The 138519-nt window shown below is 42.1% G+C and overlaps 2 protein-coding genes across 2 annotated transcripts; both read left to right on the top strand.

Annotated features, from left to right (window-relative positions):
- Positions 1-76066: 76066 nt before the first annotated feature.
- LOC136872168 (uncharacterized) lies at positions 76067-121121 on the top strand. Its single transcript, XM_067146006.2, has 4 exons — positions 76067-76089; positions 88491-89191; positions 103668-103689; positions 120270-121121. The coding sequence occupies exons 1-4, from the start codon at positions 76071-76073 to the stop codon at positions 120971-120973; spliced, it is 1446 nt and encodes a 481-aa protein (XP_067002107.2). The 5' UTR covers positions 76067-76070; the 3' UTR covers positions 120974-121121.
- Positions 121122-128856: 7735 nt separating this feature from the next.
- LOC137500533 (hemolymph lipopolysaccharide-binding protein-like) lies at positions 128857-135052 on the top strand. Its single transcript, XM_068227456.1, has 2 exons — positions 128857-128877; positions 133777-135052. The coding sequence occupies exon 2, from the start codon at positions 133779-133781 to the stop codon at positions 134532-134534; it is 756 nt and encodes a 251-aa protein (XP_068083557.1). The 5' UTR covers positions 128857-128877; positions 133777-133778; the 3' UTR covers positions 134535-135052.
- Positions 135053-138519: the final 3467 nt, after the last annotated feature.

Raw genomic sequence — 138519 nt, 5'->3', positions numbered from 1 at the left:
ATATTCATTTATTACTAGGTTCACGAAAATAACTTATCTGTTGCTATAAATGGTACTTACTTTTCCAAAGTAATAACTACTCAAATTTTATTGGTGCGGTTTTGGTGTTAGCAACTCCCTTGCCGCATTTCGTCATTTTCACAGTTGGAAATGTCTTCTATTATCTTCGTCAGGTAGAAGATGGTTAACGGCAGCAGTAGACGCATCTTGGTGTATCTTTACATTTTTGTTTGTACATATGGGTAAATATGCGGTGTTTATTCATGTGGAGTACATATTTTAAATCACCTACTGAGGGATGTGTTGTGTCTGCTCGTGTAGGGCAGTCTGGTCCTCCATCTGACTTCTATCTACTTGTACTTGTGCGCCTATGGAAATGAACTTTGTTATGTGCGTCCGATATGTTGATTCGTCGGTCGCAACAATTAACATCACTTTCAATGACTTTCCGTTCTCTGCAAGCATCTGAATCTGGAAGCGAAAAACTCTCTCTAGCTGTTTCTTACGTCGCCAATATTGGTGACCTGTCCTTCTCAAAGGTAGGATGCCATTGTCAGGAGGCGAAAAATCTGTACTTCGAGTGTGGTTCATTATTTGAGGTAACAATGCCCTTCCTCTATGTACTATTTGCAATTGTGTACGCAAGTTATACCAGACTAATTAATTATTTTCGTGTGGCTATTTGTAGCCGAGTGCAGCCCTTGTAAGGCTGACCTTCCGAAGAGGGTGGGCGGCATCTGCCATGTGCAGGTAACTGCGTGTTATTGTGGTGGAGTATAGTGTTATGTGTGGTGTGTGAGTTGCAGGGATGTTGAGGACAGTCCCCGGGCCACTGGAATTAACCAATGAAGGTTAAAATCCCTGACCAGGCCGGGAATCGAACCCGGGACCCTCTGAACCGAAGGCCAGTACGCTGACGATTCAGCCAACGAGTCGGACTAAGTAAACTCGTGTCCTCATCCCGAGATGGTGCAGCTCTTTTCAGGCGCACCCCCAATGGAGGTGAGCTGCATATACTATTTTAACAACATACCAGCCCTCCTGCCATTCTTAAATTTCTGGCAATACTGGGAATCGAACCCCGTCCCCCATAGCACGGCAGCTAATAACACTAACCCTTACGCTACGGAGGCGGACTAGACCAGACTGAAGCAGGGCAACGAGAGCCTTGTGACACAGTAGGTCGGCGGCGGAACATGCCAGGTATTCCCCCTGCAAATCAGTTGTACTTTGGCTGCGGGTACATGAAATTGGTTAAAAGTGGAATTGTGAACTGCAATTCATTTTCTTGGGTGTAAGGAGCACCAAACCAGCAAGATTTCTTTCTGTCCTGTAGTTGATGCGTTTTCATGACGAGCGGTACCGTTCTTGCTCCGTATTGTTACAGGAGATGAAATGTGACTCCATCATGTGACAGTGAAGAGGAGAGAACATCCTTGACATGGTAACATTCCTCGTATTCCCCGTCCAAAATGTCCAAAATAAAGACATCAGCAAAGAAAGTTACTTTTTGAACCGTAGTGTTGTGCTGGTTGTTTCTTTCTTTACGCAAATGCAGTCGGCGAATGTTGTCCTTTAATGTGCCACAATACAGTGGCTGTGGGAGGAACTTCGTCGCAAGTAACCGAAACTGTTACGCGGAGACGTCGTCTTGCTGCATGAGGACGCTCTGCTATGCCCACAGCTGCCAGAACACGTGACTTGTTACCGCGCTACCGGTGCGAGGTACTGGATCATCCCTCCCTTCTACAGACCCGAGGTAATGTACAGTGATTATCATCTGTTCCAATCGAGGAGAAGTTTTCCTCATTCTACTGAGTGCCTTTCGGAGTCACTTCAATCATCAAGACTAACTTCCTGGAGATCCAGAAACCTTCATCTCATTGGATGGATGGATCCCTCTGAAACTCTTCCAGCCGGTTATGAAGAGTCATGGTCTACATGGAAGAGTCTGAACAGGCTACGGTCTGGGGTTGGTCGATCTAAGAACAATATGAAGTGGGGTCTATCTGAAGAGTCAACCCTCTGAGCCTGCGGAGAAGAACAAACCATGGCGCACCTCCTTAGTTGCAACTCATGCCCTCTCGTTTGCACCATGCAAGATTTAGTGAAGGCCACACCAAATGGTCGAGATCTTGCCAAATTCTGGTCCGATAGGGTATAATTGTTATTTTGAATGTACCTCTAGTATGTTTTTTTTACCAGTTAGCCTATTTAATTATTTCTCTTTTAAATAACAATTTATATGATGTATTGCTTCTCATTCGAATAAATAAATAAATCATCTGTTCCGACCGGTGGCCGGCGATTCACAACCGACGAGAAAATGCAGATGCTTCCGGGTCTTGACACAAAGTTCTCCTATGGTGGTTTCGATTCCTTGGTTCACCGGTGGATGTGGCTGATACCTATACACGCACGTTGAATGCATTGTTACAATGAGAGGGCTGTTACCCTATTTATTGAACCACCCTCATATATCCTGAAATGGGTAGCCTTTCCTGGGTTCTCTAGTCGGTTAATCTTGCTAATTGAACTGTGGCATTGATTTCTTCAGAATATCGCACTCCCCATTTCTTTAAGCTGTGTAACGCCGTTTCAAAACTCCGTAACTCCGATCCAAATACTCTGTTTATAACTCACAGACATGTAAATGACGTCCCTGGGCTGAATGAAAGTGCAGAACACTATCAGAGCTACTTGATTCAGAACATCTTACATAAAACGACCTTGACCGACGATTCATTTAGGCCTATTATCTGAATATTTTTTCATCGTATGCCACCAAGTGTTTCTAGAATTGCTCACTTACAGAAATTAACGGACCGGGCTGAGTGGCTCAGACGGTTAAGGAGCTGGCCTTCTAACCCCAACTTAGCAGGTTCGATCCTGGCTCAGTCCGGTGGTATTTGAAGGTGCTCAAATACGACAGCCTCGTGTCGGTAGATTTACTGGCACGTAAAAGAATTCCTGGGGGACTGAATTCCGGCACCTCGGCGTCTCCGAAGACCGTAAAAGTAGTTAGTGGGACGTAAAGCAAATAATATAAAAGAAAAAGAAATTTACGGATGTCCACTCGCGTAAGGTGTGATCAATTCATATGGATATAGTTGATAAATTCTTGACGTTATGTCCAATTAGCGAAGGTGCGTTTCAACTGCAGTTTGTAAAATTCCATAGAAAGGCTTACCGAAAATTTACTAACGCTGGCAAGTAGACATTCCTTGAGGAAGGTGTGCAAACACTCACATTCTACGGTATATCTGAAGGCAGTCTTAAGTGAGATTTGTCCTTAAAACCAGAGTATTGATTCGCGAATCGGCAGAACAGCGTGTTACTCTTTCAATGCTAATCACTCTTTTATTTTTACATCAAATAGTTCTTCGGCTATTGACCTCGCATTTGAATCAATTCCCTGAAAGAACCTAAGAAATACTCGAATGGCTACCTTGGCGTCAAATATTTGTCATGATTAGAAAAATATATGCGGAATATTAACATATCATCTTTATCATTTAACAGTCAAAAGATTACCAGAAACAAAGACAAAAAGAATTTGTTTTCCACAACCTCAATCAAAATATGAGTAGGACGTTTCTAAGAAAATTATTTTCTACAAATTCATTGCAGTCAAACTTTGTGGATAAACACGCTGACGTGCATCCTATTATACGAAGTAAGATCCAAACGTTCGTGAAATGTGGGCAGCCTGTTACCGCAAGTAAGTTATGAAAGCACTGGCCTTCAGAGTTCAAGTTGGCAGGTTCTATTTCGGCCCAGTCAATGGTATTTGAAGTTGCTCAAATATGTCAGCTCTGTGTCGGTAGATTTACCGGCATGTAAAAAAGTGCTGGGTGGCGGGAATAATACCTTACTCCCTAATGGAGCGAACGGCTTCGGGCGCATAAGCTCCCTTAGGAGAGTAATGAATCCTCGGTGGAGGAAATGCTACTAAAATCCACAGGGTAGCGTTTGTTCTCCAGGTTAGCTTAGAATTTTGATGATGATGATAATGATGCTTGTTGTTTTAACGGGCCTAACATCGAGGTCATCGGCCCCTAATGGTACGAAATGAGACGAAATGCAATGACAAAATAAAAATACACACAAAATCCTCCACTGACCAGAATTCAAAACGTGAGCACGAAAAAATGAACGGATGGATTTGAAGTTAAAAACAATCAGTGGAGACGACCCGCAATCCCTCAGTCTCAGAAACTGACGGAAAACAATAGTAATACTGACCAAGGGGCTGCTTCTATAGCTCAATACTAAATCGATGATGCTTGCAAGCTAAAGGGGTCCAAAATACAGGTCATCGCACTCTCATAATGGTACTTACCGCTTGGAAAATAGAACCATGGTATTTGACATGGTGCGGTACTAATCAACAGTATCTCAGACTCGTGGTATTCCATACACTATGGTATTACCCACAAGTAATGAAATTCGCAGAGGTAATACAGACCTATGGTGTTTCACACATAGCGGCGCCAGTTACAGGCAACGCAAACCTATGGTTTTCGTCACATACGTGTACTAACCACAGGGACTCGTACTATCCCGTGGTGTTCCTTACATAGTGGGTACTAATCATAGGCAACCAGAACCCTGGTGTCGCTCATATAGTGCTACTAATCACAGGTACCGTAAAAGCCTGACCGCACGGTGCTCCTGATTGCTACTAACCACAAACCTATTTCGTACCTAACATAGTGGTACTACGCGCAAGTAATAACGACCCATGGTGTTCCCCGCGTGGTGGTACTAATCACAAGTAGTTTCATGGTTCTAATCCAATCATCCCTTGGTCGCCCCTTTTAGTCGCCTCTCACGACAGGCAGGGGATACCGTGGGTGTATTATTCGTCTGCCTCCCCCACGCACAGGGGGTGTGTGTTTGGACTGCGAGAGATATTTTATTTCCCTCAAGTCCGCCGGCAAGCCGGTTAGGACCCCCCTATCCGCCACCTGGGACGCGCCACGTGGGAGTATAACCTCTCCCCCTGCTGCTTAGAATTTTGGAACTTGCAAATTCAGTTCTATGAACGGAAAGGGAGAATTCGTCAGCTACATCAAAAGCAATATTCCTCGGGGAAGGCGACACTAAACGAAATCCTTTGCTCCTTCAAGTGCAAAACTGCTGTTTATGAAGTTTCCCAAGAAATGGTCCAGTCATGCTGGCCAAGTAAACCACGCGAATGACAAATGTCAAATTCTAATTCAGTATAGGATGAAATCCTGGCAAACCCATTACCATATAACTACCATGGATACTAGAATGTCAACATAGGAGTAAGCAAAGAACTACGGAAAGAGCAGAATAAATTTCTCAAGAATCTTCTCGACATAGCAGATATAGAGTAGATATAAGCACAAGCAGCACGAAGGTCTTATGTAAATCTGTACAGTTCTTGAAGAAATAATTTATTCCCTGGCTGAATTAAAGATAAGAATCAAAATTTAGTCTATGATCCCGAGAAAGTTCTTGACATCTGGAGACATCAATTTGAAATATTCCAAACATTTCTGTAACATGTCCGTCAGTGTTGAAGGTTCAAACTGAAATGTGATTTATTTCTCCCAGTGATAAATCCTCGAGAAGTAGAATATGTTGTAGCAGAACATGTACATGTCATAATACAAACAAACCAATGTGAAATGCATATAGACCAGGGCAAAACAAACCAAGAACCCCATGATGGAGTACAAAGAAAAGATCAACATGTGTTACACTCAGAATATGTCAGAGCAGAATTTGAAGAAACACAAAAATACGATACACAGACCGCCTCGCGGCCATGATCGTTAAGGCGTTGAGTCTAAACGGTCTGAGACCGTGGTTAGCCGGTTCAAGTCCCGTTGGTCGGAAAAAGTTCACCATCAGAATGTTGGCCGGCAGGGTAGGAGAGATGGTGGTATACAATTCCTAATCACTAGATCACGTGCCAAAAGCCTTAATTAAATTTCAAACCTCTCCGCAGTGCTCATATGGTGTGAGGGCATATGACGCTGCTGACGGTGATTCGTCCGTCGGACTGGGACGTAAAGCCTTGAGTTGACTTCCTGGTGCTATTCGACAGGAATAGGCTATGTGCCGGCACTGGGTTTCACACTCTCCCTTCCAACTATCATATATAACATCATTCCTTTCATCTCATTATCTCCTCTGATGAGGTTGACGTCAGGAAGGACAGCCGGTAATAAAAACCCGCTACAACAGATTCATGTTAAACCCGACCCGGCAGAGAAACGGGACAAGGGTTGGACAAACAAAAATTCGATACACAAACGCAAAAGAGTGAAAGTGATCATGGCGACTGTGGGAGCAGCAACAATCCAAGTAAGGAAGAGGCAATTGGTTTCGCAATACTATAAAACAGCATGTAAGTGAAAGGGAAGAGAATCAAAGGAAAAAAAATGTTAAGGAACATAAAATTAGGAAAAGCGTTGAAGAGCCCGAAAAGAAGCCCAAGTTAGATATATGCAAAGAAACTTGATGATGATGCTGATGATGCTTGTTGTTTAAAGGGGCCTAACATCGAGGTCATCGGCCCCTAATGGTACGAACTGAAATAAAAAAATTCAAATTCATCCACTGACTAACATAAAATAAAAAATTCATGAAGAATGAATGGATGGACATGAACCCTACAAAAAAAAAAAAAAAAAAAAAAACCAACAAAAACAGTGGATGAGACTCAAAAGAAGGTAGTTATTTAGAGTATTACTGACCAAGGGACCATTTATAAAGTACAATGATGCTTGATGTCAGAAGGGGTGCTAAATTCACGTCTAAGTCCCCACAGAATGGTACATGTCGCGAGTAAAGTAGAACGATGGTATTTGTCATTTTGGGGTAATGATCAAAAGTAGCGAAGACTCACGCTGTTCCACACAAGATGATACTACTCACAAGTATTGTACATCGTACAGGTAACGCAGACCTATGGTGTTTCTCACACAATGGCGCCACTCATAGCCAACGCAAACCGATGAGGTTCCTCACCTAGGTGTACTAATCACGGGCGCCGGCATTCCCGTGGTGTTCCTCACATAGTGGGTACCGATCACTGGCAACGCAGACCCACAGTGTCGCACATACTGTGGTACAACTCGCAGGCTACGCCCAGACCCACGGTGTTGCTCACATGGGTACAACGCATGGGTACTTGAATCCACCAGGTCAGGCTTTTTACTGCAACTAATCACAAACCTATTTCGTACCAATTTAGTGTTACTACTCGCAAGTACATGCGACCCATGGTGTTCCCCGCATGATGGTTCGAATCAAGAGTAGTTTCATGGTTCTAATTCAATCATCCCTTGGTCGCCCCTTGTAGTCGCCTCTTACGACAGGCAGGGGATACCGCGGGTGTATTCCACATGTGCGTCCCCCACCCGCAGGGGGTAGTGTGTTTGGTCCGCGAGAGGTATTTTATTTCCCTCAAGTCCGCCGGCAAGCCGGTTAGGAACCCCCTATCCGCCACCTGGGACGCGCCACGTGGGAGTATCACCTCTCGCCCTGCTACGCCTGCGTAGCAGGTTCGTGGAACGGACGAAGAAAGGCAAGAGCCACGAAGGGCGTGAAAATGAAAGGCTCCCTAGGCCTCGAATGCTCTAATACCGTCGGGGTCGGAAAAGAACAAGAGTTGACGAAGGGAGGTCGGATGGGATAGACGAAAGTGAGGAGCCTGGCACAAGTAGGTGGAAGCAATGCCAAGACACAGCTAAGGGTCTCGTGGTCGTAAATCCACACTCCCAAGTTGAGAGCCCCTTGGGCCCCTGTTAGTCGCCTCTTAGGACAGACAGGAGATACCGCGGGTGTATTCTACATGTGCGTCCCCCACCCGCAGGGCGTAACGAAACTTGTGCTCATGATTGTAACAAACACTTCTCTCAAGACAAACGAAAAACGATTTGCTCAGACGACCTATAAACAGCGATCCGGCTTTATAATAAATTATGTTAAGAAAGAGAAACTTGTGTGAAAGTTCATGACAGTAGAAAGAAGGCAACTATCAAATACTTCTTGCCAGCATATAATAACGAAAAAGTGCAAGTGTGCGAAGTATATTTCCTTGGTCTTCTCGATTTTTTAGAGGAAAAGGTATGCAACTGCCTCAGCAGTCAGTCTGTCATAGGATCTCCTCAGGAAGAGAGAAGAGACAGACATGAGCAAAAAAAAAATTACAACCCAGTAGTTAACCAAACAATTGCTTAGATATAAGGTTTACCCGCAGTTAATTCCCACTATTGTCGAGGACGTGCCTCAAAGATATACTTACCCGAAGAGTCTGAAAACTTAACAACGCTGTACAGTCTCTACAGAGCCCATTGTGATTAAATGAATTACCTTTCAGTTTCCAAGAGGAGTTTAGAGACGAGTTGTCCGTGCGGTCAGGGGCACGCGACTGTGAGCTTGAATCCGGGAGATAGTGGGTTCGAATCCCACTGTCGGTAGCCCTGAAGGTGGTTTTCCGTGGTTTCACATTTTCACACCAGGCAAATGCTTGGGCTGTACCTCAATTAAGGCCACGACCGCTTCCTTCCAACTCCTAGGCCTTTCCTCTCCCGTCGTCGCCTTAAGACCTCTCTGTGTCGGTGCGACGTAAAGCAACCAGCAAAAAGAGGAGTTTAGAGATATCTTTATTAGCAACTCCAACATTGGTTTCCATGCACCTAAAAAGATAAGTGTTTGACATGTAAGAAATTCAAGGATATTCAAGAAGGAAGTAGAACAGGAGACGATTGGACTATGTTACTGGAACACGTCAAGGAGAAGGAGCTCGGTAAAGAAATCTTTAAAACTGATCAACTCACATCACAGACGCAGCTTATATCTTAACAGTGTATGGAAGTGGAACAAGAAATTAGTTCGAAGACCTCTGGGGGGAGAGAGAGAGAGAGATGAAAAGCGAGGACGTAATGAAATTTGTAGAATCATGCACACATACATCAAAGAAGTTGATGACAGGCTAAATACTAATTCATTGGCACAGCACTGGGAGTCCTGCACAGGGCAGAACAAAAACAAACAGATGATTGCAATGATTTATTCCACATTATAAAGTAGCAAAACTTTGCAGTCCATCTCACTAACTTACCTACTGCAAGGCCATAAAGTGATGCCTGTTGATTCTGTCCATGCAACCATAGACAATGCAGTAACAAAGAAAACAATATGGGCTCCTTCTGAATGGCGCTCAGTAACAACAAACGCAAGGACCAATCCAAAGACATATGAAGTAACTGTTCTCATTCACTTTCACTTTCGTGATTGGAAGTGGTACAAAATGATGTAATTCCCACTAAAGAGAATGTGATTCGCTGGAAGGATATGAGAAGGGTTCATGGTGGGAAATGATCGATGATGATGATGATGATGCTTGTTGTTTAAAGGGGCCTAACATCGAGGTCATCGGCCCCTAATGGTACGAAATGAAATAACAAAAAATTCAAAATCATCCACTGACCAAAATTAAAAAAATCGTCATGAAGAAGGAATGGATGGACATGAACCAAAAACCAAAAACAACAACAAAAAACGAGCAAACAAAAAAAGGAGTGGATCCAACTCAAAAAAAGGTCATAGATAATTCATTACTGACCAAGGACCCACTCATGAAGCACAATCCTGAATCGAGGATGCTTGATGTCTAAAGGGGTCCAAAATCCAGGTCTAAGGCCCCTCAGAATGGCACATGTCGCGAGTAAAGTAGAACCATAGTATTTCTAAAGCTGCGGTACTAATCAAAGGTAGCGTAAACTCACGGTGTTCCAAACATTAAGGTACTACTCACAAGTATTGTACATCGTAAAGGTAACGCAGACCTATGGGTTTTCTCACAGAATTGCGCCACTCACAGCCAATGCAAACCGATGAGGTTCCTCACCTAGGTGTACTAATCACGGGCGCCGGCATTCTCGTGGTGTTCCTCACATAGTGGGTACTAATCACTGGCAACGCAGACCCACGGTGTCGCTCATACAGTGGTACAACTTAGAGGCAACGCCCAGACCCGTGGTGTTGCTCACATGTTTACGACTCACGGGTACTGGAAACTCACACTGAACCCCGCTTGAGTGCTACGAATCACGAAACTATTCAGTACCTAACGGAGTCGTACTACTCGCAAGTAAAGGCGACCCATGGTGTTCCCCGCGTGATGGTACGAATCAAAAATAGTTTCATGGTTCTAATTCAATCATTCCTTGGTCGCCCCCTTTAGTCGCCTCTCACGACAGGCCGGGGATACCGTGGGTGTATTATTCGTCTGCCTCTCCCACCCACAGGGGGTGTGTGTTTGGTTCGCGAGAGGTATTTTATTTCCGTCAAGTCCGCCGGCAAGCCGGTTAGGACCCCCCCATCCGCCACCTGGGACGCGCCACGTGGGAGTATCACCTCTCCCCCTGCTACGCCAGCGTAGTAGGTTCGTGAGGGAAATGATCGAACCTACCAGGTGTTTCATATTCATTAGATAGAGAAGCCTCATAAGTTACCATTCTGGTTAAAGTTCGGAAGCTCCTACGAACCAGAAAATATGAGTAGCTCAAGTTGTATGCGGAAAATAGTTACCACTTGCTGCATTTAAATTGAAAAATTAATGTTTCAGCTGCGTGAGAAACACGTAGTTCCATAAAGAGATCACTGTGAATATAAACAAACCATTATCTTCTAGTGACATAGTACTTACCTGAGGGTGATAAATAAATTATGTAACAACATCAATTTAGCCAAGGAAAAATGTAATCTAATTTCTTAAAAACTGGCTGAATGTTTCAGAAAGAGCGAAATTTTTCACGTACTTATTTGATACCAGTTAGTATATTTTGTCGAAAAGGATTTTCTCAGATATATATGCCATTCTTGAATAATTAATTGTGATAAATAATGACTTCATGACGTTATAATGTCATCTAAAATAAAGAAATAAAATAAATATTTGTTAAAATAACTAGACATTTTTTCTGAATGTGTTCTCTCTATTTTAATAATTTAACTCCATCAAATCGTTCCTTGCTCTCCTGAAAAATTCATGACTTGAGGATAGATGGATAGATAGATAGACCTAATTTTCACCAACAGGTTATTCCCAGTTACAGATGGTTCCGAACATTTGCCAGAACATCATCGATATAGTCACTGAACTACCCAACGACGAGGGAATTTGGCGTATTACTAAGGATATAAGAAACAACAGGGCACCAGATGAGAATGGAATTCTTAATGAAATTTTAAAATGTGGGAGAACTTCTATGCTGCACAGAACTGGAGTGTTGAACAAACACCTAATTCTAAGAAACAATCTGTTACTGCGGCTTTTGTGAGATCGTGTGACAAATTTGACTGTGACAACTATAAGGCTACAGTTCTCCTCAATTCAACATTCAAAGTTTTCCCAAATGTACAGGAAATCACTGGGGGTATCCAAGCTATGTTTAGGCCTCCCCACTATGTTGGTAAAATTTATATAATAACACAAATCATTTCAAAATGTTAGGAGTTACATTCTCTTTGTTGATTTTACCAAGAAATGTTAGCACTGTAAGGGAAGACATGTGGAAAGCCATTAAACAGTTCAACGCTTATGCAGGATATGCACTGAAAATATTAAATAGAAGACAAAAATTGGAAGTGATTTCCTTCAGACTTTTAATGTCAAAATAGATACAGGGATATTGTATATCCACAACTCTGTATAATCGTGTGATTGAAAGTGCATTAAATCATGTTCAAAGCTTTGATTGTCGTGTCATGTTAAATGAAAAATTCAGTATCATCGCAAATGGCGAAGGTAACATAGCTTTACTAGCTGACAATAAAAAGGAACCCGTATGACTGGAAGATAAATTGATCAAACCAGATGATTAAACTTTGGCTCAATTAGCAGCTGAGACAGTAGAGTGCTGCTACTACTACTACTAAAAGGGGGAGGCGGGCCTCTTAGACGGTGACGCCGTCTCTCAGGCCGGGAGATGTGTTACGGTGAAGGAGATGCTCGGAGAAGGTGAGGGGGTTGGCAGCTGTGGCGTACAATATGAGCTGTCCCGGCATTCGCTTTAGTGCAGGAGAATGGAAAACTACGGAAAACCATTCTTAGGACAGCCGACGGTTGGGGCTAGCCGTGAGGTCCAGCCCTCTCCCGTTTCCCGAATGCAGAGGCCTAGAGCCGCGGTAGAGCCGTAGCCACCCCTTCTCTGCTCGGTTGGCCGGTCAGAGTGCACAGCTGTTGGACCACCGACAAGCCGTGGCCTAGAGCGCTGGCCTTCTGAGCCCAAGTATGCTGTTTCAATCCAGACTCACATTATTATGTCAGCTTGTCGATAGATTTACTGGCAAATTTTTTTCTCCTACAATTTGCTTTACGTCGCACCGACACAGGTAGGTCGTATATTGACGATATGGAAGAACAGGCTAGGAGTAAGAAGGAAGCGACCGTGGCCTTAATTAAGGTACTGGACAACATTTGCCTGGTGTGAAAAAGGGAAATTTGCCGGCCCTGCGGTGTAGCGGTAGCGTGGCTGCCTCTTATCCGGACGCCCTGGGTACGATTCCCGACCAAGCCGGGGATTTTTATCCGAATCTAAGGGCTGGTTTGACGTCCACTAGGCCTATGTGATTACAATTGAGGAGCTATCTGACGGTGAGGTAGCGATCCCGGTCAACAAAGCCAAAAATAACGACCGAAAGGATGCGTCGTGTTGACCACACGACACCTCATAATCTGCAGGCCTTCGGACTGAGCAGTGGTCGCTTGGTAGGTCATGGCTCTTCGGGGCTGTTGTGCCACGAGGTTTAGCTTTTTTTTGAAAATGGGAAACTACGGAAAGCTATATTCAGAGCTGCCGACAGTGGGGTTCGAATCCACCATATTCGAAATGCATACAGAATGAATACAGTGAAGTATGGAACTAATGATCTTGGCCAGGCTCGATAAAAGCTAGTCAAAATTCCGACCAATTCAAAAGAAATATTAAGAATCATTTATGGACAAAATTTAATTGAAAAATTTTGTATTTTAGATTTAAAGTACCATACATTTTTATCAGCTTGTATTATAAGTACCGGTGATTCAATTTGTCTTTAATATTTTACTAACTGTACTTTAATGTACTGTCCCAATATGAACATTAGCTCATGGGATCTTTAAATAAATAAATAAATAAATAAATAAATAAATAAATAAATAAATAAATAAATAAATAAATAAATAAATAAATCTGATACGTACATGATCCAAACCACGCAGCCACTTGCTCAGTTTACTGGCATTTAAAAGAACGTCTGTAAAACAAAATTCCGGCATTTGAGGATTCTTGAATATCTCTTCGTGTTATTATTCATCTGAAAGCCATAAACGTACTTAGCGAGGCATAACATGCAGAAGAGGGACAAGGAGAAGGGCAGATTTTCATTATCCTCCCCGAAGGGTGAGGGGCGGGTCTCAAAGAAGGTAACGCCTTCTCTTTGGCCGGGAGAAAAAGGGAAACACTTCCTAGACCTCGTTAACCATATACTGTCGGGGTCAAAAGAGAATGGGTGATAATCAAAGGAGACCGGATATAAAATATAAAAGCAGGGAGTGAAGCACTAGAATCTGGAACGCTTTAATCGGCTCAACTTTGTTCCGCATGGTCACCAGCCACGCTGGGAAGTTGCGAGCTCCTTAGGGATAATAAGTGAGAGGACAACTCTTCCCCGGCGACAGTTTTAAGATTAATCCTTTTCATAAAACGACTCCTCAAGTGAAATGTATCTTATTCACAGCTGGTTCCTCTGTGTTCTATGATGGTACTCATCTAGCTGGCACTGTCCGTCATAAATTAAGAATAAGGAAGAAAAATAGCGCTAAGACACTAATTAAAATTCTTGTGAAATACATTGTCCAGCAAATACGTCATCGTCATACTAAATTGGAAGAAGTAACAAACGGGCAGCTTTGTAACAGATGGTAAAATGAAGAAAAGAGGAAGAATGAAAAACTCCCATCGGACGTGTCTGCTGTGTTAGCTGAGTACAGAATTGCCGGACCGTCGTGAGTGCAATACGGGATATGTCTGAATCTCAGTCCTCTAACCCTTCAATGAAATCCTTCACCAATATCTAAGACATAGTCTAAAGGATAAGATTTTTAATTATATAATTAATAAGCCAGTCGTACAACGTTAATTGATCTCTCCTTAAAGTGAAACACATGGTGTCCTCACATATTCGGTTACCCCAAATTACGGGCATTTGGGATCACAGATGTGCTTATTCTCAGGTTGTTGTCGGCTGCAGTCTAAGATGTATCGGTCTCCGGACAAGTACGGTCATCACTCTAGTCGACTAAACTATTATATACATCCGAAATTTGAAATAACCAATAACCAGTAGGCTTACAGAGAATCCAATAAAACGATCATTTTCCTCGTTTCTTTTCACGTTAGATAATGGTGGTTTGGAATGTATAATTTATACTTCAATATTTGTTATCACCGGTGGAATGCAAAGAGTACCCGCTTTTAAACACTTTGCAACCATTCTTCAGCTTTAAGTCATTGCTTCTCAAACACAGTCATGGTTAGGAAAACGTATAATTCTGAAATTCACAAACAAAGTTGAATTCGATCTGATGTGAAGCATTTCTTTGCCTCGTTTCCTCAGCCTTCTTTTACACTTGTTCATCTCCTTCAGGCACACCCATGCTGCCTTTACCTGTACATTATGTATATATAACCACCGTAATGGACACAAAGATTTCCCTTTATAATAACTGTTACCTCCATTACAGCACACTACAGTGCATACTTATACCACGAAGTTTCTGTACAGAATGATGTTTGTGGCTGAAGTTCTCCAAATAATGCACGGAAAATGTTGTTCTCGAAGCAAGCGAGCAGGAGTCCAGGCTGGTTAGTGAAGATACCCCGAGATTAAGCTAATGAGGTCCACCCCATGCTCGAGTGACCGCAAATCTCCTGTGACAGCTGAGGAATTTCTGTGAGTGGGCAAAAGTATATCTCGGTGAACGCAAAGGTCCGATGACCGTAAATATCCTTGACCGCAAATATCCGGCGACCAAAATCATAACTTACGAATAATTAATGAAATAGTTACATTTATTATTTTATATAAGTCGTGTTTCGATTCACTGTTAACAATGGACAGTGATAGAAAAAAGAACTCTAATTAAATCAAACACTTACGAAAAATTGTTTTGAACGATTTAATCAGTGTTGTCGAACATTTATTCCTGACATCATCCCGTTTACATATATATACAACACGAGTGAGCCTGTTATCGGTGGCAGTGGACCTGGAGAACCTTTTAGATCAAAACAGGTGTCAAGCAGGTATGTGTAATTTATCCGAATTTGTTCTCAGTACTTTTTAAGGCTATATTACACCTTTTTGAGGGAATTCTTCCTCCGTACGTGTAACACAGAAAGTTTCAAGAGGAATTGTAAATATGAAGAGGTCAGCAAAATGGACAATGTGATGTTACAAATGTCATGTAAACATGTGTCAAATTTTCAATGTGTGTGAACTTACAGGTGTTTATATGGTACGCACAAGTACAGCCGTAAATAATATTAAAACACACTACTGATACAAAACAACCTACATAAATATGCAGCAGTTCAACGCAAGTATCTTGCTGATGCAAAGCACCCTACATAATGTACAACAGTTCAACCCAAATATCTTGCTGATGCAAAGCACCCTACATAATGTACAACAGTTCAATCCAAGTATCTTGCTGATGCAAAGCACCCTACATAATGTACAACAGTTCAACCCATGTATCTTGCTGATGCAAAGCACCCTACATAATGTACAACAGTTCAACCCAAGTATCTTGCTGATGCAAAGCACCCTACATAATGTACAACAGTTCAATCCAAATATCTTGCTGATGCAAAACACCCTACATAATGTGGAACAGTTCAACCCAAATATCTCACTAATGCAAAACACCCTACACAGATAGATTTTATGGCAACTATGGGATAGGAAAAGCCTTGGAGTGAGAAGGAAGCGGCCGTGGTCTCAATAATTAAGGTTCAGCCCCAGCAATTGAGTGGTGTGAAAATGGAAAACCACGGAAGACCATCTTCAGGGCTACCGACAGTGGGGTTTGAGCCACTATCTCCCGAATGAAAGCTGACAGCTACGTGACTCAAACCGCGCAGTCAATCGCTATGCACTGTAATTATGTCTTTACATTTCAAATTTGACTCAAAGTTTACTTTTATTTCACATTAGACACACAAAACTCAAAAATAGGTTCAGTTCAATTTTTGTCCAAGAATATTTATTTGATCTTGAGGAAATGCTAAACACAACTCTCGAAACTCAGTTCAGACGGCAAGCCTACTTCTGTTTCACTCCGTCCATCCCTAGTGATCTTACTTGTACGAATTAATTAATAACCTTTATTTTCTCCAGATCTGTACAGTAAGGAACCTAATTGATTTATTTGGAGAAAATAAAAAGTAAAACCAATAGAAAAAAATACAAACAAATCGTTAACTACATCTAAAAACTTCTTATTGAATGTGTGGCCGCATGTGTTTCCCTTCTTTTAACCACCACATTATTTCTATCACATTTATTCCATTTGCGACAAATCTATTCTATTCACCACGTTTCATTTCAGTAAAACCCTCAAAGATATATTTCAAAATCACCTCATAACCTTCATATATTCCATACTAGCTGATGTATCCGTGCTTCGCTACGGAATTCTACATTGTATACAGAATTCTAGGTTAAGTAGTGTAAACACTGTGAGTAAGAGTGTATTAAATTGCATAGTTCTTAACGTTACCCCAGAAACGCGACAGGGAAGTCACCAAACGTCTTTTCTCATGTGAAGACTGGGTTAGGGAATTCATAGGTCATCAAAGTATGAAGGCTTTCACGGCTGGAGTCAATATAATAAAAATCTTCCGGGCTATACTCCCGTGGTCCACTCCTCTCCTTCTTTGCAGACGTTTCGACTACTGCGGCGGTAGTCATCTTCTGTTGCGTCGTCTTATATACTCCCTCCCGTATCCCGCTGCCGACTGCAGTAGTAATCGAAACGTCTGGAAGAAGTGAGAGAAGGGGACCACGGCAGGATAGCCCGGAAGATTTTTGTTATAATTCATAGGTCTACAATGACGTCAGTAGGAATGTCGTGATTAAAACCAATGCTATCATATAAAATACCCGATCAAATGAAAATCCACACATTTTCTAACATTTTTAATAATTTGTATTACGTCGCACCGATACAGATAGGCGACGATAGGACAGGAAAGGGCTAGTAGTGGGAAGGAAGCGGACGTGGCCTTAATTTAGGTACAGCTCCAGCATTTCCCTGGAGTGAAATGGGAAACCACGGACAACCATCTTCAGGGCTGGCGAGAGTGCGGTTCGAACCCACTATCTCCCGGATGCAAGCTCACTGCTGCACCCCTAACCGCACGACCAATTCGCTCGGTTTTCTCACTTTTAACGAAGTGTCCAAAGTTCCAGTGCTGGAACGACCAGGCCGCAGACAGCCATGAGCACTCTTCTGTCAATACACCGTTTAGTGTGCACACTGCTCATTCCAATCAGCGCCTCAGAGTAGGGATCAAAGTGCTAGAATACTATGATGAACCAGTGTGTTACGTACCGTACAAGCAGTATCAGAAAATGTATGAACCAGAGGAATGGCATTCTAAAGAAGAAAGTTATTATTTTTTTTTTTTGCTAGGGGCTTTACGTCGCACCGACACAGATAGGTCTTATGGTGACGATGGGATAGGAAAGGCCTAGGAGTTGGAAGGAAGCGGCCGTGGCCTTAATTAAGGTACAGCCCCAGCATTTGCCTGGTGTGAAAATGGGAAACCACGGAAAACCATTTTCAGGGCTGCCGATAGTGGGATTCGAACCTACTATTTCCCGGATGCAAGCTCACAGCCGCGCGCCTCTACACGCACGGCCAACTCGCCCGGTAGAAAGTTATTTAACTCGTCACCTATTTCCCGCCAATATTCAGGAAGACTGTTATACTCGGTACGCGGCAGTAATCCCATCTATCGGAGAGAGTGGCAGCATAAGAAACAAAGAACATCACAACAAACAATGGTCAAAGTAATGTTACTGTTGATCAACTTTATGAGCTTTCGATATTGTAGGCCTTCACATTTAGTTTTCTTCCGACTCTGAAATACAACTTTTATCATAATTGGTATGGTAAAACTGAATAAAACATAAATCATCGTAAATTGTGTTCTCTATAAATGTTGTTATTTAGTACTTTTCGATAGGACCAATAACATACGGCATGTATTTAAAAATTACATTTTTGGCGCTTTCCCCTAAACGACCATTACATCCAGGGTGAATAAAATTATGTACAGCCTAGACTGTAGTTTCTTATTCCACGAATGTACATAACGATTTTCATTAAATTCTGTTTACCCATTTTCACGTGGCTCGGCGTTGATATGGACTTAGCAAAAAGAAAAAAAATGAATATCTCCGTTTGTCGTAGCCGGTATAGTAAAAATGTATAAGATATAAATGATCAGAAATTTAATTGTATATAACTTTAGTTATGTAGCATTTATCGATAGGACCACTAATAACAAAATATTGGTGAATTACATTATAAGCCTTCCCCTAAACTACTATTTCACTCAGCGTGAATAAACTGATTTATAGCCTAGATTGTAGTTGGCCATCCCCCTCCTTTATATACCGATCTTCAGTAAATTCCCTTCAGCGGTTGGGGTGACGTGCGTACATAAATACATACATACATACATACATACATACTGTACCGGTTACGACCCGTACATGAGTATTTTTTGAGTATAAATTACATTTAATTACCACGCGTAATGTTCTGAGCACGCCTGGTTTGTTTACCGTCAGCGGGGCAAGCAAACGAGTGAAGGACAGCTGTGAGCTGTGACGTAGCCACAGGGGCTAGTTAGACCACCCGCCGGTCACACACGTGTTCCCAGCCTGGACTCGTATATTCTAGATTCCACGTCACATCTTCCAGATTGTTCGACGGGGAAACTTTTGTAACTCCCGTAATAATTACGCTAGCGGCTTGAGCGATATGTCATCTTGTTTGGGATCACCTGAACATCGCAATGCCCGAGTTTGAAGTAAATCCATCGAGGGATTCAGGAGATATTCAGTCAAGCCGTATTGTGACGTAGACGTCCCGGATCGAATAAAAGGAGGGCCCACTGTAGCCTGTTCACTCAGTTACAGCTGAGTAGTCAGCGTGGATACTCTCGCTGCTACTTTCGTCGTGTAGTGACAGTCCCGACGAGGAACTCTGTAATTTTCTAAGTATTCATAAAGTGAACTTGTATTTCCTTCGAGTGTAGGAGAACGAATTCTTCCAAGTATTATCAAGTGGACTTGCAATATTTCGAGTGTTAATGAACATTTTCTAAGTCTTCATAATTGAAGTTACAATATTTACGGGTATTCGAGACTGGAATTTTTCCAATTATTCATGAAATGGACTTGTATTATTTACGTGTGTTAAATTCATAATTGAACTTGTATTATTTACGTATGTTAAAGAACGAATTCTTCATAAATTTAACCTGCAATATTTGCGAGTGTTAAGAGACTCGTTCCTCTAATAAACTTGTGTTTTTCGTACATGTTCACTCAAAGACTTGTACATTCGCCAGTGTTGATTCAAAGACTTACAAATTTCGCAAGTGATAGACTGTAAATTTATTCATGTGGATGGACTTATGTTTTTCGTACATGTTCACTCAAAGACTTGTACATTCGCCAGTGTTGATTCAAAGACTTATAAATTTCGCCAGTGATAGACTGTAAATTTATTCATGTGGATGGACTTGTGTTTTTCGTCCGTGTTCATTCAAAGACTTATACCTTCGCCAGTGATGAACTTTAAATTTGGTCATAGCTTCATGAGAAGGGACTTGTGCTATTTTTGCCAGTATTTATTCAGAGATGAGGACTTTGCTAGTGGTGAACTTTGAAAGTACTCATAATCCTCGTATACAGAGACATATCATTTTACGAGTGTTAAATTTTGAAAGTCTTGACGAATAATAACCAGTGACTTCGCTAATAGGTTAATCACCCAAGGTTTTCATGAACTCAGATTTATCAGTACTGCCAGTGACCTTGGAGACATCAACCCTCTCAGTCATGTTGGACTGAGGTAATAAATGATCATCTGCAACATCACCTGGATCATCGGGGTTCAACCTGGGCCTCGAAAGTTCGAGGCATCTCTACCTTCTACCAACCCAGACAGTCCAGCTGCTTCTGTTCGGAGTCCCTGGAATCTTCTGGAACGTGTTCCAACCTGCTCGGCTTGGTGAACTGGAGAATCCGAGCCATGTTATAGGACTATGTGGAAGACAGCTTTGGAAGACAGCTTATATCTACCTGGAGGTGATGTGCAATTTCATGTCTTATATGAATAAACTCATGTTCAGTCAATGTCAAATTTTTCTTGTAGATAGGACCCTACCTCCTGTACCGAGCCCTAGCTACTAGTCACCCAGTTTTTGCCCTGAGAACTATATACTTCCTTACTTTAAAATATAATCTGAGAGTCGGGCTCTTTTACCGGTACAATACATACATACATACATACATACATACATACATACATACGGAGACAGAAATGACGGAAAATTAAAAAGTGCATTTCCTTGGTACTGTGGATACGTCCGATAAAGAAATACCATTCTTTTTAAATTAAATGCGTTAATGCATACTGTATATATACTTTGATATAATGACATTCTCGAAGACATTTATTCACCATAAATACTATTAACTGAATTGTTCAGACGACCTTAAGCACTTGTATTTCTAAATAAACCTATCCATTCAGATTCCAAAAATGACAACATTATTTCCATAAATATATATTATATTACTGACCTGAACACATATATGGATATAATCGTATGTTCGAAATGCTGGCATGACTTGAAAAGACATAAATTTCACTATTTACCCGTTTAGAAACCAATAATCTCTCTTCTAAAGTTATCGAGATAATAAAATTCTAATAGCACCGCAAAATAACAGAGGGGGATCATAATCTGAATTCTACCAGTACTATAGTACTATTTACAAATAATAAATAAGAATCCCCACTCATCTGACGTAAGTTGTGGCCCACTCACGACTTCTGTTGAAGATCACGTGTTAAATTCTTTGCCCTTATTTAACCGCACAAGGAGGATGATTACCTAGTAGTACTTTCACTTAAAACCAAAAATCACTACCACCAAATCACTTAACCACACATACTGGTCATACATGTTTTCCTTTCCATATAAGCTTCCTTTATCTTAGTCCGACTCATTAGCTGAATGGACAGCGTTGATGCCTTCGGTTCAGAGGGGCCCGGGTTCGATTCCCGGCCGGGTCGGGGATTTATATCGTGTTTGATGAATTCTTCTGGCTCGGGGACTGGGTGTTTGTGTTTGTTCCAACACTTCCCTCTTCATATTCAGGCAACACACTACACTACCAACCACCGCAGAAACACGCAATAGTGATTACATCCTTCCATATAAGTTTGGCGTCAGGAAGGGCATCCGGCTATAAAACAGGGCCAAATCCATATGTGCGACACAGTTTGTACCTGCAACCCCACAAGTATGGGAAAAGCGGTAGAAGAAGAGGAAGAAGAAGGTAAGCTTCCTTTATCTTAATTGCATGATTCCTGTAATTGAGAAGAATAATGTTAATCCTCTGTTTCATTCGCGTACCGAGTTTTGTTCTTTGCGTCAAGAGGATTAAATTGAGCTTTGTCTCGTCCTTATACGACAAATTCGATATTTAGCCTATATTATCCTATTATTTTGATATCTTCTCCCCCCCCGTGCCCCCCACCCCGAATTGTTTTGAAAATAAGATACAGCCCATGTTACTCACTGGCAATGCAACTTTCTATAGGTGAAGTAATTATTTTTGTCCTTATGGTTTTATAACCATGTGTGATCTTTGTCTAGTAGAGTACGAATTACAAAGTTCATTGTTTATGTACAGAATTAAATCAAAGTAATAAGCCTACCCTATTGTCCAACAATGCCTCCCTCCAATATTGTTGAAGAACATTCCAATTACAACGTGAGATTCCAAATACAATGTCCTAACAGGCTGCATTCCCTTTCAACGGCCGATATCTCAAGTATATCTTCTCTGAGCCCACATTTTCTCTCTTATTTCTAAAATGACACTTTAGTCCTTAGGATTCAATTATCCACCCCATTCTTTTCTTCCAAACAACCCGCATACCGTCTAATTTAAGCTTGTCTTTGATGTACTAGAGGAGAGAGTCCCAATCTTTATGTCTCGTTATAGATAATTCGCTGGAGTTTTTTTTTTCCTTCAGCTACTGTTTGCACTTCTGGGTGAATGCGTTTTACAATTCCAATGTCTCTGTCGTTTTCGGTTTCTGGTTATGTAACGCTGAAAACAGAGTAAATTATCATATAAAGGGTGTCCTTGAAAAAGATTCCAGTACTTACAGAGGAGGCAGCATATAACAAACGAAGGAAGGTCCTATAAACATTGGTCGCAAATACAATATCTTCGGAGTTATGGTTCGCTACCACTACCATCAATGTTCACCATGTTTTTGGTCTACTCTTCATGAAATGTGCTCGATGTGATCGCCATCCATTGCAGTGCAGCCTTCCGCCGTACGTCGCATGGAATCACTCATTCTTTGGAACATCCCTGGCTGTTGACGGATTGCATCACAGGAATTGAACACACATTCACGTGCTGTATCTACATCATTTATTGGTACCGCATATACCATAGACTTTACATGTCCCCTCTACATTCTCAGGGGTTAAGGTTAGGCGAACGGGAAGGCCAAGGTACTGTTTCTCCCCCAACCAATCCATCGCTCATATTATGTTTCACGTAACCGTACGATGAAAATGGGCCGGTGCCCCATCATAACATAACACGCTAATAAGTTTACCACCAATGCTTAGGTAAGCTCTTATTTCCCTTTTTTCTTGCATACGACCCTCCGTAAATTATTAAAACATCGTGATCATTGATAGTAGTGGTAGCGGACGATAATTCCAAAGATATTGGGTTTGCGACTAATGTTTATAAGTCCTTCTTTGTTGCGGGATACCGTGGGTGTATTTTTCGTCTGCGTTCCCCACCCACAGGGGGTAAAGAGAGAGAAAAAAGAAGAAAGAAGGGACCCGTCACTTCGAAAAATGAAGTAACGGACGATGAAAGGCAAGGGCCACGAAGGGCGTGAAAATAAAAGACTCCCTAGGCTTCGAAAGCTCTAATACCGTCGGGGTCGGAAAAGAACAATAGTTGACCAAGGGAGGTCGGATAGGATAGACGAAAGTGAGGAGCCTGGCACAACCAAGTGAAAACAATGCCAAGACTCAGCTAAGGGCCCCGTGGTCGCCAATCCACACTCCCAAGTTGAGAGCCCCTTGGGCCCCTTTAAGTCGCCTTTTATGACGGACAGGGGATACCGCGGATGTATTCTACATGTGCGTCCCCCACCCGCAGGGGGTAGTGTGTTTGGTCCGCGAGAGGTATTTTATTTCCCTTAAATCCGCCAGCAAGCCGGTTAGGACCCCCCTATGCGCCACTGGGATGCGCCACGTGGGAGTATCACTTCTCCCCCTGCTACGCCAGCGTAGTAGGTTCGCGGATACTATTATCAATCGTCAGTTATGTTTATATTTTTAAATAAGTGTTGAAGTTTTATGTGCGTTATATGCTGTGTCTTTTATCATAGCTGATTCTGGCGTACTCCAATTCAGTGAATGGACTTTCTTCGCTCCCTTCTATTTTGAATTTCATTACCCAGAATCTCCATGCCAACGTCCGGCAGTGATGTACGGTATTGGGGTTACGCGCTGTAGTATGAATGCTGAACACTGAAGTTCGAATCCCAGCAGGGCTGGTAATTTTTGCTGAAGAGTAAATGAATATAACTTTCAGTAATAGAGTACCAAGAAATTGAGAGGCGAAGAGTAACCATTAGGAATAATTTAGACACAACAGCTGAGTAGACGGTGTTATGGCAGCGACAGGGATGTCCTTAATGACTGACTGTCTGACTGACTGACTGATTCATCATCGCCGAGCCAAAACTACTGGCCATAAAAAAAAATTTTAAGGATACATTTGTATTACAACATAGGTGTTCACTAAGGGAGGATTTTTGGATATTCCGTCGCCAAGGCCCCTGTTCGGCATAGCAGGCGAGGTGCCTGGTTGAGGTACTGAAAGAAGGAAGGTGCAAAAGGTATAAAGTACGCCGGAGATTTTAACTACTCAGAACTAACTTATGGGAATACAGGAATCAGCTAATAATTATTTTATTTTTTCTCGATTACGTTGACCCATTGTTTTCGATCGTAAGCCAATAATTTATTTATTTATTTATTTATTTATTTATTTATTTTTTATTTATTTGATAATACGAAGGTACACAGACTAAGCTCAATTACGTTCCTTCATGACATAGAGACATTAAAATGTAAATCCATCAAACAAAAATAGTAACATTAGTAACAATAATAGAAAGAAGTAAAAGAAGAAAAGTAATAAGCAGAACACATTTTAAAATGATTACCACAATTGAAAAACATAATAATATAGGCTATACATCAGTAATAGAAAATTACTAAACAAGTTAAAGAAGAACACAAGCAAAAAACTTATGAGTACCTAGCATTCCAGAAAGAAGGAATTTAGTATTTAGTAGAATGATTTAGTAAAAAATGGCCTTTATTTGCTTATTGAACAAACTAGCGCCAGGAAATAAATCAACTTGTGCACTAATTGAGTTATAAACTGACAATGTTTTGACTAGTGGTGAATTAGAGTGAAGAACGCTTCTAGATCTTGGGATGTGAAATAATACTTCAGTTGTGATGTTACTTGTGGTACATGAAATGGGATGAAGGTAAGTAATTCTTGACAGTCAATTTTTCCATTCAAAATTTCCCTCAGTATATGTAACCAAATTAAGGTTCTCCTGTTTTTCAAAGAAGCGAAATTGAACAAACTCCTTAAATAGTGGGCTGAAATGTCAAATGTACAAAATACATTGAAAGTTTTATGATACAAATATCTTAGAAATTTATTTTTTAATGCAATATTGGAAGACTGAGAGCGGCTATAATCGATAAAAAAACTATTTCTATTTCGCCAGTGAATATCGTATATTCTCTTGGATTTTTCCTTAAACAGACTTTACAAGGGTATCGTATTATTTAATTTAAGAGATTATTACCTTCGTGGTAACTGCAATCGGTGATTCGATTCTTGAATTGCTGCTTCTTCTTAACCTGTTTACCCTCTAGGGTCGGTTCTTCCCTCGGACTCAGTGAGGGATCCCACCTCTACCGCCTCAAGGGCAGTGTCCTGGAGCGTGTGACTTGGGGTCAGGGGATACAACTGGGGAGGATGACCAGTACCGCGCCGAGGCGGCCTCGCCTGCTATGCTTCCAGGGGTCTTGTGAGGTGATACGAAGTTTGGAAGGGATAGAAAAGGAAGACGGAAGGAAGCGGCCGTGGCCTTAAGTTAGGTACCATCCTGGCATTTGCCTGGAGGAGAAGTGGAAAACCACGGAAAACCACTTCGAGGATGGATGAAGAGGGAATCGAACCCCCTCTACTCAGTTGTTTTCCCGAGGCCGAGTGAACCCCGTTCCAGCCCTCGTAGCAGTTTTCAAATGTTGTGGCAGAGCCGGTAATCGACCCGGCCCTCCGGGGGTGGCAGCTAATCACACTAACCACTATACCACAGAGGCGGACTTCTTGAATTGCTACGAATGCAAAATACCGTACCGTGTCTATTGCTTGCACGAATGTCAAATCTGCGGAAGTTACAACTACTTTGTAAGTATTTTACCAATAAACATACCGAGATTTAAATAAAAGAAAATTAGCATTATGCGTTCTCTCCCCCGACTCAAAATCGAAACAGAAGAAGCCTAACCGACGTAAGCTAAAACACAGTACGTAATCAACCGTACACCAAAGAAACTAATTAATGTAAAATTTAAATAAACATCACTATAATCATAATTACCACCAACAAACACAATACACCAATAGTGGTGGCATTAAATGGACTGCACACAAAATAATGATACATATTTCTATAAGTATTAACTACTTTATCACTACGATAATGCCGAGCTCTTGGAACACACGTCCACTCACTAGCGCATCCAACAATCTCGAAATACCAGTTGGTTCAATGACGGGGAAGATTTGTTACTTTTGTAGTTTGCGAAGACAGCAAGGTGCTAGAATTTTTGTTGCTTAGGACTTATTTTTATGAGCCGGTAAATCCACCGACGAGACTGGTGCCACCGGAATGAGCCGGTATCAAACCCGCAAACATTGGACCAGAACACCACTGTTCTACCATCTGTGCCACTCAACTTGGGCACCACGTTGGCTGTTATAGTGCTCCAGATAAACCAAGAGCGGAGTCTCGGTATACCATTGTTTGTTTGGTCACTCAGAAGTTCAAACATTGCGAAAGCTATTGATTGATCTGTAGCCTAGTCCATAATTACACCAATCGATACGCTATTTCCACACCTTTCTGCGAAGTGATTAAAGTGGTGGGCTATGTACGATGCCTCTCAGTTCAAATAATCCGTCATGTTCTAATCAGGACCCGAGATTAACCCCACATTCTGCGGTTTTACCATGCAAATTACCCTGAGTTAACAGGCTGGTTAGGTCATGAACGTTTACATGCTTCCTCTTCCTTCTAGGGAAAGATTCATTAGTGATAATTATGGGCTGTAACATTATATGGTGATAATGAAATGGCCATGCGGTCTCTATAGTCTTGCATGCTTCCTTCATACAACACGCAGTGGCTGACACAGTACGGGGAAGGAAGAAAATGAACAATGGAGGAGGAAATCAACGGATGTTTATCTAACTGTCGTTTGCTGTGTAATCACCACCACTACCACCGTCTTAGCTCTACATGATTAGATATTATAGATCTACATATTTTAATGAGGTCAATATAGTCGAAGAGCTTCATATTTCGATTGAGAAACATTTAATATGGCAGTTGAATGGTTCCCTGCAGGTTTCTCTGCAAATAAAGTTCAAGGAGAAAGAATCATCACCCTTCGCTTTGCGGAAGATATCGCAATCCTTGTAGAAAACGAAAAAGACCTGGAGGGCACGACACTCTCAGGAAGGAGAACATCGATACCGTATTTTTTTCGGCCGGGGTGACGTCTCACCTATAACTCGCACCTCGCCGAGCCCTAAGCACAAAGGCTGACACCACAATTGGAAGTCGGCTATATTCACTTCAGCCTTCCCAACACCACCATGCACACCTGTCTTCTCCGCGGTGTTGATCCCGCTCTCGCCGATACTGACATCTATCACGAACTCCGCTCAACCGGAGCCCCCATCTACGATGCCTGCAGGCTGTTGGACGGCACTACTGGATTACGGTCATCAGAGGTTCCTCTTTTTCTCCCCAGAGTGGACGATGTGACCCGTCTCCTCGACATCGGCGTTACTATCCATCAACGCTTTTACCAAGTGGGGCCTGCTCCTCCGAACATCATCGCCCAACTCAACGTAGATCCTGCCAACCTGCTCGCCGAAGTTGGTTCTCTACCCAGGACGGCGCAAGAACAGTCACTGCCCCTTTTTACCACTTCCCCCACGACTACCACTACCACCACCACCACCACCACCACCACCACCACCATTACGACTTCAGTCTCTACCCCTTCCAATACTCCCCCCACTACTGTAACAACCTGCCATCCTTCGTCAATAATGACATCATCCCTTCCTCTTACTTCACTTCCCGCACAATCTCTCCCCGAGCAACCCCCTATGAACGTCTTGGATTCCCACGCACCACCACCGCCACCATCTCCACACGCTGACGTCGCAGCAACTGCCGAGTCTCTATCATCGCCAAGGCAGCTACCACCATCATTCACAGCTATGCCTAGCTGTGTACTTCGCGGCATCGACCCTACAATTTCATCACGGGAAATACTCCGGGAACTTCAAGCAGCTGGTGTCCCCGCCCGCCATGCGTCCAGGATTCAGAACGCCTTCGGTCCCACATACCTAGTCAGACTACCCCTTCCAACTGCCAACGACGTACAACATCTTATTCAAAACGGAGCAACTATCTCCCGCCATCGGTATAAAGTGGAACCCTCTCGTTCACCGCCCCTACCATTTCGCCATTCCCTTCCAAACACGTCTCGTCGCCCCCGGCCAGCCCTTCCACCCTTCGAACCTCGTCAACCGGTATGTCCGCCCCCTCCCGCGACAGTTTCTTCGCTACACCCCTTCCGACGTGCGAACTCCTTCGTCTCCTCACTACCTCCCTTTGTAATCTCGCCGCTACCCTCCAACTTCTAACCTTTCATCTCCATCCAAGCACACCGCTCTAACCTCCACACCTCGCACATAGCCCATCTGTCCTTGTAAATCTGTCACCAAAGCACTCGATAACCGACACGTCCTTTATTCTCACCTCCATTACTTACTCATACCGCATTTTCTCCATCTCCCTCTTTTCTCACTTCTTCTCAACCCCGTCATCTCTCCGGCCAGAGAGAGGATGACACCCTCTAGGTGGCCCGCCCCACCCCTTCAGGGTGGGGAATGAAAACATTGAAACAAACAAAGACCTGAACGATACCTGAGGAGAAATGGAATCCAACTTCAGCACGTAAAACATGAAGACCACTGAAACAGAAACCGAAGTCTTTCTCAGTAGCCGGCGGTACGCTCCGCCTCACTGCACTTTAAATTATCAGCAGTTGAAAAGTGTTAAATAATTCACTTACTTCGGCAGCAAAATAACAGTCCGCATAAGAAGTTTATGGTTATTATAAATGATTGAAGCGATTTCACAGTTTTGCTGTAGCTACATTATTTAACATATTGTTACAGAACTTTGCAGACAAACAGTAAAAGTCAACAATGTTTCTGACATATTACAAGTGTTCCATATGCCCCCCCCCTCCCCCTATGATTCTGCAGATTTCAAGTCGATAATCAAGTTCGTCCCACACACTCGGGGTGCAGCATGTTCCTATTTGCTATTGGCTTTACGTCGCGCCGACACAGATAGGTCTTATGGCGACGATGAATGTCCCTATCAATCTGTTGAAAAGCACTGTTGTTGTTGTTGCTGTTGATGATGATGATGATGATGATGATGATGATGATGATGATGATTGTTGTTGTTTAAAGGGGCTTAACATCGAAGTCATTGGCCCCTAATGGTACGAAATGAGACGAAAATTCATCCACTGAACAGAATTCAAAACGTGATGATTAAGAATGGATGGATGAATATGAATTTAAAATAATCAGCGGATCCAACTCACAATATTGAAATTCAAATAATTCCAAAATCGATCCACTGACTAGAATATTCAAACCGAGTAAGATGAACAACGATTATGAACTTAAAACAATAAGTGGATCTGAGTTGTAATGGCCCACCTTGAATCGATGATGCGTGTTGTCTAAAGCGGTCCAAAATCCAGGACCGGGCGAGTTGGCCGTGCGGTTAGGGGCGCGCGGCTGTGAGCTTGCATCTGGGAGATAGTGGATTCGATTCGCATTGTTGGCAGCCTTGAAGATGGTTTCCCGTGGTTTCCCCATTTTCACACCAGGCAAATGCTGGGGTCCTCCCTATCCTATCGTCGGCATAAGACCTATCTGTGTCGGTGCGACGTAAAGCCACTAGCAGAAAAAAAGAAAAAAGAAGAAAAATCCAGGTCAACGGCCCCTCATAATGGTACTTATCGCTAGTAAAGTAAATCATGTTATTTGCCGTGTTGCGGTAATAATCAAAAGGTGTAGTAGACTCACGATGTCCCACACATTATGGAACTACTCGCAAGTATTGTACGTCACACAGGTAACGCAGATGTATGGTATTTATCACATAATGGCGCCACTCATAGGCAACGCAAACCCATGCAGTTCCTCATCTAGGTGTAGTAATCGCGGGCGCCGGTATTCCCGTGCTGCTCTTCACATAGTGGTTACTAAACACAGGCGACGCAAACCCACGGTGTCGCTCATATTGTGGTACTAATCACAGGCAACGCCCAGAACCATGGTGTTCCTCACAATGGTATTTACTAATCACAGAAAACGTAAGCCCGTGGTGTTCTCCATATAGTGGTACAATCACAGGTACTGTAACCCCACAGTGAAACACTCTCTGCCGCTACTAATCACAAGTAGTTTCATGGTCCTAATTTAATCAATCCTTGGTCGCCCCTTTATGTTGCCTCTTACGACAGGCAGGGGGATGTCGTGGGTATACCCACCCACACTGGGTAGGTAGGTTTGTTGGTAGAGGAGTCGTAAAAAAATGCTGAATCTTTATTCATTTTGAAGTGTCTGATTTGAATGAAACTCAAGCACAATATAAGCTTTCTCGGCGCCTGTCAACATCTTGACTAATTGCTCATTGCTGCGCTGCTGTGGCAAAAAATCTGAAGCACGGTTGCATCAAAAAATATTTGAGTTTCTCTATATGAATGCCGAGTTTTGAGACAATATGTAAAATAATATTGCTACAGTGAATTTTAAAAATCGCTTCAATCATTTATAATACTGTAGAAGAGAAATTACTGCCAGTCACATTAACAAAAGCCAGAAAACTCTTTACATCCAATAACATTAGTATAAGAAATGTGTTTGGAGTGTACTACTGTATTGAAGTAAAACCTCGACCCTTGCCCTGGCTGATAAGAGACAGATTGATGCTTTCGTATTGTGGTGCTACAGGAAGATACCGAAAGTTTCATGGGTGGATAAAATTATAAATAAAGAAACGTTGTAAAACGACTGAAGAGAAGCCATGCATGTGGAATGTACTAAACTAAGTCATAGAAGAAATATACCTTGAGACACGAAAGTCTTTGGTCCTGGAGAGTACTGGAGTGTAGTACGGAAGGCAGAAATAGCAGAGGCAGACCACGACTCTGGTATATCAGTCAAATAATGTAAGTGATGATGATGATGTTTGTTGTTTAAAGGGCCTAACATCTAGGCCATCGACCGTTGATGGTATGGATTGGAATGAAATGAAATTACGAATTAAACTTTTAAAATGTGTCCATAGACAAGAATTTTAATCGAATGATGATGAAGAAAGATTAGCTCGCCTGGTATTCATGACAATTCAGGCGTTGAAGCCTAACGAACTGACACCATGGTTAGCCGGTTCGAGTCCCGTTGGTTGAAAAAATTCACCATCAGAAAATGTGCTGGCAGGGTAGAGGAGGTGGTGGTATACAATTTCTAAGCAATGGATTGCGTGCCAAAAGCCTGGATTAAATTCCAAACCTCTTCGCAGTGCTCATAGTAATAGTAGTAATAGTAATATGTTTTATTTATCCTGGCAAAGTTAGGGATGTACTCCCTTTCTTACACTTAACCAGTCTTAACCTAGAACACTTAATAATAACTACTGATGACAATAATATGATAATATGGACAATAGTAACAGTAATACCATTAACAAAAGTAACCACACTTAAAAAAAAAATCATATCATCTATATAATATAAATCGTACGTAAAGTGCAGAATATACTGTAATTATGAATAATGAGTACTAAGAGTATAATTATGAATAATGAGTACTAAGAATATAACTATGAATAATGAGTACTAAGAAAATAATTATGAATAATGAGTACTAAGAATATCATTATGAATAATGAGTACTATAACAACTACTTAAGAAAAAGTTTAGAAAATATATACATTTCTACAGTACACCGAAATATCGCCTTCAGTTGAGAGGTGAAGAGAAGGATTAGTAAGAAGTAGAAGAAGAGGAAGAAGTAAAGTAAACTCGTGTCCTCATACCGAGGTGGTGCAGCTCTTTTCAGGCACACCCCCAATAGAGGTGAGCTGCATGTACCATTTCAACCACATATCAGCCCTCCTGCCATTCTTAAATTTCTGGCAGTACCGGGAGTCGAACCCGAGCCCCCAAGGACAGCAGCTAATAACACTAACCGTTACGCTACGGAGGTGGACTCATATATAGTGAGGACATGTGACGCTGTTGATGGTGATTCGTCCGTCGGATGGGGACGTTAAGACTTGAGCAGACCCCTTGCTGCTATTCGACAGGAGTAGGCTTTTTGTCGGCACCTGGTTTCACCATTTCCCCTTAAAATGTTATGTCACGTCATTCATTTCATCTCAACTGTTGAGGTTGACGTCAGGAAGGTCATCCAGTCAGTAACACCCACCACGACAGATTCATCTCACCTCATATCCGACCCCGTACAAGGGTTGGACAAACAGATGAGGAAGAAAAGATTATGAATCAGTGAATCAAATTCGCAATGCCTTATTTTCTGATAAAATAATAGAAAATATAGAACGAGTTGGCCGTCCGATTAGGGGCGCACAGCTATGAGTTTGCCACCAGAATATAGTCGGTTCGAGTCCTAGTGTTGGCAGGGCTGAAGATGGTGTTCCGTGGTTTCCCATTTTCATACCAGGTAAATGCTGGGACTGTACCTTAATTAAGGGCACTGCCGCTTCCCTCACACTCCTGGGCATTTCCTATCCCATAATAGCCATAAGACTTACGTGTGTCGATGCGACGTAAATTCAATTAAAAAATGAAAATATAGATAAAACACAATAAGGCATGGCCTGGAAATGCAGTCATATATATATTATTCAAATTAGAAGTTAAATAGCACATGAAAATACACAAACTAAAACAGAGTCAATAGAATAAAACGTAGTTGCCAATAAAATAAAACTAATATAAAATGCTTTTATACCGATAAAGCAGGCCACTATCCCTCATAAAACGGATAACAAGGTATGCAGACTGGTCGTCATGTAGTAGAATGAGGGAGATGGTGATAGGAAGTTTTAGACTACGGCGTAGATCGGCCAGGTCCACGCGCCTCCGTGAGGAAAATAATGCAGGACAAAGGTTGTTGTAATTACTTGAAACTGCAGACATTCGCCACAGAACGGAGTCAATGGTGAGCCGCTACAAACCAATCATTGGACTGAACACATCAGAAGGAGGAGAAATGATAACGAGCCCCAGAAAATAGTAATTAATTTTAGTGAACAACTAATTCATGATAATCAGCCGGTGGAATTGCTGAAGAATACGCTAACACCCGAAGATCCGCAGCCGAACTAGGCTGCTCACTTCGGCTTTGCAAATGAAAATCTACAGCCTGTTTCCAGTTATTCGAGCGAAACAGGAATGGAATGAATGAAGCCCCCAGCTAACGGCGAGGATAGGAATTGTGCCGGCTGCCGAAGCCTGTCGCACTTCTCTGTGGCAATGATTAACGACTGACAGATGAAATGAAGTAATATTGGGGATGTTGCTGAAATGACAGATGACAGAGAAAAACCTGTCCAGCCTCTAGTTTGTCCAGAACAAATACCACATGAAGGGACCGAGATTTGAACCACGGAAGTCAGTGATAACAGGCCGGCGCGCTGCCGCCTGAGCCACGGAGGTTCTCTCACATAGATTGTATTTCAAGTTAACTATATCGATAGTAGAGTTTCACTTCAGAGTCATCAGATATAAACGTTTCCAAGAATGTCTAATCCGTATTCTTTTACTATTTCCTTCAATATAGAATTCAACTGTGCGGAAATTGTAGCAGGGTTTCCGAAGTTTTATTTCTTCAGAAAAAGACGTTGGGTATCCTAGCAAAATAACATGTGAATGCCCAATGCAGTTTTCCGTTTGTTATGCTGTATTTTATGTCTGCTGTGAATATGTGTATTTACAATGCACTTCTTAACGTACATTGCGAGCTCAGGAATATAAAGCCAGTTTACCAAGTCGATGTACCTTGTTATAGGCTGCAAAATGCAGGCCCAAGCCGTTTAATTGTTCAGCTTTTAATATTTAATCAATTTCCACCATATCAAAAATTCCTATTATTCAATACATTGAAATAAAAACCAGTGAAACCGTGCAGACTAAGTCTTATAGCTGGCAGTCATCTGAAATTAGCAACCATTGATAGATAAGCATGATATACCAAAGACCGGGCGGGTTGGCCGTGTGGTTAGAGGCGCGCAGCTGTGAGCTTGCATCCGGGAGATAGTGGGTTCGAATCCCACTCACGGTAGCCCTGTAGACGGTTTTTCGTGGTTTCCCATTTTCACACCATACAAATGCTGGGACTGTACCTTAATTAAGGCCAAGGCCGCTGGTTTCCAACTCCTATGCCTTTCCTATCCCATCGTCGTCATAAGACCTATCTGTGTTGGTGCGACTTAAAGCACTTTGTTTTTTTTTGTTTTTTTTTTTTTGCTATTTGCTTTACGTCGCACGGACTAAGACAGGTCTTAGAGCGATCAAAGTATACTAGCTCTAAACATATCTCCGGAGAGACGACGATCATGCTTGTTGTTTACAGGGGCCTAATGTCTAGGTCAACGGCCGCTAATGTTACGAAATGAGACGAAATGTAATGGCAATATTTAAAATTCCAAAATGAATTCCCTGACCACATTTTGAAACTTGATTATGAAGAATGAATGGACGAGTATGAACGTAAAATAATCAGCAGATCTAACTGACAATATTAAAAGTTAAAAATAATTCCAAAATAAATCCACTGACCAGAATTCAAAAACACGAACCGCAATGCCCCACCTTCCCAGAAACTAACTTAAAACAATGATATATACTGACCAAGGGGCTGCTTCAAAAGCACAATCCTGAATTGATGATGCGTGTTGTTTAAAGGGGTCCAAAATCCATGTCAACGGCCCCTCATTATGGTACTTACCGCTAGTAAAGTAGAACGATGGTATTTCTCATGTAGCGGTACTAATCGCAAGTAATGTACGTCGTACAGGTAACGTAGACCTATGGTGTTTCTCACATAATGGTGCCACTCACAGGCAACGCAAACCCATGGTGTTCCTCACATAGTGGTACTAATCACAGGGAACCTTACTATCTCGTGGTGTTCCTTACACTGTGGTACTAATCACAGGCAACTCCCAGACCAGTGGTGTTCCTCAAAACGCAGACCCATGATTTCCACCACCAGATGCTGAATCACTCCAGTGAGGAAAGCCTCTGTTTTTTTAATTCCCTGGTGTGTTCCGACCGAACCTGGATAGAGGGGAGCCTCCGTCATAGTGGTGGATATTATACGCGGGTACTGTAAACCCATAGTGATCCACCCACAGACCCACGGTATTCCTCGCAAAGTGGTAGGCCCTACTAATCGCAAGAAAAGTCGACTCATGTTCTTCCTCGCGTGATGGTACTGATAACAGGTAATTTCACGGTTAAAAATACAACAATCCTTGCTCACCCCTTTTAGTCGCCTCTTAGACAGGCAGGGGATACCGTGGGTGTATTCATCGTCTGCGTCCCCCACCCACAGGGGTTCTCAGGAGAGAATCCCCGGCATTTTCAACAGCTCATTCTCTCTCTGAAGGTCAGTAGTGGAGTCTTCTAAATGATGGGAGCCTGGAACCCACGTCATTCTTCGTATATAATTATATCTTCGTAGTTCTTCTGGAAAGATAGGAATTAATTTAAAGGGGACCAGTGCCGGGTTCCTTTTCTTCAGTTTCTTTATTTTTAAATTTTGTAGAAAAATGGAAAGGAATTATATTTATGATTTAAACAATGCCACCAATCAAGTGGCTGCGTGGTTTGGGTCACGTGGCTGTCAGCTTGCAGTCGGTAGATTGTGGATTCAAACCTCACTGTCGGTAGCTCTGAAGATGGTTTCCGTGGTTTCCCATTTTCACACCAGTCAAAAACTGAGGGCTGTACATTAATTAAATCCATGGTTGCTTCCTCCCCACTCCTAGTCCTTTTGTATTCCATCGTCGCCATAAAACCTGTCTGAGTCCGTGCGACGTAAGGCAGATTCTAAGAAAAGTAAAACACAATACCGGTAATTGAATTAATTCCAGATTTATTTCTCAAATAATGTTGTTCTCTTTTCGATCCCAGTTCTCGCAAACGTGCCGTAATATACAGCGTGTAACTGTGATAATGTTACAAATTTTCAGGGATGATGAAGGACGGAAAACGGATTAATTTGATACAAGCAACCGTAGTCTGAAAACTTTCGAATCAAGAGTTATTAATAATCCTTAATTAATAGTCCTTCCGTTTTTAACAGATGGCGGGTTGTCGGAATTTCGTCCCGCAGTAGTTTTCTGTTAACGTGCCGGAAGCTATCGATATGGAGTTGTCACCTTTCAACACCCTTAAAAGCCACCGACCTCAGTCGGGTTAAAACCCGTTAACTTGGGATTGATGATGATGATGCTTGTTGTTTAAAGGGGCCTAACATCGAGGTCATCGGCCCCTAATGGTACGAAATGAAACGACAAAGTAAAAGTTCAAAATTATCCACTGACCAAAATAAAAAATGTCATGAAGAATGAATGAACGAATGAATGAATGAATGAACATGAATTTCAAACAATCAGTGGATTCGACTCAAAAAACTATCATAGTTAATAGTATTACTGACCAAGGGACTACTTCCAAAGCATGATGATGATGATGATGATTGTTGTTTAAAGGGGCCTAACATCTAGGTCATCGGCCCCTAATGGTACGAAATGAGACGAAATGGAATGACATATTAAAAATCTAAAATTCTCCACTGACCAGAATTCAAAAACGTGAGAACGAAGAATGAATGGATGGACATGAATTTAAAACAATCAGTGGTTGCGACCCGCAATGTCTCACATTCACATAAACAGACGTGACAATATAGTATTACTGACCAAGGGACTACTGCTATAGCATAACACGGAATCGATTATCCGTGCAGTCAAAAGGGGGTCCTAAATCGCAGTTATCCGCCCCTCATAACGGTACTGATCGCTATCAAAATAGAACCATGGTATTTGTTCTGTTGCGGTACTAATCAAAAGTAGCAGAGACTTGCGGCATTCCACACATCATTGTACTACTCAGAGCTTATGAATTCGACATAATACAGACCTATGCTTTTCTCACTTTGCGGCGCCATTTACAGGCAACGCAAACCTATGGTGTTCATCACATAAGAGTACTAACCACAGGGACTTCTCCCTATCCCGTGGTGTTCCTCATATAGTGGGTACTAATCATAGGCAAGGCAGAACCATGGTAGCTATCATCCCATGGTCCTGCTCATATGGTGGTACTAATCACAGGTACTGCAAAAGCCGACCGCGCGGTGCTCCTGTGTGCTACTAATCACAAACCAATTTCGTACCCAATGTAGCGGTACTACGCACAAGTAAAAGCAACACTTGGTGTTCTCCGCGTGGTGGTACTAATCACAAGTAATTTCATGGTTCTAATACAATCAACCCTTGGTCGCCCCTTTTAGTCGCCTCTCACGACAGGCAGGGGATACCGTGGGTGTATTATTCGTCAGCCTCCCCCACCCACAGGGGGTGTGTGTTTGGTCCGCGAGAGGTATTTTATTTCCCTCAAGTCCGCCGGCAAGCCGGTTAGGACCCCCCTATCCGCCACCTGGGACGCGCCACGTGGGAGTATCACCTCTCCCCCTGCTACGCCTGCGTAGCAGGTTCGTGGCTTCCAAAGCAAATCGAGGATGCTTGGTGTCTAAATGGGTCCAAAATACAAGTCAAAGGCCCCTCAGAATGATACTTATCGCTAGTAATGTAGAACCATGGTATCTGTCCTGTTGCGGTACTAATCAATGGTAGCAGAGACTTGCGGTATTCCACACATTATTGTACTACTCAAAGCTTATGAAATTCGACATTAATACAGACCTATGTTTTTCTCACTCTGCGGCGCCATTCACAGGCAACGCAAACCTATGATGTTCATCACATAAGAGTACTAACCACAGGGACCTCTCCCTATCCCGTGGTGTTCCTCATATAGTGGGTACTAATCACAGGTAAGGCAGGTCCATGGTAGCTATCATCCCATGGTCCTGCTCATATGGTGGTACTAATCACAGGTACTGCAAAAGCCGACCGCGCGGTGCTCCTGTGTGCTACTAATCACAAACCTATTTGGTACCCAATATAGTGGTACTACGCATAAGTAAAAGCGACCCTTGGTGTTCTCCGCGTTGTGGTACTAATCACATGTAGTTGCATGGTTCGAATACAACCATCCCTTGGTCGCCCCTTTTAGTCGGCTCTCACGACAGGCAGGGGATACCGTGGGTGTATTATTCGTCTGCCTCCCCCACCCACAGGGGGTGTGTGTTTGGTCCGCGAGAGGTATTTTATTTCCCTCAAGTCCGCCGGCAAGCCGGTTAGGACCCCCCTATCCGCCACCTGGGACGCGCCACGTGGGAGTATCACCTCTCCCCCTGCTACGCCTGCGTAGCAGGTTCGTGGTAACTTGGGATTAGTAGACCAACGCCGTATCCACTACACCACTGCTACCGGAAGTCAAAAGATAAAATCGAAAATCTGTCTGATACCTCCGACTGTACTGTACACTACCTGTGCTAAGAGATCCTCTTCAGTCTCGAGAGGTGACTCATACACAATGCAAGAACTATCGCTGTCTGCGACGCTGTTCAAGCAACACCGGGGATATTCGAACGGGTGTGATAGAACGTGGTGCGACGATGCCATTTCGAACATTTGTTGTAAATGGAACAGCTTGTGAAACTTGTGCAAGACTGAAATGAGTAGAATTGTGCTGAACGTTTGGCTCGATCATTATCTCAAATTGATCCATTTGCCGTCCTCCACCAGCCCTGAAAGTTTGTAACATCAGAGATACCCCCTTTTTTCGTTATTTGCTTTACGTCCCAGTAACTACTTTTTAAGGTCTTCGGAGACGCCAAGGTGCCGGAATCTAGTCCCGCAGGAGTTCTTTTACGTGCCAGTAAAACTACCGATACGGGCCTGTCGTATTTGAGTACCTTCAAATACCACTGGACTGAGCCAGGATCGAACCTGCCAAGTTGGGGTTAGAAGGCCAGCGCCTTAACCGTCTGAGCCACTCAGCCCGGCATCACAGATACACCCTGTATATTAATACACGAATATATTAAAATATCTTTTTTCGTTTTAATCGCAAAATCAACCAATATTCGCAAGAAAAGGAATAAAAAGTTAAAATCCAGTCAGAATCAAGTATTTCGTGCTATATAATGTGAAATACAATCTTGACAGTGAAATTTTCCAAAGAGTTTGATAATGATGAGGATTAGGGCCCGGATGTTTGACATGTCATATGTTATTTCTTTATATTATTTTCATGGAAAATAAAAGTTAAGCATAATTTTATCTGCGCTGACTAAAATTATCTAACGTTCACGGATCATATAAAGTCATATTTTGAGTCTTTTAATCCCTTTTTGTAATTTTCACGCAATTTTTCATACTGTGGTCATATTTCCCCGTGAATTTTTCGTGTTTTTGTCATATTTTTATCTTTTAATTCCATTTTCGCATACCTGCTTTCAGTCGTCTCAAAGACGGATTTTTCACGTCTCCTAATTGTTGTCTGTAATTTCTTACAATTTTCTTTCTTAGAAATATTTATTTATGTGAATTAGGAGAGTGAGCTGTATACAAAGAGACAGCTGCGTATATAGTGAAAAAAGAGTGAGCCTCAGTTGAACTCAAATGATTTCACGCATTTCAAATAAGGCCCAATAACATCTTGCGATGTTCCCATTAGAAGTCAATGTTGCGTGAAAATAGAAGAGCATTCTCATTTGAAAACTTTAAAATATATGTAATTTGCTACTGAAATTCTTTCTGATCGTCCTTCAAAATGTGACATTTATTTCATTCTATGCAGAGTCGAGAGTTGCCTCTGGATTGAGTAATTAAAGTCCAATTATTATTATTATTATTATTATTATTATTATTGTACCGGGAGGTACACCCGTACGCTACACATTTAAATCTTCCGCCAATAAGTACTCCTCTACAGGAGAAACTCTGAACTTTAAAATTGGATCAACTCATAAGTTTCTCAGAAGATGTCACTACCGTAAATTTTGTGATTACGAAGTTGTCAGTACTGGGTGGAGTTCAACTTCTTTTGTTTTCTATTGATCAAGAAGTGTGGACATTCTCTGATAGATGTCTCTACAAAAACTATGACCATGCACCCTGGTGCGAAGTGGAAGAACTTTATTTGAAGAAATTTTGTATTTTTAAGTTTGTTCTTTAATAAATTTCGTTCTTTTATTTGTGGGTTGGCAATATAAAACTTTTCTTGCCGCCAGTTTTGAAGTTAACCAATCAATTATTTCTGTCACTAATTTTTGACCAATCGTGTCTTTCTTCTTCAATTTTGATGTGTAACTTTTAGCCAGCCAATAAACGACTGTGGGTGTGTCTTAATTATTCATGAAAGGTCTCGAATCTTCCCCGAGAGTATAAAAACTGCTGATTTTCCTGTCTCTCCGCAACTCGAACAACATCTAGTCTAGTGTATGGAAGTGTACAGAAGGCGGGAAGCGCCTCTTTCATCCGGCAACAGCTCTTCAACAAGGTAATGGCCACTTAACATCTTTATTTCTTGCTTGCTCAGCAGTTTAATCCGCGGGGAAGGTCCGAAACCTTTATTATGTAGCCTATCTTGAAACATGTAATTTGCCGTCGCTTTCGTAAAACTTCACATATCTTTAGCTGTAAATCGGAGATAGAGAGTGCTTTACACTCTCGAGCTCCCCTTCATGTTGGATTTGAAGTGACTACGTTTTCGTAACCGTTTTTCTACTCTCCCTTAATGTGTTAAATTTATTCTGTATACGAGTCACCTCCATAGTTTGGGAATAGCCCCTGGTTCTTCGGCCTAGTGCCTCCTAGGTTTTAAAAGATTTCATGTAGGAGTGCAAGTTTACGCCTCTATTCAGTTTTGCATTTTGGGCCAATTAACCAATTCTTTTTCAACGAAGGCCCAGTAGGTTGGGTACAAGATACCCCTGTTTCATTGTAAGTTGTGCCTTGATGGCAATCATGTGTAAAAGTCTGGTATTACCTTTATAAGCTTGAAAAATTGAGAGCGGGTTAGCTCTTTTATTTGTGGTAAAAGTGCCTCAGAGAGGCTTGATATTCGAAGGTGGGAGCAAGTGCTCCATGTTATTAGGGGTTTTCTGCCCTTTGGTAAATATCTGTTTAGGAGCTGAGAGCTCAGAAAATGTAAAGTGAAGGATTGAAGCCTAAGGTCTGTTATACCACGAAATCTTGTCGTTCCTAGAATTAAATTTTGTTACTGGTACCTTATTACTTGTTTTTATTGGTTAAAGTTGGAAATTCTATATCAAAACTGTTAAGTTTGGCTGTTTTGAAAATATAACCTTGAATGAAATTTTAATTCATTTCTTGGCTTTGTAGTTAGACCCATTCCAGCCCGCACCTTCTTTCACCTCTGCTGTTCCACGGGTAACCCCGTAACAATTATTATTATTATTATTATTATTATTATTATTATTGTTATTGTTATTATTATTACTGAATGTTCAAGATTTTATGCCGGGCGTGTTGACCGCGCGGTTAGGATCACGCGGCTGTGAACTTGCACTCGGGAGATAGTGGGTTCGAATCCCACTGTCGGCAGCCCTGAAGATGGTTTTCCGTGGTTTCACATTTTCATTCCAGGCTCTACCTTAATTAAGGCCACGGCCGCTTCCTTCCAACTCCTAGGCCTTACCTATCCCATCGTCGCCATGAGACCTATCTGTGTCGGTGCGACGTAAAGCCACTAGCAAAAAAAAAAAATTTTTAAATATATTTTCAGTATAATGTTAATTTAAACAGCGACAAGATTTTGAAGATTTCGAAAAATCTTTGAGTCATATTTATTATCATATATTAATACATTTTTAGGTCATAAATGCTTACATATTTCTAACAATTTTAGATCATAAACATCCGAGCCCTAATGACGATAGTGATGGTCCCTTTTTTAAGAAAAGTGGTCTAACATCTAGGCCGTCGGCCCCTGATGGTGGCATAGGTCATATGTCACAGGTAAGCAATCTCCTGTAAAATTCAACCATTAAGGGTTAAAAATAAGATAGATAGATAGATAGATAATGCCTTTATTGGTGGCGAAGTTAGGGCTCAAGGCCCTCTCTTACACTTAACCACTAGATGAGTATACATATACATAACTTATAATTTCGAATTACAAATAAAACAAATAATACTAATAATAATAATAATAATAATAATAATAATAATAATAATAATAATAACAATAATAATAATAATAATAATAATAATAATAATAATAATAATAATGAAAGAATCCTTAATTTTAAAATACACAAAATAACGTACACTTAAATTATGTAACTGCAGTAATCCATTCATTCATCCCATTCATTCATTCATTCACTCAACAATTATCCAGCAAGTCAGCGGGATCTACCCAGCAAATGCTCCCGGCAAGCCACTTTAAACTTGCGATGAGAAGGATTTTCTCTAATGTTCGCAGGTAGCGAATTCCATGACCTAGACACAGAGATTATGAAGGAGCGGTTGTACACAGCAGTGCGGTTTATAGGTATGGCAAGAGAGGAACCAGATCTTGTATTGTGTTCATGATAGGACGAGAGGTAAGAAAAAGATGAAGACAGATAGTCGGGAGTATTAGTGGAAAGAACTTTGTGCAGAAGCGATAGCATGTGAAGTTCACGGCGCTGGTGCACTCGAAGCCACGACAGCTCCTTATAATAAGGTGATATATGAGCATCATATCGCAGATTAAAGATATATCTTATGCAGCTGTTCAGGCTCCGGTCCAGTTTCTTGTTACTGTCCCAGGTTATTCCAGTCAACACAGTGTCACAGTAGTCAAATATAGGTAGTATAAGAGAGCGAATTCTTTGTACTTTAAGTCGAACAGAGAATATATTAGCGAACCGTTTCAGGGGATATAAGCTTTTATGTACTTTATTGCATGTGCTTATCACCTGTTGAGTCCAGTTTAGAGTCTCAGTCATGATAATTCCTAAGTTGGTCACTGAAGTAGAGTAGGGTATGATTTTATTGTTTAAAATTATTGGGGGGGGGGGGTGAAAATTATGCAATGTATTGGAGTGATAGTTCGTAGGCTGCTTCGATAGTTATTTATGCCACCTTGTAGCACTGATCAGTTGCTAGTAAGTAAATCTTCTAACCGCTTGGTTGTATTCATATATCTTGCAGTAGTTATTTCCATGGTAATATTTACGATAATAAACTGCAAACACTTCTTGGCTCATCTTTAAGTCACATTTGACATTTATAGTTAGCAACAGAGACGCTTAATCATTTTTATTGCTAATGAGCACACGATTTAGTTATAATATCTGTAAATTAATATTTGCTCAGGAAGAAGTTACGTTCACAAATAAGGAGAATATTTTGGTTGAGTTTAAAAGTTGGGCAACAGACCGTCTCGACATACCAGGGTAGAAGCTGCGAGTGACACACTTGTCTTGCTTTAGGTGTCATCACAGGCGTCTTGAGAAAATTGACACGACGCCACAACGGCGCCACGGCTACTCCACATTCGCTTCCAGAAGTGGCGGTGTCGTGTAATGGTCTTACAAGATAATAGAGGTCTATATTTACACGCTGCGTGGCTGTTATCAAGTTAAAGGCACGTTTAATCTAGAAAATGCCCTTAACCCATAATTATGCTAATGTTACAGCTTTATTTTCTTAAAATTAGAACTGCACAACTAATCTTAATTTCCAATTCAGTATTTTTAGCAACTGATTTCTAATTTTGAATAGCTACATTTTATACTGAAAGCGACTTCACCTTGTGCTAAATATATACAGACATATGCAAATTATCGTAATGATGACTGTGATTGTTGTTTAAAGGGGCCTAAGATCTAGGTCTTCGGCCCATAATGGTACGTGATGAGACGAAATGCAATGACAATTTAAGTCCAAAACTCATCCACTGACCAGAATTCAAAACGTGATGTTGAAGGATCAGTGGATGTATATGAATTTAAAATTATCAGTGGATCCGACTCACAATACTGAAAGTTAAAAATAATTCCAAAACAATTCCCCTGACAAGAATTCAAAAAGACGACGATGAACAAGGATTATGAACTTAAAACAATCAGTGGATCCGACCCGCAATGCCCCATCTTCCCAGAATCTATCGTAAAAATAGTACATACTGAGCAAGGGGCTGCTTTCAAAGCACAAGCCTGAATCCATGATGCTTGGTTTTGCACGTCAATTTCAGTTTCAAAAGCGTGGATGGCTTGATTTTTCTTAACTACTTTATTTGCTGTTCGGAATACATTGAGAGTAATTTCTTTCTCGAAAGCCTTAGCGCATGATGTTTTCAAGCGTTTCAGTTTTGCTGTTTTTGGTATTTTAACTGCAGCCTGATGAGCTGAACTCTCTTTATGATTAAATAATTTCTTGCGGAGAGAAAGCATTCGCTGACATTTATTTTCAGTTCAACCAGTTGCACAAATAGAAACTGTAACCTCTTGCTGTGAAATGTTCATCCTTTGTGGTATGCTTTCAATTCGCAAGTCGCTAACTTCTTTACAAATTTTGCAGCCAAGTTTCTTATTTTTAACCACCAAATATTTGGACTTAAAATTCCAAATTTTTCTCCAAATCCCAGCATTCGGGAATGTCTTCCGTCGCACTGTTACATGCGGCTCAAATCCCTTTGTTGTGATATTCTTTTGCATCACCACACTACACTGTTGGCCTTTCCCCGTAATTGTTTACGTTCGAATCAGTAACTTTCAGCTTTTCGATGCCTGGGTGGATGTAAAATAGTTCGTTATTTTTCTTCATCCTTCAAAACTTACCGCACACACAAAATAACAACCTAACTCGCCACTAGCTTACGTGCTTATAAGAACGGAACTTCGTTTTTCACAATTGTTAGAGTATGTACCGTCAAATCGTTTCTTTTCAGGTTTTCAGATTACAAACACAGTCTAATACTTTATTTGCCTTCTTTAAAGTTCCGTTAAGAAATTAAAAGTTCAATAACGAAAGTCACACCGCTTTTCAATGGGAACCACACAACAAATCACATACTCAAGGAAACCGAAAGGCTCCGGTATCACATCAGACGAAAGCCAGCGATCGTAAGTACATAGGCCTACATTAACTCAACAGCCAACATAAAACTAAACCCCATGGTACGACATCCCTTGAAGGGCCTTGGCTTACCAAGCAGCCGCTACTCAACCCGAAGGCCTGCAGATTACAAGGTGTCGTGTGGTCAGTACGACGAATACTCTCGGCCGTTATTCTTGGCTTTCTAGACCGGGACCGCTATCTCACCATCAATAGCTCCTCAATTCTTAATTACGTAGGCTAAGTGGGCCTCGAACCAGCCCGCAGGTCCAGGTAAATATCTCTGAACTGGCCGGGAATCGAACCCGAATCCTACAGGTAAGGAGCAAGCACGTTACCGCTACACCACGAGGCCGGCCCAACAGCCAACATGGCGCACTAAAATACTTACTTTTGCCTAAACGAGTAAACTTTCTTCCCCTAAGGCAGCAACTACAAAGCTTTAGTCGAGCAGGTAATAACATGGCCTAATGTTTCGATTCTGCTGCTTAGTGGCGAGTTGCCGACCAAGACAAACTGATTCGATAGGTCGATTTAAATCGAACATTACTCGAACTCTTCTCCAGCTGTGGTGAACAGCGCGATGACGCAAGCTGATCGATGAAATTTCAAGTCGGATGTTCTATATGCGGGACTAGATAGAAATGTACCAATATTTTTCCTCAAACAGTCTTCAAAGTTAATGGGTGCGCGAAACACCGCGTTCTCTCTGAAAAAATGCCCTGGTTATAAACATCTGGATCCTCTCTTGCATTTGGTATATTACTTAATCAAAATGCTGTACGCCTATGATGTTTTCCATGAGGATAATTCGGGTTACAATATTGTCTTTTTTCTCCAATATTGCCTTTATGACTCCCGACATAATTTGAGTGGGTTTGGAAACTAGAATCTTCCATGTCCAAAGCAATGATTTAACGTTGTATTCTTTGAAAAATGTCATCATAGACTTGGTCTTGCAGCGTGACGGCTGCATTATGCATAAATTACAGTCTTCATTAGGAAAACAGTCCTTGATATGAGGTGACAACCGAGTTTGAGCTAATATTTATATTATTTTAGGTCGATTGCTTCCTCAACAGTATACTACATACTCCACCCGAGCATGACAAAGCCTTGTTGCTGACAGGAAAATTTAAGTTAATCTCATAAACCATATCATATATAAGAAGTCAGAACATACTCATACTGTGAATCTGTACAGATTTTTGTTTCAGTAATGAAACACACGACATCACTAAACTATTCGTAGAGTCTGTATTGGCTCAGAACTTCCTACAAGGGAACTGTTTACAGGTTAGGTCAGACCGATTTCAACGAAACTTGGTGAATGAATTAAAAAAAATGATAAATTTAATAAATAAAGATTTTACCGTAAAATCAATTCATGAAAAATAAAGAGTACCGTGGAGTAGTTAGGTGATGATGATCTTGCGTATGCACAATAGAAATCTACTGGTTGTTCTATTTTAAAATTAAAGTATACTGAAAATTGACTTTTACAACACAAACAGAATTGTGCACTCAAAAAACCCATTTTTGCTAGCTCGTACAGTATAAGAATATACAGTACTTCAGTCTCGTTTATAATGGAAACTAAGTATGTGACATGAAGTCTTGTTCATCTGTATAAAAACATGATTGCTATAGATATAATTCATTATTAGTACAGAATCACTGTGGATAGCCTACGTAATGATGACGATGATATTTTTATTGATCATGTTTCCGTGTTTTCGTGGGGATGGTGTCATGTATCAATTGACCAAGCGCCAAAATGGATTTTTTTAGATTATTGCACCATCTGGTAGTTAAAGGTGTTAACTGTACATAGGTTATAGTTCGGACTTTTATTCTCAATATGATTTCGCAGGAAATTAATTTTGACCAAACGCCAACCTCTCAATCATTAAATTGAAGTTTTGCATCAAGTGTCACCAACCGCTATTTCTGAGTCAGAATTACGCATCAAATGACCACACGACACGCGTGCAGTCACTTAGTCGTGTGATGTTAAATGTGGATTCCCGCGTCGCAGATTCCCGCGCAGGTACACAGCTTTCGAGTTCGCATTGTTTCTCTGCAATGTGTCATCATTGTAGTTAACCTACTCTTTCTTTATTCACTGAAATCCCTCATTGTGGTAATAAGTACTTAAGACTAAGAACATAGCAATGGACCGTTATCCTCATATATCTCGGTCTGAACGAATTCTCTTGTTAGCAAAGAATCAGATGCTTCAATAATTTTCTTTCAATTCACAAATCAGTGCTTATAGGTATTGTTTTATGTATATAAAATGCGTTCATATCTTAGGAAACCGAAGATATTTTAGACGGTCCCATTACACCTGAAATCGCTACGCCCGTTTCACTAAATGCAAATCACTGGCAGTAGACGAACAGCTTCATAATTTTGAGTTCCTGATGATGATGATGATGATGATGATGCTTGCTGTTTAAAGGGGCATAACATCGAGGTCATCGGCACCTAATGGTACGAAATGAGACGAATGGAATGACAAATTAAAAGCCCAAAATTCTGCACTGACCAGAATTCAAAACGTGAGGACGAAGAATGAAAGGATGGAGATGAATTTAAAACAATCAGTAGATGAGACCCGCAATGCCTTACATTCACAGATTCTGACGTAAAACAATAGGATTACTGACCAAGGGAATGCTGCTATAGCATAACATTTAATCGATGATGCTTGCAGTCTAAAGGGGGTCCAAACTCCAAGTTATCGGCCCCTCAGAACGGTACTGATCGCTAGGAATGTAGAACCATGGTATTTGTCATGCTGCGGTACTAATCAAAAGTAGCAGAGACTCGCGGTATTCCACACATTATGGTACTACTCACAGGTTATGAAATTTGACATATACTACAGACCTATGGTTTTTCTCACATTGCGGCGTCATTTACAGGCAACGCAACTCTATGGTGTACAGCACGTAAGAGTACTAACTACAGGGAACTTCCCCTATCCCGTGGTGTTCTTCATATAGTGTGTACTAATCATAGGCAAGGCAGAACCATGATAGCTATCATCCCATGGTCCCGCTCATATGGTAGTACTAATCACAGGTGCTGCAAAAGACGACCGCACGGTGCTCCTGTGTGCTACTTATCACAAACCTATTTGGTACATAACATAGTGGTACTACGCGCAAGTAAAAGCGACCCATGATGCTCTCCGCGTGGTGGTACTAATCACAAGTAGTTTCATGGTTGCAAGAAAATCGGCTCTTACGACAGGCAGGGAATACCGTGGATGTATTCTTCGTCGGCGTCCCCCACCCACAGGGGGTTGTGTGTTTGGTCCACGATAGGTATTTTATTTCCCTCAAGTCCACCGGCGACGCGCCACATGAGAGTATCACCTCTCTCCCTGCTACGCCAGCGTAGTAGGTTCGTGGTGTTGAGTTCCTTGACAGATGACTAAAATTATTTGGTTACATTACGCGAATTTGTGGCAAGTTGATGCGGCCCGTTACCGTTACACTTATTAGATATCATAATACGTAACGATACAGTATGCTGTTAAACACACTTGTAAATAAGAAATTCAAACTGTGTATGCACGTTTGCTAGCTTTCCCTAAAATATTAAGTTTTTGTAACCTTTGAACCATATTCTAGGAAAATAATACAACGGAGGAAGCTGTTCCAATGAGAAACAGGCAAATGAAGGTGTAGATCCCACAACATTCTCTCCAGCAGAAGTTAGCCAACAACATCTGACTGCAGTAAACGAATTTCAGGTGTGTTAAATGCGTTACTAAATATACTTAAATTTTCATTGGTCTATTTAAGTTTCTTTATGCAGATTTATAACCTTAAATATTATTATTAATGGTCATAATTTCCTGTTTTTATTTAGGAGACATCAAGGACAGAAACTAGTGACGAAAGTGAATTATGCTCTGGAAGACCAGAGAAAGGAAGAAAAAGAAACTATCCCAGCCAAAATAGGGAGAGAAGAAAAATGAAATATATCAGGAATGAAAGTTACATGACTGAGAGGGATCTAAGGAGTTTCGCAAATGTCTCTCCAAGTTAGGTGCTAAAAATGCTCAAAAAGAATTTCAAAAATTCTATAATACAGATTCTCACGATGCTCGAACAGTTCGTCGCCGCTTCAGAATGAAAATGGTCTGCTCACTCCGTTATGACCCAAGGGAAAACGAGTTTCAGAAGCGAAGCTGAACGACCTGCGCTCCCTCATGAAGCTAATTCCCAACGATGCTAAGCCTTTCTATAAGGACCTCTTTAGTGATCCTGGAATAAAAGATGATACAGATGGGTTTGATTGTGGAAATATGGATTTTGAACTCCAAAATTCTTAAATCCTGCATTATGTTACACTTTGAGAAACTGTGTGTTTATCATGCCTTAATACTATAATCTACCAGTGTAATTTCTATACTATATTCTAAAATTCATGTTTTTCTATGGTATGTTGTATGCCGTTATGTATAATTAAATCCTGTACTTAAATAAGCAATAACATTAGTTAACAAGTATAATATTTTACACTGCACTGAATTTTTAAAAGTTCAGTCGATCACTAAATGACAATTTTTTTTGTTGGTCAAGTGATGCAAAACAAAAAACTAAGGTAACCGCAATAAAGCATCAAGTGACCAAGCGCCATTATCTCAGATTACGACAATATACTTCAAATATCTCTTAATTTTTTACATTAAGAAGAAAAATTATTTTCTATATTCATTTTGTTATAGAATACCTCACATTTAACAGGAAATGTGAATTAATACTGTACCTGGCGGTACACCTCCACGCCGCTAATTCAAATTTTGCGCCAGTTGAAACTCCCCTACTGGAGAAAGCCTGAACTTTATTTATGGTGTTAATTTTCAAGTTTCTCAGAAGATGTCACTACTTGGAAATTTTGAAGTTTCTGAACTGGGTCGTTTTCGACGTATTTTTGTTTTGCTTATAGTAAGAAGTGTGAACTTTCTCTTCTAGAGGACACTACTGAAAAACTACAATGGTGCACCCTAGTGCAAGGTGAAAGAACTGTTTTTTTTGGAGAAATTTTTATTTCAAACGTTTGTTTCTTGTTAAATTTCTTTCTGGTATTGTTTAAGTTGGCTGTATTCCCCTTTCTTTCCCCTTGTTTTGAATTTAGCCAATCCCGAATTTCCTTCATTAATTTACGACGAATAAGGGGTTTCTTCTTCAAATTGGATATGCTACTTAAACCTAACCAATAAATGATTGTGGGCGGGTGTTTTCTTTCCTGAAACGCCTCGAACTTTCCGCGAGAGTATATAAACTGCTGATTTTAGGGTCTCTGCGCCACTTCTCTACCATCTTTCAGTGTGTAAAGTACATAGCAGGGGGCGGGAAGCGCCTCTTTCTTCGGACAGCAGTTCAACAACCAGGTAATGGCCGTATAATAACTTATTTTCTTGCTAGCTCAGCAGTTTAACTCCCGGGGCGGGTCCGAAGCTTTTTTTCACCATGTAACCTTTCCCTAAAACGTAAAGACTCTTAGTATCTATTCTCTTTTAAGCTACGTATTGGGATAGAGAGTGCTTAACCCTCTCGAGCTCCCACTCATATTGTTTTGAGTTGAACTTATTTCTCACAACCGATTCTTCCTTAATGTAATGTAAATTGTTCTTTTCTAAAGTCACCTCCGTAGTATGGGATTAGCCCTTGCATTAGCGGCCTAGAGCCAGATTAGGTTTTAAACAAAATGTATTAGGAGTGCAGATAGCCTCCTCTCAAATTGTTATTTTAGAGGTCATGTAATTAACCTTTTTCTCACTTAATAGACCTCAGTAGGTTGGGTATTTTACCCCTGTGTATATGTCCTTAGAGGACAGCTTGAAGGTGGAATTTGGTGTGGCCTTTGACAGGCTTAAATTTTGAGAGCAAGTTGCTCTTTCTTGAAAATTTTGTTTTCTGCGCGCCTCAAGGAGGCCTTACTGTGTAATTTGGAGCAAGTGCTCCTGGGCATGAATGGGGTTTTCTGCCCCTCTGTTTGAAACTTGTTTTGGGGTAAAGTTGGGCTAATTGCCCAAGAATTGTGAGTTAGGGGCTCGAAGCCCAAATCTTGTGAATACTGTACTTGTAATTTGTTACCTTGCTACTCTGTACCTGCCATTCGTGTTTTTTCTGAATTTTGGAAAGAAAATATAACCTTGTTAAATTTTAAATTAACTTTAATTTCGTAGCTTGAGACCTGTTCACCTCCGCACCTTCTTTCACCTCTACCTACCACAAAAATCCGGTAACAAATACAAAGGATTTTGCGTTTGTATCAGTATCTCAGAATCTACTTTTGGCGCTTGGTCAAGTGATGCATAATACCATCCATGATCATGTTACCGTGTTTTCGTGGAGCAGAAAGAGGTGAAAGTAGGTGCTGGGTGGAATGGGTCTATCTAATATATCAAAGATTAACTTACAAGTTTAAAAATGAAGGTTATATTTCTTTTCAAATCGCAAACTTAACAACAATGTATCAGGCACAATTACAGTTTTGATATAAAAGTAGAAACCCCAGAATAGGGAATTTAACGCATATGGGCTTCAAGCCCCTAATTTCCAACTTTACAATGTCGCCAATTAGCGTTTACATAAAGAAGGAGAGAAATCTCCCAAAACAGAGCACCTTGCTCCAACCGCTACAAATTTTACAGCCTTCCAGAGGCGCCCCTCAGTGTTAAAGTAAAATTAGCAATTGCAGAAAACAGCTTACATGCCTTCCAACTTTAACCAAGGAGACTGCGCTCCCGATTTCTTACAGACTACTCAAGGCAACATTACACAATAATGATGATGATGCTTGTTGTTTAAAAGGGCCTAACATCGAGGTCATCGGCCCCTAATGGTACGAAATGAAATGACAACAAAAGGTTCAAAATCATCCACTGACCAAAATAAAAAATGCCATGAAGAATGAATGGATGGGCATGAACGCAATAAACAAAAGACAAACAAAAAACAGTGGATGCGACTCGAAAAAAAAAAATCATAAATAATAGTATTACTTGACGAGTCGTTATAACCGGTTTCGACTGCATTACTGTCTCAGTCTTGTCCTTGGCTCTGTCCAAATGATAATGAATGAGGTACGAGCGATTCTAGAAATGCCATTCCGTATGCAGCCAGTCCCCGTTATGAATGGTGTGAAAAAATAGTCACCCGGCAGTATCTTCTGCTTACAGTAGTTTAGGAACGAAATTAATTAAAAAAAGATTACTTAACAACAAGAAATACAACAAACAATTATATGAAGATAAATTGTTACAAGAAATTTGATGATAACGAAAAGAGAAGAAAAACACCCTAAGGATATGAGGTACAAATTTTAGGTAAATAAAGTATAATAAAGTATGAGAACATATTCTTTATTCGTAAAAGTTGAAATCCTTTCCTTAATCATCGTTATTCGGTCGATTAGATTAGCAGTTCTTTTTCCACCACTACGAGTGCTAATGTGAGTCAATGCAGAGTTTCACTTAAGCCCTTATAACTACTTGCTTGCTTGCTTGTTGTTTTAAGGGGCCTAACATCGAAGGTCATCGGCCCCTAATGGTACGAAATGAAAGAACAAAAATTACAAAGGCATCCACTGACCAAAATAAAAATAAAAAATGTCATGAAGAATGAATGGATGGACAGGAACCCAACAAAACACAAAACAAACAAACAAACAAAAACAAAAACCAGTGGATCGGATTCAATAGAGAACGAAAATAACATTATTACCGACCAAGGAACCACTTATAAAGCACAAAGATGCTTGGTGTCTAAAGGGGGTGCAAAATCCACGTCTAAGGCCCCACAAAATGGTACATGTCGCGAGTAAAATAGAACCATGGTATGTGTCATGTTGGGGTATTAATCAGAAGTAGCGAAGACTCACGGTGTTCCACAAAAGATGGTACTACTCACAAGTACTGTACTTCGTACAGGTAACGCAGACCTATGGTGTTTCGCACACAATGGCGCCACTTACAGCCAACGCAAACCGATGAGTTTCCTCACCTAGGGTACTAGTCACGGGTGCCGGTCCCAAGGGCCCCGGGGTGTTCCGCACATAGTGAGTACTAATCACAGGCAACGCAGACCCACGGTGTCGCTCATATAGTGGTACAACTCACAGGCTACGCCCAGACCCGCGGTGTTGCCCACAGGGGTACAACGCACGGGTACTGGAATCCACCAGGCCAGGCTTTTTACTGCAACGAATCACAAACATATTTCGTACCATGTTAGTGATACTACTCGCAAGTACATGCAACCCATGGTGTTCCCCGCATGATGGTACGAATAAAGAGTTGTTTCATGGTTCTAATTCATTCATCCCTTGGTCGCCCCTTTTAGTCGCCTCGCACGACAGGCAGGGGATACCGTGGGTGTATTATTCGTCAGCCTCCCCCACCCACAGGGGGTGTGTGTTTGGTCCGCGAGAGGTATTTTATTTCCCTCAAGTCCGCCGGCAAGCCGGTTAGGACCCCCCTATCCGCCACCTGGGACGCGCCACGTGGGAGTATCACCTCTCCCCCTGCTACGCCTGCGTAGCAGGTTCGTGGGCTTATAACTACATTCAGTGTGAAAAGTTTTCAAAAAAAAAAATAAAAAAAAAATAAAGCCTTATGGTACTGAACCAATAAACAGAACACATTAAAGATTTAATTATGTAAGTAAGTTAATTTGGCTAGGATTTGAATAAAAAGAAAACATGTCAAGAAACAAGCAATTTTAGAATACTTTCCCAGAACTACATTTAGGCCGGATGTGACCTTCAAAATTTGTTTTTTTAGTTTGATAGAGCTAAGACTCACAATTTGAAACCTTTCTGGGTCGTTCGTCCCTTCGACTTTCAGCACAATTGAGGAAATTGATTAATTTTACGTTCTTCGAAGTATGTCTGGTAAGAAATATTTTCAACATTAATAAATATAAAATAAAAAGTACATGGCAGCATAAATATTGTCAAGTCAAAATTTCTATAACATGGTAGTTGAGGCCGTATGATTGTGTATTTTCATTTATTCAATTAGACTGATCTCCACTCTCAGGATATTCCATCTCTTCTGATGAAATGGCGTATGGCTTTTAGTGCCGGGGGTGTCCGAGGACATGTTCGGCTCGCCAGGTGCAGGTCTTTCGATTTGACACCCGTAGGTGACCTGCGCGTCGTGATGAGGATGAAATGATGATGAAGACGACACATACACCCAGCCCCAGTGCCAGTGAAATTAACCAATGCTGGTTAAAATTCCCGACCCTGCCGGGAATCGAACCCGGGACCCCTGTGACCAAAGGCCAGCACGCTAACCATTTAGCTATGGAGCCGGACATCTCTTCTGATATTTACCCTATTCAGCAAGATGGTCATTTTAATGTTAGTAGCGGTTGATAATCTGGACATTATTGCTAGTCTGGAAAACTTTCACCACAGCGCAAGGTGGGCTAAGTTAATGTCTGTAGAAACTAATTGATTAATTCTGTTCTGTTTTGTTCTGTGAGGTGAGCTAATAGTGTTTGTGAACCTGCCACACAAGATCAATGGGCTTCACACAAGGACTTAATGAGAACGTAGTAATTGGCTTTATTCTGCAGATTCAAATCTCGTTCGTTATTCATTGATCTAATTTCCTTCACAAAGTTCGGTTATCCATTGTAATTACTAAAGTCACACATAGGGACATTGTATATCTCTAAATTTTAGAGCCAGGCTGAGTAGCTCAGATGGTTGAGGCACAGGCCTTCTGACCCCAACTTGGCAGGTTCGATCCTGACTCAGTCCTTTGGTATTTAAGGGTGCTCAAATACGATAGCTCCGTGTCGGTAGATTTATTGGCGCGTAAAAGAACTCCTGGAAAGATAACAACATCACCATTAAGACAAAAAAGAAGCTCGTTGAATCTCTAGTCTTCTCAGTCTTCTTGTATGGAGCAGAGACGTGGACCATCCTCAAACGTGATCGTGAACGGATAGAAAGCTTTGAAATGTGGTGCTGGAGGAAAATGTTAAGGATTCCTTGGACAGCTCATCGCACGAACACATCAATCCTGAACCAACTTCAGATAAAAGTTCGTCTATCGTGTAAGGTCTCTCAACGAATTGTACGCTACTTTGGACATATAATGCGCCGAGATGGTAGTCTACAAAAGCTGATTGTTGAGGGCAAAGTCCAGGGAACCAGACAACGAGGACGAATACCAACGCGATGGATTGACATGGTGAACGGCCCCCTACAGTGTTCTCTCAGAGTAACCACATTGAAAGCTTTAGATAGGGAAGAATGGCGGAGTATGGTTCATCGGCTAGAGGGCTAAATATTATGATAGTCACGACGCCTCAGTCACGAGGCAAAACGAAGAAGAAGAAAAGAACTCCTGCGGAAATAAATTTCGGCATCTCGGCGGCTTCGAAAACCGTAAAAATACAGTTAGTGGTACGTAAAGCGAATAACCTTACTATTAAAAACATTGAAACTATTTAATCCTTTAGGATTTTTCAATCGTGAAATTACCAGCGTTTCGCCCCAGTGTAGCAGTGGGCTCATCAGTTGGAAAGGTTACACTTTTCCAAGACGATGGCGCTAGTGCGCCGTTGAGACACCACTGCAAGCCTCCTATGTACGAGAATGTAGTGACGGTGCACTAGGTGAAACATGTGCCCCCAGTTGTATAAATGCCTGCCTTTGGCCTATATCAAAAAGGAAGGTTCCTAGAAAGAAATCATAATTTAATTTCAACGATTATTACATTTAAAACAATGAATATGTATTTGGAAAATTTGCATCACAGAAGTATCTACCAACCAACAATTTGCTGTCCGTCGCACCGACACAGATAGGCCTTACGGTGTCCATGGGACAGGAAAGAGCTAGGAGGGGGGAAGAAGCGGCCCTAGCATTTGTCTGGTGTGAAAATAAGAAACCACCTTCAGGGCTGCAGACAATGGGGTTCGAACCCGAAAGCAAGCTGACAACGACGTGACTCAAACCCCGCAACCACTCCCTCGGTGCAGAAATATCCCTCCCTGGGACTTGAAGTTGTGACCATTGTAACTGTACAACAGGGTTACAAATTTCATTCATCATTTATTATTATTATTACTATTATTATTAATTGAGCCGATTCATTAGATTTTATATTCTGTTTTAAATCATTTAGACTGTAATAATTAGGTATCACGCATATTACATTATTTAATCATAGGTTAAGTGAATTTTGTTTGTAATTATTCTGTATATGAATAAGTGAGATTTGTTGGTTTCAAATAGTCATGCCGTGGCTTGTAACTCTGGCCAGGTGAGCTGGCATATTATTTTGCAATCGAGGATATGTTTAACCGAGACTGTATTGAGCAAGTAGATTTTCCGCTGACACATGCAAGGTAGTCATCGGTAGTCCGCGTGGGCAAGCTAATACGACACATGACTGATGACATCAGTGCTTGGGCACGTGATTTCGACCGAGTGTCTGTATTTGCCAGCTACCGTATGATCAGGTGGAAGGGATGACCAGAGAGTAGGGAGATGAGTGGTCACCGCGGTGAGAGCTAAGAAGTGAAGGAAGCAGTGCTAAGAGGTGTTTTCAAGAGGTCTTAGAATCGTCGAAGAGGTCTACGAGGGGTAGTTGGATCTAAGTAGAGACCGGTACTGTGCTGATAGTGAAGCATCATCTACTAGTGAGGATGGACTTCACAATGTGTTTCAATAATATTTTTCAATTTCTTACAGTCTAGTGAGTGGACGTAACCGCATTGGAGGTCACTACACTCGGGAAGGAAATGTAGGTCAACTCCGGATTACATAAGAAGATACTATTACAGCAGACTACTACTGACTTCAACTCAGTGGTTTTTCCAGGAATTTCAAGTTCAACAGTGTTGTGTGCAGCCATCAGGTAATTACAGCATCCGACGTGTTATGCTTTAATAACATGAATAAGAATGTAATCAGCGGCGATATCATATTTTACTTGAAGTTCATGCCAATAGCTTTTTATTTATTTAGATTACATTTTCTTTTTGTAACAACAAATCGCACTGGGTATATATTTGTTTGTTAAATTAAAGTACGGCAATGCTTGTTCATTGTGACGTAAATTATAGTCATAAACTCAGTTTTATTTTAATTATAATAAATTATTCTATTTCCAAGTACAATCCTCAATTGTGGAAATGAAACCGTAATCTACCATTGTCCTGATCCATATTCCTGTGTATTGCCAGATGTGTGAGTTTATCACCTCACGCCTTGAGATAATTGAGATAAGAGGCATGCCCTCCTAATTTTGTTGTTTCTTGCAACAAATGGCGCTCAACAAATGTAATGTATATTGTGTGAAGGAGATTACGGTGTAAGAGTAGTGGTAGGAGTAGTCACACCATAGAGCCAGTAAATGCGTGAATTATTGCTTTCTCTTATATGTGACAGTTTTCATTGTTCTTATGGTATTAGCTTTGGGAATCCTTTCATAACGTTTCCCATTCTTATACCACGTTCCGTGCCGTAGTTTGCGGGTTTGGCCCTAACTCAGGCCCGCAGTATTTGAAGGTCCTCAAATGCCCCAGCCGCATGTCAAAAGATTCACCGGCAAGTGAAAGCACTCCCTCGGGACAATCCTCTGGGACCTCGGCGACTCCAAGAAACGTACAGGTAGTTAGTAAGACATAAAACTAATTATTAATATTATTATTATACGGATGCATCAATTCTTAGGAGGGCCAGATCTTTTCCTACATTTATTATGATTAGATTTAAAATTATATGATTATCTCATCATAATTCCCCTTAAGTCCACCTCTGTGTAGTGTTTAGTGTGATTAGCTGCCACCCCCGGAGGCGCGAGTTCGATTCTCGGCTCTGCCACGAAATTTGAAAAGTGGTACGAGGGCTGCAACGGGGTCCAATCAGACTCGGGAGGTCAACCGAGTAGAGGTGGGTTCGATTCGCACCTCAGCCATCCTCGAAGTGGTTTACCGTGGTTTTCCACTTTTCCTCCAGGCAAATGCCGGGATGGTACGTAACTTGAGGCCACGGCCGCTTCCTTCCCTCTTCCTTGTCTATCCCTTACAATCTTCCCATCATCCACCAAGGTCCCTGTTCAGCATAGCAGGTGAGGCCGCCTGGGCGAGATACTGGTCATCCTCCCCAGTTGTATCTCCTGACCCAATGTTTCACGCTCCAGGACACTGCCCTTGAGGCGGTAGAGGTGGGATCCCTCGCTGAGTCTGAGGGAAAACTAACCCTGGATGGTGAGCAGATTAAGAAAGAAGAAGAACTCCCCTTAATCTCCGTCTTCACCACCAATATACCTCCAACACTACCATCATCACACTACTTTTACACACTATTCGCTGACGGGCATGCAAATAATACTGCATCAAAGTTACTTTATATAGCCGGCCTCAAGGTGAAGGGGTGGCTTGCCTGCCTCTTAGCTGGATGCCCTGAGCTCGATTCCCTGCCAGGTCAAGGATTTTTACCTGGATCTAATTGCTGGTTCGAGGTCCACTCAGCCAGCGTACTTTCAATTCAGGAGCTATCTGACTGTGGAATAGCGGTCCCGGTCTTGAGGGCCAGGAGTAACGGCCGAACGGATTCGTTGTGCCGACCATACTTCATCTCGTTATCTGCAGGTCTTCGGCTTGATAAGCCATACCTCCTGACGGCAGTTGTGCCATTGGGTTTGGATTTGGAATTGATATTTTTTTTTTGTTTTTGCTACGGGCTTTACGTCGCACCGACACAGATAGGTCTTATGGCGACGATGGTATAGGAAAGGCCTAGGAGTTGGAAGGAAGCGGCCGTGGCCTTAATTAAGGTACAGCCCCATCATTTGCCTGGTGTGAAAATGGGAAACCACGGAAAACCATTTTCAGGGCTGCCGATAGTGGGATTCGAACCTACTATCTCCCGGATGCAAGCTCACAGCCGCGCGCCTCTACGCGCACGGCCAACTCGCCCGGTGGACTTGATATTATTGAGAAGCATGTTATTATAACGTTTTTGTGAAATTATGGAAGTACATATATCAATAAATGAACTGAATTATTCAGGGCCATGATAGCCGAGTAACATCGTTGCTGCCACCGAGCTCGATAGCTGCAGTCGCTTAAGAGCGGCCAGTATCCAGTATTCGGGAGATGGTGGGTTCGAGCCCCACTGTCGGCAGCCCAGAAGATGGTTTTCCGTGGTTTCCCATTTTCGCACGAGACAAATGCTGTACCTTAATTAAGGCTACAGCCGCTTCCTTCCTACTCATAGCCCTTTCCTATGCCATCGTCGCTTTAAGACCTATCAGTGTCGGTGCGACGTAAAGCATGTTGTAAAAAAAAAATACATCATTGCTGGCCTTCTATGTAATTTCCTGTTCTTGGATCTTGGATCGGTCAGTGCATCGTCGTTTGAAATATAAGGACTGTGATTCGGAGATCTCTCAGCTATGATCAGGATATCAACAGTTACCATGGGACATTTTGGCTCGCGTAACTTCACCCAGCAAAGGGCATATGATGCAACAATTCTAAGCATAACCGTCCAACTAGAGTTTTGTCTGTACATTGCTCATAATTTGTAAAGAGTGGTATTTCGGTAGCGGTCATGATTACAGTAACAAGGAAATGCACTTTTTACTTTCCCGTAATGTCTGTCTGTCTGTCTGTCTGTCTGTCTGTCTGTCTGTCTGTCTGTCTGTCTATATACGCATCACAAGAAAACTGCTGAAGAGAATTTAATGATAATTGGTATGTAAAGTTGGAGGATGAGCCACTACAATCTAGGCCATAAATCACTTTATTCGCGCTGATTGAAATGGTAGTTTAGGGGAAGGCCAACAATTTAAATCTCTAATATGTATATTATTAATAATTGTCCTATCGATAAATACTGTATAACTGAAGTTATATAGAATTAAATTTACAATCTTTTATGCCTTATTCTATACATTTTTACCATACCGGCTATGATAACACAGATATTCATGCTGATGATGATGCTTGTTGTTTTAAGGGGCCTAACATCGAGGTCATCGGCAAAATGCAATGACAAAATAAAAGCACAAAATTCTCCACTGACCAGAATTCAAAACGTGAGGACGAAAAATGAACGGATGGATATGAAGTTAAAACAATCAGTGGAGCAGACCCGCAATGCCTCAGAAACTGCCGGAAAACAATAGCAATACTGACCAAGGGGCTGCTTCTATAGCTCAATACTAAATCGATGATGCTTGCAAAATAAAGGAGTCCAAAATATAGGTCATCACACTCTCATAATGATACCTATCGCTTGGAAAGTAGAACCATGGTATTTGACATGGTGCGGTACTAATCAAAAGTATCGTAGACTCGCGGTATTCCACACATTATGGTACTATTCACAGGTACTGAAATTCGCACAGGTAATACAGACCTATGGTGTTTCACACATAGCGGCGCCATTTACAGGCAATGCAAACCTATGGTTTTCATCACATACGTGTACTAACCACAGGGACTCGTACTATCCCGTGGTGTTCCTTATATAGTGGGTACTAAGCATAGGCAAGCCAGAACCCTGGTGTCACTCATATAGTGCTACTAATCACAGGTACCGTAAAAGCCTGACCGCACGGTGCTCCTGATTGCTACTAATCACAAACCTATTTGGTACCTAACATAGTGGTACTACGCGCAAGTAATAATGACCCATGGTGTTCCCCGCGCGGTAGTACTAATCACAAGTAGTTTCATGGTTCTAATCCAATCATCCCTTGGTCGCCCCTTTTAGTCACCTCTCACGACAGGCAGGGGATACCGTGGGTGTATTATTCGTCAGCCTCCCCCACCCACAGGGGGTGTGTGTTTGGTCCGCGAGAGGTATTTTATTTCCCTCAAGTCCGCCGGCAAGCCGGTTAGGACCCCCCTATCCGCCACCTGGGACGCGCCACGTGGGAGTATCAGATTCGTGGAGATGTTCATGAATTTGTATTTTTGTTGCTAAGTACATATCAACGCCGAGCCACAAGAAAATGAGTTAACAGAATTTAATGGAAATCGGTATATAGAGTCGGGGAATGAGAAACTATCGACTAAGCTATAAACAATTTTATTCACCCTGGATGGAATTGTGGTTTAGGGGAGGGCGCCTAAAATTTAATTTTTAAATACCTATGTTCTTGGTCCTATATGAAAGTACGACATAAGAAAAGTTGTAGAGAATACAATTTCCGATCTTTTATGTTTTATTCAATTTTACCGTATCGGCTATGATAAGAGTCAGAAGAAAAATAAATGTGAAAGCCTGCAATATCGGAAGCGCATAACACTGATAAAAAATAACATTAAATTGACCATTGTTTGTTGTGATGTTCTTTGTCTCTTTTGCTGCCACTCAACTCCGATAGACAGGATTACTGCTGTGTGCCGAGTATAACAGCCTGACTGAATAATGGTGGGAAATAACTGGGAAGTTAGAACATTTTCTTCCTTAGCATGCCATTCTTCTGGTTCATACATTTTCTGATACTGCTGGTACGTAACACACTGGTTCATCATAGTATTCCAGACATTCGATCGCTGCTCTGATGCGCTGTTTTGAGTAAGTAGTGTGCACACATAGGCAGAGAATCACATAGTAGTAGTAGTAGTATGACCTGATCTAGAATTATTACAATTTATTACAATTTAGGCCTATTCCAAATTATAGCACCACAATTTACTAACTCAAAATTCAACCCTATAGAGAGCCGTTTCTTAAGAAAAGCTTCTTCCTCTTCACTTTTATTAAATTCTACATTCATTTTATTCCAGATTAGCAGTAAAGAGAGGGTTTCGCCTCAGGCTTGGAGGAAAAATTGCCTCCAAGTCAAATAGATTTGTCCTCCGCCAGTGTAGCAAGTTAAGATTTTCCGACTCATCGGGTACTCCTAGGAAACAGCTGGGACTCTCCACTATTCGACCTCCCCCCCCCCCCCACGAAAAAAAACGAAGTGTGTTCACGGATCACGGCTGTCTGCAGCTTGGTCATTCCAGCTCTGGAACTTTGGACTGTTAGATCAGCAGCGTAGTACTGTTCGTTAAAAGTCAGAAAATGTGTGGTTTTTACTTTGATCGATGATGATGATGCTTGTTGTTTAAAGGGGCCCAACATCGAGGTCATCGGCCCCTAATGGTACGAAATGAAAGAACAAAAATGTCAAATTCATCTACTGACCAAAAAATAATAATAATGTCACGAGGAATGAATGGATGGACATGAACCCAACAAAAAAAAAAAAGGAAACAAACAAACAAAGTATAGGGGATCAGACTCAAATAAAAATCATACATAATTGGTTACTGACCAAGGGACCACTCATAAAGCACGATGATGTTTGATGTCTAAAGGGGTGCAAAATCCATGTCTAAGGAACCACAGAATGGTACATGTCGCGAGTAAAGTAGAACCATGGAATTTGTCATGTTGGGGTACTAATCAAAAGTAGCGAAGACTCACGGTGTTCCACACAAGATGGTACTACTCACAAGTATTGTACATCGTACAAGTAACGCAGACCTATGGTGTTTCTAACACAATGGTGCCACTCATAGGCAACGCAAACCGATAAGGTTCCTCACCAAGTGTACTAGGGACTTGCACTATCCCGTGGTGTTCCTCAACATAGCGGGGACCAATCACAGGCAACGCTGACCCACGGCGTCGCTCATAGCCAACGCAAACAGCGAAGGCTCCTTACCGAGTGTACTAACCACAGGGACTTACACTATCCCGTGGTGTTCCTCAAATTAGTGGGGACCAATCACAGGCAACGCTGACCCACGGCGCCGCTCATAGCCAACGCAAATCGAGAAGGCTCCTCACCGAGTGTACTAAACACAGGGGCTCGCACTATCCCGTGCTGTTCCTCAACATAGTGGGTACCAATCACAGGCAACGCTGACCCACGGTGCCGCTCATATAGCGGTACAACTCACAGGCTACGCCCAGACCCGCGGTGTTGCTCACATGGGCACGACGCACGGGTACTGGAAACTTTACTTTGATCGAGTATTTAATATGAAAGCATTGCTTTTAATCCCGCCATTCCTACTGACATCATTGCAATGACCTATGTTCATTTCAGTTGGGGAAACCACTAAGACAGTCTTTCTGGGGATGTGAGTGATTGATTGCCATTATAATGAAAAATCTCCAACCCGATTGTGACTGATGATAGACAAGCGGGCCTACCATTACGATGAATATGATGATGATTATTATGATTATGATTATTATTATTATTATTGTTGTTGTTTAAAGGGGCATAACATCGAGGTCATTGGCCCTTAATGGTACGAAATGACACGAAATGGAATGACAAATTAAAAGTCTAAAATTCTCCACTGACCAGAATTCAAAGCGTGAGAACGAAGAATGAATGGATGGACATGAATTTAAAACAATCAGTGGATGCGAGCCGCAATGATTTACATTCACACAAACTGACGTAAAAGAATAGGATTACTGACTAAGGGACTGCTGCTAGAGCATAACACTGAAATGGTGATGCTTGCAGTCTAAAGGGGGTCCAAAATCCAAGCTATCGGCCCCTCATAACGGTACTGATCGCTAGGAAAGTAGAACCATGGCATTTGTCCTGTTGAGGTACTAATCAAAAGTAGCAGAGACCTGCGGTATTCCACACATTATTGTACCACTCAGAGGTTATGAAATTCGACATATAATACAGAACTATGTTTTTCTCACTTTGCAGCGCCATTTACAGGCAACGCAAATCTATGGTGTTCATCTCATAAGAGTACTAACCACAGGGACCTTCCCCTATCCCATGGTGTTCCTCATATAGTGGGTACTAATCACAGGCAAAGCAGAACCATGGTAGCTATCATCCCATGGTCCTGCTCATATGGTGGTACTAATCACAGGTACTGCAAAAGCTGACCGCACGGTGCTCCTGTGTGCTATTAATCACAAACCTATTTGGTACCTAATATAGTGGTACTACGCGCAAGTACAAGCGACCCATGATGCTCTCCGCGTGGTGGTACTAATCACAAGTATTCTCATGGTTCCAAGACAATCATCCCTTGGTCGCCCCTTTTACTCGCCTCTTACGACAGGCAGGGGATACCGCGGGTGTATTCTTCGTCCACGTGTCCCGCCCACAGGGGGTTGTGTGTTTGGTCCGCGAGAGGTATTTTATTTCCCTCAAGTCCGCCCGCAAGCCGGTTATGACCCTCCTATCCGCGACCTGGGACGCACCACGTGGGAGTATCACCTCTCACCCTGGTACGCCAGCGTGGCAGGTTCGTGGTACGATAATACCTAACCCAATGTTCACGTGAGAAAAGACGTTTGGTGACTTCCCCTTCGCATTTCTAAGGCAACGTTAAGAGCTATGCAATTTAATACAATCTTCCTTACAACGCGTACACTACCTAGCGTAGAATTCTGTATACAATGTAGAATTCCGTAGCGAAGCACGGGTACATCAGCTAATATTCTTTAAATCACTATAACAATGATTCATTGTTGAACAATATCCCCCTTATTCAATATCTTATGGTTAATGTGAATTTAAAATACTTAAATTTCACATTTGTCACAACTTCAGTTTTAAATGTTTTTAACCATAATATGTACTGTCAATTTTAGCAATCTTCTGAAGATGATCCAATTAGGATCATCTTCATGTATGGTTGTGATGAATGTGAAATTTAAGTTTTTCAAATTCACATTGATGGTGATGATGCTTATGATGCTTGTTGTTTAAAGGGGCCTAACATCGAGGTCTTCGGCCCCTATTGGTATGAAATGAGACGAAATGAAATGACAAATTAAAAGTCCAAAATCCTCCACTGACCAGAATTCAAAGCGTGAGGACGAAGAATGAATAGATGGCTGGATATGAATTTAAACGACCAGTGGAACCGACCCACAGTACCTCATATGCACAGAAGCTAGCACAAATCAATAGTATTACTGACCAAGGGACTGCTTCTCTAGCACGGTGCTGAATCGATTATGCTTGTAGTCGAAATGGGTCAAAAATCCAGGTCATCTGCCCCCCATAATAGTACTTATCGCTAGGAAAGTAGAACCATGCTATTTGTCACGTTGCGGCACTAATCAAAAGTAGCGTAGACTCGCGGTATTCCACACATTATGGTACTGTTCACAGGTAATGTAATGCGCACATGTAACACAGACCTATGGTATTTCGCAGATTGCGGCGCTGTTTACAGGCAACGCAAACCTATGGCTCTCCTCACATTATTGGAATAACCACAGATACTCGAACTATCCCGTGGTATTCCTCACATAGTGGGAACTAAGCACAGGCAAGGCAGAACCATAGGGTCGCTAATCCCATGGTGTCGCTCATATACAGGTCCGTATCACAGGTACTGTAAGATCCTCATCCTGATTCACACACTGTCGCTATTAATCACAAACCTATGGCGTACCTAACATAGGTGGTATTACGCGCAAGTAAACGAAACCCATGGTGTTCCCTGCGTGATGGTACTAATTACAAGTAGTCTCATAGTTATTTGATCATCCCTTGGTCGTCCCTTTTAGTCGCCTCTTACGACAGGCAGGGGATACCGCGGGTGTATTCTACATGTGCGTGGCGGTTGAAGTACGGTAATCAATCCTTTTAGGGCTAACAAAGAGAAAGTCACTGTCCTGTAGCGAAGGAAGAACTTCAGAGGTTAAGGGAGGTAAACCCTACAGGTAACAGCCTACCTGAAGACTATAAGTTGCAGCTTTACCACTAGATTCGGCAGTGGGCTAATCACCTCCATCACCCAGTTCATGATTACGGAAAGAGTTGGACGAATATTTTATCGACCACTTTTAGCATGAAAAGGAAAACGAAGATATTCTTCTGAAATATTATAACTTTGAGAGAAACTATCATTTTTGCTATTTGCTTTACTTCGCACCGACACGGATAGGTCTTATGGCGACGATGGGATAGGAAAGGCCTGGGAATGGGAAGGAAGCGGCCGTGGCCTTCATTAATGTACAGCCCCAGCATTTGCCTGGTGTGAAAATGGGAAACCACGGAAAACCATCTTCAGGGCTGCCGACAGTAGGATTCGAACCTACTATCTCCCGGATGCGAGCTCACAGCTGCGCGCTCCTAACCACACGGCCAACTCCCCCGGTAAGGGGAGAAACTATCAGACTAAAGCAACTGACATGAGATAAGACCTCTAAAGTGGACATTCTTTGGCTTAAGATGGCCAGACTATGGAGAGCTGAAATCGCAAATTCGGTTTCCCTTTCCTCACGGTGATGGTGGTGATTATTGTTTTAAGATGAAGTACAGCCAGGCAATCATCCTGTATATAATGTAAACGTAAATGCCGTACTTGGTCTAGAAGTGCATAAGATTCAACGCAGGGCGTGTACGGTACAGAAATGGAGTGGTACAAAGGGAGATAGGTTTCTTGAAATAATGTCTGATTCAAGAAAACTGAGTTTATTAACAAAAGTTCAAATTTTATATCACCTCTGTGCAGAAGAATTACTGGGAAGTGTCCTTTCAGTTTTAGCACTTGAAAGGTAAGCAAGCGGAGTCGAGTGTCATTAAAATCGAACTCGCAAAATTAATAGCCATTTATGATAATCTAACTTCCTATCTAACTTCCTATGAAATCGACCAGGTAAGTTCGAAGAATGCGACACTTGGCATAAGTTGAAGTTTTCTCACTTGACAAATATTCCTAAGTTTTTACACAGTTTTGAAGGCAATCACTTTGATCTGATGGGAACGAAAATAGTTTACTTGTAAAATTAGTCCTGTTCACATGTGTTAATTGAGAAATAAATTGAAACTGACTCTGTTCGTTAAGAGTCCTTGGTTTGATCACTCGTAATGTTGATAAATACAAGTTCAGATATACAGTTCGCAGTCTATCACCTACGAAAATATTTCCAACTGTTTGATAATTATTTACACACGAGAAGATTGGAAGTCCGGTGATGTAGTTGCAGAGTTTACGTTAATATTATACACAAGCATCTGTCAATGTTCTACATTTTAGAAATTCTAAGTCTTATAGCTCTATTATATCAATGAAAACTATCGAGATATTTCAATCACTAGACGAAATACAAGCATCGTTCAAAAGTCTATCACTGTTCAGAACGTTTCACTCACTTTGAAACATGAGCACTTGAAATATAAACACCAGTCTTAAAACACTCATCCTAAATAATCAATCACTTGTAATGTTAATGTTGGCGAAGCACAAGTTGTACAACACACATAACACATCGCTTCTCGAGGACACACACCGCTACAGAACAGGACGCAGATACCTCAGCTCTTCGCAGACAATTCTCCTGATATTTTTTTGCCCGGCCGGGTGGCTCCAAATCTATACTTCAGCTCCCAGCCGGCTACAAGAAAGCAAAACGGCTGACACCAAAACTTGGAAGTCAGCCTCCCCAACTTACCTACCTCTCTATCCATTATGACCACCACCACCACCACCACCACTACGACGACGACTTCCATCTTCCACTTCACCTACCCTCCCATCACGACTCTAACGCATTCCCATCCTTCGCCTCTCCTTACGACTTCATGTCCCTTGCACCGTAACCCGCCCAGCTACTTTCAACGCCCGTCACCAGCAAATACTTCCACTCTCCCTAACCTTCAAACCCCTGTTCAACCTAGTCTTTAGCCACTCGACGCAGTTTCCACCATCGGAGCAACCGCACCACCGCGGATATCATCACCCCCACCGCCATCTTCTCTCGCCACAGACGAAGGACCTGCCACGGCTGTCACCACTTCAGCTGGCTCCGCACAACTACCGTTGACACCACCATCTTCTCAAGCCATGTATAGCTCCATAATCCGCGGAGTCGATCATAACCTCTCCGACCGGGACATACTACACGAACTACAGGCAGAAGGTGTTCCAGCTCACCGAACCTTTCGAATCATGAACGCCTTCGGTCCCACTATATGCTCCGACTCCATCTGCCCACCGACGAAGATGTACAGCGACGCATCAGCGATGGTGCCTATATCTACCGCCATCTCCATAAGGTAGAACCCTCTCGCTTCCCACCCCAACCTTTTCCTCGCCATCCTACCAACACACGACGTCGCACCCGGCCAGCTCCTCTTCCATTTCAACCTAATCAATCCGTCCGTCCACCCCTACCCCCAACTAATTTCTTATATCAACCTCCTCCGCAGTATGAACTCCTCCGACTCCTCACCAACTCATTATGTAATATCACAGCAACCCTCCACCTTCTAACCCTTCAACTCCATCCTAGCACTCTCAATTAAACCTTCACTCCTCGCACACATCCCCCAAAATTTACACCCTTTCTCCTCTATCAACTTATATCAGCCTTTCCCACCTTCTTCATTCCACACATCTCACTGTTCGATCCACCTCTCCGGGCCCGAACGAGCGCGTCACGCTCTCGGGGTCCCGCCCCTCCACCTCAGGGAGGGGAATGAAAACTTTAAAAAAATTGTACATTCCATTCCAGCTACTTGTGTACTGAATGGCAATAGCTACGAACGGCGACACCTGTATAACAGCAGCAGATCAACAGAGAGCACCATCCGTCGAAAATTTACCACCTGTGGGTAAAGCAACATTCATGGCGTCCGGAAGTACTACACCACCGCCACGAGGACAACAAACCGTGATGGACGAGGAAACAGTAAAACAAGCAGGGAGTCTTGAATCCAACGATTCTCCGTGTCCCACTCATCGCAAGAAGCTCGCCATTGCTCCTGAGGATGACAGGTCCCGTGCATCGACTGGCGGTACCTATACAACACTGTCAGCCAATCCCGAAACATCTCCAAGCGGCATAACACTTCTAAACATCAAAGATAGTTATATTATAGCACCGTTCCATTTACCACCTCGGAAACAATCCCCGGGATTTATACCATCAAATATTAGAAGCTATGCAGAGGCAGCAAAACATCCTGCACTGCCCTACCAAGTACGACAGCGCAGTGGCACAGCAGAAAACACCGGTCTACCTGCCTCATTCTTCATAGTGAAGTTGAGGCATCTGAATCCGGACATCAACCATACGAAAGTAATCTACCATATTATCACCAAGTTTCTGCCCAACGCCATACATGAATACACTCTAGAAATTCAGTGGAGCAAAAACGGCTACAATATCAAAACTTCTAGACAATTCTACACAGTCCTCGTCCACTCCATAGGACTGGCGCACTTTGGAAAGCACGCTGCAGCACAGAACCTGACTCAACAACCACGGCGAAACCAACCACCTTCGCGTCCAGCTCCCACCTTGTCAGTAGTGGCATACGGAGTCGATCGCAGTTACACTGAGGACGAGGTCGCTGCCCAATTCCAGCAGCAGGGACGTCAAATCTTCCGGGTCATTCGTATCCGGAATGCCAACGGACCGACCTCGCTGATGCGTATCCTGTCCCGGGATACTGCCACATTGGACCAGCTACTGAGGGATGGTGTGCTGATCTACGCGAAGCGACATCGTGTGGAGGCCTCCCGCTCATCTCCACCACAGCGCAGGCGCTGCGATGGCTGTCAATCCTACGATCATCCTACTACTGCACCGTGCTTTCTCGATCAGGTATGTGAGATTTGTAGTAGTCAACACGCCTCACATGCTTGCATGAATAAGAGATCACCAAAATGCAGCACTTGCGGCGAAACTCATCCAACATTTTCAGTTAAATGCAAGGGTAAACCTCAACCCTCCCACACTCAACCAGAAACCGTGCTACCTCTCACGACCATTGCCCTTCCTACCCCGCTTTCCTCTTCCACTCTCCCCCCTCTCTCCACTGAGAACATTCTGCGATTCATCGCTATGGTGCTCCAGAATGTTCTCCCTTTCCAGTGTCCTAATATTCTGTATCAGGTCCAGTTAGCGGCGCGATTGATCTTCCAGACTCACTTGGAGGCAACGTTCTCTGGGACAAGAATGCACTGTGCATTCTTTCCCCTTTATCCTAGTCCACTATTGTAGTAAATGAAAATTTATCACGATAATGTATGTTCTTTGAGGGCCAAGCGCACGCTGCTGGATCTGCAGATAGATCAATACAAACCGGATATCATAATTTTTAATGAAACAGTTTTAACAAGGAAACAAAGTCCAAAATTTAAAAACCATTCTTTCTACCGCTCCGATCGACCCACCAGAGGCCGCGGAGGGGTAGCTATTAGTATTAATCAATCCATTCCCTCACAACAACATTATCATTATCTAAATGAATATCCATCTGAAAACTTAATTATAGAAATCACGATTGGAAATCAAACAATAGCTCTAGCAGCAATTTATATACTTCCAGGTTCTTCCCCACCAACCAAATTTGTGGAATACATTGATTGTAAATACAGTACGTACATTATTATCGCATATTTTAACATTACGTCATATACGCAGCAACAACAAACCATCTACGACCAACTATTACATGATATCCGGGGTGTTGATTTACCCTTCCCCTCGCCTACCCGCCCTATATCACAAACGACCCCTGACATTCTAATCCTTACCCCTCACCTAGCAACGAACTCTGACATCACTATGCTACCTTCAATCGGCAGTGACCATGTTCCTGCCCTATTAACCATAGCCAATGTACTAACCAGTCCATATCAACATACCCGACGTCCTCCACCAGTCAGACAGTATAATCGAACCGATTGGGTAGCATATAGGCAAACAATAACAGGCATAATACGCAATACTGACCCACCTACATCACCGCATGAATTACATGACGTAATTAAGACATTAGAATTCGCACTAATTACTCCCTACCGACTCCATATTCCTCGCCACACCTCCCATACCTCCAAACCTCCCCTCCCACCTATAGCACTCCAGGTATTAAAATATCCTCATGACCTTTACAAGGCATACCTCCGCACCCGTAACCAAAATACCCTCCGCGAACATAGAACTACCTTTAGACATGCTCGTTCATTCATCAAGGCTATGAAAAGAAAAGCCTGGGCAAATACTTGTACTGAATTATCCAACACAACTGATACTCGCAAATATAGGACCAAATTAAAACAACTGACACACATAAAGAAATCCTACCCCCATTATCCAATAATACATAACAAATCCGCACCCAGTGATCCTAAAGTCAAGGCCGACATTTTTACAGATCATTATAGAGTAATTTTCTCACCGTCTTCCGACCCCCATTTCTACCATCCTGACCACGCTGTAATAACCGAATATGCGGATATCACTCAACCTCCTCTTCGACCTAGCTTTGAACCTCCTTCCGCCCCTGATATCCAACATCCCCTAAATGCTCCTATTACAGTACAAGACATACAATACATACTCAGGACCAAAAAGAACACTGCCCCTGGTCCAGATCAGGTTACTTACCGACACATCAAAGAAGCTCCACATCCCTTCCTACAACTCCTAAGATCAGTATATACTATCATTCACCATACTGAATTATTTCCTGCTCATTGGGGACATGCTACTATTTTGTTATTTTTAAAACCTAAAAAACTACCATCCCTCCTAAATTCAAATCGTCCTATCAGCCTTCTAACAGTGTATTCTAAAATCTTAGGAACCATCCTCGAACGCCGAATATATTCCTATCTCAACTCCCTCCATCTCATACCTCAATCGCAAGCCGGTTTCCGTACTCAGCACTCCACACATGATCACCTCTTTCATATCTCTGCATCCCTCACAAAATATTTACCTCCCGAAACCCCGCATCCCTCATCAGTCTAGACGTTGAGAAAGACTTTGACAAGGTATGGATCGACGGACTGATATTTAAACTTCATCACCTCCCGCTACCTATGACGATCATCCGTTTCCACGCCAACTTTCTTAAATCCCACACAGCCCTAATTAATATCCATAATACATTATCCTACACCTTTCCTATTAAAGCAGGAGTCCTACATGGTAGTCCATTGTCACCGCTTTTGTACATCTTGTTTTGTATCGATATTCCCCAACCTCTTCCCCCACTCAAATTATATCAATTTGCTGATGACATAGCAATACTGGCTCTAGGAACTAATAACCGATCCCTGCAATCCCGATTACAAACCTACTTAAATGAGCTCGAACAATGGCTGAATCTTTGGCACATGAAAATCAATGTAAGCAAAACACAATTTATAATTTTCCGCAATCGTAAACGTAGATGCCGTCCTACTAATCAAATTTACCTATCCTTACATGATCAACCACAACTCTTACCTACCCAAGCATCACTCTTCAAAATAATTTAAAATGGAATATACATCTTGACCAGATTTACAAAAAGACATCCCGCAGGTTTCATCTCCTCCGCTGGTTGTTAGGACAAACCTGGGGATTAAAAGCAACACAAATTATTAATACGTACAAAGCTTTTGTTTGACCTGTTATCACGTACGCCTCCTTATCCTGGATCTCCGCCTCCCTTCTCCAATACCTCGACATATTAAAACTAGACCGTTACGCCATCCGACTGGTTTATCGTCTCAGACCAGAAACTAGACTCGAAGTAGTAAATAACCTTTATAAATTCCCAACAATCCTTTCCCAGCTACATTCTATTCGTCTTCGCTATTTACAGAATGCTGTCTCCCGCAGCTCATCTGAACCTTTAGAAGCAATTAGCCTTTCTCCTCTCGCCACCGCCATCCTTACAAACCAACCAACACCTTTTATCAAACACCTCTTCCCACAATCGACCTCAGTCCACAACTAAAGCTAAACGCACATAAAGTTATGGACCACTGCAGATCGCACAATTCTGACTGAGGTTCTTATTCCGGTTATTTTTCTATTGCCACCTTACAAAATTAGTGGAATTAATGGCGATACCACCGCCATCTCTGACTACATTTGTGTTCAGTGTATGTGTGACCTCTCAGAACTCATGACGACTTGGCTTTTTCACTTGGACAAGAATTGGTTAATAATATTCTGTCATTGCTTGTACATTTAAGTTCCGATCTTGTTTATCATTTCATTTCATTCCATATTCTTCCAATTCAAGAAAACAAAGATTTTCACTGTTCTTATGTTAAGTTTGTAGTGGATCGTACTTCAAGAAACAGACTTTCATTTCTGCTGATGTGTTCTACAAAAGAAGACCTTTTTTTTAAAACTCCCTTTGTTGGACTGGTGGCCGGCTCCCCTCACGGGGAGAATGACACAACTATTTGAATAACAAGTTGTACATCGCTTCACCTACAGTCAAACTGTAGCTCCTACGCCGAAAAAAGGCACGAGAGTTTATTGCTCTTTGAAAATGTGTTCATTCAGGCGGACCGAGTGGCTACAGTGAGGTTTCAGCTCAGGACGTCATCTCTACGTGGTTGATTTCATTCTCTCCAGGAAGCTATCGTCAGTAGTCATCAAGAGTCGGCATTCTTCGGACGTTGAGTTCGAAGTGGAATCCAACGAAAAGAGCAAGCAGCCTCAACCCCTCGATATTGGATCGCCGAAATCATCTTCTGGCCGCAAGAAGCGTCGTGCTGACCCAGTCTCTTCTTGGTCGTGTTACACCACGTCCCAATCCGTTGGATCCGTTCTTGAACAACCTTTCTACGTCGATGCTCCGCTTCTGGGACCTTCTTCATCGACTAGGTTTCCCCTAGTCAGTCCCACTGTCTCTTCTCATCCGTACTTGCCAGCTAATGTATGTACCTGTGCCCAAGCAGGAAGGAATCCTGCTCTTCTTCCATCTGTCCGCCAGCGGAATGCCATTCTCTCTTCCGCCATTTCACCTGAACCGAATTTCTATATCATCAAACTGACCAATATTGATGTTGCTAAATCCAATTCTCGACACATTTTCCAACTGATAGCCAAATTTACACCGAATCTATCTGAATTTCAATTCGAACTCCAGAGAACCCGTGAAGGGTATAACATTAAAACCATTCGACCTTTCTACAATCATTTTATTTCAACATTGGAGTCCATCAACTTGGTACGCATTGCAAGGCTACCAACCTTACTCAGCAGCGACGCGTCGCACCGATCCACCTTCTCGACCAGCCCATATCCTCTCCGTATTTGCCTACGGTGTGGAACGAGAGTATACGCATGACGACATAGCGGCCCAATTACAACTGGAGGGTCACTAAATCTACCGGGTGGTGCGAATTCGCAACGCCGAGGGACCAACATCGCTCGTCCGAGACTCTCCAGGGATGTGGCCACATTCGACGCACTTCTCCGTGACGACGCCATGGTCTATGCCCGTCGTCATCGTGTTCAACCATCTCGTTCTTCACCACCTCAACTCATCCGGTGTGCACGCTGCCAGCGATATTACCATCCACCAGGTGCTGCATGCGTACAACCTGAGCTATGTGCCATCTGCACCAGTGAGGAACATGTCATCCACGAATGTCCCAACAAGTCCAGCCCTAAATATGCCGAATGCACCCTTCCTCATCCTGCTTTCAGTTATAAGTGTAAGGCCAAACCCACTCCTGACACTTCCAAACCCGAAACCGTCGTGCCCGTTACCTCCCAGGATCTTCCTACTCCTGCGTCCTCCTCCACCTTACCCCTCCTAGTTCTGAAAATATCATTCGTTTCTTAACGATGGTACTTCAGAACATCCTTCCTTTCCAACGTCCTCATATCCTCACCCAGGTTCCACACAAGATGGTACTACTCACGAGTATTGTACATCGTACAGGTAACGCAGACCTATGGTGTTTCTCACACAATGGCGCCACGCATAGCCAACGCAAACCGATGAGTTTCCTCACCTAGGTGTACTAGTCACGGGTACCGATATTCCCGTGGTGTTCCTCACATAGTGGGTACTAATCACAGGCAAAGCAGACCCACGTTGTCCCTCATAGTGGTACAACTCACAGGCTACGCCCAGACCCGCGGTGTTGCTCACATGGGTACGACGCACGGGTACTGGTAACCCACAGGAGAACCCACTCTTTGCTGCTCCTAATCACAAACCTATTTCGTACCTAATATAGTGGTACTATTCGCAAGCACAGACAACCGATGGTGTTCCCGCGTGATGGTACGAATCAAAAGTAGTTTCACGGTTCTAATTCAATCATCCCTTTTAGTCGCCTCTCACGACAGGCAGGGGATACCGTGGGTCTATTCTTCGTCTGCGTCCCCCACTCACAGGGGGGTTGTGTGTTTGGTCCGCGAGAGGTATTTTATTTCCCTCAAGTCCGCCAGCAAGCCGGTTTGGACACCCCTATCCGCCACCTCAGACGCGCCACGTGGGAGTATCACCTCTCCTCCCGCTTCGCCAGCGTAGTAAGTTCGTGGTGTATGTAACGTAGAACCATGGTTTTCATCGCAAGGTGGTATTAGTCGCAAGTAACATGGACACGTGGTGTTCCGCACGTACAATCACAAGTACTCACTTCGTTATAAAGTCATCATCCCTTGGTCGCCCCTTTTATTCGCCTCGTACGACAGACAGGGGATACCGTGGGTGTATTCTTCATACGCTTCCTCCCACACAAGGGGTAATTTCACCTTCAAACGAACTTTCTTGTCAGTAATATAGGTCTACATAGGCAAATGAAATGTGCATTTCATTCAAATGCGTTGTCTAGCTATCACCATCCTTCCAAGTTTGAACATGTAGGTGTTACACTTGTTAGCATATAAAATTTAGGAACCTTAAAAAAGTGTTTCCCTAACATACTAAGTTATTCGGAAATCTTCCTTAATTCGGGTATGCAATTCTTAAACGTCTATAGTCTGTCACATGTCTTTTTGTTCTTATAATACTTGGCAGGACTTCCCTCTTCAGCACGACGTCACTGTTCTTATCTGCACTCAGTAACCTTTAGCCAAGTTATACGAGACGATATCCGCTCTAGGGACTCACCCAGTGCCGGCTCGTTCATATAAATTAACACGAGACTTGATTTGATGCATGTAATTTCGCTACCATTAAGGTCCATGGCCTCTCTCTCTGGAGGTAAGTAACGCAAGTTGCTTTACGTCGCACCGACACAGATGTGTCTTATGGCGACGATTGGACAGGAAAGGGCTAGGAGTGGGAAGGAAGCGTGCGTGGCCTTAATTAAGGTACAGCCCCAGCATTTGCCTGGTGTGAAAATGGGAAACGAAGGCAAGCCCACTTCAGGGCTGCCGACAGTGGGGTTCGAGGTAAGTAACGAAAGAAATGATTCATCTGATATATTCGTCTTTGTATCATGATTTGCCAAACTGTTGGTAATAACGAGATAGAGGCTTCAATACCAGTTTTAAAAAAAATAATAATTTGTCTTCCGTCACCCGGAAACAGATAGGTCTTATGGTGACAATGGGAAAGGAAAGGTCCAGGATCAGAACGGAAGTGACCGCTGTCTTAATTTAAGTACAGCCCCTTCATTTTCTTTGTGTGAACATGGAAAACAACGGAAAAACATTTTCAGGCCTGCCAACAGTGGGGTGTGAACCCACTATCTCTCGAATACAAGCTGACAGCTACGTGATTCACTACTAGGTCTGGTGGTTGTGATTATTGTTATAAGAGGAAGTACAACTAGGCAACCTAATACTAATCAGAGAGAAAGAAAAGGAAGCGATCCGACACTTCAAAAAATGAGGGTATGGGCCAAAGTAAGACAAAGGGCATAAAGGGCGTGAAAATGAAAGACTCCCTAGCCCTTTCAGACCTGAAAGAAAACTGGAGGTGTGAATTTTTGTTTGTATGTCAAAAACTGACTAAAATGCTCCTCAATACACATATTGATAGTTTATTTTACAAAATAAAAAGTAACATCCGAAAAAAAGGACCCACACAATTGTGCGTATCAAAATTCAAAACCTCGTTGTATCACATACGATGATGTATCTTCAAAATTTACGTTCACTAACTAATGTACACACTTCGTTGAATATATTCCGGTATTCAGTAAAGCTTCTAGATTACTATAAACGCAATATAAATACTTACTTTTGGCACTACTGCTTCCCGCCATCTCGCCGATCAACTGTGCTTTTTAAACTCTTCTTCCTTCGCCCTGGCGGTCAAGCGCATACTAAAAACAATTGAAATACACGCCACGTGTCCCGCACAATCACTGTAGTCCGGTCTAGCGCCGAAAAAACATCAAATACGGTCAGGGCTAAATAAAATACGAACCCGCACAATTGTGCGTACACGGCCTGAAAGGGCTAGGCCTCGAGTGCTCTAATACCGTCGGGGTCGGAAAAGAACAAGAGTTGATTAAAGGGCGTCAGATAGGATAGATGAAAATGAGGAGCCTGGCACAAGTAAGTGGAAAAAATGTCAGGACTCAGCTAAGGGCCCCATGGTCGCCAACTATGCTCCCAAGTTCAGAGCCTCTGGTGTCCATTTTAGTCGTCTCTTAATACACGCAGGGTATCCCGAATGCAAGCTGACAGCTACGTGATTCACAATTAGTCTAAATGTTTAACAGAACAGAACGTACAGTGATAGGTTAGGAAAATTCCGATCACAAATGTAACTTGAGCAGTTCTAACCTAGAATGGGGAAATAATAATAATAATAATAATAATAATAATAATAATAATAATAATAATAATAATAATAATAATAATAATAATAATATGGCCTCAGCTACCGTGTGCAAGGATTTTAATATAACGTCATATACGTTGCCAGTGCGTGAATTTCGAATTTCCGATTTACTCTACCCAGAAAGCAGAGGAAACTATATTTGTATTGCGCGATACATGGGTGAGTTTTAGTGTATTTTATGTGCCACATAGAACGAGATGGAGTGTTGAATTGACTTTTTGTTACCATTCTTCAAAAACATTTTTTTTGCTAGTTGCTTTACGACACACTGACACAGATACTGTAGGTCTTATGGCGACGATGGGACAGGAAAGGCCTAGGAATGCGAAGGGAGTGGCCGTGGCCTTAATTAAGGTACAGCCCCAGCATTCGCCTGGTGTGAGAATGGGAAACCACGGGAAACTATCTTCAGGGCTGCCGACAGTGGGGTTTGAACACACTATCACCCGAATGTGAGCTAGAAGCTGCGCGCTCCTAACCACACGGCCAACTCGCGCGGTCTGTCGGGTTTGAACCCGCGGTGTTGTATCTGGCAGCCGACACATTAGCAATTATCCAGGGAGGGAGGTATAATTATAATAATAATAATAATAATAATAATAATAATAATAATAATAATAATAATAATAATAATAATAATAATAATAATAATAATAATAATAATACACATAGTTCTAGCCCATCAGGCAAGCAACTCAATGTTGAGAAAATCCTGGAGATATGAGCTACGAATTTTAGGTAATTAAATATAATAAATTATGAGAATATATTCCTTATTTATTCCTAAAATTACAACCCGTTCCATAATCATCCTTATCCGGCGGATTATATTAACAATTTGCCTTTTTCTTCCACTACGACCCGCTAACGTGAGTCAATGCATCGTTTCACTTAAAAACCACAACGGCGGACGAGTTGGCCATGCGGTTAGGGGCGTGCAGATGTGAGCTTGGACCCGGGATATAGTGGGTTCGAATCCCACTGTCGGAAACCCTGAATATGGTTTTCGGTGGCTTCCCATTTTCATACCAGGAAAATGCTGCAGCTGTACCTTAATTAAAGCTATGACCGCTTCCTTCCTAATCCTGATTCTTTTTTTGCTAGTGGCTTTACGTCGCACCGACACAGATATGTCTTATGGCGACGATGGGATAGGAAAGGCCTAGTAGTAGGAAGAAAGCGGCCGTGGCCTCAATTAACCGAGGTAAACCATCTTGAGAGGTGCCGACAGTGGGTTTGAATCCCACTATTTCCCGGATGCAAGCTCGCAGACGCATGCATCTAACTGCATGGCTAACTCGCGCGGTCTTCCCAATCGTAGCCCTTTCCTACCTCATTTTCGCCATAAGACTTATCTGTGTCGGTTGGACTTAAAACAAATTGTAAAACACCACCACGAGCAATTATAACTACATTCGATCTAGACATTTTTCAAAAAACTCAAAAAACTACTGAGGGTATTGAACAAAGGTACACATTACAGAAATAATTATGTAAATAAGTCGATTTTTTTTAGAATCTGAATAAAAAATAAAACGAGCAAAAACAAGGGATTTTAGGCAGATTTCCTGAACTACAATTCGGCCGGAAATGATTTTCGAATTTTTTTTTTTAGCTTGATAGAGCTAACCAGGCACTTTAGACTTTCAACATTCGGGAATATGGAGGAAAATGCTTAATGTTTCATTTATCGTTGTATGGGGAACCCTAGTTTGTCTCGTAACACACGTTTTCTTCATTATAGTTGTAACAGTAGTGCGGCCGCCTATTAGTGCTAGGCAGCAATGCTAACCTCTGAAGGCTGCAAAGTCTCCCGGAGGCAGGCTGAGTACTTATATTTCATGATTATTAAAATAAGTCACTACTTTTTTTTGGACTGCCACTTTGGCGCTTCGATTGTGTACAACTAAGTAGAGAATTGTTTTTGTTTAGGGGTTGGCACAATGATGAATTAAATGATTTGTTTCCAAGTTTGTACTAATGCCTGTACATTTCGATGATGATGATGATGATGATGATGCTTGTTGTTTAAAGGGGCCTAACATAGAGGTCATCGGCCTCTAATGGTACGAAATGAAATGACAACAAAAATTTAGAAAACCCACTGACCAAAATAAATAAAAATGTCATAAAAATGAATGGATGGACATGAACCCAAAAAAAAAGTGGATCCGACTCAAAAACGGTCATAAATATTAGTATTACTGACCAAGGGACCACTTATAAAGCACAGTTCTGAATCGAGTATGCTTAATGTCCAAAGGGGTCCAAAAACCAGGTCTAAGGCCCCTCAGGATGGTACATGTAGCGAGTAAAGTAGAACCATCGTACTTCTCACGCTGCGGTACTAATCAAAGGTAGCATAAACTCACGGTGTTCCAAACATTACGGTACTGTTCACAAGTATTGTACGTCGTAAAGGTATCGCAGACCTATGGTGTTTCTCACACAATGGCGCCACTCATAGCCAACGAAAACCGATGAGGTTCCTCACCTATGTGTACTAACCACAGGGATTTGCACTATACTCACATAGTTGGCACTAATCACAGGCAACGCACATCCACGGTGTCGTTCATATAGTGGTACAACTCACAGGCAACGCCCAGACCCGCGACGTTGCTCACATGGGTACGACGCACGGGTACTGGAAACCCACAGGAGAACCCCTCTTCTGCTACTAATCACAAACCTATTTCGTAACTAATATAGCAGTACTACTCGCAAGTACAGGCAACCCATGGTGTTCCCCACGTGACGGTACGAATCAAAAGTAGTTTCATGGTTCTAATTCAATCATCCCTTGGTTGCCCCTTTTAGTCGCCTCTTACGACAGGCAGGGGATACCTTGGGTGTATTTATCGTCTGCGAACCCCACCCACAGAGGGTAAAGAGAAAGAGAAAAAGAACAAGAAAGAGGGGTCCGTCACTTCGAAAAATGAAGTAACGGACGAAGAAAGGCAAGGGCCGCGAAGGGCGTGAAAATAAAAGACTCCCTAGGCCTCGAATGCTCTAATACCGTCGGGGTCGGAAAAGAACAAGAGTTGGCCAAGGGAGGACGGATAAGATAGACGAAAGTGAGGAGCCTGGCACAAGTAAGTGGAAGCAATGCCAAGACTCAGCTAAGGGCCCCGTGGTCGCCAATCCGCACTCCCAAGTTGAGAGCCCCTCGGGCCCAGACATTTTTTGTCAAAATAATAATAATAATAATAATAATAATAATAATAATAATAATAATAATATTAATATTAATATTAATAATAATAATAATAATAATAATAATAATAATAATAATAATAATAATAATAATAAAGTCAGTATTTTTCCAAACTTCATTGCGTATGTCGAGATCGTGTTTGAATTGTGGGTTGCTTGCAACGCGTTATTTATTTTCAATTTTACGTTTTATTAGTTGCATTTCCCGACTTGCGTTCTTTCAGTGGCAAGATTTGTTTCATTGTGTGCTATAGTTTCGAAAAGGTTTACAGCTAAATATCTAATAATGTGTTTGAAGTTACGATTTCGCCTGACATTCTAGAGAAAGCGTAGACAACTCAATTTACGCTCGACGGTAGATTTAGGACGTCACATGTTATCCTAGGAATATACTGATGATAAGACGTCCCAGTTTACGCTCAACGATAGGTTTAGGAAGGTGTGTGTGTGTACATAGAGGTTAGTGTAAGGTAGGTAAGGGTTATTCTGCACGAAGGCAGGTCCGATCCTCCGCTGAGGTGTTCCTGAGCTGGAGTAGGTTGGCCAGTTCCTTTCCGCTTCTCCATGACTTACCGCCCACCAGCAGCGCGTGGCAACCCATCCAACTCCTGACCACGTCCAATGTTGCTTAACTTCGGAGATCTCACGGGATCCGGTGTTTCAACACGGCTACGGCCGTTGGCAGGTTAGTGTTAGGGTGCGTATATATTATGTAGGCCCGACGATAGGTTTAGGGTGTCGGCTGTATATACTCAAGTCTTAGATTAGGTGTTTTTGCGAAGTGACTTAAGCGATGGTAGTGTCTGCAGCAGTGTATGCAATGAGAAGAGTGTTAGCTAAGTAATATTGAGGCCATGTTTCGACAGCCCTTACCAGCTGGAAGGTGTTTACCTAAGGCGATGGAACCACTAGTGACCTGAACGTGAGGGTTGTCCAATATTGGATACTGAGCTAACAGTGATTGAGTATTTACTGCAGTTTGCCACGCGTGTTTGAGTTCATTGAACTTCAGTATTTTATTTTAGTTACGGACTTAATTGTTTTGTCGTTCAGACGTCCGATTGCTTTGCTAGTGTGCGTGTTGACACTTAGTTTATTTATCTGAGACTTGAGTTACGAATGCGGGTTCGATTCGTCAGCCGGGAATATATTCTATTTTCAATTTTTGTCGTTCATTCATTTTTGTAATTTTTGTCGTTCATTCATTTTTGTAATAGTTGATTGTGGTCGATCAAAATTTTGTAGTTAGTTTGTTGGGATAAACAATAAGTAGATGGATCTGTAATTGTGGTCGTTGTTGTTAAGGAAAGAATTCCTAGATTTGTGATTTTATTTTACCATGAGGACCTGTAATTTTATTAAGCTTAACGTAACCATTTTAACCTGAAAGTTGGTTTTATAAGAATATTTTCAAGTGACATACCACTTTTTATTTAACTTCATTGTTTGGCATTTCTTCTAAATGCGTGATGAATAAATGTTTCCTGCATTTCGCAGTTTTGTTCCTTCACAACGATGTAACATAAGATCTTCTCGGATCGAGTTGTTGTTGGTTCCTTCAGAATAGCTGTTTGGGTGATGCACGTTTCAGCATCGGGATTATTCTATAACTTAAGGGTGTCACGAGATGACAATACATGGTGGACTTCTATTTTCAATTATGAATGCTGCTGTTAATTTCTAGTGAACATGCTTTCCAGTAGTATTTCGCAACCTATCCAAAGCAACTGGTAGTCAATTTGGTTCGATTAAGAGTCCATTCAGCGTGTGTTCCCATATCCGACAGGGTATTTGACTGGTGGATAACCTTAGTTAAAAGTAAATCTGGAATTCTACTTGGTGAAGGTCAGATTTTCCACGGATCGTGTGGATTCTCAGTTATCATTTGGATCAACAGGTGCCCGATTTTCAGGTTTTCTTTCACTTTTCTAGTTTTCGCTGTCCACTAATCTGTGATATTTCTACTTTTCTCCGAATAAATTTTTCGATACTGTAACTAATAAAACTAACGCCATGCAATGTGATTGCGTTTGAAACATTAAATAATTAATTTTTTCTTGATTAGTGATTTTATATAAATAAAATTTTTGCATTTAATTGATTCAATAAAAGTTAGTAAGCACACATTTGCTCCTCATTGCAAGTAGTTAGGCTCTCTTCTGAACCCCATCGTTTGGTTAGGATCGTGACCGAAATAATCCCGCTACGACCCCAAGATTTAAGAGTTCGATATTGCTCTACTGCAGCAGCTGTGGCCGACCAACGATGGAATGGTAAGTTAAAGGGTTCAGTAATACTCACAAGTATTGTACGACGCACAAGTTAACGCAGACCTATGGTGTTTCTCACATGATGGCGCCACACATAGGCAGCGCAAACCTAAGGTGTTCCACACATAGGTGTACAAACCACAGGGACGTGAACTATCCTGTGGTGTTTCTCACATAGTGGGTACTTATCACAGGCAACCCAGGCCCACGGTGTCGCTCATATAGTGGTACCAATCACAGGCAACGCCCAGACCCGTCGTGTTTCTCACACAATGGTACAAATCACAGGCAACGTAATCCCGTGGTATTCCGCACATAGTGGTATAAGTCACAGGCACTGTAAACCCACAGTGAACCACTCTCTGCTGCTACTAATCGAAAACTTATTGTATAATTAGATAAAGTACTACTCGCAATCAAATGCGACCCATGGCGTTCCCCGTGTAATGGTACTAAACAAAAGTAATGTCATGGTTCTAATTCAATAATCCATTAGTTGCCTCTTTTAGTCGCCTCTTACGACGTCAGGGGATATCTTGGGTGTATTCTTCCTCTGTGTCCTCCACCCACAGGGTTGAAGAATGAACTAACGGACGAAGAAAGGCATGGGCCAGAAAGGGCGTGAAGATGAAAGACTCCCTAGGCCTCGAATGTTCTAATACCATCACGGTCGGTAGAGACCAAGAGTTGACCATGGGAGGTTGGGCGGGATAGATGAAGTGAGGAGCCTGTACAAGTAACTGGAAGCAACTCCAGGACTCAGCTAAGGGCCTCGTGGTCACCAACCCACGCTGCCAAGTTGAGAGGCCTACGGGTCCCTTTTAGTATCCCGTTACGACAGGCAGGGGATATCGTGTGCGTTATTCTACCGCCCCCTCCGAAAAGGAACGATTTTCTGGGTCATTCCTATCCGTATATTCTGTTGTCGCTTCCCTATTGAGTAAAGGCAGCGTGTGTCAAATTAATAAAAGCTAGCGATCATTAAAGTGTAATCCTGATATGGAATCTTGGCCCGTTCGAGACCCCCGTTGATAATGTAAACATGTTTTGGAGTATCTAGCTTCTTATTCACGTTAAACCTAAGATAAGGTATTAATTTCCCTCTGTAGGGTAATGTCAATATCTGAGGCCTAAGCCCCTGTATTGATGATGATGATGATGCTTGTTGCTTAAGGGGCCTAACACTTAGGTCATCGGCTCCTAATGGTACGAAACGAAATGGCAACAAAAAGTTCAAAATCATCCACTGACCAAAATAAGAAAATGTCATGAAGAATGAATGGATGGACATGAACGCAAAAAACAACAACAAAAAACAATAAACAAAAAAACACAAAACAGTGAATCCGACGCAAGAAAATATCATAAATAATAGTATTACTGACCAAGGGACCACTCATAAAGCACAATCATGCTCGATGTCTAAAGGGGTCCAAAATCCACACTTAAGGCCCACAGAATGGTACATGTCGCGAGTAAAGCAGAACCATGGTATTTGTCATGTTGGGGTACTAATCAAAAGTAGCAAAGACTCACGGCGTTCCACACAAGATGGTACTACTCACAAGTATTGTACTTCGTACAGGTAACGCAGACATATGGTGTTTCTCACACAATGGCGCCACTCATAACCAACGCAAACCGATGAGGTTCCTCACCTAGATGTACTAACCACAAGGACTCGTACTATCCCGTGGTGTTCCTCACATAGTGGGTACTAATCACAGGCAACGCAGACCCACGGTGTCGCGCTCATATAGTGGTAAAACTCACAGGCAACGCCCAGAGGTGTTGCTCACATGGGTACGACGCACGGGTACTGGAAACCCACAGACCAGCCCCTTTACTGCTACTAATCACAAACCTATTTCGTACCTAATATAGTGGTACTACTCGTAAGTACAGGCAACCCATGGTGTTCCCCGCGTGATGGTACGAATCAAAAGTAGTTTCATGGTTCTAATTCAAACATCCCTTGGTCGCCCCTTTTAGTCGCCTCTCACGACAGGCAGGGGATACCGTGGGTGTATTATTCGTCAGCGTTCTCCACCCACAGGGCGTAAAGAGAGAGGTTAAAGAAGAAGAAAGAAGGGATCCGTCACTTCGAAATTTCAAGTAACGGACGAAGAAATGCAGGGGCCACGAAGGGCGTGAAAATGAAAGACTCCCTAGGCCTCGAATGCTCTAATACCGTCGGGGTCGGAAAAGAACAAGGGTTGACCAAGGGAGGTCAGACAGGATAGACGAATGTGAGGAGCCTGGCACAAGTAAGTGGAAGCAATGCCAAGTCTCAGCTAAGGGCCCCGTGGTCGCCAATCCACACTCCCAAGTTGAGAGCCCCTTGGGCCCCTTTTAGTCGCCTCTTCCGACAGGCAGGGCTTACCGTGGGTGTATTCTTCAACTGCGTCCCCCACCCACAGGGTGTGTTTGGTCCGCGAGAGGTATTTTATTTCCCTCAAGTCCGCCGGCAAGCCGGTTAGGACCACCTATCCACCACCTGGGACGCGCCACATGGGAGTATCACATCTCCAACTGCTACGTCAGCGTAGTAGGTTCGCGGGGATATTAATTTAAAACAGTCAGTGGATCCGACTCGCAATGCCTCACATGCACAGAAACTGACATAAAACAATAGTGTTATAGACGAAGGGACTGCTTCTATAGCATAATACTGAATCGATGATGCTTGTAGTCTAAAGGAGTCAAAATCCAACTCATCGGCCCCTCAGAATAGTACTTATCTCTAGGAAAGTAGAACCACGGTATTTGCCATGTTGTGGTACTAATCAAAAGTAGCGTAGAGTCGCAGTATTCCACCCATTATGGTACTACTCCCAAGTAATGAAATTCGCACATGTAATATAGACCTATGGTGTTTCGCACTTTGCGGGGCCATTTACAGGTAACACAAACCTATGGTGTTCATCACATAAGTATACTGACCACAGGGGCTCGCACTATCCCGTGGTATTCCTCATATAGTGGGTACTAATTATAGGCAAGCCTAAACCATGGTCTTGCTCACCCATGGTGTCGCTCATATAGTGGTGCTAATCACAGGTACCGTAAAAGCCGGCAACGCACTCTGTTGCTAGTAATCGTAAACCTATTTGTTACCTAACATAGTAGTACTACGCGCAAGTAAAAGCGACCCATGGTGTTCTCCGCGTGGTGGTAATAATCGCAAGTAGTTTCATGGTTCTAATGCAATTATCCCTTGGTCGCCCCTTTTAGTCGCCTCGTAAGACAGGCAGGGGATACCATGGGTGTATTCTTCGTCTGCGTCCTCCACCTACAGGGTGTACCCTCTGTATTATACCAAAGATTTGTGCAGACCTATTGGCCAACAAAACTTTAATTCCTGTGATAGTTCTCCTCTATTGAAAATTATTTACGATTATGCTCTAAAGCTTATTAATAGGTATTTCTATCTCTTGCCAAAATTGTGAAATGTTATTTTGAGACGAGCGTAGAATCAAACAAATTAAAATAGAGTAGCATTTAGAAAATATATCTTCAATTTAAAAAAAAATATGTTGCATTGGACCAGATGCACGGGCCCTGCCGTTTCTTCCCCTCTATTTCCACGGAAATCCTATAATAATAATAATAATAATAATAATAATAATAATAATAATAATAATAATAATAATAATAATAATAATAATAAAATTGCCTATCATTTGCAGACGATTTCGCTGTATTGTCAGAAAACCTAACAAGTGCAACAACACAAATCAATCTCTTGGAAGAATTAGCTAACAAGATAGGTTTGAGAATCTCCGTAGAAAAACAATATTTATTACAAACATCAAGAATGTTCCAAACTTTTTGGCAACAGATATTGGTCCATTAGAAAGATTAACGAAATTCAAATACCTGGGAGAAATACTTCAAGAACATGGTTTAGACAAATCTGCAGTAGAGGAAAGGTTACACAAGATGGAAAGAGCATATGGTATCACAAATAATTTTTATAACAGAAACTGTCTATCTACAATTCTTAAAATAAAGCACTACACTGCAGTGGTGAAACCGGAATGCTTATATGCAACGATTTAGAAAGAAATAATATAAGAGAAGAAGAAACTTTGGACAGAGATATTTTTAGAATGAGGGTAGTAAGTATGGAAGATTGAACAAGAAGCCTGGTACGAAGTGGTCCGAGGGCAGAAGGATACAGCATAGTGAATGGATGAAAGAATATTGGAAGGAGCGGAAGAGAAAACAACAAAGTATGAAGAACTAAATTGAAATTGGCACGTGGAATCAATAATTCTAAAATACGTAATATTCATATGAGCATGTCGCACAGATCTTGGTTAGTTTCAGCTAGCTTGCTTAAAAATATATCACCGGCGAGTTGGCTGTGTGTTTAGGGGCGCGCAGCTCTGAGCTTGCATCCGAGAGATAGTGAGTTCGAACCCCACTTTCGGCAGCCCTGAAGATGGTTTTCTGTTGTTTCCCATTTTCACACCAGGCAAATGCTGGGGCTGTAACTTGATTAAGGCCACGGCCGCTTCCTTCCCACTCCTAGCACTTCCCTATCCCATCGTCACCATAAGGCCTATCTGTGTCGGTGCGACGTAAAGCAACTAGCAAAAAACAAATAAAAAGGAAATATATGGCCCTTGGTTAGCTCATTTGCTGCCAAAAGCTTTACAGATTCAAGGTTTGTTTAAAGAAAAGGATGATGGTGGTTTTATGTGAGTGCTTACGACGTGATCATATCCATGGGACGTCCAGTTTTAAGTGGGAGCCGAACCACAGGGACGTGGCATTTCAATACGAAAATATCACACGCATTTATTGCGATTAGAAATGAGGCCCTCTAAAAGTGAAGTCAGACTCTTCGGCTCTCGGCTATCATGACCCAAGATGTCTCTTAACATTAATTTTGTTTCATCGTGTATCTGACACAATCTCTTATTTTATACCTTATGTAACTCCATTCACCTTGCCTAAATTGTAACTATTTCCTCTTTGAGTAATTCATTCTAATGACTAGTTTGCTCCTCCGATGAGCCTTCTCCAACTGGGTCGATCCTGTGCAGTACGCTTTGCACCTGCATAGCTCCTGCACGCTGAGTTCGCAAGAAATGTCATCATGAATGTCTTTCTTGGTCTTGCACGTTTTCCTGGTATTATATTTTCCAAAATTTCCATCAACACAATCCTAGTCGAAATTGTAACTATATATAATTAAAATTTATGGAAAATAGTCAGTTGTTCGAACAATATTGGAACTCATGTCTGAAGGCTGCATTTGCTTGTTTTAAATATCTGAATTCCAAGAGTAAGGCATTCTTTCCTCATTTTCAGATATGCTGCTTGTAGGAATAATACTTCTCCTGATGGCGACGAGTTCTCTTCAGGACCAGTGTTTCCGAGGTGTGCACCTGGAAGTTCGTAGCAGTCGGAACCAAACAGGACACTGGAACACTCTTATCTTATGGGACCAGGACGTGTCACAAGACATTGAAATGGACAACAGAGAAACCGGTCCTGTGGCAGTTAACATCAATCAGCGCGTTCGAGGTTGTTCAAGCACAGAGACTGTTTCCATGGAAGCCAGATTTCATATGCCTCCACAGCGTTCCGCGCCAGGGTATGGATTAGTTCCAGGCGTGGGGAGGTACAAATTCCACGCAAAACCAGAAACATGGGAGACGGCTCGGAAGATCTGCTTCAGTGAAGGAGGTCACCTTGCTGTGGTCCGTTCAAAGGCACAGGAGGAGGCACTAAAAGAAATGTTCACTCATCATCTCAATATCGAGAATGCTAGTTGGGATGGTGCTGCCTGGCTTGGCCTTACAGATCAACATTCAGAGGGTGACTTCATTACAGTGCTTGGAGAGTCGCTTCCTCACATAGGATACAACAATTGGGAACCTGGGAAGCCCGACAACAAAGTGTGGGCTGGATTCACCACGGATTCCGACTGTGGAGCTTTCTTACGCAGTGGAATGCTTGTTGACTTTCCATGTACTGCTCTATACGCCTTTTTCTGTGAACGAGATATCTGAAGCTGTATTGTCAACGAGCTAGATATATTTTTTCCCGTAAAACCAATTGTAATAAACAAATCTTCATGTTGAGCCCAAAAGGCACCCATTTTTCCTCACTGCTCAACTAAGGTTTAACTAATTACTTTTAATAACTACATTAAAATATACGCATAAACCTTTGAGGTCTAAGACTATGCAGAAAGGGGGTCCATGTAAGCACGTAATCAGCTTAAGGTATAAAATACACATAGCAAACAGAATACAAGAATTAATAATATTATTATCTTCTCCTACCGTTACTTATCCCAAATACTGCATGCGAATTAACGCCAATTTTATGACTTGATGCCCTTCCTGATGCCAAATCTATGAGGAGTGATGTATTCCCTATTGCGTGTTTTGTAGTAGTTGAGTGTGTGGTGTACTGAAATAAAGATGAGACAAACAAGAACATTCCAACCTTAAGTTGATTTTCGGTGGTTCCCCCTTTCCACACCAGGCAAATGCTGGGCTGTAACTTAATTAAGGCCATGGCTGCTTCTCTCCCACTGTTAGCCTTTTCCTAGCCCATTGTCACCGTAAGACATATGTGTATGGATGCAACGTAAAGCAGAACTAAATAAAAACATCCTGCACCGAAGCCGAAACAATTAACCAAATGCGGCTAAAATTCAAGTCCTGGTCGGAAATCGAACACAGGGTACGCTCAAAGAAAATCTACTACGCTGCCTATTCAGTGATGGATCCATATCTATCATACAACCAAGATATTCTCCCCAAAAGCCAGACAGTTAACCTCAGGTGCCAACACCACCAAAACTCAAAACAGGTTCTTACTTGCTACTAACCACTTCAGTCAGTTTATCCTCCACGGAGGAAGGTTTTAATTAAATAATTTGGATTTTCTTTTCTGTCTCTTTTTCTTTCCTTAGAGTTTGGCTTACTTTGCAACGACACATTAAATAAATGACAAGCAGGTTTATTATCATAACAAACAGCAAAGAAATTAAAAGCAGGAAATATATTTTCGCTTATTACCTTCGTATTATAACAGTTGCAGAAAAAAGTACATTTCAGTTTATGATGACCTGGTATATTCGTAGGAAATTCAATGACACGCGACGTAATTCGTCTCCTCTTATTTCACTTACTCTCGTAATTTCGTTTATCAGGGTCTCAGCTGTACGCGAATTCTTACGATAGACTTTCTGTTTATGATTTCCCCAAATGAAGTCACAAATACTGAGATATCGTTTTCTTCCCAAAGAACATTGGCGATGCTAAAATCTTAGGCGTTCGGGGACCGTTACTCACGTCCGCAGTACTTGACATTTTGATTGCCCTGCCCGTGTCCCCCGGGTTATGCTAAGCGACATAAGGTGATACAATTGAACGATATAATATCTCCAACTTTTGGCAATAACGGTTCTCTTCAGAACCACTCAACAATAGACACTGGATTTTCAGTCCGCATTTTCCAACTAAATATTGAAGGTTTAAGTCGTGCCAAGTGTGAATATCTTAGAAAAAAGGCCGAAAAACCTCGACATTAATAATTATCGTCAATATTCAGGAGACGCACACCCCAGATGAACAGGACTTTGGCAGAAGAGGACGAATATTGGGCTATACCCTAGTCGACGCTATCCACCTTCACCAGTATCGGATTGCCACCTATGCCAAATCTAGTCTTACAGGAGTTCAGGTTGTTGAGTCAAGTGCCAAGGATCTTTTTATTCAAAGTAATACATTTTACTAACGTTGTTGCTAACGTATATAAGCCCCCTATCATCAGATGGTATCCTAGAATTTTGCCATACTTTAGCCATGCCTGCATTTACACTGGAGATTTTAACAACCATCATACTAACAAGCGATATATCACAGGTGGTGACGATGGTGAGGCAGCAACTAACTAGATTGAAATATCTGATCTGCACCTAGTTTTTGATGCGATGCTGATGAGGATGATGCTTGTTGTTTGAAGGGGCCTAACAACGAGGTCATCGGCCCCTAACGGTACGAAATGAAATAACAAAAAAAAGTGCAAAATCATCCACTGACCAAAATAAAAGAAAAATGTCATGAAGAATGAAAATGAATGGATGGACATGAACCCCCCCCCAAAAAAAACATGAAACAAGCAAACAAAAAACAGTGGATTCGACTCAAATCAAGTTCCTCCTTGTGATCTTGACATCTTAGTCCTAAAACTTGAAATAACTAGTCCAAAAAGTTTGGACGTTGGTCAACAGATGTCACTACTAAAGAGACAAAGTAATTCGCTATTTTAAGGTTTCCTAAACTGAGTTGATTTGTTTTTGTTCTTGTGTATCACAGTTGTCAACACTTCGATCTCTTCCCGCCAACTTTAAAATTAACCAACTGGAAATTTTCCTGTATTTAGTTTTCAACCAATCACAGCTTTCTTCTACATGTTTAATTATCCAATAATAAACCGGGTGTGTGTCGGGCATTAGCCCAGAACTCTCTGGAACCTTCCTCTCGGGTTTAAAAGCTGGCAATTTTTCGAGCTACCTTGTCTTCTTGATCGTCGAGTGTACTGAGTGTGTGCTAACAGTGGAGCCGGAGGCGTTTCGCCTTTGTACGGGCAGTCCAGCGCAATAAGGTAATGGCAGCAATTTAACAGCTAGGTGATAGTCCCTGAAAGCAGACCCGAGGGAAAGGTTTCCTGTCTTTAGTAACATTTATTTCCAATAATTTAAACTTCATCTTCCAATGTAAATCTCAAAACTAGCCTATAAACTTAGCCGAAATTGGGGAATAGAGAGCGTGTCATCCTCCCGAGTTCCCCATCCACTTGTTTCGAGGTGACTATGTTTATGTAACCGTTTTCTGCCTGTCTCTTTGGATCAGCGGTAGAGTGTCGGCCTCCGGATCCCAAGATAGCGGGTTCAAACCCGGCAGACGTAGTCGGATTTTTCTCCATCTAGTCACCTCCGTAGAACAGGATTAGCCTCTGCAAACTTCGGGCCGGAAGCCCAAATATGGTTTTAATTTTTTGTGCACATTTGTAGGAGAGCAAATGTCTGCCTCCGCATCATGTTGATTTTTGGGCCAGTAACTGAGTTTTTTCCTTCCTTCCAAGGCCCGGTAGAATGAGTATTCGATACTCCTGTTATTTCAGTTAAGTGGTTAAACTATTAAGTGAGAGTTTAGGAGAGTGAATTCTGTTTGTGTTGTAAAATGGATGTTGTGCCTTGAGAGGCCTGAAAGTGTAAATTTTCGTGTGCAAAGGTGCTCTGGTAGTTGAAGTTTGCCTCGATAAGGCAGTACTGGTATTAGGTTCGGAGCTTACTCTCATAGACATTTATAGAGCATAGATGCTCTTCCTATCCTTGTAAATATTCTCTGTAAAGGAAATTGGGAGACCTGTCTCCTTAACTTTTGATTGTGTGGAGCGGTTACGTGCCAGATGTGATCGTGCCGCATGCGACCCATCAATCACTTACAATTGATCTGCATTAACGGCTGTCACCAAGTGGCAGATTGCTTATAAGTAGCTAACTTGGTCTTTTCTAAAATAAAGGTCTGACACCGTGGTTAGCAGGTTCGAGTGCCGTTGGTCGAAACAAAAATATAATAATGTTGCTGACTTTACGTCCCAATAACTACTTTTATGGTTTAAGGATACGCCGAGGTGCCGGAATTTAGTCCCGCAGAACTAATTTTACGTGCCAGTAAATCCACCGCCACAAAGCTGACGTATTTGAGCACGTTCAAATACCACCGGACTGAGCCAGGATCGAACCTGCCAAGTTGGAGTCGGAAGACCAGCATCTCAACCGTCTGAGCCGTCTGAGCCACTTAGCCGGGATGAAAAAATATTCACCATCAGAATGTTGGCCGGCAGGGTAGGAAAGTTGGAGGTAGACAGTTTCTAATCACTAGATTGCATGCCAAAAGCCTGGATTCAAATCCAAACCTATTCGCAGTGTTCAAATGGAGTGAGGGGATATGATGCTCTTGATGGTGATTCGGCCATCGTATGGTGACGTAAAGCATTGAGCAGACCCCTTGGTATTATTCGAGAGGAGTAGGCTACGTGCCGAAACCGGGTTTCATCTCTTCCTACTTCATTACCATAATCCTACATCCAGACGCGCAGGCCACTCACGATGGTCAGGTAGAAAGACCTGCACACGGCAAGCCGAACACGTCCTCGGACACTCCTGTACTAATAGGACCGAGCTCGATAGCTGCAGTCACTTAAGTACGGCCAGTATCCAGTATTCGGGAGAGAGTGGGTTCGAACCCCACTGTCGGCAGCCCTGAAGACGGTTTTCCGTGGTTTCCCATTTTCAGGGTACTAATAGGACACGATACGTAAGTAGGCCTAAGTCGTAAATAATTTCAGAGAATTAGGCTCATTTTTTCGTTAGTGGCATTACGTCGCACCGACACAGACAGGTCTTAAGGCGACGATGGGATAGGAAATGGTTAGGAATGGGAAGGAAACGGCCCTGGTCTTAATTAAAGTACAGCCCCAGGATTTTCCTGGTGCGAAAATGGGAAACCACGGAAAACCAACTTCAGGGCTGCCGACAGTGGGATTCGAACTCACTATCTCCCGGATGCAAGCTCAGGGCCGCGCGCCTCTAACCGCATGGCCAACTCGCCCGGTGGGAAAAGACGTAAACGCATCACCATGTTTCGTGTTGTAAAACTAGTTTCCCCCAGAAGTGTTATGTAAAGTAGGGGAAGTAGCTGCTTATACGACTTATTGAAATGGCATTGCACTTCGTTTAGCTTACCTTATCTTGGGTGATGACACAACTTATCAAATGACAATTTGCTTGTCAACGCCGGTCGCATCCGGCACGGTTACAGATTATGCGGTCGCTAGTGGCACGGGTCGCATGCGGCACGGTCGCATCTGGCACGCCACCTGTGGAGCAATAGTGTTCAAATAACACTTGTAAAATTGTATTGAACTACTGTACCTAAAATCTTGTATTGTCACTGAGCGACTGGTTTTGTTAATATCTTTCATTTGAAAAAATAAAAAAGATCCAAAAGAAATATAACCTTGATTTTTAAATATTTTAATTAATCTTTTGATTGTAGTAGTGTAACGGTTCAAATCCCGTTACAAGATGATATCTGTATTTTATTATTGTATGATTTTATCTGTATTTTATTATTATTATTATTATTATTATTATTATTATTATGTCAGTATTATTATTATGTTATCTGTGATATTGTTACTATTATTGTAATTATCAGTCTTATTCAATTCGATTTTGCAATTGCCTGTTGCTTGCAAGATTGTACTTAGATGTATGCATATATACGTATGTGTAGAATAACACTCAATACCTGTACAGTGAGAATTGTTGTATATATCAGAGATTGGGTGTGACGTTGGAACATTGTGCAAGATTAGTGGCGATTCTGCCAAGTCATCGCCGCGCCATGGCTACGGCATTGTATTTATTTAGATATGCGCTCACGGAGTTAGCCGCCTCCGGGCTATTTCACCACTGTATGTAATATCTGTCGCGTAGGTGGGAGTATGTCATTGTTATTTCTGGAGATTACGTAGCGGTGTCAACCAACGTCTATATAAGGTGGGTGCATATTGTAGCGTCAGTCATTAGTTATACGGATGCAGTACAGTGAAGTAGTCTACTAGATCAAGAGGCCTTAGTTGGTCAGTCAACCAGTGTGAACGAGAGATGGTGAAGACTCAGTGAGCCATTATTGGTCATTGAGAGAGTGAGACCAAATGGTTGGTCCGTCACTTAGTGGAAGACACGGACGCAAGGGCTTACCATGAAGTCAGAGAGGGCAACCCAGGACCTACCAAGAGGTAATACCATATTGACTTACAAAGAAGTCAGATGAGATGGAGAAGAAGCAGTCACAAGGATGTATCACCACGTTAGGCGTGACACATCTACAGTAAACACCAGATCAAAGGAATACGTCGTAATTACACTAAAAGTGTTGAAGGTACAGTCAAGTGAATAAGTGAGGGAAATATTTCGTATAAATTGTTAAATGTCCGGTCAAGAAGAATTCAAATTCATGCCTAGTTTCTTTCAGTTGCAATGTCATAATTTCACATTCTCATCTGTTTTATCGCAACAAGACTCACTATTTTTTGATATATTATTTAAAGAATATATATTGTTCTATCAAACGAATTCATAGTTTTATTTCAATGAAAGTAAAATATCTTAACCTCAAAATTAATGGGAAAACCGAACGCCAATCTCCTTTTCCCAGAACTTATATGGTATGTTGTCAAAAGTAAGCTTATTACCCCACACCCTTTTAAGGAATCTCAATGTGTCGACGCAACGTGGGACTCGAATAAATTCAGAATTTGTTCTGAATGACAGCATATCATAGGTTCATTTTGGGAGGAGCATGCGCATTTAAGCCAACGGAATTATTACCGGTAAATTTCAGGACTATAATTTTGTGATATATATTTGTATTTTGGGGATATGTCAAGGGATTTGAAGAGGGAGATTAATTTAAGATCGCGTACTATCACTAGTGAACCAAAGATGGACACGGAAGACAGTAACAAGTCATGTGAGGACGAGGTCATTGCTTCTGCGGACATCCAAGGTGAAATTCAGAGTAGGGAGCAGGTGAATACGATGGAACCTTCTGAGGAAATCCAGGAAAGTGCAGAAATTGAGAAGCACACTGAAACTCAAAATGAAATCGCGGGGGGGATGAACCAAGATTTTCTAAATTTGTTGATGGCCAGATTTACCGAGCTCAGTAATGAAAATAAGAAAGAGAAGAAAGAGATGAAAGAATTTTTTAGTACTAATAATGAAAATTGTAATAAACAGATTAACTCTCTAAGTAGTAAAATGGAACAAGTAATTAGTAGTAACGAAAATAGTAAGGAAGAGATGAAAGAATTAATTAGTACTAATAATGAAAATTGTAATAAACAGATTAACTCTCTAAGTAGTAAAATCGAAGAATTGATTAATGGTAACAGTGCGATCAATGAGAAAATAGATGGGTTAAATGAATCACTAAATTCTAAAATAGATACTAAGATAGTAGAGGTAACTTATCAAATATCTAAGTTAGAAAATAAGGTATATAAAGAGTGTGTTGACCTTAGAGGGGAAATGGAGTCGAGTCAGAGTGATCTTCATACTCAAATTGAACATGTCAAAGGAACTTGTACAGAGAATATCAAAGAGTTAAGTAATAAGATTTCTAGTAACCAGGAAGAAATTCACGAGATCATAGATAAAAGACTAGACAAGATCCATAATGCAGTGGGGCAAGATATGAGGGAATGTGTCAGTAAGGTAGAAACGTTTGAAAAAGAGCTTGGGCAGGTCAGAGAACTAAAGAATAAACAAGAAACTTTGTCGCAGAAGGTTATAGAGAAAGAGGAAAAACTACAGGAAGAATTGAGAATAATGAAAGAGAATGCGGAGAGAGTGGCGGAAGAAAAAGTTTTGAATTGCCAGAGGGTACTACGGCAAGAAATGAGAGAAGGTCAGATTACAAGAGAAATAGTAGTAACGAGTGGTTTATACAATAGGGACCAAGATTTGCCTAAGTTTACTGGAAAACAATTTAATCCTATGGAGTTTGTAACATTAGTTGAGAAAAGATTTGCAAATAAGTTGAAGGATAATATTATCGAATGGGAATACGTGTTAGAGACCTTGTCTAATTCCTTTGTCGGTGAAAGTAAAACCTGGTTTCAAGTGTACCGTAATAATATGTCTAATTTGGAAGAATTTAAAGAGAAGTTTATTAATAAGTTTTGGGATGAGAATGTCCAGGGCCGTGAGAGAGAACGGATTATGTTTGGTAAATATAGACACCAGGAGGGAATGTCTATGACAGAATACTTTCTGGCACACGTGCTTATCTGGAAAATCTTAATAGTATTGGTTCAGAAGTTGATATCGTAAGGATTATGTTAAAACATTATTCAGATAGGATTAGGGAAGCTGCGTGTATGCAGAAAGTCAGTACTATCAAAGAAATGGAGGTATTGCTAGATATTTTTGAGGCTCTGAATAGTAGCATAGGTGGTAATCGACCACAAAGTAGAACTGTGATGATGATGATGATGATGCTTGTTGTTTTAAGGGGCCTAACATCGAAGGTCATCGGCCCCTAAAAGTAGAACTGTAGAGGGAGCGGGAAACAGGTCAGATAATTATCAGAGGAGAGGTAACAATTATGATCAGACGAGGGCTAATAGGAATTTCAATAGTGATAGAGGTCAACAGAGTTACCCGAGGCAATCCGACAATGGGAGGCGTGGGGATTTGAGTCATAGAGATGAAAATAGGCCTAACGCGAATGTTATTCAGGATCCATCATTGAGCCAGCGCAATTTAAACTCTCAGCGGACTGCAAAAACAGGTCACGTGAACAGTCCGAAGGTAAAAGTTGTCAAAAACAGGTAGGTAGTGTAGATAATTGTGTAGTAAGAGTAGATTTAAGAGAACAACGTGATTGTGACCTAAGTAGTGATAAGTCAAATGTTTTAAGTGATGACGTAGTCATAGGTAATAAAGTAAGAAATAGTAGTATTAATTTAGATATAAGGAGTGATTTGTTAAGTGATGTAAGTAGTTATAATACTGAGGATATAAGTAGTGAGGTAGTGACTCCGACGATAGAAATTATGATATGGAGAAGAAAAGTGAAGGTATTATTAGATTCTGGTAGTGAAAGGTCGTGTATTAGCTCCAAGCTTTACGAGGAAATTCTGAAAGAAAGTCAGAATATAACAGAGATTCCTGTGAGGCAAACCTTCATTATAACAGCGGTGGGTAGCAAGTCACAGAGAGTAAATAAAATGATAGCGGTACCAATTACGATTGAGAATGAATGTAACTTTCAACCATGCCTTGTTGTGCCAAATCTGGTGTATTCAGTTATTTTAGGAGCTGACTGGCTTACAAATTATGGAGCTAGATTAGACTTTGATTCGGGTAGTGTGTGTTTGTCCTGGGGGAAAACTAGCAAACAAGTATGTGTGAATTATGAAGGGTCTGAGGTAAGTGTTGATAACATGTGTTCTGGTAAAGGTATTCGGGAGGTGAGTGAAGGTGTTCCTAGTGAGAGGAGATGTTTTGACGTGTGTTACTTGTGCATAAGACAGGATCCAAGGGATAGTCTGTATGAGACAGTGGCGAGAAGTAAGTTGAATGAATTACAGGAGGAACAGTTGTGTTCGATGTTAGGTGAGCATCGAGATGTATTTAGTGATAAGCCAGGAAGAACACATGTATATGAACACAAGTTTGTTGTACATGACCATTCATCATTTGTGGGACCCAAGTACCCTATTCCACTTAAATATGCTAGTGCTGTCGAAGAACAGATAAACATTATGCTGGATTACGGAATAATTGAACCATCTTGTAGCCATAGTATTAATCCTTTAATTATCGTTGCCAAGAAGGATGGGTCAGTCAGGCTGTGTATTGACGGCAGGCTTATGAATCAGAGGATTGAGGCAGTCCAACAGAGGCCTGAAACAGTGGAAGAACTCATTCAGCGTTTTGAAGGGAAAACATGGTTTTCCATCATGGATTTGTCTTCTTCATTTTGGCAAATTCCCCTCAGAAGAGAGGACAGACCTCTCACAGCTTTCGCATATAAGAATTGTTTGTATCAATTTGCTAGAGTCCCTTTTGGTACGAAAACCTCTTCCGCAGCGTTGATTCGTGCTATGTCTAGAGTTTTAGGTCGGGATACAGGGGATTTTGTTACAATGTACATTGATGACGTAGTTATAGCATCTCACACTTTTGAAGAACACATGGTACATTTGAACATAGTTTTACAGAAAGTTAGAGAGGGGGCTTCACATTAAAACTGGATAAGTCAACATTTTGCACACAACAGATTACATTCTTGGGCCACACTGTATCTGCACAGGGGGTAAAACCAGAACAAACGAGATTAGAGAAGATTAACAACATGAGCACTCCGCGTAATAGTAAACAGTTAAAATCATTTTTAGGGGTTTGTAATTATTTTAGACGTTTTGTCATCCAATATGCAGCGTTGTTAGAGCCATTCAGAGGCTTATTGAAAGGTGGAGCTAAATGGAAGTGGATGGCTGAACATGATGAGGCATTTCTTAGGCTGAAGAAAGGTTTCAATGATGCCGTTATGTTAAAATACCCTATGCCTGATCGCGAGTTCGTACTCATGACCGATGCGTCGGAAAAGGGGATTTCCGGATGTTTGTGTCAGAGGGATGATGAAGGAAATTTGGGTATTGTTTCTTTGGCGAGTCGGGGACTCAGCTTGACTGAAAAAAGGTATACCATCACAGAAATTGAGTTCTTGGCTATTATTTATTCATTAAGCAAATTTAGGATGTATGTATTAGGGAATAAGTTTGAGATATGGACAGATCATCAGGCATTAGTATTTATTAAGACATGTAAGTTAACAAGTAATAGAATGACAAGGTGGATTTTAGCTATCAGTGAATATGACTTCACTATCCGACATATTAAAGGTAAAGATAATGTCTTAGCCAATTTCCTCAGTAGGAATTTATCAGGTAATACGGAGTCCAGGTATGTAGATATCAGAGAAGGCATACTGGTATGTGTGGGTAATGTGACGGACAACATGACAGAACGAGATCGATTACGTCATCTCATGGTGGAACAGGAGAGGGACGATGAGATGAATGTTATCCTGACCTGGTTAAGAGATAAGGAGGCAGATGTTCTTGTGAAGAAAGGTAAACATGAATACAAACTAAGTAGTGGTTTCCTGTCAAGGAAGTGTCATTCTGGGGAATTTAAAGTTTGTGTACCAAAGGCATTACAGGAAGACATGATTTGGTATTATCACGAAGAACTCGGTCATTTTGGGGCAAACAAGGTTCTTTATGCTATTCAAGGGAATTTTGTGTGGAAGAATATGGGAAGGAGTATTAGGAAATTACTTGCGACCTGTGATCTATGTCAACGTAGTAAGCATCCTAACAGGACGTTAGAGGGTCCACGGCAAGCAGTCATTGTAGACAAGCCAGGCCAACTTATATGCGTAGATCTGTTCGGGCAACTAGTAAAATCTCGGTATGGATACCGGTATGTGTTCGTTTTGATTGATGCCTTCAGCAAATATGTCAAAATGTACCCCCTGAGAAAAGCTACGGGAAGGGGTTGCCTAAACCAGGTTATTGACAGATATATTCCTGAGTTTGGATGTCCACTCAGAATATTATCAGATCACGGCAGTCAGTTCAGTTCAAAGATATGGACTACCAAGTTGAATGAACTGGGTGTTAAGGCCATATATTCGTCTATTCGATACCCACAAGGTAATATGGTCGAGCGGGTCATGAGAGAGATCGGGAGAATATTCAGAGCATACGTACATGATAAGCACAGTTCGTGGTTTTCACGACTGGGTGATGTAGAACGATGGTGTAACACTACGTTACACGAGTCTACGGGATGTACGCCGTATGAAATTCATTTTGGTAGGAAGCCAACCGATCATATTGCAAGTATGCTAGGCTTAGACTTGGGAGAGGGAAAATCTAAGGATTATTATATCCAGCTGGCTAGGGAAAATTTAATAAGAGCAGGCAATAAACGTATTCGCCAGCAGAAAAGGGCAAAATTGGACGAATTCAGTTTGGGTGACAAGGTGCTACTTAGAGTTCCATTCCCATCATCTGCAGAGGCGGGAAATATGTCTAAATTCTTTCTTTTGTATCAGGGGTATTTCACTATTGTGAGCCGTATCGGGAAGTGTGCATATTCCTTAAAAGATCAGGAAGGGAAGATTGTCGGTACTTACAACATTAAGAACTTAAAGAAGTATTTCACGTGAGATTTGTTGAAATAAGAGTAAGATGATTAAATTTTGTGAGAAACTGGCAAAATAAAACTAACATCTGCGATTTGCGTGTGAACCAAGTGTCGTATTGGTGTATCGGAAGAATAAGTGCTACATTGTCATGTACTGTGTGACAAAAAAAAACGGAGAACAGGACATTGGACAGTTATCTGCGATAAGAATATGCGAGAAAAGTTCTCATATAAGTGAATTTTCACAAAATATTTTGATATGTTAAAAAAGGAGAAGAATGTTGTATATTGATTGAAAATTATTTGTGTGTGTTAAATTAAGGGCTATGCTCTTGTGAATTGTATGAGAATGGGACACTGGACAGTTAACTGCGATGACAATGTGCGAGAAAAATTCTCATATATGTGATGTATTATAAAATGTATGGATGCTGAAAAAGAAAATTATTGTTGTATACTTATTTAAAGTGTTTATATGTGTCAGTGTTATATTTATATTATGTTGTTCATAAATCAATCGATTCTTTGTTCTTCGATTTATTTATGAGGGAGGCGAATTGTAACGGTTCAAATCCCGTTACAAGATGATATCTGTATTTTATTATTGTATGATTTTATCTGTATTTTATTATTATTATTATTATTATTATTATTATTATTATTATTATTATGTCAGTATTATTATTATGTTATCTGTGATATTGTTACTATTATTGTAATTATCAGTCTTATTCAATTCGATTTTGCAATTGCCTGTTGCTTGCAAGATTGTACTTAGATGTATGCATATATACGTATGTGTAGAATAACACTCAATACCTGTACAGTGAGAATTGTTGTATATATCAGAGATTGGGTGTGACGTTGGGACATTGTGCAAGATTAGTGGCGATTCTGCCAAGTCATCGCCGCGCCATGGCTACGGCATTGTATTTATTTAGATATGCGCTCACGGAGTTAGCCGCCTCCGGGCTATTTCACCACTGTATGTAATATCTGTCGCGTAGGTGGGAGTATGTCATTGTTATTTCTGGAGATTACGTAGCGGTGTCAACCAACGTCTATATAAGGTGGGTGCATATTGTAGCGTCAGTCATTAGTTATACGGATGCAGTACAGTGAAGTAGTCTACTAGATCAAGAGGCCTTAGTTGGTCAGTCAACCAGTGTGAACGAGAGATGGTGAAGACTCAGTGAGCCATTATTGGTCATTGAGAGAGTGAGACCAAATGGTTGGTCCGTCACTTAGTGGAAGACACGGACGCAAGGGCTTACCATGAAGTCAGAGAGGGCAACCCAGGACCTACCAAGAGGTAATACCATATTGACTTACAAAGAAGTCAGATGAGATGGAGAAGAAGCAGTCACAAGGATGTATCACCACGTTAGGCGTGACACATCTACAGTAAACACCAGATCAAAGGAATACGTCGTAATTACACTAAAAGTGTTGAAGGTACAGTCAAGTGAATAAGTGAGGGAAATATTTCGTATAAATTGTTAAATTTCCGGTCAAGAAGAATTCAAATTCATGCCTAGTTTCTTTCAGTTGCAATGTCATAATTTCACATTCTCATCTGTTTTATCGCAACAAGACTCACTATTTTTTTGATATATTATTTAAAGAATATATATTGTTCTATCAAACGAATTCATAGTTTTATTTCAATGAAAGTAAAATATCTTAACCTCAAAATTAATGGGGAAACCGAACGCCAATCTCCTTTTCCCAGAACTTATACGGTATGTTGTCAAAAGTAAGCTTATTACCCCACACCCTTTTAAGGAATCTCAGTAGATAGACGTGTTCATGCCCGCACCTTCTTTCACCTCTGTCAACCACGGAATCTCCGTAACAGTATGAATGCCATAAATTTTGAAGATGTTCTTCCTTGTTTCGAGTAGTTGCAATCTAAAGATGTAGAGATATAGATGATTCTGAACTTTTTGACCAATTTTGTAACGTTCAGAATTATGCTACGACTTCGGAAATTGATAAACATACACCATTAGAGTGTGAGTTTTTCAAATGTAGCCCTGACAATAAAACATTTCGTGAGCTGCTTTAAAATTTGTCAGTTTTATTTCGCTATTGCAGGTTGCAACGCAACCATTGAAAGAGCGTTTTCACTGATTAATACACAGCGGTCAGAAGAAAGAAACCATTTGATGACCGAGTCGGTAAAGGATATTTTAATAGTGAAGTGTAACTTTAAAATCATGCCATGTGAAAGTTTTACAATTATTTATGTTTAAGAAAATTCATTTTTGCGGTTGAAAGTGAGTGCAGTCGATAAGTATCAGCAAAAACTATATAAAACTTCAACAATACTATCAACATAACAATAATAAGGTTTGTAGTACCAAGCTTTTTATTTAAAATTAAATTTGTGCTCCACTGTTATGAAAAGTTCTCCTTTTATTAAGAGTCTGTCCTCAATTTGAAAGTTTAGAACTGGTCACCCTAGCCACTTGTCTTTTTTAATTCTTATTGACTTGGCAGGCCTTTCGCCTTGAGCATGACGACACATTTCTTATCTCCACTCAATAAAGTTCAGCCAAGTCACGGGAGACGATATCCACTCAAGGGACTCACCCAGTGCCAGCTCATTCACATAAATTAACACGAGACTTGCTGTGATGTATAGTATTCCTCTATTATTAAAGACCATGGTCTCTCCCTCTGGAGGTAAGTAACGAAAGAACTGCTTCATCTGACATATTCGTCTTTATAGCATGATTCGTCGAACTGTTGGTATGGACACACAGACTTCGCTACTAGTTTTTTTTATTATTTTTAATTTTTTAATTTACAATTTTCTTTACGTCGTACAAAAATAGATACGTCTTATGGCGTTGATGCGATAGGAAAGGGCTAGGAGCAGGGTGGAATTGGCCGTGGCTGGGGCAGCCCCAGCATTCGCCTTGTGTCAAAATGGTGAACCACGGAAAACCATTTTCAGGGATGCCGACAGTGAGGTTCGAACCCATTGTCTCCTCGATGAAAGCTCACATCTGCGCGCCCCTAACCGCATGGAATCAGACAGGTCTTATGGCGATGATGCAATCGGAAACCGCTAGGAGCGGGAAACAAGTGACCGTGCTTTAGTTAAGGTACAGCCCCAGCATTTGCATTTTGTCAAAATGGGAAACCATGGAATACCATATTCAGGGCTAACAACAGTTGGGTTCGAATACACTATATCTCGAATGCAAGCTGACGACTACTTGATTCTAAAGTCTAAATTTTTAAGAGAATAGAACGAAATGTAATAGGTTAAGAAAATTTCGATATCAAACGAATCTTGAGTAAGGCTAACCTAAGATGGGGAAATAATAATAATAATAATAATAATAATAATAATAATAATAATAATAATAATAATAATAATGGCCCCGTGGTGTAGGGGTAGAGTGCCTGCCTCTTACCCGGAGGGCCTGGGTTCGATTCCCGGCCGGTTCAGGGATTTTTACCCGGACCTGAGGGCTGGTTCGAGGTCCACTCAGCCTACGTGATTAGAATTGAGGAGCTATCTGACGGTGAGATAGCGACCCCGGTCTAGAAAGCCAAGGATAACGGCCGAGAGGATTCGTCGTGCTGACCACACGCCACCTCGTATTTTGCAGGCCTTCGGGCTGAGCAGCGGTCGCTTGGTATGCCAAGGCCATTCAAGGGCTGTAGTGTCATGGGGCTTGTTTTAATAATAATAATAATAATAATAATAATAATAATAATAATAATAATAATAATAATAATAATAATAATAATAATAATAATAATAATAATAACAATAATAATAATAATTGACCTGTCTCAGTCTTATCCTTGGTTTTGACAATATAAATGTGACCGAGGTATGAGCGATGCTAGTAAAACCATTCCTTATGCAGCCAGTCCCTGTTATGAATGGCGTGAAAATATCGCTCAGAGCGTCGGTTGGTGCATGCATGTCAGTGCTCTGTGAAGAAAACAAGGGGGAACTATCTCACTCTTCATTTCCCTCCTATGTCTCTTCAGTGACGCGTAAGCTAGCTATGACACCTGTTAGCGGAGCTGTGGAGGATCAAACCAGCCATAGGCCTGAATACCCAACATACTCACAATAATAATATGGCCTCAGCTACCGGGAGCAAGCACTCTAATATTAGGTTGCCTGAGAGTGAATTCTGAAGTTCCGGTTTCCTCGACCTACAAAGGGGAGGAAACTGAATCCCTGTTGCGTAATATATGGTTGAGTTTTAATTAATTTTATCGGATAAACACCAAATGTGTCACCAAAGATCTTTTAATGCCGACATTCTACGATGGGGGTGAAGCTGATTCCTGCTCGTGGTACCCCTGCATAGGTAGTCGGAATTGAATTTCCGTTACCTAACTGAACGTCAGCATTCCGGAAACAATATAATTCATATAAGATGAGTAAGATGTTTCCAACAATCGGGAAGGGCTCGTATCAGAGCCAGTCATTACAATTATTTCTGTAAACATAGAAGGATTATCAACGTGTAAAGAAGAGCTATTACACAACCTTTGTTACACCCACAAATGTGATTTATTATGTGTTCGGGAAACACATAGGGACATACATCAACGGCGCCCTAAGATCTGAGGAATGAAATTAGTGGCCGAAAGACCTCACGGCCAGTATGGTAGTGCCATCTTTGCCAAACCAGATCTTAAGATTCTTACAACTTCCATCACAGAACAAAATAACGTTGAAATAATTACTGTAGAAGTAATTTCCTCTGTCTACAAGCCTCCCAATGAGGTATATCTCATTTAATCCTCCTGCTAATTTCAGCAGTCGGAAACCATCTGTTATTGTTGGTGATTTCAATAGTAATAGCACTGTTTGGGGCTATTCTCAAGATGATCCAAATGGAGATGCCGTACTAGAGTGGGCAGAACTGCATCGTCTATCCTTGATCCATGATAATAAACTTTTAATGGTGGTAGATGGCAACGTGGATACAACCCTGATCTTATTTTTGTGAGCGAGAAATTAGCTAATCAAAGCATAAAGTCAATTTGTACAACGATTCCTAACACACAACACCGCCCAATTATGTGTCAGTTGGTACCAGCAATCCGGCCACACACCGTGCACTTCAGGCGAAGGTACAATTTCAAGAAGGCAGACTGGCAAAAATTCACCACAATGCTTGATGAGAGGATTACAGCAATTGATCCCGTTCCAGAGGCATATGAAGAGTTCTTGGAAGTCGTCCAGTATTGCTCCAGAAGAGCTATTCCTAGAGGATGTAGGACCAGTTACATTCAACGTCTTACCTCTGAAACATCCACTTTGCTGAAAGAATATCAAGACCTTTCCAAAAAAGAGCCTTTCACTGAGGAAACCATCCACAGCGGACAGCGTGTTATTTCCTCCATTTCAGAATCCAAACGTAACCAATGGATTAAATTAATGGAAGAACTGGATAAGGGAAGAAACAGTTACAACGCGTGGAGCTTACTTAGGGACCTCAGTAATGGTACGACTAAGAACTTAGTACATAGCAACGTTTCTGCAAATCAAATTGCTAGTCAGCTCGTAGAGAGCGGCAAATCAAATAAAGCTGGGAGAGGATCAAAACAAGAAGAAGAAAAGACGAATAATCAGGAAAACCGCATTCTTTCTAACCGATTTGTTATGGAAGATCTACATAGAGCGCTGAATAAATGCAAAAATGGTAAGGCGGCAGGTCTTGATGACATTTGTACTGAGCAACTCAAAATATTTGGTCCTGTCAGTAAGCAATGGCTCTTGAACTCATTCAACAACTGCATCAGATATTGCAAAATTCCTAAACTGTGGAGACAAGCAAGAGTTATAGCAATATTCAAACCTGGCAAGAGCGCAGGTGATCCGAAGAACTACCGAACAATCTCTTTTTTTGTGCCATTTATACAAAGTCTTAGAAAGACTGATTCTGGATAGATTATCTGAAGTGATAGACCCATTACTCTTACCAGAACAAGCCGGCTTTCGACCAGGGAAAAGTTGTACATCCCAAATACTGCACCTCACACAATATATAGAAGTCGGCTATGAAAACAACAAAGTCACCCGAGTAGGTTTTGTTGACTTGACATCAGCCTACGATACAGTTAATCACCATATACTGATTTGTAAAGTGCACAGTATAACTAAGGACTATAAACTCACCCTAATGATTGAGTGCTTTCTAAAGAACAGAAGATTTTTTGTTGAATTCCAAGGCCAGAGTAGATGGAGGAACTTAAAGAATAGCCTTCCACAAGGGAGTGTGCTAGCACCTATACTTTTCAACATCTACACCAATGATCAGCCTCGCCCACAATGGACAATGAGCTTTATTTATGGAGACGATGCCACTCTGGCAGCTCAAGAGGAAACGTTTGAACTAGCTGAAGAGGAGCTCTCCCATGTTCTACGAAATTCTAAGTGGTTATTACCAAGAGAACCAACTAAAGCCAAACCCATCAAAAACACAAGTCTGTGCCTTCCAACTAAAAAATCGACAGACAGCTAGAAAATTGCAAGTGATTTGGGAAGGTAAAAAATTAGAACATTGCTTCACTCCCAAATATCTAGGAGTAACTCTTGACCGAGCACTAACCTATAGAACACACTGTCCGAACACCAAAAGGAAGGTATTTGCAAAGAACAATATTAATCTGAAATTATCGGGTTCAACCTGGGGGATGCATCCTCTCCTTTTAAGAACATCAATAGCACTCTGTTATTCAGCAGCAGAATACGCCTGCCCTGTCTGGTGTAGATCTAGTCATGCTAATAAAGTGGATGTTACCTTAAATGAAACCTGCAGACTCATTACAGGATTTTGAGATCTACACCACTTGATAAATTTTATTGTCTAGCAAGTATCCCACCTCCAGATATTCTCCGTGAGTGTGCATCCAGTCTGGAGAAATATAAAACACAAAACCTGACAATCCATACTTTACATGGGTACCAGCCAGCAACCCAACGACTCAAATCAAGGAAAAGATTTCTCCATACAACTGAAAGCCTCACTGAATCACCATCGAATTTCAGAGTGAATACATGGCATTCCAGAAACAGCCACCTTGCAGGATGGATGACGCCTTCCGAAATACTTCCTCCAGGCCACGAGGAAAGCTGGTCAATATGGAAAATGCTCAACAGGTTGCGTTCAGGAGTTGGAAGAACAAAGACCAACATGAGAAAAGGAAGTTTTGTTTGTGACTCCACTCTATGCGAATGTGGTGAGGAACAGACAAACTTCTTGTTTGTAGCTTGTGTCCAACTAGTTGCTCTCTCCAAAATGTGATCGACACTACCAAGGAAGCGTGCAAATTAGCCGCATAATGGTCACTCCACATTTAATTAATTTTGTATTTATGTACAGCTTAAATCACATCGTTACCTGCCATCATCAGAAATGATTAATGATTATAGTACCAAATTTGTTATTGTCCTGTATTATTGTAAGTATAATGTATGTTTCTGACACGATTAAGATGAGGTCATCGGCCCCTAATGGTATGAAATGAAATAGCAACAAAAAGTTCAAAATCATCCACTGACCAAAATAAAAAAGAGTCATGAAGAATGAATGGAAGGACATGAACACCATAAAAAACAAGAAACAAGAAAACAAAAACAGTGGAATCGACTCAAAAATCATCATAAATAATAGTATTACTGACCAAGGGACCACTTATAAAGCACAACCCGGAATCGAGGATGTTTGATGTCTAAAGGGGTCCAAAATCCAGGTCTAGGGCCCCTCAGAATAGTACATGTCGCGAATCAAGTAGAACCATGGTATTTGTCACGTTGGGGTACTAATCAAAAGTAGCAAAGACTCACCGTGTTTCACACAAGATGATACTACTCACAAGTATTGTACTTCGTACAGGTACAGGTGTTTCTCACACAATGGCGCCACTCATTGCCAACGCAAACCGATGAGGTTCCTCACCTAGGTGTACCAACCACAGGGACTCGTACTATCCCGTGGTCTTCCTCACATAGTGGGTACTAATCACAGGCAACGCAGGCCCACGGTGTCGCTCATATAGTGGAACAACTCACAAGCAACGCCCAGACCCGCGGTGTTGCTCACATGGGTACGACTCACGGGTGCTGGAAAACCCATACTGATTTACCCCTTGTTGCTAATAAACACAAACCTATTTCGTACGTAATATAGTTGTACAACTCGCAAGCAAAGGCGACTCATGGTGTTCCCCGCGTGATGGTAATAATCAAAAGTAGTTTCATGGTTCTAATTCAAACATCCCTTGGTCTCCCCTTTTAGTCGCCTCTCACGACAGGCAGGGGATACCGTGGGTGTATTTTTCGTCTGCGTCCCCCACCCACAGGGGGCAGAGAGGGAGAAAAAAGAAGAAAGAAGGGATCCGTCCTACGAAAAAATGAATTAACGGACGAAGAAAGCAAGGGCCACGAAGGGCGTGAAAGTGAAAGACTCCCTCGACCTCGAATGCTCTAATACCGTTGGGGTCGGAAAAGAACAAGAGTTAACCAAGGGAGATCGGACAGGATAGACGAAAGTGAGGAGCCTGGCACAAGTAAGTGGAAGCAATGCCAAGACTCAGCTAAGGGCCCCGTGGTCGCCAATTCACACTCCCAAGTTGAGAGCCCCTTGGGCCCCTTTTAGTCGCCTCCTACGCCAGGCAGGGGATACCGCGTGTGTACTATACATGTGCGTCCCCCACCCGCAGGGTGTAGTGTGCTTGCTCTGCGAGAGGTATTTTATTTCCCTCAAGTCCGCTGGCAAGCTGGTTAGGACCCCCCTATCCACCACCTGGGAAGCGCCACGTGGTAGCATCACCTCTCCCCGCGCTACGCCAGCGTAGTAGGTTCGTGGGACACGATTAAATTCTACGATATGGAGTGTCGAATGGAGTTTTTCCGCCCTTTAAAAACTTGACTACCACTGTCGGGTTTGAACCCGCTGTCTTGTATCTGGTACCCGACACTCTAGCAGTTATCCAGAGGGAGGTATAATAATAATAATAATAATAATAATAATAATAATAATAATAATAATAATAATAATAATAATAATAATAATAATTGTTACGGGTTTACCCGTGGAATGCAGAGGTGAAAGAAGGTGCGGGCTGGAATGGGTCTAACTACAAATCTGAGATATTGATTAAAATTGCATTAAAGGTTATATTTTCGATAATAGCAAAACAACAATTTTGACATAGAATTTTAACATGCAACAAATAACAACAAGTTAACAAATCAGGTACAAGACCACGAAAGCCAAGATTTTGAGACACTTTAACGATCTGGACTTCAAGCCCCACTTTTTACAATTCCTGAGCTCTCAGCTCACAAGCACATATTTATCAAAGGGCAGAAAACCCCTAATAACCTGGAGTACTTGCTCCCACCTGGCACTGTCTGGCCTCCTAGAGGCACATATCCAAATACAAAAAAGAGCTTTTCAAGCCTATCAAAGGCCACAACGGACTTTACTATTAACTGCCCTCAAGGCACACTTACAAAGAAACAGGGGTACCTTGTACCCAACCTAATGGGCCTTAGTAGAAAAATAATAGGTTATGTTAATGGCCCGCAACACCAAGTAGAATGGAGGCGAGTACTTGCACTCCTACATGAAATCTTTTAAAACCTAAGAGGCTCTAGGCCGATGAAGCAGGGGCTATTCCCAAACTATGGAGGTGACTCGTATGAGAAAACTTTAAGACATTACGGAAGGGAAGAAACAGTTACAAAACGTAGTCACCTCAAACCAAAAATGAAGGGGAGCTCAAGAGGGTAAAGCACTCTCTATCCCCGTTTTACAGTTAAAGATATGTGAAGTTTTACAAAAGCGACGGCAAATTACATCTTTCAAGATAGGTTATATAGTCAAGATTTCGGACCTTCCCCGCGGTTTAGACTGCTGAGCTAGCGAGAAATAAAGATGTTAAGTGGCCATTACCTTGTAGAAGAGCTGCTGCCGCATGAAAGAGGCGCTTCCGCCTCTTGCTACACTTCCATACACTAGGCTAGATGTTGTTCGAGTGGCCGAGAGACAGGAAAATCAGCAGTTTTTATACACTCGGGGAAGATTCGAGACCTTTCATGAATAATTAAGACACACCACTGGCGTAGCCAAGGGGGGGGCCCACTGGGGCCGGGCCCCCCCCAAAATGTCTCCTGAAACTAGAGCGAGGATCAGCCGTTGTTTTACGTACGATACGAACAACTTAAAACTTACGCCTAAATGACGAATTAACGTAGCGACAAAGAATCTACTAGCAGGGCTCAATACGGCCATTCATAATTCTCCATATTTGTACTGCTTGAATGAAAGGAAGTCACTTAGGATTGTGATGCGCGAGGATATTTCACTGTAGAGGCCTCAGTATTGGGAATGTGTTGACAAATGCCAAAAGATGAGGAAAGGGGCAATTAGCCAGGGATTACTCAGTAGGGGGTCGGAACGTGACCACCTAGATAACGGGGTCCACAGCCAGAAACAGTTGAACAACATCGTGTCAGCTTTTGCAGATCAGTTCCAGGAAACTGGGGTTGTACCGTGGTTGAAAGATGTGCTGTGTTTAAGTTGCAGCGTTCGGAAGACTGTGACAGGATTGTGAGCTGCACGTTAGTTTCTCATTTTGTGCCATATAATAACTTTGTCACTAAGGGCAAAATAATGTGAATCCTCGGTAAGTTATGATTTTTTAAAAATTCTAATAGCAAGACAGATCGCAGATGCGTACCTTAGTTCTATAGGTAGGTCCATATATTTTGTCAAATGCCCGGGGACTGATTGGAACTTCAAATGGCACTGTACTGCTTGTAACTATCTTGTAATTAGCGGACGTGATAACTCAGTTCCAATGGTTCTATCTTCTCATCAAGACGGCCGAGGCTTGAGTCGCAGTCGATGCGTGAAACATTTTTAAAATGGGAAGTCACGTTCTTTTGATACAGATTCTGCTTAAAACACTAGGTCGCGTGCCTTACCTTTCTTTAGTACTTTTGAGTAATAACCGCATCATTTATGATGGTGTATTTTGAGTATCAACCATTCTTCGGGCTTACCTTGTACCTTAAATGGTGAGTGGATGCAGTGGCGTACCCACGAAATAATTTCAGTGGCCAAGTCTAGGCCAGTAGCGTGGATACAACTTTTCCATGAAAGGGGTTGTGAAAAGATGTTTTATTTTGTATTTAGAATTTGCTTTACGTCGCACCGTAGGTCTTATGGCAACGATGGGAAAGTAAAGGGTTAGGTGTGGGAAGGAAGCGGCCGTAGCCTTAATTGTATGTTGTATGTTCAGTCTTCAGCCCTAAGACTGGTTGGATCCTCAACAGCTCCGCCATCAGCTGTCATTAAGGTGTGAAAATGGGAAACCACGGAAAACCATCTTTAGGGCTGCCGACAGTGGGGTTCGAAGCGGATGCAAGCACACAGCTGTGCGCCCTTAACCGCACGGCCAACTCGCCCGCTGGATATGAAAAGAAAGCCGGTCCTACCGAGTGCGGTGACGGATCTTCTGTAGATATTGATGGTTTTGGTTGTTACCATGTAATTATATCCAACATTCGAAATCATAGCTTCTGTACTCTAAACCGGCTCCATTATTGAAACTGTTCGTAAAATTGATAATATCGTTCTTCGTTTGTGAGGAAGTAGAATCTTCATTTAATTTTTCTTCTAAAAAAAAAGAACCACTTTGGTACTATGCCCCGTGAAGGTGACTACCTGCCAGGTCGTAGATATTTCGATCACGGGAGACTCATGGCCAACTCTATTGCACCCACAAACAAGGCTGTATCTTCCCGATCCCATGCCTTTCTTAACTCTGTCAGTGGCGGGCATCGAATGCAGGATGCCTTAAGTCTAATTCTAAAATAAGGTGACCTGAAAGTAACAAGCCGACCCCGCGGCGTAAGGGTAGCTTGCCTGCCTCTTACCGGAGGCCCCGGGTTCGATTCCCGGCCAGGTCAGGGTTTTTACCTGGATCTGAGGACTTTGCTGGCAGGATGTAGTGTTTACAGTGCACTATGTCTTCTGGTATGGGCTAGAATAAATTTGTTACTTTCATTGACCTGACTCAGTCTCATCCTTGGCTTTGACAATATGAAAGTGACCGAGGTATGAGCGATGCCAGTAATGCCATTCCTTATGCAGCCAGTCCCTGTTCTGAATGGTGTGAAAATATCGCTCATAGGGTCGGTTGGTGCATGCATTTCAGTGGGCTTGGCAGACTGATATGTAATAGCAACTTCTGGCTCAGTGAGGAAAGCAACGGGAAACTACCTCACTCCTCACTTCCCTAGTATGCCTCTTCAGTGACACCTAGGCTATCTATGACAGCTGTTGGTGGAACTGTAGAGGATCAAACCAGCCTTCGGGCTGAAAACCCAACATACATACATACTGAGGACTGGTTCGAGGTACACTCAGCCCACGAGCTTATAATTGAGGAGCTATCTGACGGTGAGATAACGGCCCCGGTCTAGAAAGCCAAGAATAACGGCGGAGAGGACTCGTCGTGCTGACCACAGGACACCTCATAATTTGCAGGACTTCGGGCTGAACAGCGGTCGCTTGGTAGGCGATGGCCCTTCGGGGCTGTTACGCCATGGAGTTTGGTTTGGAAAAGTGTACAGAGAAGGAAGCGACACCCCTGCAAGGCTCTTTCGCTTCCAGCTAGTTCTTCCGTCCGGTCTCGTGCATTTAGGACAGTTGGAAAACGTACGCCTTAATAAATGCTCTTCATAAAACCTGTGTAAACATACTAACTGAATCTATTTATAACAATAATCACAAACGCCTCCTTTTCATGTGGTTCAGTTGGTTGAGTCGCTGTCCTTCTGAGTCCGAGTTCGCAGGTTCAAATCCCGACTTTGGTCGGTGGCCCTCAAAACGGTGTTGAAATGGCAACAGCTCCACGTCGTTGGGTTCTAGCACGTTAATAAAAATTATACATACGAATATTAGCGTCATAAAACTGTAACTTAATGCTATTATATTCTGCACCCCAGGCTTGCGAGGGAAACGAATTAACAATTTGCTTTACGTCGCAACGACACTGATAGGCCTTATGGTGACGGTGAGATAGGAAAGGCGTAGGAGTGGGAAGGAAGCGGCCGTGGCCTTAATTAACGTACAGCCCCAGCATTTGCCTGGTGTGAAAATGGGAAACCACGGGAAACCATTTTCAGGGCTGCCGACAGAAGGGTTCGAATCCATTGACTCCCGGATGCAAGCTCACACCTGCGCTGCCCTAACCACTAGGGAAACTAATAGGACAAGGTAAACACTCCCTAGCATATGTTGTGACATATATTTTTCTTTACCAACAAAATATTTATACACATACCCCTTACATTCTATATTTATTTATTTATTTATTTATTTATTAGTGCCTTTTTTTACAGTGGCGAAGTTAGGACTCGAGGCCCTCTCGTATACTTAACCACATACTAATCAAAATCTTAAATAAAATACTGAGATACGTAAAACAGTTAAAACTACATAAATTAATAGTTTTAAAAAGAAATTTAAATACATTACTAACTAAATTAATATTAAAACTAATTAATATTGAAAAGTGCGGCTGCATGGCTAAATGGTTAGCGAGTTGGCCTTTGGTCACAGGGGTCCTGAGTTCGATTCCCAGCAGAGTCGGGAATTTTAACCATCATTGGTTAATTTCGCTAGCACGGGGGCGGGGTGTATGTGTCGTCTTCAACATCATTACATTCTCATCCCGACGCGCAGGTCGCCTACTGGTGTCAAATAAAAATACCTGCACCTGGCGAGCCTAACATGACCTCGGACACTCCTGGCACTAAAAGCCATACGCCATTTCATTTCAATATTAAAAACTCTTAAAAATGACATCCTCAGGCACGCACACATTCACACTTCAACTATTCAGTCAGCTGTCCTCAGCAGGTAGTCTCGGCAGGTTTAATTTAATTTCGTGTGGCTATTTCTAGCCGAGTGCAGCCCTTGTAAGGCAGACCCTCTGATGAGGGTGGGCGGCATCTGCCATGTGTAGGTAACTGCGTGTTATTGTGGTGGAGAATAGTGTTATGTGTGGTGTGTGAGTTGCAGGGATGTTGGGGACAGCACAAACACCCAGCCCCCGGGCCATTGGAATTAACCAATGAAGGTTAAAATCTCTGACCCGGCCGGGAATCGAACCCGGGACCCTCTGAACCGAAGGCCAGTACGCTGACCATTCAGCCAACGAGTCGGACGTCTCGGCAGGTGACTTTAAATCTTAATAAAGAGCTAGTTTCTCTGACCTGAGCTGACAGGGAATTTCATAATGTGACGCCGATCACCACAAATAATCTATTAATTGTATTTGTGCGGTGCAGTGGAATAGAAAGATAGGATCTAGAACGTGTATTTAAGTTGTGAAATGATGATAAAAGGGTGAATTTAGAAGAAATATACAGTGGCTGACTTTCAGCTAACACTCCTAAACACCATCGTTAAAGTGTGTAGCTGCCGACGTTTATCAGGCTTCAGCCATGAGACAGCCTGATAGTATGGGGTGGTATGAACATCGTACCCGATTTTGTAAATAAATCTCAGTGCTCGTTGAAGTTTAAGTGTTTCTTCTCTCATCATATCAACTAATACAACGTAACAGTAATCAAGAATAGGGGGAATGAGTGTCTGTATTAGTTTTGCCTTTAGCTCAAATGGAAATATATCCCTCTGCCGTTTAAGAGGGTGAAGCACTCCAAAAGTCTTTTTTACGTATTTCTTTCGTGTGACCAGAACAATCAAGTGTTTCATTCATAATTAAGCCAAGATTTTTAACCGGTTTACTGTGGGGAATAATGTTCCCATTCAGTAGGATAGGCGGGATTGCGACATTGTTTGAGCAGCTCAGTAATTTTCGTGGTCCAATTACGATTGCCTGAAATTTTGTGGAGTTTAGTATAAGAGAATTTCGTTGTGAATATATACTGAGTCATCAGAGGTCATTGTTAATATCTTGTCTTGCAGTGTCGATATGTTATTTCCTGTTACGGATGGTATGTCATTGATATAAATACAGAAAAGTAAGGGCCCTGGAATACTGCCCTGCGGGGCACCACTAAGTTTCATTTTCCATTTAGAGGCCTTGTCGTTTACTGTTACACGCTGTTGATGGTTACTCAAATAATAACTAAGAAACTTAAGCGCAGCCAGGTCGAAATTTAGCAGTTCCATTTACTTTATCATAATCGGAATTTCTATAGTGTCAAAGGTGCTACTGAAGTCAAGAATTATAAGTTTAGTGAGCAGTCGTTTCTCTATAGCGTTTCTTCTTACCTTCAAAAGTGCTGTCGCGGTACTGTGACTCTTCTTAAATCCAGATTGCAAAGAGTTCAAAGGAGCATTTTTATTTAGGTATTCCAGAACTTGTTCATATACTAAACGTCCAAAGGCTTTAGAAAGCGCAGGGAGTATGAACACATGACGAATGTCAGAGAGAGATTGTGGGTCTAAACTCTTAGGTACCAGTGTAATATTCAATACTGTCTGTTTTCCAGACAGTAAGGAAAATTCCTTTTAGAAAACAGTAGTTCAGTATGTGCGTCAGTATAGGCAGGGCAGCACCAATAATGTTATATATAAAAGTAATAGGATTATCATCTACACGCGTGGCCTTTGATTTAATCGAGTACAAAGCCTTTTTAACCTGATTTTCTGTGACACTGTGAAATGTGAATGGTGGATTGGCTGGAGGGGAGGGCGGTGATTCGGTGCAGTTAATTGGGGTAGGTTGAATATTTATTCTACTAGAGTAATCGTTCAGTTCGTCAAGTAGAATGGCAGGAGTTGTCTGGCTCTGTTGATGTTTTCCTATTCCCAGAGCTCTAAATTGGTCCCATGCGCGACTGGAATTAAAGTTGTTAGCTAAATTCCGGAAATATGCACATTTTTTAAAATTTCTGATTAACTGCTTTGTGCGATATCTTAAGATGCAGTAAGATTCGAAGTCTGTGTTATCTAAGGTTTGTTTATAATGTCGAAATAACGAGTCACGGTGGGCCATCATTCTCTTGGTTTCAACATCTAGCCATGGAGAAGGGCGAGAAACCCTTATTCGACGTGTATGTGTGTGTTTCTTTGCCGCATTAATCGTATAAAATGTCACTTCTTTATAGCTTATCACATGACCATTATTATAATAAAATTACCGTATTTATATTCTGGCTTGGGGACTTGGTGTTTGTCCCAACATTTTCCTCTTCATATTCAGACAACATACTACACTACCAAGCACCAAAGAGACACATAACAGTGATTATATCGCTCCACATAGGGTTGTCGTCGGGAAGAGCATCCGGCCGTAAAACAGGGCCAAATTCACATGTGCGACACAGTTCGCACCCGTGACCCCACAGATGTAGGAAAAACGGAATAATAATAATAATAATAATAATAATAATAATAATAATAATAAGAAGATGATGATGATGATGATGATGATGATGATGATGATGATGATGATGATGATGATCACTATTAGCTTCCGGAATCCGCATATATCCACCACTCTTACTTGGATCCAAGGACACTCATTTCCTTTTTAGGTATTCTATACCACCTAAACTCTGGAAGTTTGGTCACCTATCAAAATAAATGGGCCCCCCCCAAACTGAAATCCTGGCTACGCTACTGAGACACACCCACAGTCGTTTATTGGCTGGCTACAAATTACACATCAAAATTGGAGAAGAAATACACGATTGGTCAAAAATTAATTACAGAAATAATTGATTGGCTAACTTCAACACTGGCGGAAAGAAAAGATTTATATTGCCAACCCAAAATGAAATAACGAACTTTAGTAAAGAACAAACTTATAATACAAAATTTCTTCAAATAAAGCTCTTCCACTTCGCACCAGGGTGCATGGTCATAGTTTTTTTTTAGAGACATCTATCAGAGAATGTCCACACTTCTTGATCAATAGAAAACAAAACAAGTTGAACTCCACACAGTACTGACATCTTTGTAATCACAAAATTTACAGTAGTGACATCTTCTGAGGAAACTTATAAGTTGATACAGTTGTTAATGTTCAGAGTTTCTCCTGTAGAGGAGTACTTAAAAGCGGAAAATTCAAATGTGCGGCGTAGAGGTGTACCAACCAGTATAATAATAATAATAATAATAATAATAATAATAATAATAATAATAATAATAATAATAATAATAATACGGCCGAGATGGCTCCAGGAATGCGAAAAATAATCTGAGTCAGATTGGTATTTTACACCAAGAAATTCCTGACAGGAACGCATTCAGAAGGTGATTAACTATCAAGTTTTCAAAATGGCGTCAACTTCCAGAAGACGGAGAGGACCTTTGACTGAAGAGCATAAACAGGCACTCGTGACTGCGCTCAGAAGATACTGGCAGGAAGTCAAAGCCGGAACAAGAACAAGACCTAGCACTAAAATGAAGTTTGTTTGGTTGTTACCACGCAGTCCATAGAGGCTCAACTCGATGTATATATATATAAATAATAATAAAACACTCTTCATACGAGCATGTCGCATATAATCTTGGGTCGTTTCGGATTGCCTGCTTAGCAATATCTCGCCGGGCTGAGTGGCTCAGACGGTTGAGGCGCTGGCCTTCTGACCCCAACTTAGCAAGTTCGATCCTGGCTCAGTCCGGTTTTATTTGAAGAAGCTGAATTACTTCAGCCTCGTATCGGTAGATTTATTGGCACGTAAAAGAACTCCTGCTGGACTAAATTTCGGCACCTCGGCGTCTCTAGAAAGAGTAAAATTAGTTATTGAGACGTATTATTTTATTATAGTAATATTTTGTCCCTTGGTTAGCTCCTTGGCTGCCAAAATCGTTACAGGTTCAAGGTCTGCATTAAAGCAAAGATAGATAGTAGTATTACGTGATTGGTGATATCGTGATTATAGCGACGGGACCGCCAGTTTTAAGCGGAATCCGAACCACAAGGACGCGGCATTTCAATACGAAAATCCCAGACACAATTATTGGGATTCGAAATACAGGCGCCCAAAAGCGAAGATGGAGACTACGCTACTCGGCTATCATGACCCAAGATACTTGTTAATATGGGGACCATAGCCGGAGGCTATACAATGAAAACCGCTGAAAGGATCGTAATGCAGTTGTCTGCGGAAGAAGGTGCAGTCTCTGTAAGAGTGCTGAGGTCCGAAACTCGCCGCTGGAGGGACATGGGTGCACACCACGTGACGACAGAATGAGCACGCGCACCCGTTGATCGTCCACTGCACCCAATCGTGTTGACAACAGTAAAATTGAAGCTTAAAAAAAAGAGCAAAGGGGCGTAGAGCGTTTCCTGACAGCAGCAGGAGTAAGGGGAACGGAAATTCATCGAAGAATGACACAAGTGTACGGAGAACACTGCATGTCCGTTGGTGTGGCACAAGCGATTCAGGGAAGGACCCATATCGTTGGCCGATGATGCACGGTCTGGAACACCACGCGATATTCCAGCAGGTGGATGCCCTTATTATGCAAGACCGGCCAGTTACGGTAGGAGCCATTGCCACACAGGTCGGAGTGAGTGTCGGAGGTGCTCACGCCATCATTAAAAACAGATTGAAATTTCGCTAAAAGTGTTCCCAAAAGGTGCCTCACACTATTCAACCAGCACAGGAAGCATGTCGATGGATCTTTCTCTTGAACATCTGCTGCACTATGCCAAGGAAGGGAATGAGTTCATGTCACGAATGGTTGCTGGAGACGAGACATGGTGTCATCACATCGAACCTGAGTCTAAACGACAAAATCTCCAGTGGAAGCTTGCAGGATCACCAAGACCCGAAAAATCCAAAGTGAGATAAAGGAAGCTCTGAGAGGCAAACGATTTACCCCGGACGACGACGTCAAGGAGTACGTTCGGAACTGGTTCACAACGCAGACCCAGGAATTTTACGAGACGGACATTCACCGCCTTATGTCGCGTTTAGCAGTGCTGGACAATACTTTTGAAATAACGGTAGAATACAGATTTCCATTTTATAGCCTCTGGCTCGTTTCTTTCTGAATGACACTTATATTATAGTGTTATTTCAGTGTTTATCTGTTGCAAACTCTTATTTCTACCTCAGATAACTGGAATAACTCCATTCACCAGTTTATACAACAAACAATTTATAAATAAATAATCAGTTGTTCGAACAATATTAGAACTCATACCTGAAGCTAGCATTTGCTTGTTTGCAATGTCTGCATTCCAATAGTAAGGCATGCTTTCCTCATTTTCAGAAATGCTGATTGTAGGAATAATAATTCTCCTGGTGGCGACAAGTTCTCTTCAGGACCAGTGTTCCCGAGCCGTGCACCTGGAAGTTCGTAGCAGTCGGAACCAAACAGGACACTGGAACACCCTTATCTTATGGGACCAGGACGTGTCACAAGACATTGAAATGGACAACAGAGAAACTGGTCCAGTCTTAGTTAATATCAGTCAGCGCGTTCGAGGTTGTTCAAGCACAGAGACTGTTTCCATGGAAGCCAGATTTCATATGCCTCCACCGCGTTCCGCGCCGGGGTATGGATTAGTTCCAGGCGTGGGGAGGTATAAATTCCACGCAAAACCAGAAACATGGGAGACGGCTCGGAAGATCTGCTTCAGTGAGGGAGGTCACCTTGCTGTGGTCCGATCAAAGACACAGGAGGAGGCACTGAAAGAAATGTTCACTCATCATCTCAAGATCGAGAAAACTACTTGGGATGGTGCAGCCTGGCTTGGCCTTACGGATCAACATTCAGAAGGGGACTTCATTACAGTGCTGGGAGAGTCCTTTTCTCATGTAGGATACGCTAACTGGATATCTGGGAAGCCCGACAGCAGAGTGTGGGATGGATTCAAAACGGATTCCGACTGCGGAGCTTTCCTGCGCAGTGGGCAGCTTATCGACCTTCCATGTAGTGATCAATATGCCTTTTTCTGTGAACAAAATATCTGAAGTTGTATTTTCAAGCGACTAGTTGGTTTTATTTCCCTGTAACAGCTCATTATAATAATTAAATTTTCTGGTTGGACCGAAAGTGTACCAGTTTCCACCTCACAGTTCGACAAAGGTTTTCTAATAACTTTGAATACCTGTATCATAAAAATATGTTAAGAAGGAAGCCATATTTTTCAGTGTTGATTTAGATAAATGCAACTTTAAAACTTTCCAGTCTGTCATACAGTGTTTTAAACAACGGACAGCGCTTCGGCAGATTTGATAGGTACAGAAGTATTTTATTAAGTTAATAGGTTGAATACTAATACAACCATTATTTGTTAATACTTGATCATACTTACACCAAATTCTCAATTATTATGTCAATTTTAAGCAACGTAAACAATACTGTGATTTGATATCACCTGAGGATGTTCTTGTGGAACGAAACCTGTCATTCTTTGTTCAATAGTATGTATTGTTTGCTGGTATGTTATAGTGTTAAGTTACATAAACATTTGAGATCAAAGACAAGACAAATACAAGAATTAAGACTATTACTATATCTTTCTTCTGATCCTTATCACAATTAATTGTGAGTTAATCTCAGTTTTGCGACGGATGCCCTTCTCGATGACAATCTTGATGTATTGGTTATTGGTTTTGTTGTAGACGTCGTAGTGTGATATGCTGTATATAAATACAGAAGAGTACAATAAGATTAAGAAGAACACTCAGCGCCCGAGCCAGAAGAATTAGCGAGATGCTGCAAAAACCCACGTCCCGGCCGGGAATTGAACACAGGGTCCGCTCAATAGAAGGCTAGTGCGCTGCCCATTCAGTCATAAGGGGCCCATAGACGTGCAATAGTATTGCGCAATATCGGAGTTTGTGCAATATAATTGATAGTGTGTATTTAATATTGAAGGGTGCACAATATATTGTACGAAATAAAGTCTGAAATATATTGCGCAAATCGCAAAATACTGTGCCGTGTGTTGACAATATTGTGCAATGTTCCGTCCTCCCACCAGTTGGTATCAACATGTGGGGGAGAACGTATCGTGATGACAAACAAACACGAGGAAAAAAGTTTATTTTCGAGTTTATGGCCTTCCGGTTCTATGGAGCGTTAAGAGCAAAGATTACAGCAATCGCGTTAAAAAAAAAGAACAGAACGAGGTGTTTATTGAGAAATATCGCGAAAAAAACCCGAACGCCGACAAGCAAGAAGTTATAAAAAATTCAGTTCTCTGCGTACAAACTTCCGGAAGGGATTGAAGCGGCTTCGTGATGCAGAAAATAGTGTTCATCAAACAAAATACCGCCATGGACTGACGATAGATTGCCACGAATATTGTACTTCTATGACCGCTTTGCACAATATATTGCACAACGATCAATATTATCCCCACACGAATCTATTTATTTCACAAACTCGATTGTTGTGCGATAATACACTGACTGACAGTGACAATGCAACACCAAGGAGGAGTGGTTCGAAAGGGATGAAAGTTGGGGAAAAAACAGAGACGGCACGGATGAATAATTGATGTTTATTTCAAACCGATATGCAGGTTACACAATGCGCACGGCATCGACTCAGTAGGATGTAGGACCACCGCGAGCGGCGATGCACGCAGAAACACGTCGAGGTACAGAGTCAATAAGAGTGCGGATGGTGTCCTGAGGGATGGTTCTCCATTCTCTGTCTACCATTTGCCACAGTTGGTCGTCCGTAAGAGGCTGGGGCAGAGTTTGCAAACGGCGTCCAATGAGATCCCACACGTGTTCGATTGTTGAGAGATCCGGAGAGTACGCTGGCCACGGAAGCATCTGTACACCTCGTAGAGCCTGTTGGGAGATGCGAGCAGTGTGTGGGCGGGCATTATCCTGCTGAAACAGAGCATTGGGCAGCCCCTGAAGGTACGGGAGTGCCACCGGCCGCAGCACATGCTGCACGTAGCGGTGGGCATTTAACGTGCCTTGAATACGCACTAGAGGAGACGTGGAATCATACGCAATAGCGCCCCAAACCATGATGCCGCGTTGTCTAGCGGTAGGGCGCTCCACAGTTACTGCCGGATTTGACCTTTCTCCACGCCGACTATCACTGACAGAACAGAAGCGTGACTCATCGGAGAACACGACGTTCCGCCATTCCCTCATCCAAGTCGCTCTAGCCCGGCACCATGCCAGGCGTGCACGTCTATGCTGTGGAGTCAATGGTAGTCTTCTGAGCGGACGCCGGGAGTGCAGGCCTCCTTCAACCAATCGACGGGAAATTGTTCTGGTCGATATTGGAACAGCCAGGGTGTCTTGCACATGCTGAAGAATGGCGGTTGACGTGGCGTGCGGGGCTGCCACCGCTTGGCGGCGGATGCGCCGATCCTCGCGTGCTGACGTCACTCGGGCTGCGCCTGGACCCCTCGCACGTGCCACATGTCCCTACGCCAACTATCTTCGCCACAGGCGCTGCACCGTGGACACATCCCTATGGGTATCGGCTGCGATTTTACGAAGCGACCAACCTGCCCTTCTCAGCCCGATCACCATACCCCTCGTAAAGTCGTCTGTCTGCTGGAAATGCCTCCGTTGACGGCGGCCTGGCATTCTTAGCTATACACGTGTCCTGTGGCACACGACAACACGTTCTACAATGACTGTCGGCTGAGAAATCACGGTACGAAGTGGGCCATTCACCAACGCCGTGTCCCATTTATCGTTCGCTACGTGCGCAGCACAGCGGCGCATTTCACATCATGAGCATACCCCAGTGACGTCAGTCTACCCTGCAATTGGCATAAAGTTCTGACCACTCCTTCTTGGTGTTGCATTTGCTCTGTCAGTCAGTGTATTATACGTCTGTGGGACCCTATAGAGACAGACTTATCATGCAACCAATATCTCCCAAAAGCCAGATAGTCAATCTCAGGCGCCCACGAAACTTAAAAAGAAAAAGAAAAATTGTTACTCATTACTAACCACTCCAATCTTATCCTCCATTGAAGGACACTTTAACTAAAACATTTGGACTTTTGTTTTCGTATTATACAATGACCACCAAACACGAGTTTACGGTAAACACAACAGAGGCGCACATAGCGATCTGACGGGAAGGGCAGGTTGTATTCCTCCAGACGCCTAACAGCCCTGCCCACCGGAGGAAGCCACTGCTCTCTTCAGCACCGAGCTCGATAGCTGCAGTCGCTTAAGTACGGCCAGTATCCAGTATTCGGGAGACAGTAGGTTCGAACCCCACTGTCGGCAGCCCCGAAAATGGTTTTCCGTGGTTTCCCCATTTTCATACCAGGCAAATGCTGGGGTTGTACCTTATTAAGGCCACGGCCTCTTCCTTCCCACTCCTAGCCCTTCCCTGTGCCATCGTTGCCATAAGATCTATCTGTGTTGGTGCGACGTAAAGCAACTAGCAAAAAAACAAAAAAACAACAAAAAAAGCTCTCTTCAGCATAAAGGAATTTGGAAACAGCCTTATCATCACACAAATTAGGCTTAATCCTCGGACCAGTTAACCGTCTTCCTGGTTTTAACATACCCAACACGGCAGATATCACTACTGGAAGCATTCAGTAACTTAGAACCGTTATTGTGAATGTGCAGAGGTGCCCCAGGCTCTCCAACATACCGCTATGCATTGCCCACTCAGGAAGTTCAACGGAACAATACAAGACATCCATGAGGCCACTGATGAAGCTGTAAAATGGTTAAGCATGTTGGACATTCAACTCTGACACTACTGTACTACATCATGTGATCTAAGTCTCATTCTGTATGTTTGTAAGACTAATCAAATATGTATATAGTTGTAATTAACTTTTGATCATTATTTGTAAACTTCTATCCTTCTACCAAAATAAATAAATAAATAAATAAATAAATAAATAAATAAATAAATAAATAAATAAATAAAATAATACAAAACAGGAAAGATTAAAAGCTGGAAATAATTTTTATTTCATTACCATCATATCATAACAATTGCCGGAAAAAATACATTTATGTTTACATAGACTTGGTACCTTCGAAGGAAATTCTGTGACACGCGCCGTAATTCGTAATCCCCTAGTTCACTTACCACCTCCTAATTTATTTTCTCCAGGGCCATAGCTCTTCGCCAATTGTTACTGTAGATTTTATATTGTTATAAGATTTCCCCAGAAAAAATAAAAGCACACATACTGAGATATCGAGAATGAGTTGGCCACAATCTCCTACTAATTACCCGGTCACTGAACATATCTAATTTTAGGGGTTACGTCTCAAAACTCACGGGCTAAAATTAGTAACAAATACAGTAGTATCAAAACTCAAGACTACAAACTAGTTGCTATGATGACAACGATACTTGTTGTTTGAAGTGGCGTAACATATAGGTTATCGGCCCATAATAGTACGAAATGATGATGATGATGATGATGATCATGCTTGTTGTTTAAAGGGGCCTAACATCGAGGTCATCGGCGCCTAATGGTAGGAAATGAGACGAAAGGGAATAACAATTTAAAAGTTCAAAAGTCTCCACTGACCAGAATTCAAAACGTGAGGACGAAGAATGAATGCATTGATATGAATTTAAAACAATCAGTGGATGCGACCCGCAATGTCTCACATTCACAGAAACTGACGTAAAACAATAGGATTACTGACCAAGGGACTGCTGCTATAGCATAAAACTGAATCGATTATGCTTGCAGTCTAAAGGGGGTCCAAAATCCAAGTTATCGGCCCCCCGTAACGGTACGTATCGCTAGGCAAAAAAAAAAAAAAAAAAAAAAAAAAAAAACATGGTATTTGTCATATCGCGGTACTAATCAAAAGTATGGTGGACTAGCGGTATTCCACACATTATGGTACTACTCACACGTTATTATATTCGACATGTAATACAAACCTATGGCGTTACTCACATTGCGGCCCCATTTACAGGCAACGCAAACCTATGGTGTTCATCACATAAGAGTACAGGGACCTGCACTATCCCGTGGTGTTCCTCAAATAGTGGGTACTAATCACAGGTACTGCAAAAGCCGACCGCACGGTGCTCCTGTGTGCTACTAATCACAAACGTATTCGGTACCTTATATAGTGGTACTACGCGCAAGTAAAAGCGACCCTTGGTGTTCTCCGCGTGGTGGTACTAATCACAAGTAGTTTCATAGTTCTAATACAATCATTTCTTTGTCGCCCCTTTTAGTCGCCTCTTACGACAGGCAGCAGATACCGTGGGTGTATTCTTCGTCTGCGTCCACCACCCACAAGGGGTACACAGAGAGGAAAAAAAACAAGGGATCCGTCACTTCGAAAAATGCTACGCCAGCGTAGTAGGTTCGAGGGGTACGAAATATGACGGAATGTAATGGCAAATTAAAAGTCCAAAATCTTCCACTGACCAGAATTCAAAACGCGAGGACGAATAATGAATGCATGGATGGATATGAATTTAAAACAATCAGTGGATCCGACCTGCAATGACTCAAATTCACAGAAACTGACGTAATACAATAAGTATTACTGACCAAGGTTGATGATGATTGATGATTGTTGTTTAAAGGGGCCTAACATCTAGGTCATCGGCCCCTAATGGTACGAAATGAGACGAAATGGAATGACATATTAAAAATCTAAAATTCTCCACTGACCAGAATTCAAAAACGTGAGAACGAAGAATGAATGGATGGACATGGATTTAAAACAATCAGTGGTTGCGACCCGCAATGTCTCACATTCACATAAACAGACGTGACAATATCGTATTACTGACCAAGGGACTACTGCTATAGCATAACACTGAATCGATTATGCGTGCAGTCAAAAGGGGGTCCTAAATCGCAGTTATCCGCCCCTCATAACGGTACTGATCGCTATCAAAATAGAACCATGGTATTTGTTCTGTTGCGGTACTAATCAAAAGTAGCAGAGACTTGCGGCATTCCACACATTATTGTACTACTCAGAGCTTATGAAATTCGACATAATACAGACCTATGCTTTTCTCACTTTGCTGCGCCATTTACAGGCAACGCAAACCTATGGTGTTCATCACATAAGAGTACTAACCACAGGGACCTCTCCCTATCCCGTGGTGTTCCTCATATAGTGGGTACTAATCATAGGCAAGGCAGAACCATGGTAGCTATCATCCCATGGTCCTGCTCATATGGTGGTACTAATCACAGGTACTGCAAAAGCCGACCGCGCGGTGCTCCTGTGTGCTACTGATCACAAACCAATTTCGTACCTAATGTAGTGATACTACGCACAAGTAAAAGCAACCCTTGGTGTTCTCCGCGTGGTGGTACTAATCACAAGTAATTTTATGGTTCTAATACAAACAACCCTTGGTCGCCCCTTTTAGTCGCCTCTCACGACAGGCAGGGGATACCGTGGGTGTATTATTCGTCAGCCTCCCCCACCCACAGGGGGTGTGTGTTTGGTCCGCGAGAGGTATTTTATTTCCCTCAAGTCCGCCGGCAAGCCGGTTAGGACCCCCCTATCCGCCACCTGGGACGCGCCACGTGGGAGTATCACCTCTCCCCCTGTTACGCCTGCGTAGCAGGTTCGTGGTACTGACCAAGGGACTGCTTCTATAGCATAATACTAAATCGATGATGTTTGTAGTCTAAAGGGGGTCCAAAATCCAAGTCATCGGCCCCTCATAATGGTACTTATCGCTAGGAAAGTAGAACCATGGTATTTGTCATGGTGCGGTACTAATCAAAAGTATGGTGGACTAGCGGTATTCCGCACATTATGGTACTACTCACACGTTATTATATTCGACATGTAATACAGACCTATGGCGTTACTCCCATTGCGGCCCCATTTTACAGGCAACGCAAATCTCTGGTGTTCATCACATAAGTATACTAATCACAGGGAATCGTAGTATCCCATGGTGTTCCCCGCATGGTGGTATTAATTACAAGTAGTCTCATGGTTCTAATTCGATCATCCCTTGGTCATACCCTTTAGTCGCCTCTCACGACATGCAGGGGATACCGTGGGTGTATTATTCGTCTGCATCCCCACCCACAGGGGGTAGACACAGAGAAGAAAGAAAACAAGGGATACGTCACTTCGAAAAATGCAGTAACGGACGAAGAAAAGCAAAGGCCACGAAGGGCGTGAAAATGAAAGACTCCTTAAGCCTCGAATGCTCTAATACGGTCGGGGTCGGAAAAGAACAAGAGTTGACCAAGCGAGGTCGGAGTGGATAGATGAAAGTGAGGAGCCATGCACAAGTAAGTGGAAGTAATGCTCAGGCCCCGTGGTCACCAACCCACACTCACAAGTTGAGAGCCCCTTGGGCCCCTTTTAGTCACCCCTTACGACAGGCGGGGGTTACCGTGGGTGTATTCTTCATCTGCGTCCTACCCCACAGGGGGTACATAGGAAAAGAACCGTCTTGTAATTTTATATCATATTCAGTAAGTATTGTCGTTAGGTCTAATTGGATTGCTTAATTTCTGTCAGAAGATTAATTCAAAGCCATAAAAATTGCAGCCGTTATTAAGACATGATCTGTCGATTTTTTTTAATTTGGAGTGTGAACATATACATATTCGTGAAGTAAATGTATGTAATTATGCCACATAATGTGATAATATTTGTACTCTACACGTCAATCTCATCAACATAGACAGCAACTCAATGACATTTTCGAATAGAACTTGCACTAACTCCCTCGTTAGCATCATTCATAATTAAGCTTTCAGCTATGACGTAGCCTGCTCCTAAAGAAGAAATCAAACACTTGTTATCATTTCGATAACCTTTGAACGTTAGCAGCAATGCGCGCTCCAGGGAACTACCACTCGCCATTCTATTCATATAAAACACGTAATAATGAACACACTACCCATTCGGTTCCACATCGACCATTTCACACAGTTCGTTTCCAGGTAAGCTGTTACAATTCTACTACTACTAAAATATTTTCATTCCTCCCCTGAAGGAGTAGGGGGTCTCTTAAATGGTGACGCCGTCTCTCAGACCGAGAGATTTGCTACGGTGAAGGAGATGCTCGGAGAATATGAGGGGGTTGGCGGCCGTGGCGTATATCAGGAACTGTCCCAGCATTCTCCTTAGTGGAGGAGAAGGGAAAACCACGGGAAACCATTCACAGGGCAGCAGATGTTTAGGGCCATCCGTGAGGTCCAGCCCTGTTCCATCTCCCGAATACAGAGGCGTAGAGCCACGGTAGAGCCGCGGCCACCCTTCCTCTGCTCGGTTAGTCGCTCCGAGTGCAGGGCTGTTGGACCACCCGTGGCCACTTATGGCCCGAGACCCACTGTGCATCTACCGACCTTAAACTCCTACCGAGAGGCGTGCTATTATATAATGATCTACTGAAAAAGAGAAGGGTGAATTCCAACTAGTGTACTCCATTAAGCATACGATTTATACCCTCTCTGTCTTACACATTTATATACCCCGGGTCTGTAGGACCCTTAAGTAATTACATGGGTATTAGGTATATAATGAATAGGTTCATTTACTTGCCTCGGACAAATTTGTTTTACTTTGCAGTGTTTCACATACCTTAAAATCAATAAATGTCACATCACAATTCAGCTACTGTATACTCTTTTACGTTGCTAAAAATCGTAACTGACTTGCTTGACGCTTTTTACTCTCCAAGACCTAAGCCGCTGGGCATAGTTCTTGATGTTGTAAGGAGCGTGAATGTGTTCGACCTAGCAAGCATCAGTCGCCACTCTGAATTTCAGCTGTTAACATGATGAGACAATTATCATTGCAACAACGTATTTTCGTACGTACACTTTATTTTTAAGTACAAGTCGGCTCGACAGGTACGCGATGCATTTGTTCAGCAATTTCCTATTGAAGTGCCGCCTTTACGAGCACAGATTCAAGTAATTGTAAATAAATTTGAAACTACTGGCTGAGTGCTCAATAAAAACCATGCACGCATACGAACAGTTTGAAGAGAGGAAACGCTAGATGACATTGATGCGAATCTTGAACGGTCATCGAATAAATGTCCGGTCCATGGATAAATGGTTAGTGTGCTGGCCTTTGGTTACTGGGTCCCCGGGTTCGATTCCCGACAGGGTCGGGAATTTTAACCATCATTGGTTAATTTCGCTGGCACGAGGGCTGGGTGTATGTGTTGTCTTCATCATCATTTCATCCTCATGACGACGCGCAGGTCGCCTACGGGAGTCAATTCAAAAGACTTGCACCTGGCGAGCCGATTCCGTTCTGAGATCTCCCGGCACTAAAATCCATACGCCATTTCATCTTATTTATCGAATAAATCACTCACAAAATTAGCGCAAAAATTAGGGGTTTCGGTTTATTCTGCACACAGAGCTACAAAGCTTTTACACATCAAACCGTCCAGGTTCACACGGGGCCGGTGTTTAAAACCTGCTGATCCAGCCAGAAAAGTAAGATATTGTGAGCGGTATCTTCCATCATTGAATGATCGTTTATTCGGCCCACAGACTGTGTTCTTTTCGGATGAGGCCCTATGAGTGTGCAAAAGTCCTAATGGTGCATGAACGTTGACACTTCCAGTATCTTTTAAAAGATAAGATTTTATAAAAGACTATGTACACGCATAAAGCAGGGCGACTGCGCGCGACGTAAGTTGGCCTGAGGCAGCTGCAGTAGTGCAGAGTACGAAAACCGTGCGCTCGGTCTGGGTTTAAAAAAAGAGACCTTCCATCTTAAAATACTTTTAAAACAACCTCTGCATTAACAACTGAGGACATACTTCTGTTAAGAAGTACGAATAGCTATGGGAAATAATTATCACCCTTATCCGTTTCTTTGACACAACTTTTTTCTATGATATAGTTAAGCTGATATAATTCTTGTGTTAATGCATTGAAACTTCCCTCCATCTGAGACAGACGAAGTGACAGCCTCCAAATTCTCCGCACTACGAATTTAAGAAACAACTTCACTATGTTATCGTCAACATAGCCAACAGTAATTAAAACAAAACATCCTATGTCTTTAGAAGATGACACTGGATATTCCGAGTTTAAACCAGGTGACACAATCACGTTTTTGAAGACATTTTAAAATGTTCGACGTAAGATGAAATTGAAATAGTGGAGCAATTCGAGAGTCGGGGTAGGGAGTGTTAAATCCGGAGATCGCTCTGGCTATAAACCGAAGTGAGATCACACGTTCTGAGAAACAGTACTCAAAGTAAGGCAAAGTGTTCCTCGCTGTTTGGGCTATGTCATTATCCTGTTGAAACAAAGCGTTTTGCAACTTCTATGCCGACAATTTATTGACAAATCACTCAACATTGATCTGTATTGACGGCAGTTGCCTAGGTGTCATATTAGATATTGGTTGTTTTCCTAGCCTTTTCTTAAATGAATACAAAGTGTTTGGAAATTTATTGAACATCTCCCTGAGAATACTATTCCACTCCCTAACTCCCCTACCTATAAACTAATATTTGCCTTAATTTTCTCTCTTAAATTCCAACTTATCTTCATTTCTGATCGTTCCTGCTTTTAAAAACACTACTGAGACTTATTCGTCTACCAATGTTGTTCCACACCATCTCTCCACTGACAGCTCGGAACATACCACTCAGACGGGCAGCTCGTCTCCTTTCTCCAAAGTCTTCCCAGTCCAAACTTTCTAATATTTTCGTAACGCTGCTCTTTTGTCGGAAATCACCCAAATGACTGCACCATCGTTACATACTCTTCACTATTCACTGCGTCATCTTGAGATGTAGTAAGGATATGACTACGTGACATGGTACACTACAAACCAAATTTATAGGCGTCTCATGCATTCCATGTGGCCGCAGAAATTCTTTGATCTGATGACTTGGTGAGATGAGACCTCGCCTCACATGCCAATATCATCGGGCCCTACGAATATTCTATGAAACGTCAACAATAAGCCAGTCGATGTTCGAGGTCTCCAGCAGCTGATGTACCGCAGTATAGGGGCACAGTTTCAAACAATCGCGTAGAGCTCTATATGGGCACCGTCAACCGAGAATCCGGACTGTCTTGAAAGGCGTCACACGACAGCCAACATTTCGTTTATTAACGCTGTCGCCGACCGTTACGGGATGAAATTTGCGTGCAGCCGCTTTATTGAGGATTTATTTGGAGCATTCGCAGTATACTTTCCTGTAAAGGCTTCCGGCGTCCGAGAATATATTGTGTGAAAATTTTTATACACTTTTAAAATGTAGAACCCAGGACAGCCAAGTTCAGTATTCTTTGATGATGATGGTGGTGCTTGTTGTATAAAGGGGCCTAACATCGAGGTCATCGGCCCCTAATGGTACAAAATGAAATTACAACAAAAAGTTCAAAATCATCCACTGATCCAAAAAAAATAAAAAATATCATGGAGAATGAATGGATGGACATGAACCCAAAAAACAACAACAAAAAAACAATAAACAAAAAACAAAAAAACAGTGGACCAACTCAAAAAAAGATCTTATATAGTAGTATTAATGACCACGGGACCACTTATAAAGCACAATCCTGAATCTAGTATGCTTGATGTCTAAAGGGGTCCAAATCCAGGTCTAAGGCTCCTCAAAATGGTACTTATCGCTAGTAAAGTAGTACCATGGTATATGTCATGTTGGGGTACTGGTCAAAAGTAGCGAAGACTCACGGTGTTCCACACATGATGGTACTACTCACAAGTATTGTACGCCGTACAGGTAACGTAGACCTATGGTGTTCTCACACAATGGTGCCACTCATAGCCAACGCAAAGCGATGAGGTTCCTCACCTAGGTGTACTAACCACACATCCCGTGGTGTTCCTCACAGAGTGGGTACTAATCACAGGCAACGCAGACACATGGTGTCGCCCATATAGTGGTACAACGCACAGGCAACGCCCAGACACGCGGTGTTACTCCCATGGGTACGACTCGCGCGTACTGGAAACCCACAGTGATCCTCTCACAGCTGCTACTAAGCACAAACCTATTTTGGACCTAACATAGTGGTACTACTCGCAAGTAAAGGCGGCCCATTGTGTTCCCCGCGTGATAGTACTAATCAAAAGTAGTGTCATGGTTCTCATACAATCATCCTTGGTCGCCCCTTTTCGTCACCTCTCACGACAGGCACCGTGGGTGTATTTTTCGTCTGGGTCCCCCACCCACAGGGGGTAAAGTGCGAGAGAAAAGAAGAAAGAAGGGATCCGTCGCTTCGAAAGATGAAATAACGGACGAAGAAAGGCAAGGGCCACGAAGGGCGTGAAAATGAAAGATTCCCTAGGCCTAGAATGCTCTAATACCGTCGGAGTCGCAAAAGAACAAGAGTTGACCAAGAGAGGTCGGACAGGATAGACGAAAGTGAGGAGCCTGGCACAAGTAAGTGGAAGCAATTCCAAGACTCAGCTAAGGGCCCCGTGGTCGCTAATCCACACTCCCAAGTTGAGAGCCCTTTGGGCCCCTTTCAGTCGCCTCTTACGGCAGGCAGGGGATCCGCGAGTGTATTCTACATGTGCGTCCCCCATCCGCAGGGGGTAGTGTGTTTGGTCCGCGAGAGGTATTTCCCTCAAGTCCGCCGGCAAGCCGGTTAGGAGCCCCTATCCGCCACCTGGGACGCGCCACGTGGGAGTATCACCTCTCCCCCTGCTACGCCAGCGTAGTAGGTTCGTGGTCAGTATTCTTCAGTGGGTTTGAAAAGATGAACGATTATATATACGACTTTTGAACAATTTGTACTAAAACTGTACTACAAACTCTGTACTTGTGTAGCTATGTCTGCTTCTCTCAAGGTACTGTTAGTAATCTAAAAAATGGTTTTCTTTTCCAGAGATGTTGGCGTTTGGAATGATACTCTTGATGGTGGGTAGCTCACTGCAGGACCAATGCTCCAGAATGATTCAGCTGTCCATTTCCACTAGTAGGAACCAGACTGGTCACTGGCACACTTACGTCATGTGGGACCAACTACCGTCACAGTCTCTAGAGTTTGACAACAAGGAAATCGCACCTACGTCTCTTGATCTAAGTCAGCGAGTGCGAGGATGTTCGGCCGTTGAAATTGTCTCTATGGAGACAAGACTGGTGACGCCGCCGCCGCGAGCTGGTCTGGGTTATTTTTCGGTAACTGGTGTGGGACGTTACAAGTTCAATAGTACAGCTGTTCCTTGGGAGACGGCTCGTAAGACCTGCTCTGATGAGGGAGGCCACCTAGCAGTGATTCGCTCAAAGCAGCAACAGGATTTCCTGAAGTCGCTGTTCGCGCGGCACCCTAGCATCGAGAAGACGACGTGGGCCGGCGCGGCGTGGCTTGGTTTCACTGATCAGTATTCAGAAGGGGATTTTATTACTGTGCTTGGAGAGTCTTACGCCGAGATAGGCTACTCTAACTGGGAGTCTGGGAGACCAAATAATCATGTGTATGAGGGCTTCAAGGAAGATTCGGACTGCGGGGCACTACTTCGTTCTGGTTTAGTAATAGACCTCCCCTGCAGTGCCAAATATGCCTTTATTTGTGAGCAAGATTTTGATTTTTCTATGGTACAAAAGAGAGGGAAATATGTTGCTAACAATGTACAATATAGCTAATTTGAAGAATCTCAATAGGTGGAAAAATATAGTAAGAATATCGCACATTTGAACACATTATAATTACCAATTAAGGGCACAAATTAATTAGTTTTAAGTGTTAGGTTACAGTAGTGATGATCAGCCTGGTAATCAATCAATTATATCATTGATCTGCATTTAGGACTGTCGTATGGGTGGCAGGTTCTCTAGCAATTGTTTATCTAGTCTTCTCTTAAATTATTTCAAAGAATTTGGAAATTTATAGAATATTTCCTTTAATAAATTATAAACGGGGTTGGAAAACATCAGCTGCCTGCGACTGTTTGAATGACAGTCAGACAATCTGCCACATCGCCTTTGAGTGTCCTATAAGGTATTACCGAGGCGAGAGACAAGATTTTACTGATGCGATACCTGATGTAGTTGTGGTTCAAGAACCTAGACTGTAAGTTATAAAGGCTGATGAAACGTGTTTATTTCTCATTTTTTGTGCTGTATGTGAATCGTACGCTAAATAAATAAAACCCCATTTTGTCATCTAGAATTCCTACTTTATCTTCATATTATGATCTTTCCTACCATCAAAAGCTCCACACAAGCTTATTTGCCTACTAATGTTATTCCACCCCATTAGACGATAGGCTCGTCTCCTTACGCCCAAGTCTTTCCAGCGCAAAAGTTTGACTGTTGGATAGATGAGACGTTGTAAGTGAATACATATTTGAATTCAACGGAACTTACTCCATGTAATAACTACTGAAGGAGAAATTTATGTAAACATTTTAGGAGCTTAGTTATTTACAAATATTAATGCCCTAGGTGTAGCACCCGCCGTTGCTCGGGTAGCTTATGAATTTTTACCTTCAGTATTTGCATTATCAGTCAGTTATTTGTGAAGTGAATGTTTACTGAATTATTTTTGAGATGTTGATTTTACGACCTATTATCTAGTTTTAGAGTTATTTAGATGTATCTGATTTCAAGTTTTAGATGATTTAATTTTCGAGTAAACCTTTGTCCTTGTGGGAGCTAGAATTGACTGGGAAGTATTTGATTCCTTCAAAGAAAGTATTAATTAAATGTATTTACACGTCGCACTATACATATTACGTACACAATTTCAGCTGTCATAGAGACTTGTCACAATCAGCCTCGTGACCCCAAAAGCAGCGGATTCAACACCAATCACGGCCATTTTATACTGTATACTTTTAAGCCCTTCTCAGCTCCTGTCTCAATGGAGACTGAACGTGGATTAAAACGGTATCGATGATGATGATGATGCTTGTTGTTTAAAGGGGCCTAACATCGAGGTCATCGGCCCCTAATGGTACGAAATGAAATAACAAAAAATTCAATTTCATCCACTGACCAAAATAAAATAAAAAATGACATGAAGAATGAATGGATGGATGGACATGAACCCTACAAGAAAAAAAACAAACAAACAAACAAAAACAGTGCATCAGACTCAAAAAGAAGGTAGTTAATTAGAGTATTACTGACCAAGGGACCATTTATAAAGCACAATGATGTTTAATGTCGGAAGGAGTGCTAAATTCACGTCTAGCTATGGGCTTTACGTCGCACCGACACAGATAGGTCTTATGGCGACGATGGGATAGGAAAGGAGTTGGAAGGAAGCGGCCGTGGCCGATATTAAGGTACAGCTCCAGCATTTGCCTGGTGTGAAAATGGGAAACCACGGAAAACCATCTTCAGGGCTGCCGATAGTGGGATTCGAACCTACTATCTCCCGGATGCAAGCTTCACAGATGCGCGCCTCTACGCGCACGGCCAACTCGCCCGGTAAATTCACGTCTAAGGCCCCAAAAAATTGTACATGTCGCGAGTAAAGTAGAACCATGGTATTTGTCATTTTGGGGTACTGATCAAAAGTAGCGAAGACTCACGGTGGTCCACACAAGATGTTACTACTCACAAGTATTGCAATTCGTACAGGGAACGCAGACCTATGGTGTTGCTCACAAAATGGCGCCACTCATAGCCAACGCAAACCGATGAGGTTCCTCACCTAGGTGTACTAATCACGGGCGCCGGCATTCCCGTGGTGTTCCTCACATAGTGGGTACTAATCACTGGCAACGCATACCCACGGTGTCGCTCATACAGTGGTACAACGCCCAGACCCGTGGTGTTGCTCACATGGGTACGACTCACGGGTACTGGAAACCCACACTGAACCCCGCTTGAGTGCTACGAATCACAAAACTATTCAGTACCTAACAGAGTGGTACTACTCGCAAGTAAAGGCGACCCATGGTGTTCCCCGCGTGATGGTACGAATCAAAAATAGTTTCATGGTTCTAAGTCAATCATTCCTTGGTCGCCCCTTTTAGTCGCCTCTCACGATAGGCAGGGGATACCGTGGGTGTATTATTCGTCTGCCTCCCCCACCCACAGGGGGTGTGTGATTGGTCCGCAAGAGGTATTTTATTTCCCTCAAGTCCGCCGGCAAGCCGGTAAGGACCCTCCTATCCGCCAGCTGGGACGCGCCACGTGGGAGTATCACCTCTCCCCCTGCTACGCCTACGTAGCAAGTTCGTGGTTAAACGGTATCAAGAGCGCTACAGTTCTTATCAGAGACACATAAACAATGGATTTCGACATTAATATTGGTTATTTTCCATAATTTTTGCACGTCAGCCCCTCTTATAAAAGTTCCGGAGTGTCATTATTAGAGCCCGGATTGTTATGCGTTAATAGGTTAGAATGCAAATTTTCTAAAGCGAGTAGCAAGTATTGTCTACTTTCACGACGACTATGCTATGGAGTTTACATAAACATTAGGCATACGGCCCATCAGGACCCCTATAATTTATGTTACTCTTGCTACACTATGGAATTGTGGGTGGCCGACACTTCCTACTAAACTAATTAGTTTGCAGTCTAACTTGTTACTGCATGAAAATCCGGGCTTTAGTCATTAACCTCAGCGACCCCAAAAATTATGGATTCGGCACTATTTTCGATTATTTTTATTGATCACACTCTCCGCGCCTCCATCCCAAAGGGGGTCAACTTCTGCTTATAAAATATTCGGATTGAAATTAATTATCTCAGTGTCTCCGAAAACTACCGATACGACACTAATTTCGATTACTTGTATATATCACGCTCTCCTGGCCCCCACCTCGAAGGGAGCTGAACTCTGGATTTTAAAAATCCGGAGAGTCACTATTCACCAAAGTGACCCCGAAAAGTATGGATTCGATACTATTTTCCATTAATTTTTATATCATTCCCCCTTCAACCCTCACCACAAGAGAGACTGAACTTGAACTAAAAGAATTCCGGAGTGTCACTATTCATCTCAGCGACCCCGTAAACTATGGATTCGATACTATTTTCAGTTAATATTTATATCTCTAACCCCCTCACCCCCACCATAAAGGGCGTGAATCTGGACTGAAAACACACCCAGAGTGCCGCTAATTATCTGAGCGACCCAGAAAACTGTAGAATCGACACTATTTTGGATTAATTTATGTAGGACTAAGCCTTCGTCCCCCACCCCAAAGGGCGCTGAACTTGGACTTTTAAGAAATCTTCATCTCAGTGACACCGAAAACTATGGATTCGACACTATTTTCGATTATTTTTGTATATCTGTCTTCCATCCCCCCCCCCCGAAGGGTGCTGAATTTGGTGTATTTCTGGAGTGTCACTGTTCATATCAGTGACCCCGAAAAGTATGGATTCGAAAATAATTTCAATGATATTTATATCTCAACCAATCTCCACCCCCACCCCTACGGCAGCCTGGGGTGTCTTACCGCCACGCGGTTTGCAAAAAGAAATTCGGAGTGTCACTATTCATCTCAGCGACCCCGAAAAGGATGGATTGGAGCCGAACTTTGACTTTAAAAAATTCCGGAGTGTCACTATTCATCTCAGCGACATCGAAAAGAAAAGCATGAATTCGACACTACTTTCGATGATTTTCATATCTCACGCCCCTCGCCCCCCGCTCCTAAGGGTT

Source organism: Anabrus simplex, chromosome 4 (genome assembly GCF_040414725.1).
Source record: "Anabrus simplex isolate iqAnaSimp1 chromosome 4, ASM4041472v1, whole genome shotgun sequence".
In the NCBI taxonomy this organism is placed as follows: domain Eukaryota; kingdom Metazoa; phylum Arthropoda; class Insecta; order Orthoptera; family Tettigoniidae; genus Anabrus; species Anabrus simplex.
The sequence above is the reverse complement of the archived record's forward strand: the minus strand, read 5'-3'. Positions and strand labels throughout refer to the sequence as shown.

Coding starts and splice junctions, on each gene's coding strand:
- LOC136872168 (XM_067146006.2), top strand. Junction 89,192..103,667: donor TTTTCTGTGAACGAGATATC/TGAAGCTGTATT, acceptor CTATTATTAAAG/ACCATGGTCTCTCCCTCTGG. Junction 103,690..120,269: donor CATGGTCTCTCCCTCTGGAG/GTAAGTAACGAA, acceptor CCTCATTTTCAG/AAATGCTGATTGTAGGAATA.
- LOC137500533 (XM_068227456.1), top strand. CDS start 133,779: ATGTTGGCGTTTGGAATGATACTCTTGATGGTGGGTAGCTCACTGCAG.